The sequence below is a fragment of the Hesperophylax consimilis genome, chromosome 12 (assembly GCF_061612785.1).
Source record: "Hesperophylax consimilis isolate HC1 chromosome 12, BYU_Hcon_1.0, whole genome shotgun sequence".
NCBI classification, from domain to species: domain Eukaryota; kingdom Metazoa; phylum Arthropoda; class Insecta; order Trichoptera; family Limnephilidae; genus Hesperophylax; species Hesperophylax consimilis.
This window is the reverse complement of record NC_142847.1, coordinates 13,850,924-13,972,819: the sequence shown is the minus strand read 5'-3', so window position 1 is coordinate 13,972,819 and position 121,896 is coordinate 13,850,924. Positions and strand designations below refer to the sequence as shown.

The 121,896-nt window shown below is 34.8% G+C and overlaps 3 protein-coding genes and 1 non-coding gene across 11 annotated transcripts; 3 read left to right on the top strand and 1 right to left on the bottom strand.

The window, feature by feature from the left end:
* The first annotated feature begins 2,689 nt into the window (after positions 1-2,689).
* On the top strand, positions 2,690-65,070 carry T48 (FU domain-containing protein T48). Of its 6 annotated transcripts, none has more exons than XM_089637724.1 (7): positions 2,690-2,774; positions 39,443-39,760; positions 60,180-60,310; positions 61,352-61,510; positions 61,983-62,080; positions 62,567-62,668; positions 63,823-65,070. In XM_089637724.1, exons 2-7 carry the CDS (start codon positions 39,673-39,675, stop codon positions 64,196-64,198), a joined length of 954 nt encoding a protein of 317 aa, XP_089493850.1. In that variant the 5' UTR covers positions 2,690-2,774; positions 39,443-39,672; the 3' UTR covers positions 64,199-65,070. The 6 variants fall into 6 exon arrangements, with proteins under 6 accessions (XP_089493850.1, XP_089493849.1, XP_089493854.1 ...); XM_089637723.1 differs by having other exon boundaries at positions 2,690-2,928; XM_089637728.1 differs by having other exon boundaries at positions 2,690-2,928; positions 60,180-60,314.
* Positions 4,044-4,116, top strand: TRNAS-GGA (transfer RNA serine (anticodon GGA)). Its single transcript has one exon. It is a non-coding gene; the product is annotated as a tRNA-Ser (tRNA).
* Positions 65,071-67,466: 2,396 nt separating the features above from the next.
* On the top strand, positions 67,467-79,642 carry LOC149419184 (Golgi to ER traffic protein 4 homolog). Its single transcript, XM_089637722.1, has 4 exons — positions 67,467-67,599; positions 67,688-67,970; positions 70,510-70,817; positions 77,794-79,642. Exons 1-4 carry the CDS (start codon positions 67,487-67,489, stop codon positions 78,053-78,055), a joined length of 966 nt encoding a protein of 321 aa, XP_089493848.1. The 5' UTR covers positions 67,467-67,486; the 3' UTR covers positions 78,056-79,642.
* A 5,981-nt stretch (positions 79,643-85,623) lies between these two features.
* On the bottom strand, positions 85,624-105,963 carry LOC149419183 (uncharacterized). Of its 3 annotated transcripts, XM_089638138.1 has the most exons (11): positions 105,819-105,963; positions 105,388-105,446; positions 105,116-105,188; positions 104,737-104,813; positions 104,406-104,504; positions 100,297-103,307; positions 100,103-100,186; positions 99,878-100,023; positions 99,089-99,180; positions 93,079-93,292; positions 85,624-88,473 (listed from the first exon to the last, which is right to left on the bottom strand). In XM_089638138.1, the coding sequence occupies exons 8-11, from the start codon at positions 100,002-100,004 to the stop codon at positions 88,103-88,105; spliced, it is 804 nt and encodes a 267-aa protein (XP_089494264.1). In that variant the 5' UTR covers positions 100,005-100,023; positions 100,103-100,186; positions 100,297-103,307; positions 104,406-104,504; positions 104,737-104,813; positions 105,116-105,188; positions 105,388-105,446; positions 105,819-105,963; the 3' UTR covers positions 85,624-88,102. The 3 variants fall into 3 exon arrangements, with proteins under 3 accessions (XP_089494264.1, XP_089494263.1, XP_089494265.1); XM_089638137.1 differs by having other exon boundaries at positions 100,103-103,307; XM_089638139.1 differs by lacking the exon at positions 100,103-100,186.
* Positions 105,964-121,896: the final 15,933 nt, after the last annotated feature.

Here is a 121,896-nt window from a genome sequence, read left to right as displayed (position 1 = left end):
TTAGGTTAGGTTTAAAAAAATTTTTTCATCGTTTCTAGTGACTTTATATCACTTTTTAAATGTGTGTTGAATTGTCACCTTGTTGAGTTATCATGGAACCGTTTTTACAATAATTATAAATACCAGGCAAGGTTATTTACTACGAATGGTCCTGCCACTGAAAGTTTCAATAATAAATAAATATTGTAGCCTCCTTTTCTGGTTAAATGTTAATGCGTCATTGTAAGAAAGAGGTAGAACTTACAACGGAGCTATCACCAATGGGGCCTACTTCGCAGAGCATACATTTATACATGTAGGCATAAGTGAGCTAAGCAGCTAGGTAGGCAGGTACCTATCACCAGGTAGGCGATATATTGTATTTCCTAAGAAGTGAGAAGCAACGGTACACGGTGCCCAGTGAGCCGAGCTTAGTAGAGTGCAGTACGCGAAAGCCATCTGAACCGCCTATCGCCTATCGCTATCCTATCGCCTTATGCCAAAACAACTGTGACTCCGATACAAGAAACTTTCGTTTGTGACTGCCTATGTTCTACCTAGGTACCGGGTACCACAAGAAAATTAACATTTTTTTAAATATAATAAATAATTACAAATTACAGATTACTATAGAAACATTGTAAGTTTTCTATCCCCATGAATTATAACTATTATTATTTTGCACTACTATTTATTTTTATTTTTGGAATAACTTAAATTGTAATATTTAATCTTTAAGACAATATTAGTCATTTTCAAACGAAAATTTGAAACAGGAAAATCATAAAAAGATTGAACCCAGGAACTTAGCCTTTGGCAGATGCTGCTCTACCACTGAGCTAATCCGACCATATTTCCTTCGGTCATATTTAACTGTATCATACTTAGAACTACCAAAATTATCTCCATTTTTTAACACATATTTTTATTGGCTGCTATCTTTATAAAAGAAGATTAATAAAAACTTCAAATGTGGACTCTCATAGTTTTTTAAGGTAAATTTTCAATGGATGCTTAAATTCATGAAGATTTTCGATTAAAATCTAAATCAATGTTTCTCTGCTGGATTAGTAATTCAAATGCCAGACAATAAAGTGTATTACTTACCAAGAAATTAATATAAAGTGTATTACTTACCAAGAAATTAATATAAAGTGTTTTAACTACCGAGAAATTAATATAAAATGTGTGTTATGTGTGTTGGTACGTAAACGGAGAGTTGATAACATTTCTCGTGTGATCTTCAACGTAAAATTTGAAAAAAAATAAAGTTAGCGATTAAAAGTATGAAAAATTACAATTTTATAAGATTTTTTAAATATTTAAATTATCGTTGAAAAAAATGGTTAGTAATAAATAAATATTTAAAAAAAATACATCTGCTATTACGATGCACTAACAAAATATATATAGAAATTTTTTGTAAATGCCGCACAAGGGTCCCAACTGCCTGGACAGTGAGACTATGAATGTTGTGAGGCTTGTAATGCTTAGGGGAAGGAGATGGTGAAGAAAAAGGTGGGGAAATACCCGGTTATTCAGATCTGGTCACCAAACACGGCTAAAGCCATTTCAAACAACGTTTAAATTCTGAATTGTGGTCTTGCACCAGGGCGAAACTGAAAAAATATTTCATTCTCAAACGTGCCATAAATATATCTTATATTATTTTTAATGATTAAATTGTGAAAAAACACAATTCAATCAAATAAATTTTACCTGTGCACGCCGGGATTTGAACTTGGGACCTTTGGATTGCTAGCCGAAAGCCTTACTCCTCAACCACGGAGGTCATTTAGTAAAGAAATATGGTATTACATTTATATCGACAAATAAAAATTTTCAAATGGACTTGATTTTCATAATTTTTTTTTATGTTTTTCGTTAATATAGGGTGTTTTTTACAGATTTTTTTATGTAATTCATAGAAAAGCCGCATAGATTAAAAAAAAAATAACCATATTGTTGTGCCTAAATTAAATAAGTTTTTATTACGTATGGGCTCTAAATGACTTTATAGCTGAATGCATAATTATATCTAAAAGATCTCTATCGTATATGCACAAAACTACCGTAAAATGTACATAAAGAAATTTAAAGACACATATTTAAATGTTTAATACAACATGGAAATATAAAGGCCTGCCGCTGAGAGACCCGTTTTACCATTCAATTTAACACTTGACTATTTGATACCTGTGATTTATAACAAATTTAACGAAAACTTTAACTTGAAAAATAATGAGGAACCCTGCCCTAAACTGACAAAAAAGTGGTTAATAAATGAACAAAACGTTTATCTATCCTAAACATTATATTTGGTATTAATATTTAAACTTTTAAGCTAATGTGTATTATGTTATAACATTAAATGGTAGAACCTACAGACAAGCTGATTGTCACAGCTTTGTGGGACTACCCATATCTTATATTGTACTAAATGTAATTATATTAAATTTAATAAAAAAAAAAAAAAAAATAAAAAAAATAAAAAAAATAAAAAAAATAAAAAATAAAAACAAACAACGCATGTGTCAGAAAGAGGAAGTGCAATATCAATTTTTTTATTTTTAAATTTAATACAAATTTTAGGACAAGTTTAGAGAGCTTGGCACACCCAGTGCACGCGCGACAACAACAGCAAAGTTGCTATTCATCCGCGCGCTCGTGCCGGTAACCTAGTCACTTCAGTTTTCAGTTTGCTTGCGACTTCCGAGCGAGTGCCCGTCGTGTGCCCCACCCATAATATTCACCAACCAGTACCTAACTAGGAACACCTCGTATTGTGCAACTACGTCTGTTTTCCATTGAAAATATACCACGAGTTATTGTATTTTTGTGTCGACGAAATGTAAAGTTCAGTTCTTTGTCTAAAGTTTGATAGAACTTTCTGTTTCGTCAGAAGACAGTGCTTTTTGAAAGTTCCGTGAAGTTAAACATTTGTCTAAGGTTGTTATAAATTTCAATATTGTTATTTGATTATGCTTCTACATTCTAAATTTGAATTATTGTTTTGCGCAAATAATTGATTACAGGAAACTTAAAAGGTTCTAAGTTTACGGTATTCATCAATTTAAGACTATAATCCATTTATTTGTATTTAAAAGGTTAATGTGGTATAATTATTATTTCTGATTATGATTGCTTAGTTATAAGTACCCATTTATTATTATGTTACATTATAGTTTCATGTTTATATTATGAAAGTCGTGAATCACCGATTTAGTGATGCAACCAAAATAATAATATATCGTTACCTCATTCGACACACGAAATTACAATGTAGAAAGTGCAATAACAAATGATGTAGATACTTTATTTATGTGTTGAGGCTCACATAATATCATATGTTGCCATTTTATTATCTGAGATGTTGCAATAGGTCAGAAATACAATTTAGTTTCAAATATTTTCTAATCTAAACGTTTTATATTTTTCTAAAGATTTAGACTTTTAATTTTTGAATTTTTATTGGTATTTTATTGTAATTTTGTCATGAATGAATACTGCAGGTTGTTGTCGTTCATATTATTTCGGTAAAGTACTTTGTTAAAGTTCAACATCTTTTGATGCATATAAACAGGAGAGAATTTCCTGCCGAAGTAAGAATTATGGAAAAGGAACGAAGCAGCCGCAAGCTGCGTTTCTTTTGCGGTTGCTGGGCTCGCGAACATTTTTCCATGTTTATACGCACCATTAGATTTCTACACAAAGGAGCATCAGTTATACTTGATAAAAATAATTATTTTAAATGATTTATGGCTCTTTCGCGACTTAATTATTGACTAAATACCGTTATTTTTTATTATTGTTTTTATTCACCTACCTACGTCATCTTGTACAAAGACTTGTTCTTTATAATTATTATTGTTTTGGTAAACTAATATTTAAGACAAGATTTTTTATGCATAGCACAAAGGGTAAAAATTATTTTATAAGCTAATTTACTATTTTACAACTATTTTAAAATAAAGTTGGTTGTTTTCAGGTGAAAAAATCTAACAAGCAGTAATTGTTGAATGAAACACTAGTATATATTGAATTATTTCGCGTATAAGAGATAAGCCGCCATAGCTCAGTGGTGAGAGCTGTCGACTGGAAATCGAAGGGACACGGGTTCGAGTCCCGTTGGCGTCATGTATCTTTTATCAGGAGATTTTTCAATGTGGATGAGTGTTTCAGGCGAATAATTATTGCTTGTAAAATAATTGTTGTTCTTTATAGGTACGAACTATACTTTCCCTTTAATAGGTATTTGCTCATATTATTATAACCGTACCTGCTGTTTATAAGAGACTAACAAAGTGTTTAAGATTGCACAAAGTTTATTTATATTGGACTACGTTATTAAAAGATCAAAAGCCAAGATACGCCTCTGCGTTTCTGACACAAAACTTTCGCTTCATTCAAATGCATATATCTCTGAATACCATCTCGATTTAGTCGGCTTACTTTGTCACTTTGTATAACAACAGTACCTAACCAAACCCAACTAAAGTAACACTCACATGCTTACAAGAGACTTCAAAGAATTTCTCAGAGAAATAAGTACAATACTGGTGTATGGCCGGCCCTTCGGTGAATTTATATATATTTGTGAACGTTTAAATTCCCGTTTGACGGAATGCCGATAGCTCGTATGGCGTATATCATAATAGCCCTTGTAGCACGCACTTAGTACAATGCCCGCATCTTGCGTAAACTGACTAATTTGTTTTTAATGGTACTTAAACCCAGTGAGGAAACTCTGGAAGTCGAGGAATGTCGGTAGATAGGTACTTCTTACTTCTCGGATTGTGAATCATCGTTTTGAGTAACTTGCATACTTTTATACAGGATGTTTCTTTCCTTTTACCTTTCCAATATATTGTATATAAGGGGGGGGTTCTATGATAACTCAACACAGTGACAATTCAACACACTTTTAAAAAGTGATATAAAGTCATTAGAAACGATGAAATTTTTTTTTTGTTTAACCTAACCTAACCTACACAACCCAGTTAATAAAGTTTTTGTTTCATCACTTTCCATGACTTTATATAACTTTTTAAAGATGTGATGAATTATCATTGTGATGATTTATCCGGTTACCAAGGGGGGGTTAGGGGTTTAACCCCGCCCCCCATCGGCTTCAGTACTGCGTAGGAAAAAAATAGAATACTAAACTTACATTATAACATATTTAAAGATGTACAAGTCCTACTTTTTGCAGATGATCTAAAATTGTTTAAAAGAATACGAAATATATATGATTGCCTAATTTTACAAGCTAATTTAGATAAATTTTTTAAATGGTGCGAACAAAATATGTTATTTTTGAACATTGAGAAATGTCAAGTAATACGATTTTCCAGAACTCATTCTCATATCTTACATGAATATAATTTAAATAATGTTAAATTAACACCAGTATCACAAATTCGTGACTTGGGAGTTATATTCGAATCAAACTTAACATTCACAGCGCATATAGATGATATAACTAATAAGGCTTTAAAGATTCTTGGCTTCCTTTGTAGAACCCTAACTGATTTTAAGTCATTGGATTGCATGAAAACACTCTACATTTCACTAGTTAGAAGCCAAGTGGAATATAATTCACCTATTTGGTCTCCTTTCTATAAAGTACACTCTAACAAATTAGAACGGGTTCAACACAAATTTCTTAGGTACTTAAATTTCAAGCTTAAAATTCCAATAGAAAACATTAATTATGTAAATTTGATGAATGGACTTAATTTAATTACGCTGTCTGACAGAAGAACCATTTCAGACCTAATTTTATTATACAGAGTCATGAACAACCTTATTGACAGCCCTGCCATCGTTGCTGCTATTAAACTCTATGTACCGACAAGAAATACTAGACAAAATACAACATTCTTTTGCGACACATATAAAACCAACTATCAGTCAAACTCACTTACCAATAGGATGCATGATTTGGGCAACAAGTTTGGTGGTATTATAGATATATTCCATGATTCCCTTTATAATCTTAAATTCAAATTAAACCAACACTTTGTGGAATCATACAAATTATTGTAATAGATTTAACGATTAGATATGTTATTGTAATGTTTTATATTATATTTTGTTCTTTGTTATTGTTAAATATTATGTTGTTTAAAATGTTTCTTTACGCCATATTCTTCAAAAACTACTTGTATATTTTTTTAAAATTCTTCACTTTTATAACTCTTAGTATAAATTCTAACTCGATAACTTATGTAAAACTTATTTATAATCTATGTAAAAGCCCCTATGGGCGTATAACAACAACAATAAACAATTATTAACTTAAATTAAGTATATGATGTGCGCCATCTCTTTTATCAGTGTGATGGTAAGTAGAGGTAAAAAAAAAACAGTTTTACAACCCCCCCCCCTTCTCTCCTTTCCTTTGCCTCCCCCCACACACCCTCCATAGAATTGAACCAACCTCCCGTATGAATACTATCGTGGATCCTTCTACTTAATTTATATTTATGGTTTCTTTTTGTGACACCTCCAGTAACCTCAATTAACCATTGTGCATTGGTTCGATTGAACCCTGGAATTGTTGGACACACTTCATCGATCACCAGCCAAAAGGAATTTCCACTGCTTTGGGCTGTCGAACGAGGTATGAGACTTCTTGATTATGAACTCCTCAGGTTTTGTCAACCGAAGTGCGTCGAAAAATTACAGGGTTGGCAATCTGACCAATGGTCAATGTTGATAAGTAAATACTGGAGGTCCCACTCACCGAAACCATAAATATAAATTAAGTATAAAAATCCACACACCTTGTTACAAATTCTTTATGTACCTAACACTATAGCTACGCCCTTTTATACATACATGTATATAATCATACGTATGTCTCAATACGTTATCATACGTTGTATTGATGTAGGTATGTGTATGAAAGCCAGGAAATGTATACAGGGTATTCGGGGGGTGATGATTCTACGTGATTTTAGAATTAAAAAATATAAATTACTTTTTCGAATTTCTATTGTTTTACGGTAGTTTTTAGGTTAAAAAAAGTTGACGTGTTTTCAACGGAAAATAAATATTCTTCTACAGAAAAAAATTATATCGAAAAATAAACGTTTGAATATCATAAAAAGTTATTTATCTTTTTTACTTCTACCATAATGTAGAATCACCTTCCGAAGTTAGCGCACTTTATCCCAGGACACCTGTAATCTCAAAACAATTTTGTAATACAATTAGCTTCTTCTGTACGTGTCAAAAGATACATTTTGTTCGAGTTTTAACATGGGGAATTTTATGTTATACATAAAGAAAAAAATGTTGAACAATTGTAAATCTATAGTACATAAATAATGGAGTATAATTTTTAACGTGATTTCTCTTCTAACTGCGCTATTATAATGAACTTATAATGTTTACAGTGCACCAACATATCGAACAAGTTTTTCCCTATAATTATTTTGTTGAAATGAACTGCGGTTGCAAACATAAACATAAATTTATCAGGCGACATTCTTTCGAAAAATAATATTACGTAATTTTCACGTGATTTTTGCATAATATCATGAATTGGGTAAAAGGGGCAGCCCCTCTTCGAGACCCACGCCCTTCGCTTGTTCAACCGTTTTCTACGCCACTGATAAAAATAATGCATTTAGCAGTAAAGTAGTTCTACAACTATGAGCTTGTCTTTAACATCCTAAAAACCTAGATGTCGTAAATAATATTTTTCGTAATTGCGCGGAATACCGGTTACCGTTGTATTGATTGTCAACTGGACATTGGACAAACAACACTTTGGCGTGTTTCAGGTATGACATTATTAGTAATATGCAAAACCTTACGTCCGTTATTCGAACCTCCGTCAAATTTTTAAATCGTCATAAATGGACGTTCAGTGCCATTTATAGTTTTTTTCACATTTTTTTCATTACGGAAATCATTTTATTGGAATCATTTGCTGCCCGGTTATAATAAACGTTGATAAATACAAATTACTTTAAAAACAATTCTATGAGTTTAATGACAATCACGACATGAAGAGCATCTACTTTAGTCACCGCAGAAGCAAAAGAATGCATGTTTTGCGTTCGGGTAAAAAAAAAAAAAAAAAAAAAAAATCTAACCTAAAAACCAATTTTCGTTTCATGTAACATCAATAAATAGTAATGAACACAAGATGGCCGCCAAATATATACGAACAATTGTCAATTTTTATTTTAACGAGATATGTAGCTATTAAAATGCATTGTTTTGCATCTCTGGCGACTGAAATAGATGCTCCTCGTTATTATTAAACTAAACCCGTCGTAAGTAATCGACACAAACCAAATGCTGTAAGACTCTGTGCAGAAAAATTCGTGTGACTGTGGACCTTTTAGACCATAGATATATTACTCACGTAGACTGGTTGTGACATCAGAATCGGCTGAAACAGCCATACGAACAAAATGATGTGTTGATCGTGAGTTTAATGGTGTTTTTTTAGTTTTAAAATTCTGCGCATAATATAATATATACATTAAAAAAAACTTACATATTCAAAATAAGCGTTTTTTTATCAATAGATATATGTCCAATTTTAAGCCATAATATTTTAATGGAGCTCCTTATTTTCGAAGGTCAAAAGTATATATAGAGTCAAAATATTTGTTGTCCTGAAAACAAAATATTATGTGTCAAACGTTACCTGTCATGAAGTAGATTTGCCTATGTTTCGATGTTTACCGATAATACTGAACATTTTTTATCGCATTACAATAATTAACCACCTGTAGCATTACAACTCTCATTGTTCACATTTTTTATTGACTGCCGGATTTCACGAATAAATAAGTAGATATTAGACTATGCACAAGAATACAACACTTATTTCGTTTGTTTCAACACAATGGGTAGCGATTTACAATTGTTACATGATTTGATTTGCATGGGAAAATTTGTGTATACCCAGAATTATGAACACCTGATTATCTGGCAGGTAATACAGAATATATACCTACACATAATTATGTTACACACCTTTCTAAAATGGTGATTTTAATTATTTATATCAACGTGCATAGATATTAATCTCTCGGCTCGATTTTTTTTTTAAGTTTGAACGAAATTGTTTAAAACAATGAATAAATTGTTGTGTTGCAAATCAAACAGGACACATGGTTTTTTAATACATTAGCATACCCACCCAGTTTCACCCGAAATAATCAATCATTGCAGCAAAGGTGATTGGTTGCTGATTTAACATTTTTTCAGATTCACGGCCCAAATTTAAAAATAAAATCATGTCAATAATATTATAAATTTTTCAATTCGCATACATATACACTTACACACACCCTCACACACACACACACACACCCTCCCTCTCACACACACACACACACACACACGCGCGCGCGCGCCTTTCACTACACACGTCACCCGGTTATTACTGTATATACATACCTCATATGAGACATTACAAAGAAACATATCTTGGGGACACACCTTGAAATATTTATAGTAAAATTGTTTCATTGCTGTTTGTTTCAATAATATAAAATAAATAACGACACACTTTCATTGACATATTTTGTATATTAAGGCGCCTCGTCTTTGTTTTGTTCATATACTTCTATTAATTGGGCTGAAAGTGCTGTGTAGTAAGCAGAATAAACAAGTAGAAAATGTTTCTGTTACATTAAAAAACAAAAATTCGACCCATTATTTTGTTTTATTTACGGTGTTGAGCTGTATTACAGTCACCTTTAGTGTTTCGGACAGCCTTGCATTGTTCAATATCAGGGAAGATGAAGTAACTACATGAAAGACATTACAAGGTTCTTCGTATCATTACTTCAATTAGGAGGTGGAAGAATTATTTCTCTTATATTTATATCTAAATAGTATAAAATGATGTCCCTATCCATTTCTGTCTGTTTGTGCGCTTAGTTCTTCTGACCTACGCAACAGATTTTGATAGGGTGTTCACTATCATTTAAAAAAATTCTTCTGGTAGGTTTATATATATATATATAATACATGCATATTATATTTTTATAGAAAGTAGAGAAAATTCGATGTTTATATTAGAATTCACAACCTCGAAACTTTACTCCAAATTATTCACAACGCGGGATACACTTCGGCTAGGACTAGGCTAGGGCTTGTATATATATACTTTTGACCACAAATCAACGATTCATTAAAACAGTTTCTCAAATATTATATTAAGGCGATGCCATACGTAGTAATGAAAAATCATCGGTTTTTGGTTTGAAAATTTGGTCGCCTAGAAATGTTTCAGATGCTTTAATTAAATATTGCGAGTAGATTACATCTTGAACTTTGAAATGATCGAGTATTTTTATATGAGTCTTTTTATAAGCCCAGAAAAAAATAGTGTATATGCCTATGAAAACTGCTTTAAAGTTCAAAATCTCCAACTTACGAACCCATTTTCGGTTATGGTTTTATTGTATAAAGTGGCAAATTAAGTTATTTATAAAATGATTTTTTTTAATATTGCCTGAACATCCACAAAATAAAATAAAAGGCACTTTTTGGCCATGTTTTTTTCTTGCATAAATCAAAACAGGCGGATGGTATTAAGCGGGAATTTAAACCTTATCGCCATCTACGTAAGGGTTCTTATTGATAGCGGCTCAATTTAAAATATTACACGACGTAGTGCATCGCCTTAAATCGTATTATTTTATGCACTGGTTTTTTTACTGCATTCAAAGACATAAATCATGTGCAATACAAGTAATAATTATACCAGAAGACTGTCAGCTAACGACTAACGATTGCTCCAAGTACCTACCTACTAACAGAACTAGCCTCTCCCATTTCAAACCTTGAAAATTCTCATTGAATCAACAATCTAAATCTAAGCGAATTCTTGAAAGCACTGCTACATTATTTGCGTAGTAAGTATTTGCCATTATATTTTTCAATAATGAGTTTTTGCAAATGTAATTCAACTTCGTTTCTTGGAATTTTATTAGGTTGGGGTGGGACTAGTCGATTTTAAAAATCGATGTGTATGGTGATTTTAGTTGTCTGCCTACGTCTATAAGACGTAAATAGAAACTCGAAACAAATTGTAATATTATTATAATTTGTTTTTGACTTCATCTGCCATAACGGAGAATACGATTTTTTTTTGTAATAATTTTTGAGAAGGTATGAAAGTTGGAAGCTTTGAGATGTGCATACACGGAGAAAACTTACTGATATGAAATTTATTAGGAATTTGGTCAAATTATTCATTTTCCTGTTAAAAACGGGATCGGTAGCCTATAAAAAATAATTTGACAAATCTCATAACAAAATCTCAGTAAAGTACGAATATGTTACGAAGAAGTCGGAACACGTGTATAATAATATTTTCACATCTCGTCTATTATATTTATTCGGATAAGGCCACCTGCGTGAACACGTGTTCATATATATTCTGAATGATTAATATTTTACTAGGAAATGATCATGCAGTAACATTTTTAACTGTATCTTGATAAAAAAAACCGTTCTCATTTTTCTCCGTGTATACATGGTGTCGGGAAACTAGAGGTACAAGAGGCAAACCGGTGAATCTAACTAAAATATATTTTTGATTTACGCTTTCGAATTAATAAGTTGGAATTTTTTGTTCGAATTTTAAAAAAATTGGTCTGAGGTTACTTTCAGCTCTTGTATTGTCTGAAAAAGTACATACTTGACTTGTGTGAGTTTAGTTTTCAAGGTGAAGAATACCCTCATGTTACCCAACCTCCGTTAAGATATGGCACCAGAAGAAGAACGTGGTTACTAGAAATATATCATTTTATAAAACGAAAGCCATTTAACTGGGAATATTGGAAACAATTTGCATTTATTTCGGAACGGTTATTCTAAATGTTGCTCAAATCATTATTTATTCTATTTCAGTCCTGTTAACAGGAGGGTTGAATATCAAGGGGTAGCTTGCTTTATTTTCCACAGGGTTCTAGAGTGCAAATTAGCTAAATTTGGAACGGATGGCATTCAATATAATACAAATTTATATCTGCAAAGGCGAAGCCTAACTTTTCGTGGAATCCTAAAAGATGACTGTGCAAAATTAGGTTTAGATCAGTCAAAGGTTGTATGATTGAATAGTGACCGAGTATACATAACGTACAGACTAGCTTTATTATTACCTTCGTATCGTTATAATATTATTTAAAAATGTGACCGAGGTATACTTGAGATATTAAAAGTGTAATCTTTTTTTTTCCAGACATGAAAATGGGTGTCAACGTTTTACAAAAATATACATATGTAAATAATAATAAAACTAACTACTGTAATGGATAGCGGTGTGTGCAATGCTCTGCCTGCCTTTTATGGCAGGCAGAGCATTGCACAGTGCACACACCGCTCTGTCCAGCTGAAATAAACAATATTATTATTATTATTATTATTACGAAAAAACGCTGTACTTATTTTTGAACCACAAAAATTGTCGGTTTTAACAAAACTGTCATAAGAAATTAGTTCGATAAACATTTGATATATGTGTATAACATGTATTTTTACCACGAAATTGTTCTGATAACGTCCAAATCTACACGGAGAAAAATGAGTACCTATGGGTTTTTTTTAATCAAATTACTGTTAAAACTGAGACTGCATGACCATTTTTTAATGAAATATTAGTAATTCAGAATATATCTGTTCACGCAGGTGGCCTTGTCCGAATAAATATTATGAACAAAATTCGAAAATATTATTATTTTTTAGAACACGTTTCTGACTTCCTCATAACATATTCGTGCTATACCGATAGTTTTTTACGAAATTTGTCAAATCGTTCGTTATAAGCCTCCAGTCCCGTTTTTAACAGGAAAACGAATTATTTGACAAGAATTTTTAAGAAATGAACAATATTTTACATCATTGGAGGGGACCCACCCTTTCCCGACGGCTGTGTGAGGAAACTGATTGTTTAACCTCCTTAGCCGCACACGTCAGGACTCTAATTTTGTAAAAAGAAGCTATATTTATTTTAAAATGAATCTAGACCCTCCAATGTCCCTGCATGCATGATTGTTAGTACGAAATAATGTATGCATACTTACATTAATAGTAACACAAAATAAGAACACATATGAAATGTGTTCGCCTGGTGGTTTGGCATCTAAAATTAAATAATAAATAAGGAGCACAAATTTTATAAGTGGAAGTATGATTGAAACATTAAAATATACAAGCCGCGTATAGTATTAAAGAGCTAAAACACAAAAAGAAACAGTATTATCATTATCAACGCGTTCCCAATAAATAAATAAGGCCCAAATTCAAAAGTAAAAGGAAGAATGTGCATTAAAAAAAAACAGTGTAAAGAATTGGCAAAAACGGTGTAAAAAGCCAGTATACACAATAAATGAATAAGAAATAATAAAACAAACAAATAAAATAATAAATGCATTGCGATCATGCCATAAGACAAAGAAAGTAAAACTAAAGTATATAAAAATAAAAATAAAACATAAAGCAATCGCGCATAAAAAATATTAAATTTGTTATAAGAGGAGTAACCGTGGAGTGACAGGAACAATACGCTTGGCACCTGAAACAAAGATGATTTTAATCTAAATCTGCAACTCTAAGCACAGGCCATCTCTCTACCCAGGACTTTACAAACTTTTTGAAGCATTCAAAATTTTCTCTGTTCAACACGAGATCGGCATTCCATGCCGGTCTTGTAATCCCTCTCAAGCCATCCAACATTTCCTCTCGGGCATCCTTCATCAACTCGCAGTGCCACAGAATGTGCTCGGCTGTCTGGTTAGTGTCACCACATGAACAGTTCGGATGAGGAGACAAGGCGAGACTATGTAGCCGCCCCCTGAGCTCCCCATTACCGGACACCAATTGCGTCATATAGTGATCCAGTTTTATGTGCGCCCCTTCCATTCTGCTTTTAACTGAAGGGAAGAAAGAGAAAGTCAATCTACCCTTCGTCGACCTATCCCATCGCTCTTGCCATACACTCAGCGTTCTATCTCGCATGGCTTTCAATAAGCCAGGAAGGGACACCGCTCCACCGGGTGTCAGTTCGACTCCCAGGTGGACAGCGGCCTTACCTCTTGTCAATGCCTTTTTTGTCAAAACTTCCCTTATTTCCAAGTCAATCGGCAGTGTACCAGCCAGAACCGGTAATGCATCATTAGCCACAGTCCTATATGCGCCCGAAAGAGCCAACAGGGGAGTCCGTTGGCCCCGCTTGAGGGCCAAGTGGATCAATGCATTATCCAGCCGGTGCTCCCACACAGAAGCTGCATACGAGACATGCGTCACGTAAACACCCCTATATATGAGGCGAAGTGCCGGAGTCCGCAATCCCCACTCAGCCGTTGAGAGCCTTCTCAATTTCAAGAATAGGGCCTGGGCCCTGCTAGAAACGCTCTTGACGTGCGCTAGGAACGAAGAAGATCTATCTAAAGTGACGCCTAAATACCTGGTGCTTTCAACGAAACGAATAGTGGAGCCTCCCATTCTGATGGTAGGGTTTCTGGCACGACTGAGCATACCCTTCATCAAGAGTCCCACGGTCTTATGGGGAGCGAAGTTCAGCCTGTTTCTCTTACCCCATTCAAGAATTTCACGCAGACCCTCTTCTGCTTTACTCTCCACTTCCTTTCTGCTGTCCCCTGAGACCAAAAGAAACTTATCATCTGCGTAGTCGACCGATATGCATCCTTCAGGCAAGGGTAACCTAGAGGAGTCGTCAAAAAGGATGTTCCACAGGTCAGGCCCGAGGACTGACCCTTGTGGACAGCCCATGTTTTTTTTTTTTTTTTTTTTATATTTATTGAAACATATAAACAAGGTTACAATTTTTTTAACAATATAAACAAAAATATATCAATCACTCTCCTAATAAAGCAGCTGCTTGTGTTTAGGAGAGGACAACAAAAATATTTTTACATTTGTTTAAATTAAACAAAAAATATTAGTAATAAAACAAAAAATAACACAAAAATAACAATAAAAGTAATAAAAATATAGGTTAGTTAATAAATGATTCAAAGAATTTAAAAGGCAAAAACATATTTCTAAACAATAAGTAAAGTTATGAGGTGGTACAAGAGTATTTTAATTTAATTTTTTTTTAATATTTTTCGTAGTTTTCTTCCGATCGTATATCAAGGGGTAATTTATTAAATAATTTTACACCCTTGAATATATAGTGATGTTGTGCTGTTGTGGTTCGTGCTAGTGGCACGGTTAGTCCTCCAACAGATATTATTCTTTTGCTAATATTCAATTGTGGTAAATTATTTTTAGAAATCTTTATGTATTTGTAGAAGTGCAATTTTGTCATAAATTTTTGTAAGTGGGGGAACCGGGAAATCTTGAAAAACATTTATAGTTGGGTAGTAATATGGCTTTTTTAAGATGATTTTTATTAGTATTTTTTGAATAGTTTCCAGTGGGAGTAGGGATGATTTATATGCACCCCCCCAAGCCACGATTCCATATTGTAGGACAGAGTGCGCCAATGCATAATAAATATCTTTTAGTATTTTTAATGATACAATATTTCTTAGTCTAAAAAATATATAGATTAGTTTTCTCATTCTGTCTACTGTGGAATTTATTTGACTTTTCCATTTAATGTTATTATCAATAATTATTCCAAGATATTTTATTTCTTTTTTACTACTAATGTTTATACAGTTTGAATTACAGGGTGCGAATTTAAGGAGGCAATTTCTTTCGTGAATTTTTATGTTTAGATTTACATTTGAGTTATTCCCTGTTAGGCTATAAGGTATAAAATGGGTTTTTTCGACATTCAGTGTCAATAAATTTTCGTCAAACCATAGTTTAACGATATTTATTGCATTATTAGCTGATACTACGACCTCATTCCATGAATTTCCTTCAATAGTTATAACTGTATCATCTGCGTAAGATATGATGTTTCCAATGATTGGGAGTTGAAAAAGTTCATTAACATATATTATAAAAAGTAAAGGTCCCAAAACAGTTCCTTGTGGAATTCCAAAATCTATATTTTCTATTTCACTTAATTCGTTGTTTACTTTAACCTGTTGAGTTCTTTGATAGAGATAACTTTTTAACCATGTTTTAGCTTTGCCAGTAATTCCTATATTATTTACTTTATTAATTAATTTTGAATGTGACGTCACGTATGATGAAAAAATCACCATACATCACAATAACCTTTCTGTTACGTAAATAATCACTAATAATATTGAACAGTAAAGGCGGGCAATTACGACTTTTCAACTTAGTTAAAATCATCGGCCACCACGCATGATCGAAGGCACCCGAGATGTCCAAAAATATTCCAATTACATACTTCTTGGTACAAACCCTCACCCATTCAAGCGCATACTTAATGGCGTGCTCAGTGGACTTACCGGGGATGAACCCAAATTGGCGGCCGCAGGGTGGAGACAGGGTGAGACGGAGCCTATGTTTGATGATTTTTTCCAGTATTTTACCTAAGATTGGAAGTAAAGTGATGGGTCTGTAGGCTCCGATATCTGTTCTCGGCTTGTTGTTCCCCTTTGGTATAATCCGGAGCACGCCTTTCTTCCATTCTGTAGGGAATACTCCTCTACGCAAGCACGTTTCCAACACTTGATAAAGCTCCTCTTTAGCGTGGATCCAAACATTCTTCGCTATTATGCCGTTCAATCTGTCAAATCCCGGTGCCTTCTTCGGACCCAAACCCTTAATTATGATTTCAACCTCTGCTCGACTTAATGGTGGTACGCCGTCCCCCTGGGCGAGGTCTTTAGGTGGAAGCCGTGACAGGTTTCTTACCTGTTGATGGTGAACACTTTCCCCATTAATTGAGTCTAGAGGAACTAACTTGCCCAGAAGTGTCTCAAGAGTGGAGACTATGTCAACACTCTCTGCGTTCCCTTCGCTATTACCGAGCACAACGCTCGATAAGTATCGTTCTGATCCTTTTCCCGAGTTTTCAAGAGCGCTGTGGATTTCCCACGGGTTGGCGTTACCCACTTCATCTACCCAACTATGCCATGCAGCTCGTTTTGCTGAGAGGACGGCCGAACGACAGGCGCCACGGGAAGCCCTAAAACGGGCCTGAAGTGCAGCCGCTTCTTCAGGCGAGCATATACTCCGCCTAACCACTACCAGGCCCCTATAGGCTCTTTTGTAGGCCCCTTTCAGCAAAGTCAGCTCTTGTGTCCACCACGGCGTCCTAATTAACTTCTTTGGGTTTGATCTGCCCAAAGAAGTTTCAGCGGCTGATACCACCGCCGCGTTGAAGAAATTCCCCAAGTTGTCCGGTTCCCTAGCGGCTACGTCATGAAAACCCCTTAAAGATTGACGCAGCGCATCCCCAAAGCTATCCCAATTCGCCCTAGTGGTTCTGAAGTTCCAAGATGATTGTGGAGCTTTTGTCTTTGTAATTCCCACTGAAAAAGTTATCAATCTATGATCAGAAACTATCGCACACTCATGAACCGTCCACTTTGATATTTTTGACGCAACAGATCCAGAGCAAAGAGTGAGATCAATGTTGCTTTCGCCACCGGTTCCTGAAAATGTTGAAAACGTACCTGGTTCATTGAGGATGAACAGACCTTGCGCTGAGATAAGATCTTCGACGGCATAGGATCTTTCCGTTCGATTTCCGTTAAAGTCAAACCAGAGAGGCGAACGCGCATTGAAGTCACCTCCAATAATTATGTTTCGGCCTTTTAATTTATGCAAGGCACGCGTGAGGCTCAAAATATGCGGTTCAACTAAATTACCATATTTAAAATATACTGATATCACGATGATCTCAGTATCGCCAAATTTAAAGGAAACACAGGTTTGGTATTCGTTCGACAGTCCCTCGAGAAGGAGGGGGCTAATCAACGAAGTATTGACCAGAACACCCGCCCCGGGAGAGCTGCCTACTTCAAGTACCGCCCCTGGACTAATGATACCAGGTGTTTTCCCTTGCCAAACGTATTGTTCCTGAATGAGCAGAATGTCGATCCCAAGGTCGGTCATGACCCGCTGGGCCTCAAGGGTGGCTATCCGAGACCGCTGCAGGTTGATCTGGCCTATGGAGAGGGGATTAGCGGCGGCCATAATCGGTCATGCGAACTTGAGCCTCGATCGCAGCTCTGTTTGCGGGGCAGGCTCGGTCACCAGTACAATGATCGGCTGGTTTCTGAAACTTGGTACAAGTTGCGCAGATAGCGGCCTGTGCCTTCTTGGGGCACTCCTCGAAATCATGACCGGCTGCGGCGCAGTGGCGGCAAGAAATGAACTCCTGAGTACAAGATTTGCTTACATGGCCGTACATGTGGCATTTGAAGCAACGGGTAGCTCCCAGGTAGTCACGAACCCGACAGGCATTCCACCCAAGGTAGCAAAGACCGCTATCTATTAGTACCTTCCGGCAATCCGGATGACACGTGACAATCATATTCATAGTCCCGCCTTCACGTTTCCCAAAGAGGGATACCCTCCGCATTGTCCTAAAATGGTCTTCCCTGGAGAGAGTTGATTTTTCTGCGACGTTATTATCAAAAATTTCCTTGAAAAGAGCAGTGTCAGCAGCTGCGTCTCCTCTGGGGACGTCATAAATGACTATCTTGGGTAGTCGTCCCTGTGGGTTAACCATTTTCAAACCTTTGAGGGTTAATTTTTCCGCCGCCTTCTGAATGTTTTTGACACCCCCCGGGCTATCAGTTTGCAGAAGAACGCCTCCACCCTTGATCTTACGTGTCCTAACCACTTTAAAACCGTCGGTTTTGGGATCCAGAACCGATGTAAGTACATTCTGGGTCTCCTCAGATGTTTTGCCTTCAGGGGCAGTGGGGTAGAATAGAATAGTGGGCCTCAGAGAAGGCAGCTCACGCTCCTGTCCCTCGAATAAGATGGAACCACTGGGAGGCGCTCCGGAAGCTGCACCCGCATATGTTTTTTTACCTACCACTTTTTCAATAACTGGTGGCACATGGGACGGACGTTTAATGAGTAAATCTATTTTTTCCGATAATCCCTTCTGTGATTTAATAACCTCGGCAAAGGCGCCAGCTCTCGCGTTGGCGGCGGCACAGGTATTTGCCAGGTTCGCGAGCTCATTACGAATTAGATCTAAACTTACCTCTATAACTGAGCGGTCCTCCTTTTTCATTTTATTTTTCATCTCATTCACCTTTGCAGAGATCGTCGAAAGAGGGCTCCAAAATGGGGCGAGATAATCCTCCTCGACTGACATATCGTAGTTGTCACCTGAAATTAACTGTTCCTCAATTCTGCCACGCTTCTTTTTTGCTGGGTTAGGCGACGGGTTTTTGGCCACGTCACCAGTACCAGTGGAAATATTTCCAGAAGGAGCGTTCGCTACATCCTTCGGGGCGGCCAATATTGATGCTGCTCCCTCTTCACGGAGTAAGCTGCCATGGATACTGGTAAACGGTGAAGTGGGCCTTCTAGGACTACCAGGCTCCTTGTGGGCTTGAATACTCTCCATGAGCACATAGGATCTGGGAGAAGGTCGTCTCCTTTGTGAGGATATCTCCTTCCCTCTTGCCTGCGCTATTTTAATAACTTCCTCCTTTGAAAGCTCATGGAGGGCAACTTCCTCCTCGTCGGAGGAGTCCACGGAGGACATATTACATATAATAAAAATAAATTAAAAAGAAATTAACAAAAATAAAAAATCCAGACAAAATGCTGGAACTTACCGCTGTGGGTAGAATGCAAATACAGATGTTATTTACAAAATCTGCAAACTCACCAGAATTTCACAAAATCCGAATTTAATTATGTAATTGAAGATTAACACAGTACTGACAATAGTTTTTGCCGTGTTTATACAATTCAGATTAACTCAAAACACATTTAAACGTCACTACAATTTTCGGTAATCCGACCCGAAAATTAACTAAAAAAAACTATTTTTAACACTTATTATGTACTATTTTATTGCCGAAGAATAGAAATACAGTAAATAACCGCCAGAAATGCGATTAAATGTGATTATAACTAAGATTAACACCGTTTCGTTTCAAAAGTAAACAAACCGGTGGACGAAGGTAGGTATATCAACTGCCCGGTTCGGCTGGGCGAACTGAACTGATATTTTACATCAGTAACTATTTTCCGTGTATGACTTTTAATTCATTCTATGTTTGTGAATCTGAGGCCCAGTTGTTTCGCAGAAATTCAAATGTAGCGCCATTTTTTTTTTACATTTGAAAAGTCCGCATTAAAAGCTAATTCTAGGTGCGTTTCAGCTTTTTTTCAAATTTGAATAAACTGAGAATCTTAACTACACGGTAGGTACTTGTCCTTATCCAGCGATCACAATTTATTCAAAAGCATTCAACGGAATCTGCATTTAACGGAAACCTTTCAAATGTCAAAAAAACGAATATAGCCATTTGATGACTACATCACACGTGAATTTTTACGCAACAACTGGCCTAAGAGTCATTAATGTTAATATGGTACTTTGAATTGACCTCGTTCTACCAAAAAATATATCGATGCATTGCACAACAAAAAAGGGTTTTTCACCAGGACATAGTCATAATATTTAGTATTGGTGTCAACATTCACTTAGGTCAACGTTAAGGCGATTCACCACTTCGTATAACATTTAGAAAGGTGCCGCTAACAAAAGCATTCCTTATGTAGATGGCGATAATGTTTAAATTCCCGCTTAACATTAGCCGCCTATTTTGATTTATGCAAGAAAAACGCATCGCAAAAATATATGTTCTATTTTATTTTGCAAAGTTGAGATTCATTTTCCAAAGAATTTATTTTCCACATTATAAAATAATACCTTAAGGCGATGCACTAAGTAGTAATGCAAAATCATGTGTTTTTGGTTTGAAAATTTGGTCGCCTAGAAATGTTTCAGATGCTTTAATTGAATACTGCGAGTAGAATACATTTTGGCCTTTGAAATAATCGAGTGTTTTGTAGATAAGTCTTTTTATAAGCCCAGAAAAAAATAATGTATAGGCCTATGAAAACTGCTTTAAAGTTCAAAATTTCCTACTTACGAACCCATTTTCGGTTATGGTTTTATTGTATAATGTGGCAAATTAAGTTATTTATAAAATGATCGGAAAACATTTAAATATTTATGCCTGAACATCCACAAAATAAAATAAAGAGCACTTTTTGGCCATGTTTTTTTCTTGCCTAAATCAAAACAGCTGGATGGTGTTAAGCGGGAATTTAAGCCTTATCGCCATCTACGTAATGAGTTTTATTGATGGCGGATCGATTCAAAATATTACACGACGTATGGCATCGCCTTAACGGAAACCGAGATTTTGAAACATTTTTGAACAGTTTTTATAGGCCCGATGTTTTATTTTTTGTGTTCTACTCGCAGTATTTATTTGATGCATCTAAAACATTTTTAAGCAATCAAAAATTAAAATAAAAAACACAAGATTTTGCATTACTAAATAGTGCTTTTAACATTCCAACATTTAAGCCCATAATGACGTCACCAACCCGAACCTGATGTGATTTCCATAATATCCTAAATAAACCGCATGTATTGGATACCGGTTTGCGTGACGTCACTTCACATTCCATGGCATCGTTAATAATACGGTAATAAATTGAGCACACACTGCTTCATACTTCGCACGTTGAACTTGACATTAAATACAAACATAAAGCATATTTTTCAACCTTCCTTTGACCACCTCCCGTCAGCCTCAACACACTAAAACTGGGGATGTCACTGTCACAATTACACTGAGCAGTTAAGACTGTTGTGTGGTATTCAAATAATAATTGCCGATAACTGGGTTATAAGTTATAAGTTATAACCCACATCTAATGCATATAACAAAAAGAGAGGTCATCGCGTATATGAATCAGTGGCAGGACTATGTAACTAAAATCGCATCTCATTTTATTTCAATTTGATTCGAAATTCAAATCCATGAAGGGTAGACGATTAATTAGCTGTGGTATATGTCAGCTCCGTTATAACCTCTCTTTCAGTTTCACGCGTCGTTTATGACAAAGAAAGAGATATCAAAACAGTGCTATCAGCGGTATGGTCTTTACCAATGAACTAGGAACTAGGGAATCTACAATAAACGTGCATTCGATTATATTTATGACCTTTGCAAATTTAAATATCGAACACGATTAAGTTGGCCTTCAATCAGGACACGACGCGAAACGCACGCTCAATCCGTTACAAATATTCGTTTTGAGTTCTCTCTTTGAAATGACAAGAGAACCCCTAAAATTCCTCTAAACCATTCAACGTAAATAACTTAGTCCAGAACATAAAAAAACCATACAGCCATTTCGATTGGTAATACTACCAATCGAAATGATTGTATGGTACTATACATAGGTGTTAAATTCTTAAGCTAGTGAATTTTATAGTCAGATACTCTGAATAGATGGTACAAACATCAGATGTTTTCCTCTACCGTGCTGTATATATTATGTAAGGTTAACAGATAAAATATATGTTTAATACTAATGCGATAAGAAATGTAATAGGATAGGAATGCGAGGGTGTATAGATTATCTCATAGTATGGCAGATGAAAAGTTTAGAAAACCGATAATCTGGTTGGAAGAAAGATAAAGTAATTATAAGCGTTAGGAAGTACCTAGATATTCAAATCTTGACACGAAACATGACTAAAGTCATTTCAAGCAATGTTTCGATTCTGAAAGGCGTTATTGAAAGCAGGAAAAAAACTCTTATACCTACAGTTTTGATAATATTTAGTAGGACGATTTTTGATTTTGTTTTTTGATGTGAAACCGCGTCTGAGCCAGTGAGACTACGTCATCCCTGATTGGGGTATGTTGTGAGGCTGAAGGTAAAGGGAGGGGAAAGAGATAGGGAAAATGTAGTAACTGGCTATTCAGATCTGGTCACTAAATTCAGGCAAAGCCATTTCAGGCAACTTTTCAGTCCTGGCTGGTGGGCTTACACCAGGGCGATACTGAGAGTAGATACCCAGGAACGTGCCGAAAATATACTTAATATTATTTTTAATGAGTAAGTTGTGAAATAACACAAAATAATCAAATAAAATTTACTTGCGCACGCCGGGATTTGAATCAGCGACGAATGGCTTGCTAGTCGACCGCCTTATTTAGCTAATCGAAAGATTATTTAGCCGACATTAAAGTAGGCATTTATTTGATTTATTGTGGGTTGCCAAACAATAAGAATGCTTCGCAACTTTTAATAATAATAATTAATAATAATTACCCATTAGAGACAAAAACCCACTTATAGGTAAACTTATTAAATTATGGACGAATTGTAAAATTATGTAAATTGCCAGCGGATAATGGATGCAAATCGTTTCAAATTAAAAACAACATATTTAGAAGTAGGTACCTATTACAAATAATAATGTCATGATTACCCAAGCCCTACAATAATAAGCAAGCAACCGGCACTTTAAAGAAATACGTTCTTTAAACCGGATGGTAATATTCCTATTTTACTTATCGCACGTCTGGAGGTAATCTGGTAATCAGGGCCGTCGCAGACTTGTGTCAGATGGCGCAGTGCACACGGGCGGTCGAAACAAGGAGCGGCTCTTTAATTTGTCTGTCTCGGCCATCATACGATTCAGTTGAAAGTATGACCACATAGTTATCACGTGTTTAAGATGTCTTATGAACATTTATAATCTACAATTAGGTTTGAATACTTATACCTAAAAGCTGGTGTAAAATCTTACTAAGAGAAAATATTATTGTTTTTTAACAATGTAAAAATGAGATCTCTAAGGAATATTATGTATAGATTATTTTCAAACATTAACCATAAAAAACGGTTATACTTATAAAGCTATGTAATTAATCTATACATATGTGAAAACTACGTTAAAATGTTATATGTAAATAAAAATAAAATTACGTCATTTTACAAACGAGACTTTAAGAACGTTGCCTCCTTTTCTCTCACAAACGATAAGTTCACGTAAAAGTATGACAGAACTATATGAATGAGTTCTACGTATGACAAAATTATGAAAGAGAATATCCAACAAGATTATGTAGGCATAATCAACACGTTTCATAAAATCAGTTTTTTTTTCACAATATTGACACTGCTTTCACATTGAGATACCGGTCAGACCCAGATCAAGTTCTCCACAGACCCTGTTGCACCACTTACCGCCTCCCGGGTGTCGCTCATCGGGGGGTTAAAAAAGGATATACAATTTATTTACACCTGAAGACGGCCCTGCTAATAATCCGGATAATCGTAGTCGACCATAAGCCACAGAACTCTCTCTGGGCTATTTATGCCTTGGAATTTATTCATGTCAAAACCATTCACAAACAAACCTAGGCACCTTTAGATACCTTACTCGTGCATAATAAATGCTTAATCCGCTGCTAAAGTAAATAAGCATTTATTTCTGAATAGACCCTACGCAATGTGACATTTACCACAAATGGTTCGTTTATATTTAATTAACTCTACATTCTTCGTAATAAACTAACTAACCATCACTCCGTTTCGCAGCAGGGGTTGGCAGAGAGGACAGACCACCAAACAACTCGATCATAGCACACACTTCTTGCTTCAATCACATTTAAACATCGTCTCATACTCTTCCGTTATTCTGACTCTTGTAAGGACTTGACTCAAGTATTTGGCTAACTTCCTCGAACGTATTTGGCTAACTACCATATTATTGTACTACTTTACTGTTCGGCTTCGTCTGAGCTAAAACACTCATTTTAGAATTATTATTTTAATATTGAATAGAAAATAAAAAGTTGCCTATAAATTTGAAATTGAGATAGAAAAAGGCCTAAAATTCTCTCCAAAATAAAATTATATGTACCGACCAGAAAACGTGAAAAAATGCAACCTTTTCTGTGATAATTTAAAGACAAATCATCAGGCTCACACACCATTTAATCGACTGCATAATTTTGACAATAGATTTGAGAATGTTGTAGACATGTTTGAAGATACTTTTCGGAAATGTATGAGTTTACCACTCCGTAGTAAATATGCATTTTTTCTGTGTTTGTTTATTTTTACTTTTTTTTTAAAATATATTTTTTTATAAATTATTTTATACTTTACAGGAGGTTAGTTTTCTTTATTTATTTTTTGTAGCATTACTTATTTTATAAATCAATACAATGTACTTGCTATACCATTGTTACTAGGCACTACAAATAGGTAACACAGAGTTAAATTTTTCATGACGTCAGAAGTCACTATTTGAGAGTTTTAGTGTATATCTTTATGACGTCCTTATAGTACCTACTTAGAGAGTTATAGGTATATTATACATAGGAGGTTACATTTTGTCACCAAAAATTCCGTAGTTTGACGAATCATAGACCATATTTTAAATAAATAACTTTTACTTAGGCTACATATCAAATCAATAATTTATTTACATAAATAACTGACGCAGTATTCGCTTTCAAAATCTATCGGCGTACGTTCATCGTGACTTGTTTTATAATCGCTTGGTGCTTTCCTTTCGCTAGTCTGCATTTAATATTATCAATATTAAAATAATTTTATAGTTAACGAATAGAAATATCGAAAGCTTGGAGAAACTTTTGACGCGAATTGCGCGGTGGCAAGCCATTTCCAGTACTAACAACTTAATGTTAGCATGTCAAGATACAAGTATAATTAAAAGGCTTCTTGGTTTCATATTAATTCAAAGATATAGTTAGTAATAATTTCTAGCTTAGTAACATAGTAACGCTAATTTGGAAATCATATACCAACCAACACAGTGTATTACACTTTTAATACTACATGTACCTACAAGGGATCTTGGAATGAAATATCCACACAAGAGATCTATCGGACAATGAGCAATTTGGCAGATGTGTTAGTTTAAATAACACATCTGCCCTTATGATGGACACTGCAATGCTGTCCGAAACGTTGGCTAAATAAAGAGTTAGTGCAACACGGCATAACACCCCAAAAACAAATAACAAAATTATACAATTCTGATTTAGTTAATATTTTATGTAACATTCAATAAGTTAATAATTATTTAAACATTGATAAGTATAATATATTATATGAATTAAGACAATTGAGGAATGATGGAAGACTAACTTATTGGAAACTGCTAATCATGCATTGTTAGCAGTTGAATGACAGGAACCAATGCAGTTCAATAGTTACAACTCAGTAGAAATGCATCAAATCAAGCAGCCAGTTTCAAAGTGTCTTCTTCTATTTTGTTTTCATCTTGCTTGTTTAATTAAAACGAAGTATTAGCGTCACTTGAGTATTATAAGAAAGAATTAAGCTTAACTTGAAAAATTTGATAGAACGGACGTCATTACTAATAATGGCCCATTATCAAATATTTTGCGGTTTCCGCTTTAACCACGTGTGGTGGTTAGTCAAATCATATTAAGATAAATAATCAATTTCGTAATGCATGCTCACCCAAACAAAGATAAAATTTTATTTAATACAATTTTTTGTCATTATAAAAAAAAAATTGTCATTATGTAAATATTTTCAACAAAACAATCATGTACGACCACCGCAATATTAATATGTAATATACTTGTGATAGTACTTGTCTTCAGAAAACAAAATTCTGTCACGCTGTACACCGAACTACCGTTTCAATCGAAAAAGAAAGTTCACTAATATTTTCCATATTTTTAAGTAAACAAAAGAATAAAATCAAGATTTTTAAGCAAAAAAACTTTCCAGTATAATTTTAAGAACATTTTTTGCACGTCATGCTAGAGGTGTTTTATCTTCCTTTAAAATTCCTATCTTTCTTTTTATCAGTGGCTGAATTGGCATCGCGTCAGGGACCCGCCCAACCGTCGCGTCGGGAGTTCAATTCCACGGATGTATAAGTCCTCCATCATGGCACAACCAACATTTTCCGCTTACTGTGACTGTGGTAGGAGATTTTCATCGTGATTGTTTGTTTTTCACAAACTTAAAAAAGTTCATTTTACATAGTTTAAAAATATATAACAACAAAGCAATCGGTAGTTATATAGGTTTAAGGACCATTATTAAAATTTTTAAATAAACTTTCTTGCGGTTACGCCGCTTTGTTACAAGAGCAATTTGTTGTTTTTTTTTCGTAACTATTGACGGAGTTTTATGTAATTATAATTATAATTATAATAATAAACGCAATATTTGTACAAATAAACCTGAGGCTTCATAATATAATATCTACAACCGCACTAAACATTAATATATATTTTCACTTTCTTAAAAAAAATCCTAATTGCATTTTAAATTCTCATAAATAATGGATATGGAGCACAGGTAGACCGACTTTAATACATTAACATAATTAAATACGGTCTGATAAAAATTCTGTACACAAAGTACACAAGTATACAAGTTTTAAGAGTGACACCAATTTAGACAAGTATGAATTCCTCTACACGCCAAATCTCTGTATTTGTAAGGACACAGAGAAAGCAAAAAATCTGAATTTTTGCTTTTACAATCATTGACAACTGACTTCTAGTGATTCTTGACATTATTTGTAGTAAAAAATAAACGAAATTTTGGTCTCCGGTGACAATATTAATTTTTTTCAAATCTATTTTTTTTTTAAACAATTTATTTCACATGTGCATTAGCATTAGCCTTGCGGTCGACCGTAACCCCCCAACCAGACCCTTACTGTCCAATACCTAGGTACTTATTTTTTATTTTACATTTTTTAATCCAAATAACCTCGGAAAAATTGGTTAAACAAGTCCCTATGTATTACATACAGAAAAAAGCTGAGAAAATTGACACCAGAGCTCACTGTTCGAGGGTTTTCTTGCTTCATACAATCAAATTATATGATAAAAATATGTTCTAACATCCATATTTAATAATAGGTAAAAGTTATCACATACTTTTCCTCCAAACCATTTCCTAATACAAAAAATACAAGTGCCTTCTGTCTATGCCACATCGGGAGAATATTTTCACAATAATGCGTTCCGTTCCCACGCTCGAGGCAAAACTTTTCACAATAATTTTAATTTTATTTCCTTGATCATAATAGCATGACACCGCAACTAGACCAAAAGGCTACCTCGTTTCTAAGAATGGCTACGCTTCAAACTACTTACGTTTAGTTACGTGAAAGTTAGCGGTGGGAAATTACTCTTCTGCGATCGGCCTGTTCGTGTACAAGAAGAACTACTCACTTAATTATTAAACTATTTCACTACTTTTACTGGGTGCATAGGAAGAAAGTTATTCTTCGTGTAAACTTGTCTGAAAAAGTTTTTGAAGAGTTTGAAAAATTCATCAAAATTCATAGCTAAAGTTCTGTGCAAATTAACATTGAAATTTCGTGAATTGTTAGAATTCTGTGAAACAACCCGTTCTTTAATATTAAAAAGCGACTGTGAAGTGTTTGAAGAATGACTATGAAATATGTATTTTGGCGTCAATAAATTTGCACAGCTGTTTAAATCTAAAATTTAAACGCCAAGTTCACTAATTTTAGCCTACAATAACAATTCTGTCAGTTTTATTTGAAATAACCTACATCTGCAAAAAAGGTACAAAACGGCATATTGACAACATAAACGAGATTTTGATTAAAATAACAGAAACGCATATTTTATACGCCTTCGCGTTAGAAAAATATCCCAATTAAAGAAAAATATTCAAAAAAAAATTCCCCAATTCAATAAAACTAAAAATATGATTTTCACCAAATAATGCTCTTTTTGCTCAGAATTACAGCATTTCTCATGCCAGTATTAAAAAAATATACTAAAAAGCAATAAATCAGTTCATCAGAGCGAAATATAATGTGTATAAGCACGGAATGCTTTAAATTTAATATGTTAATCTTTACTTGAAAAAGTAGACGTGACGATAATATGATATCATGAAATGGTTTTTTAGAATGTGCTCACGATCATTGCTAATTTTAGGAAATTTAAATAATAGCAACGAATCACTAGCTCTAACCGAAAATTAATTAACTTTGACCGAAATATTTATTATGACACGTGCCAATTGTATTTTTTTCTAGAAGAGTATTTAATAAGGAAAATATTATTTTTATTGAGTTATAATGCCAAAATGACGATTTTCTTGGTAGGTTATAATAATATAGTAAGAAAACATGGAAAATGCACGAAAAAATGTGAAGTGAACGCTAAGGTTATTTTTAATATTTTCATATTCCATTTTTAATGCTTTTTAAATTTATCTTGTGAACATTTCCGTACTCCAAACATCAAGATGAAAATAACGATTGAAAGCTGAAATAACTGCGTTCACCTATACTTAGAAAAACACGACAGATAAATGTGTGTAAAATTCATAACGCCAGAGCTCATCGTTCGTGAGTATTTGCTGTTTTATATCATAAGATTTCTGCTTTTAAATGATTTCAAAGTGTGCTCCCAAGATTGTAAAAGTAAAACAACGTTTTTTAATGCAGCAATCACATGAGGACAGTACAACACTGTTTTGTCCTAGCTCTTGACCGAATGTCCTAGTGTGAACTGTAGCTTGGAAGACAGAACAATGAACCAAGACATTGTCCCAGAGATATACCTACGGGCAAGCTATATCCGCAGGATAGTGTCTTACCCCCACCACCGCGTCCAGCCGCGTTGTCCGCGTGTAACCACATTTTGACAAAACAGTAGGACAATGGGAAGTCGCTCCGCGCTCGTAAGTATCTCTGCTCTCGGCGCTCGGATCTAGTATTTCGGCTTAAAAATGTCGCGTAAATGTAATACTATAATACATCCTGGTTTAAAACCCTTAGCGCGTCGTCGTCGTGTATCCATTCTGCCAGCGTTCCGCGTTTGAACTAAGGCAGAATTGTTATATTGTCTTATCCTGCGCCGTCGAGAATGTTCACGGAACAGGGACAGGACACTATTGTATTGTCTTCAGTATTATCCTCGTGTGATCCTGGCATTAGAAATACATCATAATCAATACTATAATATAATAAATCTGAAAGGTAAATGTGAGAGCGGCACCTAACGGAAGCAACTCACGAAATCATAAATACAAAATACTCAATTATGAAAAACCCTTCATTCTCATATTTTTCGATTGCGTAGGACGCAGAAACATCTAAGGAAGTTAATACATTTCTCTCTGAGATACTTTTTCCTACCACGCAATACTAAATATTAAAAAAAAAAAACACACATATACAGGGTGTATCGGCAAGTACCCGACAAACTTTAACCAGCTATTCCTCAGCACATTTGGAGTAAAAATTTTATGGGCGCTTTGCTGTCCGTTAACATTTTTTTTCCATTAAAAACTAAAAATAAATAAAAAATCCACACTCCGTCACTGTCATTTGCATTGTTTCTCGTGTTCAACAGCTGTTATTAGCAAGTGTGTCAAAAAGTGTTCTTGCTCTTTCGTACACACTAAATAATAATAGTTAAAAATGAGACGAATGGTGCCGTGCCATTTCGTTGTGATTGTGAAAGCGCGCCAACGTAGGTACGTACGTACATTATTCAACGAAACTCGAACAAAATATTGCCAGATGGGTTTTCAAACTTCGACAAAGGATAAAACATTGGTGACATGTGGCGAAAATATGAATAATAAATTTTTTATTGAAAAAAAATGTTACCGGACAGCAAAGTGCCCATAACATTTTTTACTCCAAATGTGCTAAGGAATAGCTGGTTTGAGTTTGTCGGGTACGTGCCGATACACCTTGTATATGGTGTATATACAATATTATAGACATGACAAACACTAGACATATTAATAAGGGTGAGGGGAACAAACCAAACTGCTGAGAGCGAAGAGGTGGCGTAGGCGTCACCCTTTCAATGACTTGTCAATAAATGAATCCGAAAACTTACAGGCAACCCGCATTGTACTACCTACTATTTAGTTTTAGAAAATAAAATCTTCTGACGCATTACTAGTCCTTTTTACAATTTTACAATGGCGCGCAAATTGCTGGCAGCAGTAATAAAAAGTTCGACTTGTTTCCAAAATTGAATATTTTTTTTAAGTATTTAGTTAAGACACTTTTACAAATGAGTTATAATTAATCTACCGCAATAACAATCACGAGCACGCTGAGTGAACGCCTTTGTTTTTAATGAAACATATATTTAGGGTTGTCACATAAATCTCCTGTCATAATAATAAAACAATCCTTTTATTTAAAATACGATATATAAGGTGCATTATTTGCACCTAGAGCCGGTGATAAACGGAAGTCTAAAAACAACGTTAACGCACTGTTATTATTTTGTTATATTATCCAATCTATGACCGTGGATAACACGTACAAGTAGTCTGTTTTTATACAGAGTGGCTGAGGAAACGAACTGCGGTACGCATTCATATTTTAATTGCTGTGTCTATAACACCTAAGTATTTATTAATTGTTATTTATTTTTGAATAGGCTTTTAAAAATAAGTATTTTTCTTTAATGATACGATGATTTCACCGTAAATAAATAAATAATTATTGAAATTAAGCAACACAAAATATATAATAACACGGAGGAATACGTAAGGTTATGAAAGCAAAAGAAACAATTAAAGTGTACCAGGCACATCCACGATTTTTTTAGGAATATCCTAGCATTTTTGTATCGCTATGTCGGTTCGCTTACAAATGAACATTCAGACTCTGCACAGAAAAGTCCCACAATGGACTGCTTGGTAAAGTGTTTGCAGCGCTTACTTTTATGTGCATTATGGTTATTTCAATGTTCGCTCGACGGCGAACATGCTGGAACTCTCCTGGTGCCAAAATGATTGTCACATGGTTTGAGTCAAGCTCTTCGAAATGATTCTCAGATTTTGTGTTATGGCATGTCTACTGTTTCTTATGTCTATGCACAATACAATGTTTTCAGAGAAGGCCTACTTTGGTATTTGGTTACAGACGCCCTGTAGGCTGTACGAAGAATTGAGTTGTTTATGTGAGCATATCCGGGTGTTTAAGTAAGTACTTATTTATTCAACGAAAGTGTTTCTTAAGTGAACAATAGAAATTAAGTGGCTTTTCCAAGATATTATAAGATTTCTTCGACAAACAAAATAACGGAACGAATAAATATGTTCATTGTTGCTTCTTTTATTAATTAAGTAAAACTACTGTAAATATTCTTGTGTTCTGATCAAATATTGAAATGTCTTTGATCTACGGATCATAGGGAGATATTGTATATCCATTCGTGCGTGATGGGAAAAATAACAAAATATCTTTGAATATATTTTATACCTAAAAAGTGATTATTTTATGGAACTTGTTTGAAAAACATCAAAGTTACCATTATTTACATTAACATTATTTTAGTTATTATTTAGCTTTAGGTGATATTTTGAACAACGGAATCATTTTAAATTATTTTTTTTTACGAAAGAAATTTTAGGTACTTATAAAATACGATTTATATTCGGTTTTTATTTCGAGACCCAACTGCTCCTAACCGTATGGAGCTAGTGAGATTATGGCGTTCCTTATGGAGTTAGGAAGACGAAGGTAGGGAAGTACCTGGCTATTCAGATCTGGTCACCAAACACGGCCAAAGCCATTTTAACTAACCTTTTTAATTCTGGATGGTGGTCTTACATTAGGGTGATACTGAGAGGATATCTTCCACTCTGGAACGTGCCAAAAATATATTATATATTAATAATCAACATCTACTGTTGACAGAACTTCTAGTGAATTGAGAAGATTAGGTATGTCATTTAGAGGCATTTCAGAAAATAATTATAAATACTATTAAGGAATTCACTTACATTTATATTTGATATGTTTTATTGTAGTCACAGCTGCTTCCGTTTTCAGTCCGAATTTGTCGTACAATGTAAAGCAAGCAGCTGTTCCAACAATGAAATCCTACTCATACGTTCCTAACATATGAATTCATTCCAGATGTGTAGGGTTTTAAAGATTTGGGTTAAGTAATAATATGAATCACACATTACAAAAACATGTTATACATATCTATTGTCATCTTATTGTTGTGAAATATTTTTCAAAATCAAATGGCTTCTTGTCTGATTTTTTTACAGTAAAACTCAAATTTACAGAGTTTCATAGCTCGTGATGGAAATGAAAAATGACTTAACTAGTTGAAATATTTGCAATATTAAAAATTATGGCTAGAAAAAATGACAGTCACGGAACACCTGGCAGATGTCAAACAAGGTCTGTTATCTATGTGAGGATATTGTGTCAGCTCTTTATTAGCAGCATACACATACCTGGACGGATGATGAACCTCGTGCTGGCACTGTTGGTGGACGCGGTTGACTCTCTCGCTGCAGCAGCTGGTCTAGTTTCTTTACCATCTAGTATTCTTGCTGCATAATCTCCATCTTCTATATTCATGTCACCCGTTCCTCTTCTTCATTTTAATTAACTTAACTTCACTTTATTTTTGTAATATTTATATTTTTCGCAACACCTGCATCAACTGCAAAGCGCCCATGGGGTGATATCTCACAAAAGCGGCGCTATACAAATTGTCCAATGTTATTATTATTATTATATAAATTGACTCTAATTAAAGGAAGTGAGAATGAAAATAAAGAAGTCTTTATATTTTGGCATATACTATAAAAATATTTTATTTTTATTAAAATATGCACAAAAATTCATCACAGTTCAGAATAGACGCACTACTAATTTTAGTGAGAATACAAAAATACACCGCGCAGAGTTTTGGCGGCCGGGCGGAAAGAGTCGATGGGTCACGAGGCGTCGTTCCTTACAACAGCTTCGTCCTGTCTTGCCACTCTTTCTACGCAAGAGTCGATTTAACCCCTCCTAGGCGCTCCAAAAGATGTTTCACATAAAAATCCAGGGCTCACAGTTAGGTTTTTTTAGTGCAATTTAGGTATGTAACAGCAAATTTTCTGCTTCATAGTTAAAATTATCTACATTCACATTATGTTACGTAAAGGTTACGTAACGTTCATATTATTTTTTGCTAGCAAAATTACTTTCAACAACAATTTGGTAGTCATTCACTCTCATTCTTACTTCACATCATTACCGCTTGCATAAACATTTATGTACATGATTTTTTTTTTTAATCGCAATTAAAATAAGGAATTTTGTGCATGCATAAGTTATTGCAACATTGTTTATATCTAACACTAAATTTCAATCATAGTTCCATGGTACATATTACACGAAGTGAAGAATGTAATGATTCATATACTAAAAATTAAACGTTTATATTATTATATCCAAATACGTTTTAAGTCCAAATATGGTGACAGAAATTTGCAGTTATTTTAAAATTCGTAATCACACCATTTAACACATTTTTTTGCTTCCGGGTAAATTTGCGGTTATTTAAGTAATAATTTTGCATTGTTATACTACTACAGCAGGCCCATGAAAATCACGGGATAGTCTGAATTCTTGACAAATCAGTTCTCATTTTGAATTACAATTATAATTAAATTTCTGTTAAAAACATTGTATTATGGGTAGGTTCTTTATCGCTTGTCTGAAATATTCACAAAATGAGTTCCAATTCTGAAAATACAATTAAATTTAAAGAAGATTGGAATTCATTCAATCATATTTCACGCAGGATTAACGCACATTAAAGACAACCGAAATAAGTGGGTTAGGAATTTATTTTTGTGTTTCTTTTATCATTTACATTATTTATTATAAATAATATTAATAAAACACAGCGTAACAATACAATTATGTGTTTTGATTCTTAAACTGTGGCATTAATGTTGACACGGTACGTTATTTTAAATGGCTTTGGCTTTTAGTGACAATATTTTATACAAAATATAAGGCGATATAAATTTCAATGTCTGTTATATATTTGTGCTTGTAAATGATTAGCACAAAATGGGAATCAAGATTAATAAATAAATTATAAAAGAAAGGAAAATTTTCCGCAAAAATTATTCATAAACAAAAATCTCCGTCTCACTTAAAATATACAAATGGTAGGCACTGGCGTCAAGAAATTTGCACAGATTTTTCTGTCGGGAAGTTGTATAAAAATAAATTTAAAGGTCACAACATTAATTCCATGAAGAGCGATGGAGCTTTTAAATATGAAATTTAACGTTAAAACTCGATAACGAAGTTTTAAAATCAATTTACTAGACCTCAGATTACGAAATGCACCACCGTGTTTTTGCTTTATTTAAATTTGCCAGTCAACTATAAAATATTAAAATTTTAATAGCAAGCCTTAATTGTACCTTTACAGAAATAATTGCCGTTCCATCATTTATTATTCATTTCAGTCAAGTGGAACCTAAAAGAAGAAGCGAAATAATTCGCAGTGGGCAATAAGCCATTCTTGCTTATTAGAAATGAGCAATACTCGTACATAAGGAATATTGCCCCGCATCGCGCCGCACAGCAGGCCGAGTGGAACACATAACTGGACTTTATTACGGCGGCCATTATTTGATCTGCCGCTCAATGAGAATGCCAATCAAGGTCTTCTTCGACTGACGGCTCGCCTAGCTGTATTGCTGTTGTGGTTGTAACTTGTATCCAGTTGCTAGAAGCGAAGGCAAACGTAAAAGTTAAAAGTAAAAGATATCTGGATAGAAATTTAAGTGAAGTTTAAGTGGTTCCATGATAAATCAACACATCGACAATTCAACACACTTTTAAAAAGTGATATAAAGTCATTAGAAACGATGAAAAACAAATTTAAACCTAACCTAACCTAACCTAACCTAACCTACTTAACCCAGTTAATAAAGATGTGATGAATTATCATTTTAATGATTTATCCGGTCACCTTTAAAATATATTAAAAAAAGTTATGTACCACAATCCGAGCTCCGTCAAAAAAAAAATTGACTTTCAAATTCAAGGACGGGTTGTTTCGGAGAATTTGAACAATTCATCAAATTTCAACGTTCATTTTCGGGTTTTGTGAAAGTCCTATTCAAGTTCTGTTATTATATCATTGTAGGCTAGTTGCTTGACAAAACTGAAATAAAAACAGAACTTGAAAAAATCTTTCACAGAACTTGAAAATGAACGTTGAAATTTGATGAATTGTTCAAATTCTCCGAAACAACCCGTCCTTGAATTTGAAAAATCAATTATACAACTATATACTTATTATTGTTTTTTTTAATAGCTAAATTTATATAATAGATGAGTAATTGCTTTAAGATTTTTTGCAATAATTGTTCTACAGCTAATTTTACGAGGGTACAATAATGTTGACTTTAAGTTAAGCTTATTCCGTGGTAGAAAATATAAATATATATCGTGTTATTTTTCAAAATACATAAAATTCTTGTTTTCTTGTCATTGACAAAATTATATTTTATCAATGCATCTCCGCGAATTTATTAAATTATTTCCTTTCTCTCAGGAATAAATTATTATTTATTTATTTTGGGAAATTGACAATTTATATTTTATAAGTTTGTACATGTGTAGTATAGCAAAAAAAAATCAATTATGGATTTTCTTCTTATGACTGTACCTCTGATAAATAAAATATTGAAGTTTTCGAGTAAATTAAATAAAAAACTAAAATATTTCCCGTGAAAAATTAGAATAAAGTACAGAAAAAAATTATCAACCCTAGCAAGTAAATTATATAAAATATCTGTTCTAAACGTATAATTATTTTATCGTATCCAAGCACTGGAGATATATCTAGAGATGTGATAAAAAAAAACTAACACAATACCTTTCGACTCCTAGGTCCCAGACTGGTCAAGTTAATTATTTGTTAAAGAAAAAATTCTGTATTATTTAACCGCTTTCCCATAGTACATTTATATCTATTGATGTTTTCACATCTATTCGAATTACTAAGTCCATTCTTATTTAACGTCTATTCTAGTTACGCATATCGCAGGTTGTCGACTCCTGCAGAAAAGGTAGAGTACCTACTACCAATCAATGAAGTCACGTTTCTTTCATGTCTGTGGCTCGGGTCAACTTTTATACTTACGATTCAGCACGAATTGCACTAGAAAATTTGAATCCTTTGTTATTGATTTTCTACAATGTCCTATTGAACAATACTTACATTGTTTATTCAATATGGTTACATTTCTTGAATATTAATATTTTTACCGTGTCACATCGAACAACACATAGATTGTTATATATTGTGGTTGTACCTTTTATGAATTTTAAATATTATTGTAAGATAATGATAATAATAATGAATATTAAATTTTTTTGTTAAATCTATGCATTCTCAACTACATAATTATATATTTCAAAGTGTTTTTTTTTTTTTTTTTTTTTTACAGTATTACCGCACAAGAGTCCCAACTGCTCCCGTCTGGAACCAGTGAGACTATGGCATCCCCAATTGGGGTATGATGTGAGGCTGAGGGTATTGGGGAGGGGAGGGAGTTGGGGAAGAGGAAGGTGGGGAAGTACCTGGCTATTCAGATCTGGTCACCAAACACGGCTAAAGCCATTTCAAGCAACGTTTCAATTCTGAATGGTGGTCTTACACCAGGGCGATACTGAGAGTATCTTCCACTCTGGTGGTGTGCCACTCACAAAGTGTGGTACAAATAAATATATATATATAACAATTATCAATCAATCAATGCATATAGTTGTTATTGAATTATTGTTGCATAATAGGTTGGGGAGGATCTTATAAAAACAACCTAAACTCAGTAAAAGTCTCGCGAAAAATCATTATAAAGGTAATACTTAAAAATGCTCTACTTTCCCGAAAAAAATTGCTTTTTAAATTGTTTCCAGTACCAAATATTGATGATATATTTAAGCAAACTTCCATTATAAAAATGTGTAAAGAAAAAAATAATACAGAATATCAAGAATTTTACAAACTGATGAGAAATGGAAATCAATTTATTACGCCAATCTTTAAAACAACTCAAATGCAAAACCATTATATTTACCAAGCCATAAAAAACTACAATAATCTCCCTTCCGAATTGCGCTGTATTACGAACCAACAAGAACAAATAAATAAAATCAAACTTTTTTTCCAAAAAAACTTATAGTAAAAAAAATATATATATTATTATAATATATATAGTTTACACATAACATAATATTATAACATAGAATCTAAGTAAGAATCGTGGCTCCCTTATCAGGCACAAGAGCTCCTCTTTTCTGATAAGGTATACATGACCAATTATGAACCTAAATATTATATTTTGCAAAATGTATTAATGTAACTATGTAACCCATATGATCTATATTAAAATAATAAAAAAACTAACATTTAAATAGATCAGTTAGACGAGCTCACAAACAAAACACAAAAACTACGTCGTTAAGCACATGTCTTAGACAAAGACAATAAAAACATTCAACAATCTACAATAAATGAGAACAACAACAGAATAAAACATATACTAACGTAGTACACTTGTTATACACAACCGTACCAATAAATACAAAGATATTGATTATTATTATTCTATTTTTTAAACTTTGTTTTATTTCTACGTTTAATTTAATTTCAATACAGTCAATTTTATTTATGTACCTAGGTACATTATTTCGTAATTTAAAACATTGTAAAGTGGTGGTCTCAACACCTTGTGGGGCTCACATTACAAAATTATGTTTTATTAAAAAAAGACTGCTAATATTTTAAAGAAAAAAATAAAATAAATTTAAAATTGTCATTCGTCTACGTTCTTAATTGGTTTTACCTGTAGCTGGTAAAATTTTTCAAACACAAAAAGTGATTTCTTATTTTAGAATAACTAGCACCCGTGAAAAATTACCGGAATTTATTAAATTTAAAAAAAGACAATTAAAATATTTTTCTGTTAAAAATATTATATTATACGTAGAAACCCACTTTATCGGTTGCCTGAATCCTTCGAACAATCAGTTACAATTTTGAAAATGACACTTAAATTCAAAGCAAATTCGAGTTTTTTTTAAACTGATTTTACTTGATAAATTTCACGGGGAAAACTGAACATAAGTCACGTAATTAATAAATTAATTAAATGCTTTTAAAAAAGAGCAGCAGACCTCATAATTCATGAAATAAATCTCGATATTAGGGTCAATCTTGTTAATTATATTTAAAAATTTGAAAAATGCGGTTTAGGCCTCTCCAGATTTTAATGAATCATGGATGTTCTATAATATACGAGTACCTACAGTATGTGCCGGTTACTATATGTCCACTAGGTAATATATTCAGAAGTTTCAACGTTCGGATTCCGTAGAACGAAATGATTCACCAAATCATATTTGCATTTCCCAGCTTCAAGAATCAACCTGAAACACCGTCTCGTACGTTCGGAATTCGGATTCGTATATCATATCAGCATATAACTTGACACGACGACTTGTGCAAAATTGATAACTCGCTTAATCTGCTCAAGAAAATTCAAGGAAAATTTAAATCACATTATCAGGCGAATACGTATTTTTTCATTACATGAGTATTAAAAATGATTTATTTCACCATTTCTTTTATAAAATTGTATGTTTTGCTGTTTTTTTAATTCGTTATTATAATGTTTATTTTTTTTCTATTTGCAGGATGAAAGAAAAAATATCATAGTGTGTATATAACAACCGCTAATAAATTGAAATGACAAGTTTTCATCGGTAGACAATATGGACAACAATTCAGTGAAGTGACAACGCAAGCAACAAAAAAGTGGTGACGATAGAAAAAAAGTTGTTACGGAATAAAAAAAGTGGTTATTGTAGAAAACTGGACCCTTTCTCCAGAAGCGCAGGGCCTATGTAGACCTTGGGCACATGTTATGGGCCCTAATCTAGTGACTGTAGTGGTTTTGGTAGTGAGTTTTGTTGGAACAGTGATTTCGGACAATTCCACTACCCTTTATCAAGGTATGTATGATTTTTTTAATTGAATGAATATGGATCGGTAAATATCCAGATTCACTTTTTTTTTTTTTTTTTTTTTTTTTTATAGTGAATACCTCACAAGAGTCCCAACTGCTCCCGTCTGGAGCCAGTGAGACTATGGCATCCCCAATTGGGGGATGTTGTGAGGCTGAAGGTAAGTGGGGAAGGGAAAGAGGAAGGTGGGGAAGTACCTGGCTATTCAGATCTAGTCACTAAACACGGCTAAAGCCATTTGGAGCAACGTTTCAATTCTGAATGGTGGTCTTACACCAGGGCGATACTGGTAGTATCTTCCACTCTGGACACGATTAATACGCAGTAATTATTTCAGAAATATTTTATAAACAGTGAGAACAATTTTTTCACCGAAAATGGAAAATAACGCATTTTAATTAGTTATTTCGTAAAGATTTAAATCAGTTATTCACATGGCGGCCATTGTTGTTGATGTGAAATTTTTGAGGATAGTTTTTTATTCTTCTCTTATTTAACCTAAACTATGAACCTAAGAGCCTAAAATAGATTCTTAGTTTGTTTTTAGTTAAAAATAATGGAAAAACCTATTTTACTATTGTTATGTCAAAACATGGCGGGAAGAAAAGAAATCAAATTATCCTTATGTTTAACGAAATAGCTGTTAAAATTCATTATTTTAATTTTCCGGATAATGAAATAGTTTTTTTCTAATTGACGCGAAGTGTTTTTTCATAAATAAAATGTGTCCATCAACCATATCCAGTGAATCCGGACATTTAACATTTCTCTAAAAAATCTTATGGAAACAAAACACGACCAAACGGCATTTCAAGCAAAGTTTAATTTTTGAATGGTGTTCTTATCAGGGCGATACTGAGAGTGTTTTCCACTATATATTATTTTATACCAATAAATTGTAAAATACCACAAATTAATGATCTATTAAATAAAATTCAAGAAAATATATTTATTTATTTTATATAAACGCCCATAGGGCTTTTACCTATAATAATGTACATCTTTATTTTTTTAGTTATACAGATTACATTAAAAAAAATCAGTGTTAGCAAAATACAGGTTACATAAAAAATATCAGAGTTAACAAAATTTCTTACATAAAATATAAGAGTTATATATCAAAAGTGCAAAGGTGCTATGATTCAGATGTTCTAAAGAAAATAAGAATAATTTTTATAAGATAGTAAACTCTAAATTGAAAGAAAGCGAAGGAACGCGAGCGAAACAGAACTATTCTACAATTTATTGATAAATCAATGTTGAAATAGTGTCGCCCACCTTTTCGGAGATTAGTGTAATTTTGATTTTTTTTGGTTTTTGTGATTTAGGTTATTATTTTAGGTGTAGTATATTTTTCATGCGCACCTCTAATGGATATTTTTTAGTACCTCCGACGCGACCTTTTCTAAATTTTCTGGAGAATAACATTGAAAAGGCTCTCCTCCAATCTTCTTTATGCACTTTCGTGGCTTGTCCGAAAGTCATCCTACAAAATTTTTGTTTTTTTCTTAAAAGTTATATTTAGACACTTTCATTCATAATTTGCAGAACAGGATTATTAAAAACAAAACAAAAATATGTTTGGAGGTCAGAAGTTTTCATAAAAATGCTTACTGTAATAAAGACCTTTTCAATTAATAATTAATGTGTGCATTTACAAATTTTTGTTAAAATATATTGAATATTTTCCGCTTTCGCACTTTCATTACTTGAATTTTTTTTACATTGTCACCGGTCAGTGGCTGAGTTAGTATCGCGTTTGGGTACCCACCCAGGCGTTGCGAGTTCAATTCAAGACACAAGCAACATTTTCCGCTTACAGAGGTGGTAGTAGGAGATGTTCAAATATTGTCACTGAAAATCACTGACTTCTTAAAAAATAATTAAATGAATTTAATTTCATAAAAAGAAACAAAACCAATGTGACCGAAAATGCGTTAAAATAATAATTTTAATATTTAAATATTATTATATATTGTGAGACAATACGCAGTACAGGCAAATCATTTTAAAGAAGACACGTTTTAATGTATTTGCGCACACCGGTAGTATTGAAGGTTACAACAAAGTTTGAAGTCGACTTTCTACGCCACCATAAAACATAGTGCATGTTGAAATAAAACCTAGGTTTTTTGTGACTGGTGACGCCACGCAGCCATACCTTAGATTTGGTGCGTTTTGGGAAGCCCGAACAATTAAAACTTTGAAATATATATATGTTGAAATTTATGTTATAAAGTCATCATCATTGATACAGAAATGAAATAAAAAAGGACTTGAGTTCCTTATTATTATTAAATTTAAAGATAATTTTGAGATCCATCCAGTACACCACTACACAAACAAGGTTCTCTATGATTTTCTTTTCTTCTCTGTTCTGTATCAGGCCTGCCAGTGATTGTAGGTCAAGACGTATGGGTCAGATATTTATTTTTTCTATCGCGCAATATCATTTAACGACGGTGATGACGATGTTAAAGCTTTTCGTGAGATACAATACCAACCTATGTTTATTGTCGAGACAAAGAATAGATTAACATACATTACATTGTTGTGCGTACGACAAAAGAATGAACACTTTCCAAATAGGCAGAGCCGAGACATTAAACTCATATAATGGTCAGTACAGAATCAATTTATAATATCAGAAAAGTAATAATTACATAAGTAGGTAATACAAAACACGTTCTCATACAAAGACATGATAACAATGACACGAAAACTTATTTTTTATGTGAATATCGCACAAGAGTCCCAACTGTTTTCAACCGTCCTGAAACATTGAAACTAAGACCTACCGATTGGGGTATGCTGTGAGGCTGAAGGGAGCAAAGAAGTGAAGCAGATGGGGAAGAGGGAGGTTGGTCAATACCTAGCCAGTCACCTGAATTCTGAATACGTTAAAGTGATTTTTTTGTGGACAAATTTTCAAGAAAACTGATTCAGTATGTACGAGTATATTGTATTTACTGGTTTCATAAAATAATGGAAAGATACGAACTTATTGAGATTTAGTGAGACATTTAAAAATAAATTAAGTAGAATTTATTTCATTTGCTTACTTTCCAAGCATACTTTCGTCTGCTGTCTTTGAAGGCAAAATTTAAAATCAACCTCTTACTGTATAATACGATATAAAGTATCAATTTACTTTAAAATATTAATGAAATCGATACTACGAGTACATACTCGTATAACCCTTTATTCTGACAACTACACCCAAATTGGGAAAAATCTGGAATAACATAAAAGAATTCCAGAAACTTCCATTTCAATAAATTCAAATACAAATACGGGTATGTAACTTCGTTTTTCAACACTAAAAATATATAAGTACCTGCCAACCCTAAATACACATCTCTAAAGATCAATCATCCGAGAAAATGGATAATGAGATCTTTGAAAAATATGCTGGTAGGTTCCTAAACATAGATCGTATATTTTTTTAACAATGCTCAAATCGTGATATTTGATTAAATTTTTTACGTGAACGAACGCATGGGCCCACTTTAAATAAATTATAATAGAAATTTATAGAGTGCGAAAACGGAGCGTCCAAATTGGGACTTCATTATTATACGCAAGTGATATAAAATATCACCTTTGGTCCACTTATTTTACGAGACGTTATGGATGGCGTTAGTCACATAATAGCAATCAGCGGTTATTTTTGCATCGAAAGGGATAAATTTGCTAGATGCTACCTTAGACCTATATACTGAACTAAACGGACACTTGTTGAAATAGGACTTTTAAAAATATTTAAACTGTTGACTTTGATCTTTGGTTGTCCATTTTATTAAAAAAAAATATATTCTTTTTTTTAAACATGCTAAACAGCCAAAGCAGTTTGTAAGTACGTTAATTTCACAATAATAATTATAACACTAAAGCCCAAATATAATAAGAAACAACAATTTATAAAATAGAGAGAAGAATAACATTACAAGTGACTACAATACAAAGATATGAAATGCACAGAGGGATGGGCAACAAACTCATAGACATACATACATTCAAAGGCACACACCAAACTAAAACACACTCATAGGCATATTTATACATAAGATTACATGCATAAAATCAAATGGATACTAATATATAGGTCAATACTAATGTAATAACGATATAAAAAAATCTTGATCTATTAAACATTTTTTTGGGTCAGTGGTGCAATTTGATTAGCTTTTTGTATGGTAGATATAAAATAACTGACAGTTCGTGGCCCGTATTTATTCTAATTTTTCAAATTACCATGCATTCATTTTGACTAAATCTAGCGTTGTTTGTATGGTCTACTTTTTCAATATGTATTATACTTTTTATTTATATGTGGAATCAGTGAATAAGTTTTGGCGTTAAATTTTAAACGATAATATCTCTCAAACATTTGATATATTAACACACTTGAATAATAATTTTACGTCTCTTTTTTGTGCATCTCCATTTTGTGCTTTTTTGTACTTTTGCTTACCAGAAGCTTATCTATTGCAAGACTGTCTCCAAGAAGTTATTGTTAAAAGCACGATGGACCATGTAATTCATAATTAAAAAATGTGTTTGTCGGTGAAAATTCAGTAGTGTATATATTAGTGCTTACACAAATGAACTCATGTAGATACAAATATGTATAATGATTGTACTCTTTATGTTAATATGTTCAATGTAAGAACATCATGTTATAACAGATGTTCCTACCTACTTAATACGTAGTACATGCATTTTTTATGTACAATTTAACAAATTTAATCAACGCAGCCCATATCTCCAGGCATAGAAATGAGGTTACCTAGAAAAATAAAGCACAGAATTAAAATGACTCAAGCCGCCTTCGAAATATTCACATCTTAACGACTTAACCACAGATTAAATTATTAAAAGACGCGGTTGGTTGTGGTCGAATATGGAGTGTATAATTTGAATGCAAACGAGTAGAAAATACGAAATAGAAATGGCATGATGGTTTTGACGTGCTTTCATTAAAGAGATATTGGAAAACTTAAAGCATTCAACCTGAAGGTTGCTTAGAAATTGAAGTCGTGAAACGCTTGTATAAAATTATTATCGTGTGTATAAATATTTTATATTATTAGCGAAGACCCATGAAATATCACAAGATATTATTCCAGCTAAATTTTGAAAGTTAGTTAGATAGTTTTCGGTTAAAATATTACTATGGTTAGGTTCCTACTTTATCGCTTGTCCGAATTAGTCTTCACACAATCAGTTTTGACAGTGACATTTGACAGTGAAATTTTGGCAGTGACACTTAAATTCAAAGCAAATTTGAGTTCACTGAACGTGAATAATTTCGAACATCACAGGCAACCGAAGCAAGTATGTTTGATGATAGGTAGATACCTACATTATGACTTGTCTTAATTCTTGACAAGATTAGATCCAGTATTGAAAATGACACTTAAATTCAAAGCCAATTTGAGTTCATTGAACAAGATTTCACGCAGGACTAACGCTCAGACAACCGAAACTAGTATGTCTATTCATCATTTTCATCCTGCCCCTGCCTCATTTCGTTCACCCTTACAACTCTCCTGAATAAACTCCTAACTAACTTTGAAAACTTCAACAATTCTTTTTTTAAATAACAGAGTGCGCCACTTCCGTTTATAGCAATCCTAAACGGTACAGTCATTTAGATAATAATACTATCAGATCAGATGGTACCTACCTATCGGCTTTTAGAACCTTGTTTGGAGTGTTGAGAATCTGTGAAAATAACTTCAAATGTTAGAAGTTGGCGTAAAACTCATTAGAAATGTAATTAGGAATTACGATTTTAACATCCTTCTTTTTAAAAAAATGTATCTGAATTAAGATTTTTTTTCTTGATTGAATAAATAAATAAGAGATGAAAATGAATGAATGTATGAAATGTGGAATTTTAGAAGTACAAATTAACATACTTCCCGACATCCGATCGAGCTAAAACTCGGCACGAACACACACGCGACCCATGTACCCATTTCTGAAATTGGATGATATTATATTTAAAATTATTACAGCAGTTAATATATGAAATAAATGTCGGTACTATCCAATTAGGATTTGACTTAGGTGTTAGCGGTGTTCACTCCAGACCCTGGGGAGGAAGGTACAATCCTCAGTCAAAATAACAAAAAAGTTCTTCGAAATTGGCTACCAGCCGGCCCAAGATATTTGAAGAGCCGGGTTCAACTGGGTTGAAAATTATATTGTTGTAAAAAACGTTTTTTACCGGTAGATTTTTTTTATTTCATGTGGCACTATGATATGATATGCTACAAACTAATTATTGCTTGAGGAAATGGGACCTTGTGTCGCTACGGCACAATAATTGTAGTCATATAAAGGGTGTCCAAAAAGGGTAGCGGTGTTTGATAGTTAAATAAAACAAAAAATATAAATATTAAAACTCGTTGTTTATTCGTTATTTATAGACACTATTCAGAAAAATTAATTGGCAAAGATTATGTTATCCTGATGCCCCGATTAATTGAAGAAAATGGTTCCAACAAGATCGTTCCACTTGTCATACATCTGAAATGTTCGTTCCACTTAATAATAATAATAATAATAATAATAATAATAATTGGATAATTTGTAGAGCGCCGTTTTTGTGAAAAATCACCTCAAGGGCGCTGTACAGTTTATTTCCTAGGATCTACATTTGTTATTTAGACCAACTGTGCCAGCACGAGGTTCGTCATCCGTTCAGGTATGTGTCTGCCGCCAATATAGCGCTGACATGTGTCTGCTGCCAATAAAGAGCGCCGACACAACATCCTCACATAGACGACAAACCTTGGCAGCACCGCTGTGACGCTCGACAAAGACAGAAGATGGAGACTCTGCTGCAAGAGTCCTAGGTAGCGAAGGAACTGTACCAGCTGCTGCAGGGAGAGAGACTACCCCGTCCACCAACTGTGCCAGCACGAGGCTCGTCATCCGCTCAGGCATGTGTCCGCCGCTAATATAGCGCTGACATGTGTCTGCTGCCAATAAAGAGCGCCGACACAACATCCTCACATAGATAAAAGACCTTGGCAGCACCGCTGTGCAAAATCACCTCATCCTAGTCTACCCTAGTCTCTCCAGTCACCTCATAGCCTTTCATGCCACCTAGTGCATCCTCTCGACCCTTTCAGACTCCTTCCTGGCTCCAATACCTAAATAAAATCCAGCAAAAAAAATAAAAAAATAAAATTCTTTCTATTGTCGTGATCCGACGATTTCACACCTCTGTCTCAGACCCTTAGGGCTCGCTTATCGCAGGCTATCATAAACAAAATCTTGAACCAAAGTCAAAGTGAAGTTTATGTGTGTCATCTGTAACAAAATACATAAACAAAAACAGAAAATAAAAACAAAAACTTTAAACAAAATATGGCTTATCTGTCCTCCAAGCAGACATCCTCGGTTGAAAAGGTCCCGTAAATCCCGACACCACTTGACACTTGAGTCAGGTATAAAATCTTCGACTGCACTGAGAATCTTTGTTCTAGGTTCACATTCAAAATTTAATCGGTTTAAAATGCTATAATAATTGCAAATTCCGGCTAAACGGTAGAAGTTACGCGCATTTCGTGAAATAAGAAGGTAAGCACTATATAAAACACGGATGCTGAACATTTTTCAGCGATCTCTTAACAAGGGAAACCTTCTGAAAGGATTAAACAAACTGGAGCGGTTAAAACACGTCCGCTCTCGTAAATGGCCTTAGTCATACATCTGACCAATCACCATTAACTGCCACCAAGGAGCCCTGATCTCAGTCCGCTGGATTATTTTTAGGGGGATACCTAAGAATTAAGGTATATTATAACGGATTGAAACTACATACCCCCTTACAAATAATTAAGAAATGGCGAGGCCTTACCAATTTACTAGCTACTCGTTCTCCGCACACTTTACATAACTGGTTTTCAATAGTGTTCCTGAGGATTGCCTTTGATGAGGCACCAGGAGGGCCTATAAATTTCAAAGAACAGGCCTTCAAATTTGACACTATTACTAGCAAAATATCAGATCAGAAATGGCAGCAATTTCATTCAAGAGTTTTTTTTTTTTTTTTTTATAGTGAATACCTCACAAGAGTCCCAACTGCTCCCGTCTGGAGCCAGTGAGACTATGGCATCCCCAATTGGGGGATGTTGTGAGGCTGAAGGTAAGTGGGGAAGGGAAAGAGGAAGGTGGGGAAGTACCTGGCTATTCAGATCTAGTCACTAAACACGGCTAAAGCCATTTGGAGCAACGTTTCAATTCTGAATGGTGGTCTTACACCAGGGCGATACTGGTAGTATCTTCCACTCTGAAAGAGTGATGTGTCAATGCTTTGTTGCCAATCTTCGTTCAAGATTAGAGGGGTACCAGCAGTGCGAAGGGCGCATCTGGACAACATAACCTTGGCTAAATAATTATTCAGATCAGTGTCTATAAATAAAGAATTAACAACGAATGTTAACTATCTAAATATCTTTTTGGAAACCCTGTATTATGATATTAATGATGTTGTATAAAATGACTTATTGCTTTTAGCATATTATATATTAATGTGCGTATATGTTTCTGACGTTGAAATTCATGATTTTACTTTCTAGTTTAGATTGTTTCGCGTATATCGTAAACAATAATTTCACTAATTATAGATTGACAACAACATTGAGATCGATTACTAATAAACTTTATTTATTGTTGTGATGGTCCGATTTCTACAGTCTATACAGGTACAGCATCCTTTGCGTATTAGAAGTTGGATTGATATTGTAATGTTTAGATGTCTGCTCATAAATGTGGTCAACCGAGAAGGATTAAGTTATCGAATGATCAAGCTTATTGGTCTATCTTCTTATAGTTCTACTGTGATGTGCATAGGTGTGTAATTGTATTGTTTTAGGCTTATTAATGACGTTTGATCAATAGTCTGGTCAAAGACTTGCAAGGAGAAGTTGTCCCGTTATTCCCTTTATATATAATATTAAATTATTATGTTTTTGAAAAAACCATTTACGTAATTTAAGAAAATTCATTGGCTGTAGTAAAATTTCCCCGTCGAATCTTTGGTAATCGTGAAGAAAACTTACCGATATGAAATATTGTTAAATAATTAAAAATCTGGTCCAATTATTCATTTTACTATTAAAAACGGAACCGGAGGCCATAACGAATGATTCGAGAAATTTCATAATAAACTATCAGTGAAGCGCGAATATGTTTTTGGTAAGTCGCAGCACGAAATGACGCCATAAAGTGATTTTGTATATGGTTTTAATGCATTTATTTATTGTGTCAACATTGTTTCCTTTTACCGGTGTTACAACCCTTCTCTTAGCACCAGAACTTAATCTCCAGCTTGCCCACATGCAGAAAAGCTTATACATAATAAATTTTAAACACTCTGCATCACATCACTTCTCTTATAGTAGGTATTATCATTGGAGCCTGTTCCACGGCGAATCAGCTGTAGATAGTAATACATATTGTAGAAAACCAAGACAGTAGTGGTGGACCTAGAACATAGACATTAGACAAACATATACAAAGCGCCGGCCGGTCTTATATAGTACCTGCCGAAAAACCAGGGCGCTCCCAAGCAAATAAGAAAAAGGTAAAAATAATTATTAATATTTTTATTTTTAACTTGATACAAACTGTACTTAACGCAATCAAATAAGTAGGTACCTACATATCACAAGTCGCAAGTACATAATGCCAAACAGGAGGTATCTAATTCAAATAATGACATAAAAAAGATAATTCCTAATATCGTTGGACGTTTTAAATTCTTCCTTGAATTGATTCACATCATATTTTCAGTAAATAAAAATGATTCATTCAAAATTTTAATCTTCGATTAACGGAAATTGGGATCCACCTCAAAAAGGAGTTTGCATTTTAACAGTTTGGCCTCTTTAATAAGAGGAAAAATCTTCAATAATCATGACATAAATCGTTTAAAATGAATAAAATTGAGTTGTATAGTTATTCCAAGTATTCTTTATACGACATTGTAGCCTGGACATGTAATTATTGATCGCGTGCATTTAGACAGAAGACAGACTCTTTTCAGATGTGGCTTCATATGTGCGGATCTAAGTAAGCACATGTGAAGCGAAAAAACCTTTAAGATATTTCATACAAAAGCAACATAAATACAGTTTTGCACAGTGCTCGGTGAACGAACGAGCCAAAATACTAAATTCAACTACACAAATATGTGTTCTGTTTCATTGGGTGAAATTCAAAATAAAAATATAAGTTCGAGATCAAATTTTTTTGCGCAAACATTTGTGGTAATATTGTCGCTGGTGTCGCGAATTTAGTATTTAAAAGTTATGTTGTTTCTAATTTTGAAACAACAAATTCATGGAAAAAATTAATTTTAATATGAATTAAAACTGTAAAAACGATATATGAAAAGTTTGTGCATCGTAAAAAATGTATATTTTTTTAATGGAATATGCATTTTTAGTTATTGCTGTGGAAAAATGAATCCTGTCGCAAATATGAAGTTACGCTTTTCTTGTATTACCTAGTATCTACTTGTGCCCGTTTTAAAATGTTCAATGCTTACCTCTGCTCATCAATTTTGGAAATGATGTGACTACATAGAAATATATTATATTCGATGAAGAAGTAAATGTGCTCACAGAATGCCGATTTTTTTTTAAATCGCTTTTATGTTGAACTCAACTTGCCACTGGCCTCAAATACTTTCTGCCACCGTCGTAAAATTAAGGAAGAGCGGCCCTGCAAAGGCAGTACTGACAGTACCAAATAAACCAACAAGTACCTTGAACTAATACGTCTCTATTGTCTATCTAAAGACCGTCTTTTGCAGCCTTATTTCCCCCGAGCTTACTCCTCACATTACTGCAGGAGGGGCTTACGGGCAGTGGATTAATGTCTGCCAACTTCATAATACGATTTTTAATCTTTTTCATGCTGATAACTTTATTTTTAATGAAAAATGTTGTGCCGAAGCAGGAACAAAAGTCCCTAACAATATTTTGTTTTATTTTTGTATGCTAAAATGAAGAAGAGGTGTAGGGAAATCATTAAAGAGACCCTCGCTTCTATAATGATGTACAGGATGGATAAAAAAAATCTTGCTTCTATAATGATGTACTGGATGGATAAAGAGACCCTTGCTTCTATAGTGATGTACTGGATGGATAAAGAGACCCTTGCTTCTATAGTGAAGTACTGGATGGATAAAGAGACCCTTGCTTCTATAGTGATATACTGGATGGATAAAGAGACCCTTGCTTCTATAGTGATGTACTGGATGGATAAAAAAAAAAAAATTTTATTCGTTCATATGAAGCAGATTTTTTGTGATGTGACATTATAATTTTAAATAAAACAATTTTTTTTAGCCAGCTTAGCCAGCCGAGGAATTGAACACACTACGCCTGGGTGGGACCCAAACGCGATGTCAACTCGGCCACCGACGGGAAACACCATTTTTTTTTTCTTAATGCTGACCGGGTTTTGCTACAATCGTAGCTTCGTCAGGGCTGTAAAATATGGTATTAAAATATTAATGTAAAATATACAATCTAGAAGTAATATGTGCTATCAATATACTCGTATTGATAAGTAAGTAAGCTTAACATATTGATAACAAATGTTACTTGAAATTTTAATACAGTATTATATAGCCCTGACGAAGCTACTGTCGTAACGAAACCCGGTCGGCATTAAGTATAAAGATAAACGTGGGGATTACTAAGCTACTGTTTTATTTTAAATTTAATTTAACAATAATTTTGTTTTTGTTAGGTTTAGAATGAAACAAAAGAGTAAAAGTACTTACATTGCCGAGTTGAAACGCGAGTTTAAACTTAAAGGGAATTGATAAATGTCAGAACGCACCCAGTATCATTGGGTATTTTCGAGGAAGGAGGGGACTGGAGAAGGGTGTTCCTAATTATTTCTTTAAAACTATTTTGAATCTTTTGATGGTATCGATGTGTACAAATAAATTCAAACATGTCCTTTTTAGAATGCGCCTGTACCTACTAACAAATTTATAAGTTTTTTGGATTGAAACCCATTTGACATTATTATTTTTTGCTAACTTTATTACATGAGATTTGAAATTATTGGTGCGTGATAAATACATATTTAAAAGCTCCACAGTTTATGATGGAAATTCCTCTGTCTTCTGAAAACTGTTGCATTTTAAAATTTTAGACAGAAAAGCCAGTGCAATTTTCACTACGCCAGAGCTCACAGTTTTGCTGCTTCAGACCAGCAGGTTTCTACTTTATGGCTAAGACAATAAATAAAATTTATATTTGAGTTCTTAAAACACAACGGCGGCGTTGACAATAAAGTTGGAATAATTTATTCGTTAATTCGCATATTATTATAATAATTGAATTGAGACTTTTTTTTAAATAAACACGGAAATTCGATTCACCTTAACTGCTTATAATTCGATACACAGAAAAAAATCAGCCATGTAGTACCAAAGCGCTGGAGAGATTTTGAATTTTCTAAGAAGTAATGAAATAATATACTTTTACAAAACGTAAACCTCAACAGACCAGAAAATATCATGCATCAAAACTGCTTCAAATTGCATTAAACTATGCTTCAGTTTAGTAACTTCTCCGGTAAGTGTATCGGCGTTGGACCAGAGAGAAATAAAATGTTTCTTCGCCTTACTTACTCAATAACCTCTTTCTAAATCTTATCTCATTATTGAAGCAAATACTCAAATAACATGATATATATAATATACAACACTAAACTAGAATCACTGATTGTTTTAGGTTACATGTTGCGGGATTGGCAACGAATTGTGTGATTCGTGGTTTGATTAAAAATTTATTCTGGATAAGAAGTGCCAAATCCAATTTATGATTTTTATCACGCCTGATTTTCCAGCCTCCTGAATTTGGAGTTTTCTCATTCTTTATTAGTTTACCAAATTTAACTTGCTTTTCTCTATATCCCCTCTACTCATTTAATGGAATCCCCTAAATTATCCCGGTTTCGTAATTTCTTGAAATTGTTTTGTTTCCATAAGTGCAGTTTTCTCATTTCTTATTTTTTCCATATTCCAGTTAGTTTCTTCATTTCGTAGGTTCCCTAAATCCTGCTAGTTTAATTTTTTTCAGTCCAGTTTTACAATTTCTTAGTTTCCCTAGATCCTACTTAGGTATCTCATTTCTTAGTTCCCTAAATGTCAGTTTGCTCATTTCTTAGTTTCTTTAAGTTCTATTTTTCTTTTTCGTTAGTTTTCTTATTTCGTAGGTTCCCTAAATTCTTCTCCACTCCTTTCATTTTTTCTCTAATTCCAGTTTCCTGATTTCTTACTTTCCCTCGATCTTACTGTTTCATTTATTAGTTTCCCCAAAATCCCAGTAAACTCATTTTTTAGTTTTACCAAATTCTAGTTGCCTTTTCGTTAATTTCCTCTTTTCTTAGCTACTCCAAATTCCACTATCCTCTTACCTTAGTATACCCGAAACCCAGTTTCCCCTTACTTTTGTTTCCTCAAATACTGTATTGTAACAAACCTACAAAATTTCCTCCCAGGAATTTGACAAACAATTTTTTTAAAGATAATTTGCAAATTTTACTTTGTTAACTCGCCGTTCTACAATTGTTTTGCTTCAGGCAATTTTAACCATTCAATCACCCATTTTCTGATATGATTTATCATCAGGAAAATTAAACATTAAATTTTCCTATCACAGTGGATGGTGGAGAGTGGAATAGAGAAAGCGAGTTAAATGTAATCCCACCCTCAACTTCTACTGCAAACATAATTTCTAATAGAGATGTATGCACATGAGACACACACACCAGCCACGAGAGACCTCACACAAACAAATTTCAATCTACTTAACATTAATAAATTATCTAGTTCTAACGTACCGACTACTTCATACAACATCCATTACGCCTGCTAATAGCATGGTAGAGTATGTACTTACTCCTACATTTACAATACCTGTTGACGTATTATTATTGTTGATTGTAGGAAATAATATTCATAAGTATCCAATTACCTCTCTCGCCAAAATCTCTGTGCGTTCCATTAGCGCTGGCAATAATAATTATCATTAACTACTCCGTGTCCTGTCTTAGTTTATCCGTGTGATTTCGGTTAAGGTTTCCTAGACAAGCTTCTAGTCAATTGAAAGTAGGTACTTATCTACATAATTATTATTATTATCATATATTATATCACAAAAAAATGGTATAATTTTTTTTTTGATCAAGGGAAAATTGATCCCGAATAAATATTTATTAAATGAGTAATTTGTGAAATTACAAAAAATAATCAATTTCAATCAAAATTTACTTGCGCACGTCAGGAATTAAACCCGCGACCTCCAGCTCGCCTTACCACTCGACCACGGAGGCCGTCCGCAGAACTGTAAGCTCTCGACTATGTATCCAGAAGTCGCGGGTTTGAAACCCAGATTTCAAATAATGTCTTTAATTTATATGAGAGGCTTATTACAACAATATAATTAAAAAAACATAGTATTTATAACTTGTTTCAGAGCAGTAGATAGTTTTAAAATATAGAAAGTGGATTTTTTTTGGCTAAATTCACTTTTCAAATTAAACAACTCTATCTATACATATACCTATCTATCAGTTTTATAGTGCGATCGAATAGATTGCTAGATTGTATTGAATATGGAATAATAATAATATTATTGAATAGATTGTATTGGTATGGTAAGAATTTAATAAAACAATCATAAAACAGAAGTTGTTTTTCATCTTTGCAATTTTTTGTTCTCGCTTTTTAACAGTGGTACTCCTTGCATTTACATTTTATGTAAATAAATACAAGTCATTTTAAGTTTTAAAAGGCCCTTTCTTGTATAGTGGCACGCAGGATGGATGAAAAAATAATTTAATTTTGATTTTGTTAGGAATCTGAAGAATGAAACAAAAAACCATAAAAAGACCGTTATCAAATTAAATCGCGAATCTAAATTTAAACGGGAATTTATAAAAATGTCACTACGCACTCTGTATCTTTTAGCTTTTCTTGCAGTTTTTACATTCGAAACATCGATAATACGATAGTGAAAAATACATCCAAACTTGTTCTCTTATGATTAGAATCTACGTGTTGCAATTAAAAAAAAATCGTCATATTGGCAATCCTTTCACGTGATGTTTCAAAATAATACCTTGTTGTCAGAATTCGATGGCTTACAACAACTAATATAAAAAAATACTAACTCCGGTTGTATGTCTGTAACTCTGGTTCAATGAACTTCAGAACTTAGATTTGCTTTGAATTTACTTGTGTCATTTCAAAATTGGAAGTATTGGTTCGGAGAATTCAGACAAGCGATAAAGTACCTACTAATAATATAATATTTTTAAGAGAAAATTTATTTTATTTGTCTATTTCAAAATTGGAATTAATTTGTCGAAATTCAAATTATCCGTAATTTTAAAACTTTTTGATGAAAATTTGCACACTTGACGTTCAAAATAAGAGGAAAATAATAACTGTCTACATGAAATTTCAAAAAATTCTGCGTGTCGCCCGGGCAACGCCGGGGAATTCAACTAGTCTCGAATAGATTTGAAAAGGTAAAATGTTTATTTAAAAGGGGACCCATGGAGCGATGGATTTAACAAAATAAATTTATATTACACAGAAATATCACTGCATTGCATACTCGCCCACTGTAAAGGTTTTAGATTTTCACGTGAAAAACGATCACACGTTATTTCATAACTTTGCCATAGTAACAATATTATGATAATCGCAATTCTACAGACATGGTATGTTTCCGAATGATTGCACGACCATGGGTCTGCCCACGGGGCGATGGTCCTATTAATTATAATTATTGTTCAAATTGGATACGATGAGACCATCCCACGCATTAATAATTGTAATTAAAATTGAGCGTCACTCGGAGAGCATCTTTGATGAGATAAACAGACACTGCATCCTCTTTTGAATCTTTCATTAAACCCAAAAGCTAGTGATAATCGACATAGTTTCATATTTTAATCGAATATGACCAAAATTGGTCAAATCCAAAAAGCATTCGGTTTTTCTTTGTTGGATAAATTTTCAATTATTCAAAATCAGATTTTTCAAAGATGACGCTAATTTAATAATATCACTTAAGGCGATGCACTACCTAGTAATTTAAAATCGTGTGTTTTTGGTTTGAAAATTTGGTCGCCTAGAAATGTTTCAGATGCTTTAATTAAATACTGTGAGTAGAATACATGAAATAATTTGAAATAATCGAGTATTTTTTAGATAAGTCTTTTTATAAGCCCAGAAAAAAATAATGTATAGGCCTATGAAAACTGCTTTAAAGTTCAAAATCTCCTACTTACGAACCCATTTTCGGTTATGGTTTTATTGTATAATGTGACAAATTAAGTTATTTATAAGATGATCGAAAACATTTATATATTTGTGCCTGAACATCCACAAAATAAAATAAAAGGAACTTTTTGGCCATGCTTTTTTCTTGCATAGATCAAAACAGGTGGATAGTGTGAAGCGGGTTTTTAACCCTTATCGCCATCTACGTAAGGTGTGTTATTGATAGCGGCTCGATTCAAAATATTACACGACGTAGTGCATCGCCTTAAATATTCGTTTTGAAAGTTATGCTTTAAAATATTAAGACGAATTATTTGTTTGCGCCCGTACTTACGAAATATGAATAAATAGTTTTTTTCCGTATGAAAACTCTATTTTTTCAAGAAAGGCATATAAATACAATATCGTATCGCTGATTCAATCTAAAATTGCATTTGCATGTCTTATTTGAAAGATTTTAATTTTTATACGGACAAAACTACTTAAGTATTCATATTTATATTGTGTGAATATGAATAAGTCCATTTAAATATTTTATGAATAAAGTCTTTTTTATGTTATGCTTAATATTAAGATGAATTATTTAATACGCAATATGAATATTTATTTATTTTATTTATTTATTTATTAATTTAGATTTACACACAGTACAATATGATACAAGATATAAATAAAATATTTTTATTGATTATAGATTATTGTACCTTATCAGGTCGAAATTATTGGTTCCTAACTAGGCAAATTGCCCGTTCCAAGGAACCAAAAATATATGAAAGTAAGTGTGTGATAATATATCTCATTATGTGGTATTATGACTCATAAAACAAAAATAAAAAACAATCGATCTATATAATAACAATAATGATAAGTAGAGAGCGAGTACATTATATTGAGTATGTGTTTTCTTATCGAAAGTAGCCAATTGGGTAAGTAAGGATACATATGTAGTGTCGTAAAATAACTGATAAAAGCATATTGTAAAACAAACATTAGTGTACATGCTTGATAGATTATAGTAGAACAATTTATATCTCGTGTACAATATCATGGTGGTGTTATGACTCATAAAACAAAAATAAAAAAAACAGTCGATCTAGATTATAATAATAATTATAAGTAGAGAGAGAGTACATTATTTTGAGTATGTGTTTTCTTGTCGAAAGTAGCCAATAGAGAAAGTAAGCATACATATGTAGTGTCATAAAATAACTGATAAAAGCATATTGTAAAACAAACATTATTGTACATGCTTGATAGATTATAGGAGAACAATTTATATCTCGTGTAGATTAAAATAATAATTATAATATGAATAAATAGTTTTGTCCGAACACAAACTCAATTCTTTCAATAAAGGCATACAAACCCAATATTGGATTGAATTACTGATACAAATGGTAAACGATACCTCACTAGACCTAGTTTGTAAACAAGTATTTTTCAATAATTCCTTTTCTTTTTCTGTTTCTCTGAAATATCTGTGTAGGCACTAAAAAAAAGAATACCTACTTACTTTTCTCAGGGCAAAAAGTCTTGCCCCGGTCCTGTTGCAGTTGGCACATTGGCAGTAAATAATGACATCTGACACTGACAGTTACATTGTTTATAAAGTTTTATTGGTCGTTCTCTCTTTGGACAGTGGGTACTTAGCAGTCTATTAAATCATCCAATTAGTCTCGCTCTCACATCCTCTTGTCTGAGAACAATCATGACAATAAAACAATGTGTCGTTTTGCCAAAAAATATTAGTTTCGTTTTCACAATGGCTTTGATTGACCTTTTGTGTTCTCCAGTAGGTACCATTACACCAAGATAGACTTTTCAGAGTTAAAAATGGCACTAGGTCGAGCATCTATATTATGGACATATAAAAAAGAAGGTAAATATACAGAAAATTCGGTTTTTAGTAGTTGAATAATATTGAGAAGTAAGTAGATATTTGAATGGTAGCAGAAGTCGGGGACTCCCGAGGAAGACATGGCACGATCGAGTGAATCAGATACTTGAGCCATGTCAAGATGTATGAGATGATGTATGAATGTGAATGAGGCAAGGAGTTTGTGCCAAGACCGAGTTGTTTTGCGATCTGTCCTTTCTGCCTACCCGTGCGGAGAAACGGTGTGATGGTTAGTTAGTTGGATTGATCTCTTAGCGTCCATTGTTATTGATGTGAAAGTTTTAGGGTTAGGTTTTCTCGCCTCTTATTTAACCCAAAATATTAGGTTCTTAGTTTGGGTTTGGTTAAAAAAATAAATTATATGGGTTAGTTTGGGTTTAAAGTCAGAAAATTAAATACTCTTTTCCTGTATCACGCAACCTTACAAGTTTACAAAGATAATATCCTAAACAAAACCGTACCATTCAAAAACACAGCAAATCTCAGGCAAAAATACATGTTACCAATTCCGATTTGTAAAAAAACTTTGGGCCAGCAAAACTACAAATACTTAGGAACAAATTTCTTCAATAAATTGCCAGAAAATATAAGATCACTAAATGATAGTTTCAAAGAATTCAAAACACAATTAAAAAAATATACTGAAAACCTAAACTAAATAAAAAAACGTAATTAAATAAAAGAAATACAAAAACAAAAATTTAAAAAATAAAATAAAAATCTAAGAAAGTAAACAAATAATACCTCATCCCATACACACAAGCAATTGCTTATTATGGGAGAACATTGAAAAATAATAAATATTAATCATATCATAACATCTTTTATCTTATTACTAGTGAAATATATATGTATATCACACACTGTAAATTTTTTTATTGAATAAATATTATAAAAAAATACTATTTTACTATTATTGGGTATGTCAAAACATGGTTTGAAGCAAAAAGCGTCAAATTATCAATTTTTTTTAACAAAGTAGCTACTAAAATTGTGCACTATTTCTCTATTTCCGGAAACTGAAATACTTACTTCTTATTATTAACTAACTGATACAAAGTGTTTTCAAACTAAAAGATGCATATTAAACGTCTCCCTATTTTCTGTTTATTTATCAAAAAGAGAATACCGCACAAGTGTCTCAAATAAAAGTCTGTGTCTCAAATACAAGTCTGTAAAAGCCCATTAGGGCGTGTAATAAATAAATAATAAAAAAATTAAAAAAATTAAAAAAATATGCCAGTGAGACAACGATATCCCCAAATGGGGTTAAACGGCCGGCATAGTCCAGTGGTAACGCATTGGACTGCCATTCCGAAGGTCGCGGGTTCGAACCCGGCGTGCGCAAATAAATTTTATTTGATTAATTTGTGTTATTTCACAATTAATTAATTAAAATAATATATAGTATATTTGAGGCACGTTCCAGAGTGAAAGATACTACCAGTATCGCCCTGGTGTAAGACCACCATTCAGAATTGAAACGTTGCTCCAAATGGCTTTAGCCGTGTTTAGTGACTAGATCTGAATAGCCAGGTACTTTCCAACCTTCCTCTTTCCCTTCCCCACTTACCTTCAGCCTCACAACATCCACCAATTGGGGATGCCATAGTCTCACTGGCTCCAGACGGGAGCAGTTGGGACTCTTGTGAGGTATTCACTATAAAAAAAAAAATAAAAAAAAAAAAACAAAATTCTTATGTTGTGAGATGGAAGAAAATGAGGAAGGGAAGGAGATGGTGAAGATGAAGGTTGATTGACTGGTTTTTCTGGTATGCTCACCGAACATGACTAATTTCAAGCAACATTTCGAATCTGAATGTTGGTTCTTTCAAAAGGGTGATACTGAGAGTATCTACCACTCTGGCACATGCAGCAAATATAAGATGGGGTTATTATTTCATAATAAATATATTTGAAAACACAATTTATTTGTGCCGGTCGAGATTTAAATCCGTAGTCAAGGAGCTTAACCGCTCGACCATGAAGACCATTGCAGAGATAATGAGAGACCACCATTTAAAATCAAAAGATTTCATGAAATTGTTTTCGCAATGATTAGTTGTTATTTTTACTCACCCAATGTTACTTTTCCATCCATACATATCAGAGAGTCACACCCACAATGTAACGCAATTACAATAATGGTTTGTTCTCATTGATTCCAGCTTGCCGGGAGAAGTGCCAGGCGTGTGGTTTGGGAGCCGTGGGCCGGGGGCGATGCTTAGGGCTCTGCCCCTCCTACACCGGGAAGGAGAACCCCTGCCAGCCTCCCAGGAAAATCAATGACGTCCTTTATGCAAGTATATTGCTCCTTTAATCTCTGATAATAAGCTTAGCATGTCTATTACATTGCTGTTAACCTTTACAAATTTTTTAACGCAATCATCCCGTCATGCGGCACATTTTGACACAATGTTTGTTTTTTCAAAACTTCATGGAAAACATATTATTTGATATCCCTGTAAGGAGATAGCTGCCGATGGTCATTGTTAAATAGTATTTCTAACAGGTGAATGGTACTATACTATTTCTGCAGAGTTTTAGTGATTTTACCTTTTTCTCCAACCACCATTTGCCTTTATTGCTCCAAAGATTCTTCTTAGGTACTTCTCCCCAAGTAGTTTTCATTTATTATTTTAATGAGCTCTCCTTTCCTAAACATTTTTAAAACTTTCAAAGTAACTCTTCTAAAGCACCAGCTAACATTAGGAAAGTATAAAACATTGCACAAAATTGCTTACTGCAAATTTGCTGATCAATAAATAAATGTAAAATTATGTAAAATAAAAATACTCATATCTATTATATCTTTTTATAATAAATTTAAATAAGCTGAATAAGGGAAATGGACTTTATGTCAGTTCGTGCAGTTTTGCAAATTACAATACAACAACAGAATGTGTAGGGTTTCATTATTTCAGGGAGTAAAAATCAACATAAAAATAAAATGGCTGTCAGAATAAAATTTTCGCCAGCAGAGTCATCCAGCACTAGTAAACTGCGACTGGTTTAGTATATGGATGCGCATACCCCGTAGACGATCTTCCTCTGACTGACCTTACTCTTTTTATATTCTTCTTGAGGGTCTAACACTCTAAGTCAAGTCGGATACATGTTTTTATAGAGATTTGATTTGATCTTGGAGTCTCGATTTGATGTGTCTTTGAAGAATATAGCATCATAGTACTTGGCCAGGGTGATTCTTCGCTTTATTCCATGGGTTCAACCATCTTACAGTGTGTCGAGAGTTTTGAGGTAGATAATTAAACTCACCCATAACCCAAAGAAACTTCATAACCGCTTCACTAATCTAATCTTGTTGTTTTTTATGTTCCAGGTGATAATAATAGGCTGTAGCATCGGCTTACTCCTGTGCATCATGTTTGCAGTGGGCGGCTTGCTGTGTGTGCGCATGCGCCACAAGCGCAAGGACAGTCTGCCTAAACAGAGCCCAAAAGCCCTGAAGAACTTCCACAAGGAACTCGACAAATTCAGGGTAAGATTGAATAATATAAGAGCTATTTGAAAAATTTTCTCCTATTAAATGTTTACATGAAAATCATTTTCCCAGATGTTGCTTGCAACACATTTTTAATCGATTTAATTTCAAACTCTGGTCTTCTCAATACTACATCGAAACAACTTACATCAATATAATATTATGTAAATATCATATTGATGTGAATATATGATATATGTATATAATATTATTGTAAGAAATTTACGTTGATGTGTACATTCACAAACGTAATCGTAATGAATGTGCAACTGAAGTCTTGTGTGAGAGAGACGGTATGAAAGCAAAACAACTGTAGGTACCCATAACTATATTTAAAAAGTATTTGTTATCCCCGTCATCTGAGATAATATTAAAATCTATTGACTTTTCTCCGACCATTCCAATATATCCCAGTTTACCTACACAGGGCGAAGACATTACAATAATCAAATCTTTGTGTTCCTTTCAGCCCCATGCCTACACTTTCTTGGCCATTTTAAACAATGTGAGAAGACAGGTTCGAGAGATGCATCGAGCTGGTAACACGGATGCTGCCGTTATTTGCGGGTAAAAATATCACATTAACTACTGTGCGTGTATTATAATAATGGATGCTTAAAAATATTTAAACTATGCTGACTAAATTTTGCCCTCGAATTAGCCAATGTTACAGATAATTCTAGTGTGTACCAACTGAGTATGTTCTCTATTCTGCCAAAGGTACATTTTTTGTCATAAAGAAAACATGTGAAAGGATGTAAAATCTCTGTATTTTAATTTTTAGTTTTGACTCATGTCAGGGTAATGTAAACGTTACAAAAGCTTTACCTATCAATATTATGATTCGGTAATCAATAAAAAAACGATCGACCAATCTGCACTCTGCTTTTCTTAAATATGAAAAATATGAGTGCACAATAAATTGCAGCAGAACAGCCAGGTTCCAGGTTTAGATAAAACGTTCCATTATTGAACAGAATGTTCCATTACTGAACGAATAATGTTCCATTATTGGACATAGAAAAGGATAATTATATTGTTATTTTGTTGCAGGCGCTCCCTCAGTGACCTGGCTAAGATCCTGATGCTCCTGAACAGAAGAGATGTTCCTGTCATCCCGCCGGACTGGCCCCGGTTGGCCAGTTGGGCAGAACGGTAAGCTAAACTCAGATTTTACCCAGTAGAAATTACTGAACAGAGTTCCTCATAACTACTACGTATTTTTTAACTTATTTCCATACCCACTTCTTTTGTTGCCGTATCATACATGCAATTTTGACAGTGTGACCTTAGGTATGTCTTACGTGATGTTTCGCAGTCGGTAAAGTGAGTCGTGTAATTTCTATACCCGCTATATCAACTTTCATTGATTTGGAGAAAACCGCAAAAAACTGTCACATCTCTAGCGTACATAAGTAAATGCATTTAAATTTTTTATATAATGAATTGGAGTAATAAAATTTCGAAAAGCATTTATTTTTCTATATATGTCTAGCAATAATTAAGTAATTTCGATAAATAAAATGGATATAGCGGATTTTGATACTCACTTCGTGATTTTGAAAGTCAACTGAGGCGACATGGCGGGTTTAGAAACTCACGCGTAGATCATTTTGACACACGAGCGTGGCGTCAGAGCGGCGGCCATATTGTATTTTGGCAAAATAACTGCTTGTGATTCGTTGAATCCGATATAGCGGGTTTTGATAGTGACTTTCTGTATGATATAGCGGATTTGGTTTCTCACTCGCAGTTTTAACATGGTTTTTGGTCATGATAAGGAGGGTTTTGAAACTCAATTTTAGGCTCCTCTTGTTGCTCGCAAAAATGTGAACAAGATGTCATACTCAGATCATTTTGTCAAAAAATCGGATATAGCGGGTATAGAAATTATAGGATTCAAGTCATCTAAGCTCGTCCCGTCCCACTGGCTCGGTATCCGTACCAAATCGACAAAAACCGGAGACCCTGCGCAGAAAAATTCCACAATGGCTGCTCTACAAACCATAGTGAACTTTACTTTTCTGCGCACGGTCTCCAGTTTTGTCAATTTTTTACCATTACCAAGCAAGTGGGACAACGGGCCAAGTTAGCCCTTGAATCAAAACTACTTCTTTTGACGTCATGCTGTTTACTGAAATCAGAATTATTTTGAAGATTGCGAACAACTGACATAGTTTTTTTGTAAGACGCATACCTTATTCAGCAATAAATAAGATCATTGAAAAAATCCCATGTAGATACATTCATAATTGAATTTACCAAAACTTTCCTTCATGAAAACATTAACATTTTTCTTTATTTTTCAGCCTCCTCGAACGAACCTGGGTGCCTCCTCCGCAGCCCCCAGTTGGCCAACTGATTCAGTTCCTCCAGGCCCCTTCACAGAAAGCAAACACCTCCCTAGAGACAACCCAGTCCACCCCAATGTCAACCCTAAAGCCCCCAGCTTACGAGGTCTCGATCCACAACCAAGACAGTCCGGCCTTCCGAGACTTCTCCTTCAAACCGGACTGGAGCCAGCAGTGGGAGTTGTCTCAGGAATCTGTCATGGAGAGACCTAGCATCCAACATGCGGATGCTTGGCAGAGCAGACAGGAGGTGCAACAAAATAATTTATGGCTCGATGATGATTTTTTCCTCATCAGCTTTAGGCCACAAGATGAGATTGTCACTGTATTATAATGATGTGTTTACCCTGTATTATTTAGGCTTTATAAAATATTAATAATAATAGGGACGTGTCGTTCCGTCCATAGAGAATGCAAAGCTTTACATGCCCCATGAAGAGAAAGAAATTTAATCTTTGTTTCACGGCTGTCGCATATATTTGATGTGATCCATTGTCGAGTATGTAATTCATCTAGTTTCTATAAAATACATACATTTTGTCAAAACGTGCAGTGTGGTGGCATTGACAATTATACTTGTATTCTTCTTTTCTTAGGGCATCAACAGCTTTGCAACTACATACTATGAACTTCATGACCCTGATTAAAAGTTTCACTAGAGCAAAATGCCAAAGACCAGTCTAAAATATGATTCTCTTAAGACTGGTCTAGTATGTAATAACTTTGACACCGAGACCAGCCTAAAATGTTATGTAATAATAAAATTAGTGTATTATATATAATGTATCAGAAAAGTGGTGTGTGTTTCGTTTCACATGGGAATTTTCTAAAAGGACATCCTGCGTTTAGAATGATATCAGAATATTAAATGACATCTAAAAGTACGCAGCATATAAGTAGGGGTCTTTTAAAGATTATCGCTCAGCGAAAACTTCATGTTTTTTAAATCTTTTAATATTTTTTTAATAAACAAACATTTTCATTACTCTACATCATTGAAAGTAGTTCATGCTTCATTTACTGTAGAACTTTTAAAACTGTAGCACCGTATAAATTTAATTTACGTCATCATAAAAAAATACAAATCGATTAATGTATAAGTAACTAGTTTTAAAGTTGATAATATAAAAAAGGTTAAATTCAAATTTTCCCATTAGAGATACCTGTTTTAAGTGTGTTTTGATTTTTTATTTATTATGTTGTCATCAAATCAAATACATTTTATAGATAATTTTAAATGTACATAAAAGATATTAAATAAGTATTCTTTGCAATTTTTTTACACCTCCTTTTAGAGTAGGTACCTATTGTTTTTAATAGAGAAAAATATTTTTTTATATGAAGGTACACTGCACAAAACACCAAATAATTTTATCTAGTCATTAAAATTGTGTTTTATTTTTTATCCCTTTAATTGATGTAAAAATCAAAATAATCTAATAAAAAAATTATAATTATTTGTGTTTTTTTTTGTTTTCCCCAATGACAGCTTGACACGTGAAAGGCGGCAAAAGAAGGAAATCGCCAACAAACATAAACCACTTTATAAATTTGTGCTGAATGAATTTTTATCATACTGTACAAGTTGGACGGTTCAGCTTAAATGTACCTAATCATGTTGAATACTGCATTTAAATTTGTTACATCAACCTAAAAAGCCCTGGACAGAGCATCAATTCGATTGAAATTGAAGCCAAATGTAGGGTGACAGGAAATTGCCTGGCAGTTATCTTGTATTGATAAAATTTTGAAATGATTTGTATGCAAAATGGTATAAAATTAACTATTTCAATTTCATATATTGTTAACCCGGAGGCTGCCGTGCGCATCTATGTTTGATTCAAGATTCCGGGCCCTCGCTGCCACGCGCAATCATACGTGATTTTAATTTCATCTTGCGATATCTCGGAACTTTCTGTATAGATGGCGCAAAACTCAGGCTTAAAAAATAATTTGAACCTTTATCTAGCGACATCTCTACACAGATGTGACAAATGATTTTGTTTATATTATGAAAGACCTCGTCAAACTGGAGACTACAATATTTCCCCTCTCAGTGTTTGAATTCCCCGCGCGCGCGTAGTTGTGTTAGTGTATCACGTGGTTCTTTCTTATCTCGACGGTTCGCGAATACTTAGAATCTGCAACGAATCGTGGTTCTAACGTTATTATTTTAACAAATTGTTTGTGGTCATATTTTTAGTGCAAATAAGTTTTGTGGTAATCAACATGTTTTGTTTTTTTAAATGAAATAAGTTGTTATATCCGCCTTTCGAGTGAAAAAGTAATAATATACATTTTATTTTAATTATCTGTATTTAGAAACTAATTATTGTGTTAATTTGTCTTTTTTCCTAATTTTTTTTTGTGTAACCCTCCATCATGGCTCGACGCGACTTGTTTGATGACCAAATAAGAGAATATTGTCTCGATTTTATATCTGTTAAATTCTTTTATTGTACACAACACCATACAAAATTCAGGTATGAGCTTCCCCGATTATCAGTTATGTGTGATAAGACAAGTAATCGCAAAACACCACAAAAAACTCAACTCTACTCAACTCCTCATTCGTCTCATCATGACACACCATTACGTCTGCTTTCAAAAGAGATTGTAAACATCAAAACAATCCAAGCCATACAGAGCCTGCCATGTTTGTGCGAATACAAAGCTTAAACAAAGTCGCAGAAAAATGGCTCGATATGTGTTCCCAGTGTAATGTGGCATTGTGTATTCTTTCTTGTTTTAAAGTCTACCATTCGAATAAAAACTATTAACATAAATAATACGATAAGAAACTGTAAATAAAAGTTTAATAAATAATTAAGTTTAAAACAATAATATTATCACAATTGTATCGTGAGAAATTTAATGGTGAGCCGTTGCAGAGGTCCCACTTCGGAGACGTGAATACTGATATTACTATAGTATGTCTGTATGTGTTGGTGAGATTACTGATTTGATAATGGCGGCGGGTCGAAGTTTGTTGATGTTTCATAGATAGTTTTTATTCGTCAAATAATGCAACAATTCATAAAGATATCTTGTTTAGACTTTTTAAAAGTGTAACGTAAACAAGTTTTTTTTGTTTTGGTAATAATTTACAATCTCTAAGTGCTGAGGATAATAAATAATGAGGCAATGTAAAATATTCTAAAAATCCTTGGCGTGGGAGTATGTATCTTGTGTTTACTTTCGGGCAGCAAAAGGGTTAATGGAAATAACAGCTTACGATTTTTTCGGGGTATTTGACGAAACAAAGAATGGGACATGTCGTGATAAAATTATATAGGTAAAGGCATTCTTTATACGTTTTACCGCGTCTTACCCCTCTTTTTTTAAAAACTGATAAAAAAAATTTGAAACTGACACCACGGTTTCAAAATTTTCTCGAATAACTCTTTCAGGACTTTTAGGTTTATGAATTACTTAATATTTCACTGTTTTGTCAATATTAAAGTGAGTACCTACTGTGTAGAAAAATCTTTTACAAAATTTCGTCACAACAGACCCCAGATTACGGATATAAAAAAAATGGTTCCTACGCAAGAAGTATTGTTCATAACCGTGGGATGTTAACACTGAACTGAACAAATTGTAAACGTCAAAATAAGTAAACATGGCGGCGGGCAAAGAGCGAGGACTTGGCAGAATTCAAGAAAAATTAAATGCTTCCATATCAGAAGGTTCATATTATGAAGCTCATCAACTTTATAAAACATTATACTTCAGGTGAACGAAATATAAATACACAATAACCAAACTAAGTAAAGAAATCACACATATTGCACTGTCGTTCATACATAACCTTCTTTTTCAGACTTTTAGGCCAAAGTAAATTCGTGGAATTAATAGATTTATTAGAAAATGGAGCTCGGTTATTACTCGAGAAGCAACAAATGGAAAGCGGCTCCGACCTTGCCATTATACTTATTGATGTTCTGATCAAATCTAAAATAGAAATAACTGAAGAGTGGATAAGCAAAGTAACCAAATTGTTTTCGTTGATGAATCCTTCCATGCCAGAGAGAGAGACTTATGTGGCTAACGCTACGAGATGGTCTATGGGAACTAAAACCTCTGGGCATCCTTCTTTCCATTCGGTAAGCCCATTCAGTTAGAAATTATTTAGGTCTTATCTGTGTAGAAAATATCAAACATTTTTCATATAAAACAAGGCTTGCAGGTTATAGTAACTAGTTTAGGTGCATGCTACATGCAAATAGTGGTTGAACGATTTGGTGGGATAATTTATAGTATAAATAACATTAATGAATCGATGGCAACTAACACCTGTTATAAAGATGTCAAGTGTTTTGCAAAATGCGCTTCAGGTTTCAGTCTAGTGCAAATAACGTGCAGAAATAACAACTACTTGCTCGTATATTAAATACTACGATAAATCAACATACCTACACCTAAATGTAATATTGTTAAAAAAATTGACTAAATTACTTTTATCATGCTTTTCATATACTCGGCCCAGTCTTTATTCTCAAATAATGTTCTTGTAAGTGAGATTGCTGCACATGAATATTTTATGTTATAATTGTAATTTGCATACATAGGTATTACATAATATATATTTTAAATGTTTATTAAAAAAAAAGTTACATGGTAATCATTTATTTGTATAAGATGTACCACCATAATAAAGGTAGGCTTGTGTGTAGGGGGAATTGCCCCATGGTTTTTTTTTAACATTTTGGAGCTGGGAGAATTGATGTTTAATCGATTTTTCATATATTCTAAATAATTTATTTAGAATATTATAATAATAATAATATTTGGATGATTTGTATAGTGCCATTTTTGTGCAAAATCACCTCAAGGGCGCTGTTATCTTTGTAAATTTGTAATATTGTGTGTTTTATCTGCTATTTTATCTTCATATATTATGTTATTTAGTGTAAATCTCACCTGAGGTGAACCTTCACAAAGCTATGATCTAAAAATGACTAAAAATATATATATATATATCAAATAGAGTTTAATAAAAGTAGCCCTAAATTTTAATTGTCTCTCTGAAAGACTGCGAATGATGTAATTAATAAATTAATTGTATGTAGTTTATTAAACTATTTATAAAAAAAGTAGTAAAAATGTGAAAACAACATGTAAATCGATAGAAAATGTATTTATATTAGACTAGTACAGCTGCATTTAAGATTTTTTTGCAATTTAAAGCCAAGGTCTACGATTAAATCTTAAAATTAAACAGTTTGTTGTTTCACCTGTAAAGTTTTACTAAATTTATTCTATTTATTAAACTTAAAATATTTCCACTTCGTGTAGTCTAATATAAACATACATTTTAATGTGAATATCTTAATAGAAATATATATAGTACATATTAATTAATGTGACGAAATGTTGCTTCTCTTCATCTAAATAATAATTATAATAATTTTTTAAATGTATAATATAATAACAACTGATGAATGTTTGAAAGTGAGCGACACACCTAGAGGAATAAATAAAACAGCTGCGGATCTAGTAATAACTCTATATTCATTGAAACAGACTAAAATTAAGCGTTCCGGACAGACTCAAACGTGGGACCTAGGACCTGGGATTACTACGTCACAACTGAAAAGAAATAAATGTATTAATACCTTGAATAAGTGAAACAGAGATTGGGATTGATCACTCCCCCCAGACTCGATAGTGACAGACCACTGACGTGGGACCTAGGACCTCTAGGACTTCGATGTCACAACTGAATACGGAATAAATTTAATAATACCTCCAATAAGTGAAAGAGGTATGCAGATCTACGGGTTTTTATAGATTACTCTGCGGGATACTATTCATGATAGAGTCCTGCACAATATCTCCGGAAACTTCGCGGCGTGCCGCCCATAGTATCATAGAATAATATTTAAATACCTAAGAAACATTATAATATTGAAATCGTTTACAGTACATAGTAAACGTTTACCTTAATAAAACACTATACATACATTGAAATAATTTAACTGTAAAATAGAAATAAAAAATTATGGTGGCGTTAAAAATCGTAGAATACAAGGCCGAAGGTAAGGAATGAAGAATCAATTCTGTTTGAAATTGAGAATCAGATCGAGTGTGTTACAAGATTGAATTTATTCATTTACATAATCCATTCATTCAATTTTACCCACGTCTAACACTGGCCTTATATAAATTATGATTCCCTAACACTCATTTTTCTTTGGTTGGCTTGAGACTGCCTTCCTTTGTTCTACGTTCAGTTCATATTATTTGTATTCTAATTTCTATTGTGCGTTATTCATAAACATTTATAATTGCTATGTAAATAAATCCATTCTTATTGACCTTTGGTGAGTCGCTTCATTAATACGTACTAAAATCTTAAAAAATGACCTCTTTGAATCACTACATATATTAAATATTAGTATTCAACTTGTAGGAATCCACCACAACATGATTTCTGAAATGATCTTGTTTCCTAAAGTGTCTTGCCGTGCGGAACTCGCCGCCTAAATAGCGCTTCATTCCGGACGATGTTAGGGTGCGATCTTTTAGTTTTGGCCAAACTATAGCCCATCAAGACTACAAATAGAATATCAAGTCCATTTGTACCTCAATAGGGAAAATTAATGCATCCACATTATAAAAATATTTCCTCTTCTATTTCAGCAAATTGCTAAGATCTACTGGGAGCAGAAGAATACACAGTCGGCGCGTCAGCACTTCCTGCGCTCCAACGATGGCGAGTCCTTCGGCACCATGCTGATCGAGATGCATACCAGCCGCGGCTTCAAGAGCGAGGTGGACATCTTCGTGGCGCAGGCCGTCCTGCACACGCTCACTCTGCGCAGGAAGGAGTTGGCGCAGGACACCTTCAGGCAGTACATCGCCAAGCATCCGGACATAAAACAGTCCGGGGTGCCGTTTGCGATGCCCATGCTGAATTTTATAAGCTTTCTTCTCGAGTGTATAGAATTGTAAGTAATCATTGGTTTATTTCATAGATAATAGCAACTTAGTTAGATATGGCATGGAAGCGTGCTGATTGTGGTCGAGCTGCACCTAAATTTCAGGGACTATCAAAACAGCAGAGTCAAAGAAAGTTATGAGTTTTGTGTGTAGGTAGGAACAAAGGCTGGGCGCCGCTGTGCATAGATGCGTTTTACAAAAAATATGGGTGGATGACACTTTTGTGTGTGCAATTTCATATTGATGGTGGTTCATGGCCCATCTCCCTTGATTCTATTATGTATGGTTTATTTTTGGCTAGTAAAGATTCACTACCCAATTTTGCCCGAGTTTCAACACTTTTTTTTCTTATTGAATGTCTGAAAAATATAGAATATTATGCAATTCTAAGGTTAGTATTGATATATTTTTACTCACCAGTTTCAAACAGCCATCAAATCTCCACATTTATGTGAACTTTTTAACCTACTGAAATACCTATTTTGGCTTCCCATCCTTACAAATTAATGTGCATGGAAAAATTATTGCGTATTTTAGAAATAGATTAATTTTTGGTGTTGGGTTTTTACTCTGTGATCAAAATGGTTTTTTTCAAGGCAGATCTGTTGAATCGAACCTAGGACAGTCTACTGATTTTGTTCTCAACTCTATGGATAGTGGGAAACAGGTTTCCATTTATACAGATTTTTCAAAGGCATTTGACAAAGTAAATCACGACATACTGTTAAACATGCTCTTGAAAATCGATGTATGTGGAAATCTTCTGAGATGGTTCTCTTCTTATGTTAAAAATAGAACTGAGGCTGTCGCCTTAATAGGTTACATGTCACAAATTATAACTATTCCATCAGGGGTACCTCAAGGCTCCCATTTAGGGCCTCTCTTGTTTATTTTATATACAAATGACATTAAAAGTATTATTAGTCATTCTTGTTTCCTATTTTACGCAGATGACATGAAATTATATAAATTTAACAGCAACCAGTTACAAGAAGACGTTAGCAAAATTGCAAAAATAATCAACTTTATCTAAATACAGACAAGTGTAATGTTATTACCTTTACACATAAAAAACAGCCAATTGATTATGCTTACAAATTAAACAATGTACCCCTACAATGAGTAGAAATAATCAGAGATCTTGGAGTACTGCTAGATTCTAAAATGTTATTTAAGGATCATATTGAAAATATTTTAAATAAAGCTTATAAAGAATGAGGCTTCATTATATGCTTTACAAAGCCTTTCACATGTCATATGTAAGGTCAGGTCACAACTCGAGTTCGCCTCAGTGATTTGAAATCCTCAATATCAAACATTCATTGGTCGTATTGCTTTAGTGATCATCGGTTTGACCTTACCGCTTTATATAAATGCTGAAAATTTTCCGATGCCTTATATTTATACAAAATCATGAACTGTCTTGTTGATTCATCATATCTGCTAGAACATATTGCATTTCATTGCCCTGAACACAACACCAAATCGAACGACTTATTTAGAACACCACACTAGAAATCCAAATATGCGTAAAACTCTTTAATAGGACGTATCTGTAAAACTCACAATGCCTCTAGAGATGTAGACATTTTCAACTGTAACTTGAAATCATATAAAATGCAGCTCACTAAACTGATAAAATTAAAATTCTTTTATTTTGTGAAAAATTTTATCATCGTAGTTTATTTTATTGTTTTGAATAGTATGATAATGCAAAAACTCTATTTCTTTACTTGTTTTATAACATGTAATTCCTTATAATGTTTATTTATTTTTTGTCATTTATAAATATATCGTGCAAGTACAAATACTAAATCAATAACTAAACTTAATACATAGAACTTTATTGGCCTAGAGCCCTAGAACAAATGCATAATTATTGTTTATGCTTAAATGTACGACTGTTTGTTTCCTAAATAAAAAAAAATAATGGGTCTAACCTTCACTGACACAATACATGTTACAGGTGTTATACTTGCAGTAAACATTTATTATATGTAATAGAAATTGATTTTCATTTATTTTTAAAGAAAGACAAACATTCCAGGGTTACGAATGAGTTGAAAATTGAACTCGTGATGCATGGGTGGGAACCAGATGTGATGACAACTCAGTTACTGACTGCTCATTTCGCATATTGATGATAATAATTACTAAATGGTTGCAAGAATTTATTGACATCTGACAGAAATTTGGCTCACTTAACAGATGCCACAATCTATACAGGGTGTATCGGCACTAACCCGACAAACTTTAACCAGCTATTCCTTAGCACATTTGGAGTAAAAAATGTTATGTGCACTTTGCTGTCCGGTAACGTTTTTTTTTAATAAAAAATTAATTAAACATATTTTCACCACATGTCACCACTGTTTTATCCTTTGTCAAAATTTGAAAGCAACATCGCAACTCTCGCGTGTTGCTGCGAACGAAGCCCGTATTACATAATCCAGTACCAGAAAAGAAATATTTTATTTAACAATAATGATTATTCACATTTTTCGTATGCGAATCACTGATTGTCTTCTTGTATTGTACACATCAGTTTTATTTTTGTATCTAAATTGTTTCACCTCTGGAATGCTTTGGTTTCACCTCTTACGCGTTTCACGTATTAAATAGTCTAATTTTGAAACTAAGAAACTAATTAGTAGATTTCCTGAATTTATAATCGAAGTCCAATAATTCTGAGCACTTTTAAAAACAATTTTCCTCACTTAGGTACTTATCAATAATAATAATTGGATTATTTGAACAGCGCCGTTGTTTTTTAAATCACCGTAAGTGCTCTGTCAAAATGTTACTTGCTAGGCTATCCTACAACGTATATTTTTTAATAAATTTAGTTATTTACAACTTCGCGGAATGTGATTTATGAATATTATTGCTTATGTTAAAAGCCTTCCAGAATTACCGGAATATAACGAGCAGCTTGACACACTTAAGTTTATTTCCACTAATTTGAAGGTACAAAGAATGTATAGTTTTAAAAACAATCCCGATGAATCAAAAAACGGTTCATATAAAACTGCTGCGCAACACACTGAGACAAAGGAAAGCACTCACACAAACGTCATGACTGCATTGGATTGACCACCTGCAAATGAATGCTGCCAGATTGCTAATTTATTTAAACAATAATTATTAAATTTTATTTAAAATATCGCAATTTTTTTAAAAAATCGACAATAAATTACAACTATAATTTAAAAAAAATATTCTTAACCCCACGCTTTTTCGTAATTGATTAATTAATTCAGAATTTAAACGTTGCTTGAAATGACTAGCCGTATTTGGTGACCAGATCTGAATATCCAGGTTCAGAATTTAAACGTTGCTTGAAATGACTAGCCGTATTTGGTGACCAGATCTGAATATCCAGGTTTAGAATTTAAACGTTGCTTGAAATGACTAGCCGTATTTGGTGACCAGATCTGAATATCCAGGTTCAGAATTTAAACGTTGCTTGAAATGACTAGCCGTATTTGGTGACCAGATCTGAATATCCAGGTTTAGAATTTAAACGTTGCTTGAAATGACTAGCCGTATTTGGTGACCAGATCTGAATATCCAGGTTCAGAATTTAAACGTTGCTTGAAATGACTAGCCGTATTTGGTGACCAGATCTGAATATCCAGGTTTAGAATTTAAACGTTACTTGAAATGACTAGCCGTATTTGGTGACCAGATCTGAATATCCAGGTTCAGAATTTAAACGTTGCTTGAAATGACTAGCCGTATTTGGTGACCAGATCTGAATATCCAGGTTTAGAATTTAAACGTTGCTTGAAATGACTAGCCGTATTTGGTGACCAGATCTGAATATCCAGGTACTTCCTCACCTTCCACTCCTTCCCTTAGCCATAAAACTTACCCCAATTCAACATAAAAATTGTTTAAATTATCGGATGTAATGAAATGCATAATAATTAGACCCCAAAATACTTAATTATTCAGGGAAATAAACCCCTGAGTCATCAGTTGGAAATACCAACGACATTAAGTGAAATTAACAATGCAATAATCCTATTATTGCATTGTTTAAAATTTCACTTAATTATTAGCATTAGCAAATAATATTGGGATTAGCAAATAATAATTTACGACAATTTACTCGGAAATCAATAAAGCCAGAATAATAAAAAAAGAAAGTTATCACTTACGTCGTCTGTAAGTGGCTTTACCAAAGTTTGATAATGCCGTCAGAAGGTGAAACAGCTGTCACGCGTAATAATAATTACAACTAGCAGAACTTGTTTATAAACACACTGTTTTTATAAATTTTTTAATAAGACTGTTAAAATAAAAAAAATCTCTAAATTGAAATGGAGTTCTACAAACTAAACTTAAAATCAAATAAATTTATTGCGAAGGTTCAAAGTACTGTACTGTAATATTATATTAAATAATTTTTACGTGTTTAATTATTGTTTAAAGTCAGATTAAAGCGATTAAAAAACCCACCTGGCAATTCTTATTCGAGTTTCGTTGTTTTTACGTATTGGCGCGCTTACAAGCATCAGTCGTCTCATTTTTAACCATTAATATTTAGTGTGTAGGAAAGAGAGAAGACGCTTTTCGACACACTTGTCGAAAAACTTGTTGAATGCCGACGGGCATACTCTTCTACAGATTTTATTAAATATTGATATGTAGGTAATATTGATGTGTAAATGAATGACATTGTGAGAATTTTACCAATAAATAATAAATGAAAATGCGGACATGTAGTTTATGTTAATTTTTTTATTGGAGCATTTGTTCGAAGTGACTACCATTATTTTCGATGCAAGCGTGTAGTCTTGTTATATTTTGATTATTTAAGTTTGCAGGATTTGCTTTAATTTCTGCAGCGGCTTCCATCACTCGTTCGAGCAGTTGCTCTCTTGAGGCTATTGGCTTAGCATACACTTTTTCCTTGAGAGCCCCCCACAGGTAGTAATCCAGGGGGGTCAGGTCGGGTGATCTTGGTGGCCAAGCAATGGCCGGACTTCCACGGCCTATCCAACGACCAGGAAACTCGACATCCAAGTAGTTCCGCACGGCAATCGAATAGTGTGGTGGGGCTCCATCGTGCTGGAACCACATTCTCCGTAGTAATTCGAGGTTCACATCTTCCAGAATCTCGCCCAGTTGCACTTGTAAGAACTCCAAATACATCGGTCCATTTAGTCTGGGAGGCAACTCGATTGGACCGAGTATTTGATTTCCCAGGATTCCTGCCCACATGTTGATGGAAAATCTGTCCTGGCTCGACGACTCCCGAACAAGCTTGGGGTTTTGTTCAGCCCAATGGTGCAAGTTGTGCACATTTAGCACTCCTGTTTTAGTGAACTGTGCTTCGTCGGTAAACAATATGTTTTTCATGAAGTCTGCATCTCTTATGACATTATGCAGCATTCTTCTGCAGTACACGACTCTGGAAAAGTGGTCATTCTCCATGAGGCCTTGGCAGCGCCTATAGTGAAAAGGTTTGAGCCCGTGCTTCTTCAGAACTCTCCATACCGCCATGTGTTCCCTGTGTCCTATCATCAGAGCGACCCGACGCACGGACAGCGTGGGGTCTTCGGTAATTAAGTTCAGGATTCTCTCCTCAACTGCCACAGGAACGATGTTGTGTCCTCCGCCGGCGCCTTCAATCCGTCCGATGCCACAGTCACGCAATTGTTGATACATCTGAAACAAAACAACAAATAACAACTGCTTTTATTATTCAGCTCAGTAATAATGTCAAATAAACAATCGCGGGCTTTTTCACTCATTTTATTTTTAAAGAACACTTATTTTAGGCACATATCAGAAAACTTACGTTTTCTCTTCATTTATTTCATTTTTTTATAGTAAAATGTATAACAAAGTGTTTTAAATTATAATTTTCTTAACTAGGTACGGTTGATATCTTGGATTCACAGGGGTGAAATTGAATTCAAGTAATTTAAATAATCCCATGGTGAGAAAGGGAGTGAATTCAATTGCAGTGAATGATGCATTTATTAGAGATTAAAATTAATTAACTTTTTAAAACGCCGTTTAGTGACCACTGAACACAAATCACCTAAAGTACAATTTACATTTTTAAAGTTGGTGGCCCCTTGTTATGTTTTTAATGTTCCCAGTTTAAATTTCAAAAGCGCTTTTTGGCATTATCAATGAATGTAAATAGTTTCAATAAACAATTGATAGGGTACAAACCTGGACAAAGGTAGCATGGTGTGGGACGCGTCTTCCAGGAAACCTCATGCGATACTCCCTTACGGCTGCTCGTGAATTTCCATTGCAAAATCCATAAACAAAAACAATATCTGCTTGCTCGGCAGGTGGATAATTGAGGGGCATATTTCAACAGTAAAAACTTAGATAACAAAACAAAAACGAAACTAGAAACTTGATGACATGCGAACTCCCAAAACAGCACTGACCACTGATACGAGACGGGGTGGCGGGAACCACACGGGACTTGAGACAGAATATGTGTGAAAGAGATGACAGTAGCGCGGCGTTGCCAATTATTTTACCCCTATACTGTGGGCAGTAGCGGAGTGTGGAAATTTTATTTATTTTTTGTTTTTAAAAGAAAAAAAATGTTACCGGACAGCAAAGTGTACATAACATTTTTTACTCCAAATGTGCTAAGGAATAGCTGGTTAAAGTTTGTCGGGTTAGTGCCGATACACCCTGTATAAATAAAAATGTTTGTTTGTTCAAAACCTTACATCACTGAAAGTTCTTACAGATTGCGTTGAAATTTTGACACAACGTTGCATTCGAATATGTGTGTTTTTATATACCTATATTATATAGATGTCACCTTTAAGAACCTAAAAGCTTTTTGACCTAAAAGCAACATGCGCTGTTGTTTTTCTATCTGCACAGATAGACTGTGTACCAGTACAAATTATTGTAGATGTAGTTCAGACAGATTTCTGCCTTACAGTTAAGAGATTTAATCAATAAATAAAAAACAATGCATTTTTTGTTTCCCAGGAAGCACATGGAGAAGTTCAAAGAGATTGTTGAGAAATATCAGAAACATATCGTGGCCAGGGATGCATCGTACGCTGATTACTTGGAAAAGATTGGCAATATTTACTTTGGCATTCCGATAAAGCCAAAGCAGCGAGGCAACGGCCTTATGGGCAACTTCCTCAACTCCCTGATGACCAACATGGACATTGGAGACAGTTCATCAGACGAGGAGTACTCCAATGCTAGGACACACCAGACCCAGCCTGTTGATCTTGAATAACACCCAAAGACATTAACCTTTTCAACGCAATATATCCCATCAGGCGGCACACAAATACACAAAAAAAGTTTCTCTAAAACACAATGTGTTTTAGTAATAACTGCCGATGGTTCACGTATATTATGCTAGCGACAGCCGCGTAGATGAGGTTAACTAACTATGAGTCAATAACTGGCCATTTTCATAATTTTGGGACGGTGTTTTTTTAAACAAGTACCCAAGCTTTCAAATATAAATTTATTCATTTTTGTTTTAGTATGGGATATCTTGAGGATCTTCAATGATTTTTTCTTAATAATAGGATTTACATTATTGTAATAATGTCAGTCAGCGTGCAAAACTGTCAATCTACATTTTGGGTAAAATGCAACTTTGTTTGAAATTTACGCTCCTTGCCTATTTATTGAATGTCCCATACAGATTGTACCAACATTTTTTAAGCAAAAGAAAACGAGTAGTTTAAGGACGGGTTGTTTCAGAAAATTTGAACAATTCATCAAATTTCACAGTTAATTTTCAAGGACTGTGAAAGTTAACTTAGTTTAACTATTGAACTGTGTACTAAGATGCTTTTTGTGTGAATACCATTTTATGTGAGTCCAAACTGTCCAGCACCAATGGGACTACGGCATCCCCAATTGAAGGGAATGGGGAGAAATAGTAAGGTTGGGAATTACCAGGCCATTCAGATCTGGTTTTGCACGCTGACCAACAATATCTTTATTAGACCGCCAGCTTAATTTACCCCACTTAAATATTCTAGTTTCATCACGTAAACTTAACAGATTGCCTAAGATGGTGCTCAATTAAAAAAGTTTTTTTTGTTGTATATAATGAATTGTTTTTGAATTAATTAGATATTTAACTATTGATAATTCGACACGGAAGTACAAACTTACTTTATACAATAAACCACTACATTTTTACTATTCATCTAAACTTGCATCTAATTTTTACTTTGTAATGCAATTTCATTTTGCTTTAACGTTTTGGTGTATAAATATAATAATATACCCAGCAAGCCTAGCGATGAATTCTAAGGACAGACTATACAATTCTTATCATCCTAACGTTGTCCGGAATGAAGTGCAATGCTGAAAGCGAGGCTACCAATGAATGTTATTGAACTACTGATAAATCACACCCTTTTTTCGCATGGCAAGAGATGTACATTTGTGCTCCTTTTGCTTGCAGTCTAGCTATATATAATGGTTGCATCTACATATTTGCATAGCAATATTTTTGGTAACAATATTTTCAACTAGAATGATTCTCTTCACTTTATCTTACAATTAAATATTATTTCCCTGTATTTAAGAAAAAAAAATGTATCTTCAAAGCACTATTTATAAAACACGTGTTTAAAAAGTCTAAAGTTGTTAAGAATAAAGATTTTTTATACATACATAATCTTCTCGTTTAATTTTCTTACTGGATGGGTTTTACTTATTTATCCATAAAGTAAGTGCTCACATAACCGAAGCATACCATGACCGAGCCGTGAATCATGGGAAAGGTACAAAGCAACCACTTTGTTACTTTCCTGTAATTCGTGGATCGGTCATAGCACAGTCATTGTAAGCTCCGGTTATGTAGGCAGACTTCTTATATGTTAACTAACTAACCATCACGCCGTTTCCCCGCAGGGGTAGGCAGAGAGGACGGACCGCCAAACAACTCAGTCTTGGCACACACTCCTTGCCTCATTCATTATATCGTCTCATACATACTCTTCTATTGTTCTGACTCTTGACATGGCCCGACTCAAGTATCTGATTCACTTGGTCGTGCCATGTCTTCCTCGGGCGTCTCCGACTTCTGCTACCATTCACATTTGCATCGTATATTCTCCTTAGACTCCTTTCTTCGCTCATTCGCTCTACATGCCCAAACCATCTAAGCGTCCCTTTCACATTCACAGCTATATTGCACACTGTTTTCGTCCTCTCTCTTCCAAACACCATTACTTTAGACTTACTTACATTCATCATTAACTCATTCTTCATGCATACTTCGTTCATCCTAGACACGAGAGACTGTAGATCATCCATACTATTAGCAATCAGCACCGCATCATCAGCATACAAGAGGCAACATACTTTCAAATTACTCAAATTCGCGCCCAATCCCACCTCTTTCAATTCTTGCATACAATGCATCCATGTATAGATTGAATAACCATGGTGACATTACGCAGCCTTGTTTAATAATAATAATAATAATAATAAAAACGTTTATTTGACAATAATTTTTTACATGTTTGCATATAGTTTGTACACATACATTTAGATGATTATATTGTCAAAAGGGCAACTGCTCAGCTGTACATTCCGGATTTCTCCGGGAATGTAGCTGGTTTTCAGCAGTGCCTTTAATATAATGTGTTATAAATCGATAAATACAAATTTCTTTAAAATAAAATAAAATATAAATTCAGGATTAAATTTACATAAAATACATAGATAAAAATAAAAAAAAATAATAATCACAAGTAGGTGTCCCTTTCATTTTAAATTCAATCAATTATGATGTTGTGCGGTTGACTGTGCTGTCAGCAACCATTCGCTGCAGAGTTTCTTAAAGCACTGCAACGATGTTGTTGTTCGAATAGGCAGTGGTATTTTATTCCAAAGTTTTGACGATGAGTAGCTAAAACTACCCTCAAAAACAGCAGTTTTATGTTTGGGGAGAACAAGTAAATGGTCTCTTTGGCGTGTACTATGTGCATGTGAGTCACGGGACCACTGCAGTCTTTCAAACAGATAGGAAGGAACCTTTGAATTCATCAAGTTGAACAGTTGACACATTTGATGTAACTTCCTTCTGTTCGACATATTCAGTATTCGATGCCGATAGAGGTAAGGCGAGATATGCTCGCGTCTCGGGACATTATAGCAATATCGGACACATGCATTTTGGACTCGTTGTACTTGTTTTTGGGTTTTTTTCAATAAAGATGGACCGTAAACTGAGTCTCCATAGTCCAATATTGAGAGAACAAGACTATCAGTAATAATCTTGCGTAGTTTCACTGATATGTTATCTCTTATATTGTACAATAGACGAAGCCTCGAGTAGCACCACTGTGACCTGTTTTTAACATGTTCATCATACCTCAATCTACCGTCCACCATTATTCCAAGGTTGCGCGCAGCATCAACAAAGGGAACGGTGGTTTCATGTATTTTTACAACATGTCCTCCATTTTTTACGCATGATATTTTTTGCTTAGTTCCCATTAATAAAGCAACAGTTTTTTGAGGATTGAGAAGTAACGCGTGCTCCTTTGCCCAACTGCAAACTCTACGTAGGTCACCATTTACCATATCCACTGCCACATGAGTTTTACTTACGTCAAACGATAAATATAGTTGTGTGTCATCAGCATACATGTGCGAACCACAGTGTTCAATAGATTGCATCATGTCAGCGGTATATATAGCAAAAAGCAATGGCCCTAGTATCGATCCCTGGGGTACCCCTCTTGTTATTATAATGTCAGATGAATATTTTAGAGTCCCATTACTATCCTTGCAAACTGTGCGCTGAGTTCTATCTTTGAAGTAATTTTGAAACCATTTTATTGCTTCATCGTCAAAACCAAAGTAACGCAACTTTGCAATAAGTAATGGAATGCTCAGTAAGTCAAATGCCTTAGAGAAGTCCAGCAGAACTAGTATCGAGGCTTTGCCTGCATCAGTGGAGGCAAGAATATCATCTGTAATACATTGCAGAGCTGTTGTAGTGCTGTGGCCTTTACGAAACCCCGATTGATGACGAGGTATAATCCCGCATGTTTCAGCGTAGACTACTGTTTGCTCAAACACAACTTTTTCGAGTACCTTGGATAATGCTGGTAATATGCTAATCGGTCTGAGATCACTAATACTTGAAATTGGTTTCTTTTTCGGAATTGGTGTGACTAAACCATTTTTCCACAGTGCTGGAACTATACCTGTCCGTAATGATTGGTTAATAATGGTTGTTATAGTGCTGAGTGCATACAGAAGTATGAGTTTAATCATTGAGATACTTATTTTATCGCAACCGATAGCGTTTGATTTGATAGTATGAATGTGTTTTGATATTGTAGTTTCATCAACTATTTGAAGTGAAAATGATTTTGCTATAGAGTGATTTTGTGTATTATAATGGTTGACTAAAATTGGACTATGTTCTAGATTTTGACTGTGATTAATAAAATGATTATTTATGGCTTCTGGGTCATTTAAATGTGTTGGTATATCTCCGACTTTGTCTTTAACATGAAGGCAATTTTCTAAAGATTTCCAGAGTTTTTTTGAGTCATGTACATTATTATTGATGTTATATTCAAAAAATGCTTTTTTTTCTCTTTTCATGGAAGAGGTTACTAGATTTCGTAATTGTTTATAATAAGTGTAGTGTGAGTCTAATTTTGATTTTTAATACCTGATATACGCGCGATCTCGAATTTTCATCATATATTTAATGACATCTGTTATCCAAGGTTTGTGTTTGTCTTTAATGGTTATTGTCTGTTTTGGTGCATGCGTATCGTAGATATTCAATACGCACGCATTGAAGTGTGTGACCATACTGTCAACATCATTCAAAGCGCTTATGTGTTGCCATGGCCCGTTAGCCAAATCGGCATTTAGCCTATTCATGTCTATGTCTTTAGTGTTTCTGTAAGTTATTGTTTTTGGTATATATTTTGGTTTTGAAAATTTTAAGTCGCATATAACTAAACCATGGTCGCTTATAGTTTTATAATGGTAAATTTGTGTACGTGTAACTATTTCAGGTTTATTAGTGAATACCACATCTATAAGTGTCGAGGAAGTACCTGTTACTCTTGTTGGTTCGTTTACAGTTGGCGACATATTAAATGCTTGCAATGCATCTATTAACTTTTTTGCATCCGGTTCCTGTTTGTTTAATAAGTTTATATTTAAATCGCCAAGTAAAAAAAGTGTTTCACACTGAAACATGTGGTCAGATAAATTATCACTGATACAATCGATTGCGTCATTGACGAGGTTTTTACAAGTTCTGTATGCTGTGCCTAAACATATATCGATATTCGGAGCCTTAATTTTAAGCCACATTTGTTCCAAGTACTTGTTTTCGTGTGGTAGTATAACGCTTGATAATTCACGACGTACATAGAAACCAACACCTCCCCCACGTTTAGGACGAGGGGAAAGATATAAGTTATAACCCGGAATTGCTCTATCAGTTGTACCTTTGCTCGCATCAATCCAAGTTTCGTTCAAGGCTAATGCATCGATTTTGTGTTCTCTAATATAGATACATAGATCATCAAAGCCTGTACCAAGCGATTGTGCATTTAGAAAACCAATAGTCAGTCTACGTTTTTTATTATTATTTGGAGCCATTTATGTAATATGCAATCATCTTGAATGGTAAAGACAAGATATTGTAATATACAGTATTTGAACATAGAGAAGTTGAATGAAATAACAACATGGATAATTTAAGCAAACACAGCACAAGATTTAAATAATCTGGAGGTAATAAATAAAACATAAGGTTTTTAGCGCATGAGAAGTGAATGTAATGAACGTGTAGGAATTGTAAGATAAAGAGACATAAGAATAGAACAGAAAAAATAAAGTTGGAACTCAATACCACTGCCCGTCCGGTAAAATTAATAATATAATATGGTTGCCATAATGTCACACTACGCGCATAACAACAGCAATATAATAAATCGAGATCATCAATATTGGTAATACTTCGTATATTCTGGTGTACAATTTTTAGACTGTACGATTCCCAACAGTATTTATTTATGTCTTTAGGATTATCAACTACATAATTGTTGCATGTGAGCATAGATTCATCGGGAATTTCAAAAGAATGTTGGATCATTTTTAGAGTAAGTTATCTGTAAGTAAACCCACACGGTAATATTAATTTGGGATGGTAAATTTATGTTTTTGATGTGTGAACAAAGAGTACATAAGTTTGGTTGCTCAGTTATTGACATAAAATAATATACATGAATTATTGTAATACATAAATTGTGAGAAAACATTAGCCATTTCATGTTCTTCGAATGGTACAAATAAAAATTGCAATTGGTATTAGTGGTGAATTGAGGGTTAGCTAGTAATTTCTTATAATAAGGAAGTAAAGTAGCGGGGTCAGAGAGACACAATGATATAGTTGTAAATTTGTCATATAAGAATTTCCTGATAATGTGTGGGTAATATAAATGCACCACGATGTTAATAATTAAATTATTAATTGAAATGTCTGACATCGTGCGTATTTGGGGATTGAACAATGCAATATTGTAGTATTTTTTTGAAAGGAATAGAAATATCATGAAATATAGGAACACTCTGATTAACATTTTGAAAAGGGATACAGGTAGTATGGGTATGATTGCATTTGTGAGTCATAGTGCAAGTAAGATATTCTCAGAGGTGATATGTATAGCTCTCGATTCCGTGGTTTGGCGTATATATACTCGTCCCGCTTTTACCCATACGAATGCAAATTTTTTATCAATAGCCGTCTTCTTCGCTAGGTAAAGTAGGCGTTTATTTGTTGAAGTCAGGTGTTCCGATATATATACCGGCGTGCGCGGTCCGGAGAGTCCTATTGAGGTCGTGTTGAGTTTGTCTTCCTTAGTCACAGCATTCATATTGTACCTTTTTACATCGTTTAAAAAGACATCTCTTACGTGAACGTGCTTAAACCGCACAATTATAGGTCTGGTTTTTTGGGGGATTGTCTTACCCGGAGACCTATAGCTGGTCTCAATGTCATTTTTCGTAGTGTTTGTTTTTATTTCTTGATTTATGTTAAATAAAATATTTGCCAAATTCTCACCTTCAACCTCCGGTATACCTCTTATTTCGGCGGCAAAATTTTTTTGTTGCCGATCTTGATCGTCGATCTTTAATTCGAGCATAGTTAGTTTTGCCTCGAGTTCTATGTTTTTTTTTTGAATGGAGTCTATGCTTTGTAGTTTTATCAGAGATTTTTTAAAGTCTTCTTCAAATCCCTCCATTTTGCTATTAAAGAATGTTAGCGAGGCCTTGAAGTCCTTGAATTCATCGAACATTTCGTATAATTTCGTCTGGACATTCTTGAATCCCTGTAGCTCAGTCTTGATTTGACGTAATTCATGTGTAATTAGGTCGAGCTGTGTTTCACCTACTTTAGTGGTGCTGGCCGCTGGGGTCTCCTTACTGGAAATAGAAGTAGAACGCGCCGTACTGCGCGTTTCCGTCTTGCAGCCAGTGCATTTGGTATTATTGCGTTTTTCTTGGGAGAGTTTTCGGTAATGACCTTCACTTACGCCACCGCAGGCGAAATGTAGACTCTCCTTGCAGGAGGAGCACCAGAACATTGATTCCCTCGTGAGTATGGGTTCCGGGCACTTGCTGCAGGTGGTGCTCTCCATATTGCAGGGAGTTATTATGTATTACACTGAACAATCGGCACAGAAACTGAGTTGTAAAAAAATTATATTTTAGTACATATTACAGTTTTGAAGGATTTGTATTAGAATATTATATTTAGTTTATTTTGTTGTTAGATTTAATATCACATTTATTTTTAAAATTACAGTATATATTTGATTTAGTATTGGATTTATTTTGTATGATTTATTGGATTGCCATCTGTTGGACAAAATGTAAATCAAACTTCACAACGTAAAAAATAAAAAATAAATGTTTACTCTGGGTTTCGAACTCACGTCCCAGGAAGGTAGATCGGAATGTGTCGGCGCCTCTCACCACGCTGCCAAGTACCGATACACAATTAGCGTGATTTAATCCAATATAACTGGTAGACTTGCGAAATAGTCGTACAAAAGGTCTAAATTGTGGTTTAGTTGTTTGACACTTATATAACGACTGTTTTTTTTTTTAAATAAATCATGAAATTCACGTTCGCGCACAACGGGTTCACTGGTTTAGTAGTAATTATTTTTAATGTTTGTTATTTAGATTCACTTTTCACTATGTTTATTACGATTGTTTGTTACCTTCTTTTGTATGTCAGAAGGTGTTGATATAAAACACAAATTTAATGTCGGTTTGTCGTTTTTTAGAATAGCGCAGCTCACAGATAGTGCGCAAACGCAAAAATGATTATATTCACTTGAATTCTAACTTTAATTCTAACTTTAAGATTGTTTTATTTTTAAATTAGTTTATAGTAAAATGAAATGCGACTGGTCGGTAGGTAGTATTTTTGTATTCCACACCTTTTGTGATATCAAACCACCCCGTAAAATCACCTTTCACCCTAACACATGCAACGCTTCCCTCATACAGATGTATGATACTTTGATGTATTACACATAAATGCTTCTTTGATAAATCAACACACCTTTAAAAAGTGATATAGTCTTTAAAAGTGATGAAAAAAAGCTAACCTACGTAATCCTTTCAACCTAGTTTTTGTTTCGTCACTTTGCATGACCTTATATCACTTTTTAGAGGGGTGTTGAATTGTCCAATCACCCACATAAATTCATCCTGCGTTCAAGTTATTGATTTCATCAGAATTCAATGCGTTACTTATTTCTAAGCAATCCAAATTCAATAGGTTAAGGAATATACATACATAAAACGGTGCAAAAAATAAAACAAATTCAGACCCGTATACCATTATCATGTTTTATTTTGAACTAGCTGAAGTCCCCGGCATTGCCCAGATTTACACACTTTTTGAAATCAGATTTTAACAATAATTCTCCTTTTATTTTGAACATCAAAATTTCATCAATCTCGAAATATAACAACTACATTTTTTCTTTAAAAAACAAACACACCAGGACACTGTTGTTTATACATTATTTGTATAGATTGGTAAATAACATAAGAATAATTTAAATTTATTTGAAATGTGTAATAGAAGATTTGGGGGTACATTTAATAAATATTACGTTTTGTGCTAAATCTGTCATACAGGAATTCATTTACATAAATAAATGAATTTAACTCGTATTATTTCGCTTTTGGGAACACCTCACGGTTATCACAGAAATTGTTGCGTCTTACTTACTGTTGGGGTAAGAAATATGATCTAAACAGTGTTAGAAAAAGAAAACACCATGCTTTATATTCAAATCTAGAAGTTAACCTAGAAAAATTAAAATCTGCACCTTTATGAAACCAAAGGTGCCGACCGCAATTTGAAAAGAAAACTCATTAGACTTTGTGAATTTTTGCTTGAGTAGGTACTTTTTTAATATTACGTATTTATAATATTTTTAACACTATTCACACTGTAATGACATTTACACAGTAAATGTGGTAGGTATCTATCTATCACTTTACCTAAGTAGGTAGGTACCTACTGCATTAACTTATCAGGGAATCGTATGTTAAATAAATATTTATCGTTGTTTTGCCCACGACAAGTAGAAATATTACTTAAATACATAACATAATTTCGAATTGCATGTCCTGTAACTCCCTAGTGACATGTTGAAACCAAGTTTCAAATTATCTATAATATGTACATATTTATATGGACTGTTCACGTTTTTTAGATTTGTCAAGAAAATGTATTACAAAAGAGTGATGGGATACCCGCCCACATTTCAACAAATAAAATTATGTATTATTTGAACATGTGAAAACTGAGTCTTCTGGAATTGATATTTCTTTATATAATGAAAAGCCAGTGAAAAAATTGCATAGCAATAATAGTCATTTAGTGTGTATTAGAAGAAAGAAATTTCATAGGAATCGAATTACCCCACTTTCAGTGATTTTGGCTAAAAGTCAGTGATAAAAGTCAGTAATATTATAGCTTGTATATTTATGAATTGGGCGGTGCATTCAAAACTTCATAAATTATTATCTACAATAAACAAACGAACTTCCAGTACGAATTCTGCTAATTATCATTAATATTTTACGTATTAGTAGTACCTAAAGAATGCCACTAAAATGGCAAAAAAATTGAGCATTATGAGTAATATTACTATAAATTTGGTGAACATTTGATTGGCGGGAAGACAAATTGTCTATTAATTTAGTCTAGATAATTTGCCGAGTTTATCTTTTATCACACATCTTTTAGAGAAAATACGGTGAATTCTTTAGACATTGTTAATAGCTTGTAAACGTCTTTGGAGGCTGCGATTTTAATGCCTCTCCTCTTGAATTCAAGTGCTTCGTTGACCAGTTTTCTGTTCAGATCGTGAACATTGGGATGGTTGAGGAATTCCTCCACTTTCATCCATTGGCAGCCTTCCAGTTCGCGTTCGCAGCGTTGGATGGTGAGGGAAAGCGGTTTGAGCTGAACTATCATGTATATGTCCGAGTTGCCAAACATCGTGTGATGGGCGTGACGGAATGATATCACGGAGTGGAACTCGGTATCAATCCCAGTTTCTTCTTTAACTTCTCGCATCGCTCCGTCCACTATGTCTTCAGCTGTAATGTAAATAAAATCAAGTTTAATATTTTTTTCATTCCAAAACATTCAACTGCTCTAATTTGAATGGCATTTTATTTATTTTTTGTGTGAAAGAATTCTTGACGTTTGATATCATGTTATATAAAATCTTTGTACTTCTTATAATATGAAAGTAAGACTTTATTTAAATTTAATTTAATACTAAAATAAACTTTACACAGCAAATAAAACGCATGCTGCATGTTCAGCGATAAAAAGCTTAAAAACAAAAAAAAATGATGTGTCTACATAGTTACAAATATTTTTATTGATAGCCCATAATAGTGATTCTTTGTAATCATGGGCAAAGAAAAAAATTGTAGTAATTATTTCAGTCATTGGACCATAGAGATGAATAATAAATTGACATGATCTGCCAGAGTGATCTCACAAATTTTATATGATAAATTACAATCACCAGACAGACGAAATTTTAATTATTGTTTGTTTAAATCATTCATCACCAACCCGCGGTGCACATACCCTTAAAACGTACGCTTTTAACATTATTAACCGGTTTGGATTTAGTTTGTTTATGTCCTCAGAATTTACTGGCAGTCAAACTTTTGAGAGCAACTAATTCCCCCACTCTGAGAAAACCTAGTATTCTGGATGTTATTTTACCTTCAATGAAGATTCGTCCACCCGCCATAACTGATTAGTCTTTTGCTTGCCCTCTAGCTACCAAGCCTGTTCCTCGAGTTGGAAATTGCAGAATTACTTAAATGTATGACAAAATACGGTAAGCGAATTTTGAAATAACTTATATTATTATAATATACATATGTGTAATGAATATATGTAGGTTGGAGGCTATAGAATATTCGTTAACATATCGTCGCTCTAGTTCGTTTTGTCCAACAGACCATTTTTGGCGAAATTGAGTTAAGTATGCAGTTGTACTCAGAAATCATTTATTTATACGATACAAGTGAAAAAAAAAATTTAAAAAATACTTTTAATGTGTTTTCAAGACGCAGTTTGTCTTAAGTCCACCAAAATTAAACAACATGCCGAGCGTGTTTATCCAACATTTTGTCATACATCCAAAATAAAAAAAGTGTTTTCTGCGTAATTTAAAACTTTTGGAACGAATTTTACTTAAAAATAATAATTTCTATAATTTTAGTAAGTTTACAATGAGCTAATTTCATTGTATATGCGTTTTTCGTAAAAAAAACTTTGATGCGCAATTTCTCCCGATTTACGTTTTGGTCTGTTGGATAAAAACAAACTAGAGCGACGATATGTCAATGATTAATGTTCAATGCATAAGAAGGCTATAATAAAAAGCAAGTACGCATGTTCTAATATCTCTTCCATTTCTAACCGTCATACCAGTTTATAATTTAAATATCTCTATCTCTTTTATACTAAAATGAAGTCGCTATAAGCGTTTGTCCGTTTGTGATATATAATATCATACATGTTATATTTAAACTAGCTGACGTGTACCCGGCGTTGCTAGACTATTCTCTACTTTCTATAGAAATTCTAAATGATAATGAAAACCCTTTCAAAATCCGTTGCATAGTTTAGAAGAACTAAGCGCACAGACAGACGCGGATAGCGATTTTGTTTTATACTATTTAGAGATAGAGACCAACTATCGTAGTCTAATTTATTTTTTATTTATCTATAAAGTATGATTGAAAATGTTTTTTCGATGCCTGTCTCACTAGGATACACCTGTGTCAAGACAGACGTAGGAGATAAGTGCGTAGATACATAATAATATATGAATATATTTTTACATCATTAATCTAAGACCAGGTCTCTGGCATATTGACCGTCATATTTCTTAAAGACGCTGTCAGATGGTTGGAGAATTTGACTGTATTTCCAGTTTGCAACAAAATCAAAATCAATGGAATATTTCTGAACATATCTGAAAACTAAAAACTGTTTTTGAAAGGTGATGAAAAATGCTTTCAAATTTTATTATTAGAAATATACATGTAATTTTTGTTGTATTAAAATTTTTTATGCAAACATAAAAACCTCACTTTTTTATTCAAAAGCTTCATAATTTTTTCTCAAATTGCGGTCGGAACCTTTGGTTTCATAGATGTGTTCATTTCAATTCAATTGTGGTTAACTTCTAGATTTGAATATAAAGCAATGTGTTTTCTCTTTCCAGTACCGTTGAAATCATACTTCTCACCAAGATAGTAAGGGATAATAATTTCTATTAGACTATATGAGCAGTTCCCAAAAGCGAACAAATTGACTGAACAGGTAATAGCTGTTTGTTCCCAAAACCGAACAAATTAGCCTTAGGTGTAAAAGTTGGGTTATATGTAAACTAATACATATTCAAATCTACATATATTTTGTTTTACAGAAGTTTGCAATAATATTGATTTGTATAGTGTTTTGGTGTAATCAGAATGTTTCTTGCAAAGAATTCTTCATATTCCATAATGTTGATATGATATAGTGTGAATTTAATTGTACTCTTAAATAACAAAACACCAAACGTTATAATTACATGTCCGCCTAAAAGAATTGGCCTAGGTTACCTCATACAAGTTTGTATATATATCCGGTAAGCAAGTGATATACAAAAAATATATCGAAATGACTCTTGGCGGCAAAAAGGTTCCCAACCCCTGGTTTGAATGATAATAATCCGTTGTGTTAGGAAATAGATGTGATAATTTCGCAAATAATTATACAGAGATAAAAACAATAATTGATAATAATAAAGATACAGTATCATGTAGGTTAAATAATATAATCACATAATTTTATTACAGTCAGCCGTAAATAAATATTTCTAATTTCATTGCTTATATTTTGATGATTTTTTTTGTGAAATAAATATATTATGAACCTACACCATTCAGAAACAAAACATTCTTTGAAATGACTTTAACTACCAGACCAGTTCTGAATACCTAACCTAACATAACCCAACCTTTCTCTCTCCTCCCCCACTTTCTTCATTCTCCCAACATTCCCTACGGGGGTGTAATAGTTTGACTGGCTCCAGATACTTGTAACTTTTGTAATACAAAAAATAAATTTAATTGAAATTGCAATATGGAAAGCAGCACGGTTATTAAAATATTATTCAGAATCATTTGGGAAACAAGTCCTTCTGTATTGTCCGGAATCATTTTCCAAAGTTTAGGTTAGGTTAGGTCATTGAGAATAGAAACATAGGGAGACATGGTATGGAAGTGTGCCGACCGTTGCTGAGCTACGACCGAACTGCTCAGACTATCTAAGCGGCGGAGCCAATGAAAGTTATGCGTTTGATGTATAAGTAGAAGCAAATGAAGGGAGCCGTTACTCGTAGATCCGATTTGCAGGAGCACTGGTGTACCATAGAATAAAGAAAAACGCAAGAAATGCCATGTGGGCGTGTTTCGTGATCTAAAAGTCTTGTGTTCACCATCATCATATAAAATCGGAGGGCAATATACAATGTCAGGAAAGTGTAAATGGGCTAGAACCAAAAGGTACTAAGTCAGTGGTGACATTGGTTTATATTCAAATATATATAGGCATTTCTGGTGCTTTTCTTTAATCAATGGGGTGAATGATGTTGGCGACACTTTTGTGCGTATGATTTCATACTAATAATAATAACATAGCATTTATATAGCGCAGTTTTGTGTTGTTTCACTTCAAGTGCGCTTAACTATAATAAACTTAAAAATAAAATTTCCTATTGTGTTCCTTTAAAAAAAAATAATAACATAATACGAAATAAAGAATAAACGGTTTACACAAAAGCAGAGAATAAAATTTAACAATAACAGTGCTATTTTAGTAGAGGACAGCAATAAAAGAGAATAACAGTGCACGAAAAATAAGAACTTTAAAATTAAAATATTATATAAAACAGGAAAACATTAAAATATTATATAATAGGTGGACATTAAACATAAAAGTACAATAAGGAGGAAACCGAAACCAAACAATTACCGGAAACTTCAAAACCTGGCTTATTATAGTATATTGAAAAGAAGCTTAGATTCATGAGAATATAAATGATATGATTTTTTGAATAATTTTTTTTTTTAAACCCGTTTAAATTCAGCCAAATTTTGTATATTGGTAAGGGCTGGGGGAAGTTTATTCCAAATGAGTGGGCCAGCTACACGAAAAGAGCGATCATAGTAAACAGCTCGATTTGACCGAGAAAGTTCGATTAAACGATTGGTAACATCTAGATCTGCTGACCTCAGAGTAAGCTGTCTATCGCTTAGGTTTTGTCGGACACATAATTCCGATATATAGGCTGGCGCCATTCCCTGCAATGCTTTGAAGGTCATTAAGCAGATCTTGAACTCTATTCTTTCAGGGCATCGAAGCCAAAGAAGACGATCCCTTAGAAGCGGAGTTATACGACAATGCTTAGATTCACCAAAAATCATTCTCGCCGCAGCATTGAAAACGGACTGGATTCTGTTGAATTGTTTTTTTGGTAGGCCAGCATATGCACTATTAAAATAGTACTAATAATGGTTCATGGCCCATCTCCCTTATTTTATTTATCTTTGGGTTAAATTAAGCGAAACTTAAGTAACTAAGTGCAGTCTTAATATATACAATATATATTTTGATTTTACCTCTTTCAACATAACCTCCGGGAAGTTTCCAGTGCGGCACTTCGTAATACTTCTCTCTCACAACGAGTAATTCGTTAGCGTCATTGATGACTATGGCGCCCACGCCCAAGTTGGTGTGTGCGTACGGCGGCACGTTGCATACCTCCGTCTTCTCAGGCAGCCACCGGTACATCATCACAAACCCCTCGTGGGCGTGATGGAACTTGAATCCATTCTGAAAACATACAATTAAATGAGTAACTACAGTACAATACATATATGTTTTATATAATATAATTAAGTGAATACAATACACTTTCACTAATCCGCCGCTCGATTACCCGACAACTACAGTGAAACCTCTATCTATCGTTCCTCGAATAATCGTTTTCCCGGATGTATCATTTATTTCTTCTAGTCCGAATTCATTTCATACAAAAATAGATCGCATCGATCGTTTCTATGTCCACCATTTTCCCGCATTCATCGTAGGAATTACGTCACGTATTTGACATCTTTTGTCTGTGTTGAAACGGCGCCAGACGGCACTCGTTACGATGCGCGAAACTTTTCATAGAGAAAGAGAAAGAATATCAGTTTGTCGCCGCCATCAGTCGCTAGTTGTCGTCAGTTGTCGCTAGATACCTGAACTTAGTGGAGTGTGTGCAGTTATCCTTTTTGAGCTTTTAAACTATCTTCGAAATGGGCCGTTCGATAAAAAAAGTACGTACTCTTCAAGAAAGATTGAAAATTATCGAAGAGGTGGAAAAAAACCCCGCTGAAAAACGCGTCGATATAGCCAAGCGTTTAGGAATCGCGGCATCCACGTTAAATTCTATTTTCTTGAAAAAAAACGAAATTCGGGAGCAAATTCAAAAGTGCGGAAAATCTTCGAAAACTGGAAAAACCAGTAAAGAATCAAAGTTTAGCGAACTGGAGAAGATTCTTTTCTCTTGGTACCAACAATCTCGTGCCGTTAACATTCCGATTGATGGGAGCATTGTTCGAGAAAAGGCAAAACAAATTGCGGAGAGACTCGGCATTAACGATTTTGCAGCATTGAACGGGTGGATAAGTCGTTTTAAAGATCGCCACGGTCTTGTGTACAAGAAGCTCTCAGGAGAGTCCGCATCCGTAGATCTGGAAAGAACTTCGCTATGGATAAATGAGCTTCCAAAACTGTTGGAAAATTACGAGCCTCGGAATATTTACAATGCTGATGAAACAGGACTCTTTTATAATTGTCTGCCCGACGGCACACTCACGATAAAGGTCGAGTCCTGCCACGGTGGTAAGTGGTCGAAAGAGAGGATCTCTGTGTTATTTTGCGTTAACAGTGATGGAAGTGACATGCGCGAACCACTCGTTATTGGCAAATCGTTAAAGCCTAGGTGTTTTAAAAACACAAATACTTTACCAGTAAAATATTACGCGAACAAAAAGGCATGGATGACCACAAACATTTTTAATTTGTTTTTAAGGGACCTTGATGCGGAAATGCGCGTAAAGCAACGAAACATTTTATTGTTCATAGACAACTGTGCAGCGCACCCAACTGAGACGACATTTTTGAAGAATGTAAAAGTTATTTTTTATCCTGCAAACTGTACGAGCGTTTTGCAACCATTAGATATGGGAATTATCAAATGTTTCAAAGGATTTTATCGGAAACAACTTGTGCAGAAGGCTGTGTGTTTGATGGATTCGGGCACTTCAGTAAATAAGGCAACTTTAAAGATTGACATTCTACAAGCGTTGCATTTCACATTGACTGCTTGGCGTCAGGTCAAACAGACAACAGTTGTAAACTGTTTCAACAAATGCGGTTACAATAGAGTGTCAGAATCTTTAGATGAACAACTAGAACACGTTGAGGTTTCTGAAGATGATTGGCTTAGATTAGATACTCAAACAAATTTTAACAATTTTGTTACTTTCAACGACAATATTCCTACGTGTGGGATAGAAACTATCGAAAGCTTGTGTGACGCAAGATTGACGGAGACAACAGAAGAGGTCGATATTGATGAAGAGGAGCCGCTGCCTGTACCTTCATTTTCAGAAGCATGCACACCCTTTGAAAGATTGAAAACTTTTTACTACGCACACTCAATAACTGATGCCGAAAAAAATGTCATTTGCAAAGCTGAAAATATACTATTGACTTGCGGAAATAAAACAGCAAAAAACAAATGTCCATGAAAGATTATGTATTTACAATGCAATAAACTTTAAACAAATTTTGGTTCTGTTTAGCTTTGTATTTTTTTAAATAAATACATTTATTTACATCTAAAACTTATTTTCTTCTTATAATTTTAATCTACCAACGGTTATGCAGATTGGGAGGAAGGTATCTTTACTGGATCGTATCTCCTTGTGTTTTGTCCTCTTAATCCCGCATTCATTGTTTTCCCGCATTCATTGTTTATTTCAATAGGTCCCTTTAAAACCAATAGATAGAGGTTTCACTGTACTATAATCCGCCGTTATTGTTACTAATTAAAAGCACAAAATCAATCTCTATATTTCGCCAGTATCTCAATCAGTAGTCCTCCGTGTGCCTAGACTCAAGCGCCAAGGTTTGTACACTGACGGGTTGGGTTTTCTTATTCTTACACACTCAGTTTCTATACCCCCGTCTACAGTAGTCCCAGAGAGGGTGTATGTGACGTCATCATTCTAGTATCTTCTATCTTTTTCGTTTTCATACAAGACTTGTAAGAAGGAAGAAGATGATGTTCGATGTTGTGCGTACTACCTCTTTGAGACTACTACAGCTTGGTCTCATTGGCCAAGGTTCGTAATTGTTTTTTTAGAAACGTGTATTCCGTTTTGTTTTGGCAATTTTTTTGTTTGAATAATTTTGCAAAATGGAGACTTCTCGCAAGCATATTCGTGACACAATAAACTTAACTTTAAACTAAAAAAAAAGGTTTATTTTGTGAAAGGTTGATAACGGTGTTTGTTTTACAAAAATACCTGTTATAATTTTTAGTATATTATTTTGTATTTATGCACTATAATCCGCCGCCTCCATTAATTCAACACTTACCCGGTGTTTGGCGTGGCAGATTAGTGAGAGAGTGCTGTACTTCCCAACCTTCCACTTTCACTCTTTCTCCCCTTCCCCAAAATTTTTATTTACTGAGCATTAAAATATGTAATATTCAAATGACACCAATATCGACAAAAACCAGTCTTCAATGATTATCAAACAGACCTATGCGATGTTTTGAGTTTTTGTTTAGGAAATTGATTAACTGGTATGAACTTGAATGTTGTATACAAACATTTGAGATGAACAAAATAAACAAAAAGCAGTTATGGAAATTTCTAAAACAATCAAGACAAATCATCAATTATGAAGTTAACTTAGATATAAAAAAAAGGTTGAATTTGTTTTATTGTTCTTATACAAATAAAGACCTTAGAACAATGTTATTTACAAACTATAGACATTAGCAATGAGTCGTTCATGAACGAGCCGCACAATTGAGGTAGCTCTTTTTGATGAGCCGTATTCGTACGACTCCCGGTAAACCGTACCACGGCTCAATTGAACGGTTAATCTCAGGAGATATAGTACCGGTACTAGGATTCGTACGATCATTCATACGCTTATGCTGGGAGCCATATCGGGGGAGTCGTATCGGGCGAGCACAGTATTCTCATTGCTCATACGCTCTGAGCACATGTCTTCCATTCAATTGAGCTGTCGTTCGATTGAGTCGACTCTTTGAGCCATATGAAAATATTGAGCTGGTACTATGACTCCCGCACTTAATAAAATGAGTCATGACCCATATCTAATAGACATATTATAGAGATCTCAAAAGTGGCAAGTGAAAGATACTGTAATTGTTATTTGTAAATATTTGCAAATTGCTTATTATAAATTAATAATACAGGTATTTCGATTGTTTCCTGAAGATTTTTAGCGTTTTCAGAGAATGGAAAATGGAATTAATAAAAATGGAACGATACACGCTTCAACAACGCATTGAAATTATTAAAATTCACTTGAGTGAATCAAATGCAAATCCTCTTGAGCGATGAGGCCCATTTCCACCTCGGTAGCTTCGTCAACAAGCAAAATTGTCGCATCTGGGGCTCGGAAAACCCAAGAGTTATTTTTGAAAAGCCTCTCTATCCTCAAAGTGTGACTGTTTGGTGCGGTTTATGGTCCGGCGGAGTCATTGGACCTTACTTTTTCGAAAATGAGGCTGGAGCAACAGTTACGGTGAATGGATCGCTATCGAGAGATGATTAATGATTTTTTATGGCCGGAATTGGATGGTATTGATCTTTGGGGATCAGGAGAGAGGCACGAAATGAAAGAAAGTTGTGAAGGTCACATGTGTTTATTGGTGAGTCAGTGTAGCCGTAACGAGAGTTGACGCTGGACAGAAGAATACACCGGATGCTGGCTGTGATGGCAGGTCAAGCGCGGGTCGGTGAGTCGACGCCGGGCGCTGGTGACCGGGACTCGATGAAGGTCAGGCACTGGCGAAGAACGTAGGTCTTCAGGCACTCCAGTGCTGACGAGACGGCCGAAGGTGCGGCGGACCTTGTAGGCGGTTGAGCGGGAACGATGTAGACCAGTGAGGATGCTGCGTGTCCTCGTGGTGGTCATGGTAGCGTGGAAGAAGCGCTGGTCAGAGACACTGGAACCAGGGCGCTTGTAATCCGAGTAGCGCTGGCCACGGATGTGGCCGAGGCGCTATGATGGTGTCCCGATGGAGTCCATGATGGTACGGGCGAAGCCGGGAATATTGTCCTTTGCGCTAGTAAGATTAGCGCGGGTTAACACTTGTTGATCCTTGTAGACTGACGGCGGAATGACGACTGACTGACTGACTCGCTGCGTCGGGCTTATTTATACTACACGGCCGATGGCGACAGTAGGTAGTAAATTGCAATTAAATCGAGACCACTCGCTCGGACTGTGTGTTTCGGGAACCTTCGACATTGCGGCGATTATGCATAGGCCGTAGACTCGAACCTTCTGGCGAGTTCTCGTAGTATCCCAGACGGACTGCAGTATTATTGTCGTCGATAGACAGGTAGGTACTTGAAGTACGTAGGTTGCTCTGTTTACGATGCGAATTGGAATGCAGGTACATAATTCGGGAGTAGGTACTAAGTAGGTCGAGTGGTTTATTATTAATTAGTTAATATAGATTTTTCTCGACGCTACAGATCTAGACAACATTTACTTTCAACAAGACGGCGCTACGTGCCACACAAGCAACGAAACCATTGATCTTTTACGATTGAATATCAAAATATTGGAAAACCCTATATTTGCCGCAACTTTTAAATACCAAAACGTCACCCAGTCATATGTCACTCATACAAACATATTCTTTGAATGTCTATCTTTGTCATTCATATATAAACGATGTTTAAATTAAGAATTAACTGAAAACATAAGAGTGTTTTTTACTTGCAATATTTTCGGTTAATTTTTGAGAGACAATAACAGGTTTAGATGTTTTGTAATGCCATTGCTTCAGAAGGTCCAAGTTCAACATATTCACAAGAACATTGGTTGAACAAAAATTTGAATAATACATATATGTAGTTGTTTTTGTACATAAATTGAGGGGAGCATAACCGTTTATGCACTTGACAAATTTCAATCAATGGTACAGGGGTGATATTTTTAGATTGAGTTAATGATACTTATATCAATTGGCATTTCCATAAATTGAAGTAGTAAACATCAACCTTAAAAAATAAAGTTTAACCTTAGTCCCCAGAGTCCAGAGAAAAAGTAAGCCAAATCTTAATCGGAAAGTACTGAGATTTATTTAGTATATTAACGGCTGTAAATTTTTATAATGTCATACAATCTCAGAAAAATGCCTGTGTGTGCGTAAAAGGAATGCAGTGTCATCGACAACAAGTCTATCTGATATCGGGAAGTGGGCTAATTTCCACTTCGAAGATTCCATTTCATTCATTCATTCATTTATTTGTTGATTCATTCTAAAAGACAAATCGAAATGAATTTAAAAATACTTACTTTCGCTAGAACTGGAACCCAATCTGCCTCCGTTAATGCCACTTTGAACCAAATACCTCGTTTTCCCACTTCTACCCATTTTTGGAGGGATTCTGAAATTTGAAAAAGGAATTGAATTTTACTTCAATTGTTTTATCTTCATAGGTAGGTGCTAACATACTTTTAGAAAATATTATTTGGATATCATTGTAGGTTGCGCAATTAGACTAGACTACTAGACCCAAGCATCACAAACTTATGAATGTGTGTATTGGTGCATATGTATACACTTCCGACAGTAAAGTCCTTGCAAAACATCACTGAGAAACAACCTTTTACCTTGCTTATTGTTTTTAGCGTAAAAGAGTCAACAATATGTTGTTCAAATTTGAACAGTCAAAAAGTTTTAGAGGGTGTTCTTTTTATTATATAAAAGTCAACATAAAAAGTTTGAAACATGATGTATGCAAGAAATGCATCTGTTTAAGTACTGTGTTGGTGTCTATAATCATAATATAATCCCATTTAAAAAATATATGATTAATTCATATTGAAGGTTAATGAATATTTCGACATAACATATTTTTCCAGCAGTGATTTGCGTTTTTTATACCTCTTTTGACAACTCAAATGAAGCAGTTAAAAGATATAGCTACCTGCTAACAATAGTTGGCAAGCAGAAAAAAACCTAAATTTATTTTTGAATAGCGGTAAAATGAAAGGGTTTTCCTCGCTACATGGAAGTTACATCACTGCATCATTAAATATTCAAATCTGATTTTAAAGTCAATATTTGATTTGTTACCAAACCTTCTAGTTTTTTGGGGAACAATTCTGAGCTACACTGTTCATTTACAGACTCCACGGTGATCCCATTGTATCGATCCTGGGTCCCTTTGAAGACATCGTTCATGGTGTTTTCGCTTTGACTTGCCATTGTCTTGACATATGAACAACTGGCAAAAGAAAAAAAAACGGTTAATTAAAAAAAATTAAGTATAGATAACACAAACACATGATAAGAATCCCTCTCACCAACGCTTATCGGTTTTCGACACTCTGGGCAAATGTAATAGTTTTACATTTCCACAATGTATGGTGTTGTAAAGCTTGTATACACTGCGAAAAGAGCGAAACATTTAAAGTTGGAAGTTGACTATTCATTTACCACAAATTTACTGTTGTAATAATCAAATAAAATCCACTCAAGGAAGTCAATGTCAACTAACGTTTAAAATACATGTTTCATTCAAGGTTGGACTTTGATGTACGTCACAAGACAGCGGGAGATATTTATTACGACCAGCGAGTATAGAGATTTCACTATTAATAATATTCTAGATTCAAGATTCAATGCCAAATTCATAACATATGAGTTTGACAGCGCGAAGATTATATTGCCATATTAATAAATTAAAGACGGCGCGAATCGGAGTAGGTAAGCACTGTTAATTGAAAATGTCCTCTTTTTCAATGGCTTTATGAAAGGCGGGTATGGGTGCCGCCGCCCCTGGAACCATTTATTGGGTAACCAACACCTCTGCCATAGGTCACCCAAATTGGTTCTCTACGTTTGATGACTTAGTAGGGATGCCTGATTCATGAGGTGAGGTTTATCCAGGTCTTGGCGGCGGATATGTCTGTCCACAAACTGTATGGCAGGCCAGATAGGGAGATCCTTTGACCTCTAATAGGACTCTCTCGGAACATCGCCTTGCACCACAGTGGGGGGATGGATTCAAACGCCCATCACTCCTGGACTCACTAAACCCCAGATTCCTACTCACGCCTTGTACCTTTCATAAAAAGACCCACCACACAGCATCTCTAAAGATGACACAGGCCCGGAGGGGAATTATTTTCCTCAGGGTCTTCTGCATAAATAAACCACTCACGCCTCCCGTGTGGAGCTAGTGTAAAAAAATCAATAACAATTTTAGAGATACTGTCACCCTGGTGAAAATCCAGCTTCAGAATCAGCAATTCACATTTCTTGAAATTGCGCTGCGTTAGGTAACCAGGGGATCTAGCACAGATAAATCGATATCCCATCAATAAAGTATCGAGAGCAATATAGAGAAAAATCTTTCTTTCTCACAAGGAACCAAAATCGGTTTACTTCTAAAGTGGTGGACATTTTTGTCAAACCCATACTTACAGTTGCAAGTAGCTAAATGAAACTGATATTTTTTTCTAATCACAAAATCTTTGCTGATTACTTGGAAAAGTCCTTGTTGATTAGTAATTAGTACCATACTTCGATGAGCAACAGGCAGCCCGCCTGCGAGCCTATTTCGTACGTCCCTTGTTTTTGCTAAATAAAATATCAAAAAAACTAGCAGTAAAAATTATTTAACAGTTTCTGTTCTTTTGTAAAAGGGTTCAGCGGAAAACTTTAGTCTTTTTGCATGGGTACTGTTTTATAAGGATAGGTATGCTTCCAAATTATGTTTCTGAACAGACATAACTAAAATATCAGTTTTTATTTAGTTTTCACTAGCAGACGTGTACTCGTAAACATTTCTCGACTTTCTATAAATATAATATGCATGCATTATACAGGGTTTTCCAATAAGAGGTGTTATTTTGATATTCAATCGTAAAAGATCAATGATTTCGTTGCTTGTGTGGCGCCAACGTAGCGCCATCTTGTTGAAAGTAAACGTTGTCCAGATCAATACCATCCAATTCCGGCCATAAAAAATCATTAATCATCTCTCGATAGCGCAATCCATTCACCGTAACTGTTGCTCATAACCGCACCAAAAAGTCACACGTTGAGGATAGACTTTTCAACAATAACTCTTGGGTTTTCCGAGCCCCAGATGCGACAATTTTGCTTGTTGACGAAGCCACCGAGGTGGAAATGGGCCTCATCACTCAAGATGATTTGCATTTGATTCACTCGAGTGAATTTTAATAATTTCAATGAGTTATTGAAGCGTGTATCGTTCCATTCTTATTAATGGCGCAGTTTTTACTTGTCAAATGTCAAAAATGACAGCTTCAAAAGTAACATCTACCGAAATAGCGGGCTATTCAAAATAACACCTATAATTGGAAAACCCTGTACATATACATAAACCTTCCGGAAGAAATTCTCGAAATGACTGAAAACCCTACTGAAATCCATTGCGTAGTTCAGAACTAAGCGTAGAAACATACAGACACGGATAGTGACTTTGTTTTATACTATTTAAAAATTGTAAAACATTGAAACGGTTTCTGTTGTTTTGTAATAGGATATAGCAGAAATCTTTAGTCTTAATATTTTTTGCATGGGACCCATTTTACAAGGATAGGTGCACTTCCAAATTGTTTACGAACATACATACATAAAAAATACAAAAGAGTTTTGTTTCTTTGTTAATGGCAATCATTCAGATTTCAGGGTAGTGACCAAATATTTTACATTTTCAAAATCTGCATAACAAAATGGTATCACTACAAACTTTTGTCTGATTATTTCAAACAGGCGCCCAAAATTACAATTATTTTTTATACTTACGAATATTTAAATTGACAGAATTTATTGGTTTAGCCTAGCTGAGCCACTTTTTGAGTTTTAAAAGATATAAGCAAGTTGGCAACACCAGACTGCAAAGATAACCACGTCAAGAGCCATATGCACCCCGCGGCCCGCGAATAAATTAGAAATGCATAAACTGGCACTCCAGTAAAAAGGGTTGCTCATCATCCACAGTTCAATTTTCATAAAATTTATATAGTTGAATCATTTTATATTCTGTACCTTCAAAAATGATGACAGCTCATCTCAATAAATGTTTGAACAGTACGTAAAAAAGTAAAGTAAAATGAAAGTAGGGGTGATCCTATTGCAAAAACAAAAGGTATTTTTTTATAGTGAATACCTCACAAGAGTCCCAACTGCTCCCGTCTGGAGCCAGTGAGACTATGGCATCCCCAATTGGGGGATGTTGTGAGGCTAAAGGTAAGTGGGGAAGGGAAAGAGGAAGGTGGGGAAGTACCTGGCTATTCAGATCTAGTCACTAAACACGGCTAAAGCCATTTGGAGCAACGTTTCAATTCTGAATGGTGGTCTTACACCAGGGCGATACTGGTAGTATCTTCCACTCTGGTATATCACCAACTAGAAATTTTTGGACAAAAATCAAAATTCTTTTTTCTTTTATATTATTGAAATTTATGTTAATAATGTTAACTAAAATTTTTGGAAAATCAGCCGCCTGTCTCTCGCAGACTCGCTTCCATGTCGCATCTGAAAAACGAAATATTCAGAATTAGAAAAATGTAATATATTAATGGTCAATATTATCCCATTGGAAAAGTGCATCAGTTAGCAAATAGCGTCTTCACAACCATTCGGAGATCTTGGTGGTAAGAAATCATCATGACAAAAAAATAGTATGAGAAAATACCCCCAAATATAGTATTTTTAAGCAGACAGTCAATGCTGATAATATTGTCAATGCGTTTATGTCGATTTCAATCAACTCATCGATATTTTCACCCAAGCTGCTTTGTGTACGTCTGCAGAAGCAGTACCTACAGTATGCAAATCACTTTCCACAACCTGGACAACTGCAATATATAATGTTTTTATAAATACAACAAAAATATAAACCGCAACGGAACTGAATTCTGAAAGACTCATTAGAGTGCAGTGTTAGCTGCCTGGCAAGCCACAGAATGTGCATCACTTCAATTACCTCTGAAAATGATCGATCAATTATCTATATAAATAAAAATGTTGGTTTGTTCAAAATCTTAAGCAGGGTACTCACCTAACCGTGTAACATGTAACGTATTTGATACTGTATCAAGTGAGTACGTAGGCACGAGCCTACTGTGAGCCGCTCGCGGGTGGAGCGCAGTGTGCTCGCAGTGACCCGCCGGATAAAGGCGGATCCGGGAGGTAGTAGCTGGATACGCGGTTACCGTGGACGAGCCGTACCCACTTGCAGATTGATACAGTATCAGATACGTTACATGCTACACTCTTGGTGAGTACCCTGCTTTACATCTCTGATTGCTTTGAAATTTTGACACAACGTTGCATTCAAATACGCATGACTTTATAAACCTATATTATATAGATGTCCCCTGTGACAGGAAAAACAATATTTTTTGACACCTATGACAAGTATGGACACAAACAAGCTTTTATGATAAACAGCACAATTTGTTGGCCGTAAAAGCAAAACGGGTTATTGTTTTTCTCTCTGCACAGACATAATGAGCCACAGCAACGAATGGAGGGGGTACAACTAGTTATTCAGATAATTCTTTCTTTAATTTAATATTGATGAATATTGTTCACAATTTACATAAAGATTTGGTTAAGTGTGTTACTAACCATATTTCAGTTTCTGTACATTTTCAAGCTACATCAGAAATCTCCTCAGCACCACACATCAAAAGCAAAACCGTGTTGTAATGTTGCAAGCACCAATAACTATAAATAAAGGAAAATGTTTATTAATAACAAGAAAGGCAAGAATAATTGAAATAATGTGGGGACCAATTCAGTTAGCAAATAGTGTCTTCACAACCATTCGGAGATCTTGGTGGTAATCTATCATCATAAACAGTAAGTAATTGCAAACGTAAAGAAAAAAAATTGTTTCATTGAATGAAAGGTAAAAATATTTTTACAATAGAACATTCATTCTTGTCATAATACTAACCATTGATAAATGTATCACTTTTGTAGATTTCCTGAAAGATTCTTCACCATGTGTCCAGCCATTGCTTAGTAGGCTTTCTGTAAATAAGCAAGAAAAACATGGTTAGCAACAATATAGAAATAGCATAAATGAATAGTTGTGGAAAATAATCATCAGTTAGCAAATAGTGTCTTCACAACCATTCGGAGATCTTGGTGGTAAAATATCATCATTAAAAAGATATTGAAAATCTTCATTGCAAATGGCAATAAGTTCAAATTAAACAGTTCATATTTTTGTAAGGATGTAACCTTTGAAGTTCCTCCATGTTTTTAAATATATAGTAGCAAACAATTCTAACCTATTTGGGTCAGGAAAATATTAAACCAAAAATACTAACCACTACTTTATCAAGTTGCACAGCGATTTTCTCCAGCATGTTGAGAGAGCAGCCATTGATTGTAAAATGATTTCTGTAAAAACAAGAAATTGACAAACATGAGTACTGAGTAACAAAAACCGTATAAAATTGCAATGAAAATGATTCCTCAGTTAGCAAATAGTGTCTTCACAACCATTCGGAGATCTTGGTGGTAAGATATCATCATTAAATAATATTAGTATAATAACATTGATTAGGTAGGTACAACCAAATAATTTTAAAAAATTTACCTTCTCACGGGTTGTTGTCCTTCCACGGGTCTTCGCCCACATCGGATAGCCCGATCATTCTAAAAATTAAAAAAAAAAAAAAAACGAATAAGCACGTGCTTCAGATATCTACACAAATAAATCAAGCATAGGTTATGGATTCATCAGTTAGCAAATAGTGTCTTCACAACCATTCGGAGATCTTGGTGGTAAGATATCATCATGACAATACAATAACTACATAAATATAATAAATTAACCAAAAAGTACAAAAGCAAATGAGCTCTTTCAGGTCATAATAGAATATTATTGACGAATAAATGAGTTTAGAAATTACGCGAATGAGCAAACGCAACAATGGAAAACACCCAATATTCAAGATTAATATGAAATAACTATTGATTTTAGAAAATATTAGCAGTAAAAATAAGATGGTTACGGATTACACTCACTTCGTTTTGATTCTTTCAATGAAATTGACAGGAGCAAAGCGACTTCAAGACTCGCCATGTTGTTTTGTAGAAAGACCGGCACAGGAAACGCCGGAAACGCCATGGAAACGCACTCACAGATCACAATAGAAGTCACAGATATACCACTCACGTAGAAGCATCGTAGAAGTGAAATCATCATGGAAACAGAATTTTTCCATGACTTGCGAATTTCAGTATTGCCAGCGTATGGCAATGGCTGGCCGCGTAATTTGAAATTAGATAAAAATAATGAAACCAGCAGCTTGTTACAAGGATTTGAAATAGGTACGTACGAAAATTTAGATTGTGCGTCAGTCCACCAATAATGTAAATAATGCAATCCATCGATATCTAACTACATGTCTTATTGAAATCACATCAAGTCGTGATATTCTGAAAACTGTCTTGGCATTTTAATTTGTAATTAAGTAGGTAGATACTATATCTTCTGACATTTCTAACCCATTGTGATTATTTTACTAAACAGAAGTTATTGTACAGTGGGTTGCCATATTAATAGGTACAGTTCCAAAATTTCCTGATTTTTGTGTTTACGTTGTCTCTACTTCTAAATAACTTGGATATGATGGCCCATGATGGCTATTTCTTCGTTATTTTTGTTGCTAGTATCACCACTGACACTTTTAAGAAGTGACAACACTCGCAAAGTGCCACACATAGATATATAACACCCACAGTAGACTTGATCGCCAATCACCCTACCTCCCGTATAGCAGTGCCCGTAGTGATTTGAAGAGCCGATCCGCCATCTTGTAAAGGTCAGCCGTGATTTGCCTGCTTGTGTACAATGGAGAATTGATTGCAAGTTTATCAAGTTTAATTAAATATTTTGGATTGTTTGAACCATGGTTGTGGCGTGTGCAGCATGGGGTTGCACCAACAGACGCGACAAGAAGAGAAAATTAGAATTTAATTAGAAATATAGTATATAGTGGGTGTTATATATCATTGGTGCCACATCCCCCGAAAATGTAAGGTTTTTTCCACGTGGCCAGAATTTTTGTGAACATGCGTAATTGAAGTTTTGGTAAATAAATATACATAATAATTATATTTACGAGTTTTAACAGTTAAGCTGTACAAAAGTGTGAGTAATTATTAATTATCTAAGTATTAATTTTGCAATTTTTTTTCATGTCTTATTTCAGTGAATAGTTTTTCCATATTGAGTCCAATGTTCTGTTTTTTCAGTATGGCTAGGTCTTCAAACACGTCCCCAAGAAATTGTCCGGAAGTGAATACAATATTGTCAAACACTCAACATTTCCTAAGGAAAATAGTAACCATTACAGGTATTTTAAAGTCTGTGGTTAACAGGATAAATTAGAAAATCAATCAAAACCTGTCCCTTGAATTGGATCACAATAAGAAATGTGGCAGAAAACGAATCACCACACCTCGTAATGACCGCAAAATCAGAGACGTCTTTCTCCAAAACCGCAAAAAGAGTGTGGCTCGTCTGACCTTGATGATCTACAGTGCTGCCAACTCAACTACTTCTAAATATGCTAGAGTGATGGGAAAAATATGCCAGAAATATGCTAAATTCCTTTAAAAAATGCCAAAAAAAAGCCAACATAAATTTAACTTAGTATTTATTGAGAAATAGAGTGATGGGAAAAATATGCCAGAAAAATGCTAAATTACTTTAAAAAATACCAAAAAAAAAGCTAACATAAATTTAACTTAGAAATAAAATCAGTGAAATAAAATATCTTTATCTTGATCTTCTTCTTCTTCATCAACAGCAGCTGATGTGGAAGGCTGAGAGACGGAGTCGTAACTTTCTTTGGTCCCAATGCAGCGTAGTACTTCGTCAGGAACAGTGTAAGAATAACAGCACTTTCCTGCTCTCTTTAGGCCAAATCTCACGTACAAAATGGCAGTCAGGGTTCTCACCGCCAAACGATTTCGGAGTTTTGTTTTGACCAGACTCATTTGGCTAAATACAAGTTCAATGTCCGCATTTGAATGCGGCAATGTTAAAATAGACATTGCAAACTGACATAAATCACCGAAGGGGTTATTATTAGCTGCATCTTTATATTGCATGACTTCATTCCAAAACTCTGCAGTGGAAGTAAAGGATTCCCATTTAATGTGAACTATGTTTCTCCATTGAGACACCAGTTTTTCAATCGATATCATTTTTGTTAGTTAAAAAATTGGTTTTTATTATTTTCCTGTTTCTGTAAAAATAAGCCAAATAAATATGCTATATGCTAAAAGCATAATAGTTATGCTAAACATTGAGTAATTATGCAAATTTAGCATATAATATGCTAACTTGGCAACACTGATGATCTACGAAGAAGATATCGAAGCATATATTTATGTATCGAAGTCTCCCAGAGTCCAGAGGAGATTGGCTGAGGAGAACCTCATTGGTCATCGGCCAGCTAAAAAACTTCGCCTCACGGTAGATATTATGAAAAAACTGTTTACGAACGATTGTCTTTTTAGTTTTAACGATCATTTTCAAGTTTTAACTCAAATTAGGTGAGTGTGTACTTCGTGTCTGTAATATACAAAATCTATTTAAACAAACTACATAGCATGTCCGTAATAGGATATATTCAAGCGCAGTCCGACAACCTACCAATCGTTGATTCTGACAAGTTGATATTACATTTAAAACATAACACAACTGTATAGTAGGTAAAGGGTTTTCCAATAAAAGGTGTTATTTTGATATTCAATCATAAAAGGTCAATGGTTTCGTTGCTTGTGTGGCACGTAGCGCCGTCTTGTTAAAAGTAATCGTTGTCCAGATCAATACCATCCAATTCCGGCCATAAAAAAATCATTAATCACCTCTCGATAGCGATCCATTCACCGTAACTGTTGCTCCAGTCTCATTTTCGAAAAAGTAAGGTCCAATGACTCCACCGGACCATAAACCGCACCAAACAGTCACACGTTGAAGATAGAGATAGCTTTTCAATAATAACTTTTGGGTTTTCCGAGCCCCAGATGCGACAATTTTGCTTGTTGACGAAGCCACCGAGGTGGAAATGGGCCTCATCATTCAAGATGATTTGCATTTGATTCACTCAAGTGAATTTTAATAATTTCAATGGGTTGTTGAAGCGTACATCGTTCCATTTTTATTAATGGCGTAGTTTCTACTTGTTAAATGTCAAAAAATGACAGCTTTAAAAGTAACATCTACCGAAATAGCGGGCTATTCAAAATAACACCTCTTATTGAAAAACCCTATACAATAATACTTTTACATTATGTAATATTTCCAGCAAATATTTAACAGACAACTTAAATTAAACTGTCATACTTATATCAAAGTGATTGTACCGGAGAGCAGGTGTATGTACCTAAATAATTAAGGAAATGAATATTTTCTGTTATCACATATTTTACGACGACGAATTCTTTATGAGTTCATTTTACAGTCGAAGTCACTGGCGCACAGTGGGCTGAAAATCCCCTTTCATAGACATAGAGACTTTGAAAATACAAATAAATAGTAGTATATCTTATCTGTGTGTAAGGATAGAATGGCCAACTTTATGATTCCAGAGATAGCCTAATTTTTAATGTCAGTGCCATACAATTTTTTCTTTAAAAAATGATAACTCCTTCATTTGTACACCCAATTGCTTCGTACAAAATTTCATAGCATAATAATGATCAGCAGAATCGATTTCTAGCCAAAAAAAATACCCTTGAAAATTCAAGTCTCTATGTCTATGAAATGCGATTTTCAGCTCACTGTGTGGCGTATGTGTCCAGTACAGTGATCTTCGCATCCATATCTTGCGTAATTACAAGACGGAACAGAATTTTTCTTATCACATCTTTTCATTGTGGTACACCATTTTTTATTAATAACATCATTCCAGGGAACTGCGATAAATTGCTTATCAGGTGCAGTAATGCCTGTATTCTTACACATCTCCACGATGCAATAATAATGCGTATTATATCCAGACAAGTTTTCTACAAGGATTTGTAATTCACGATAAAACGCAACTGACAGCGAGCCGGCAATGCCGGCTCGCTGTCAGTTGCGTTTTATTGCGTTGTCGTTGCCGGCCCGGCAACGACAACAGTTGAACATGGTTGAACAGCTGTCAGCTAGGTTGGGAAGGACCAAGGGCAGCAGTACCGTGTAGACCAGTGCTCCGCAACCGGTGTGCCGTGGCACACTGGTGTGCCGTGAGCCGGATACAGGTGTGCCGCGGTCAAATTTACTGTATTTGACATTTTACAATATTTCATTATGTATTTAACACACAATGACAAATTATTTTTCATAATGCAATATGTTATGTACAAACATAGAAAGCAAGACCGATATTAAGTACCTAGGCATAACAATAGACCAGCGTTTAAAATGGTCCCCACATTTAAATATTCTGAACAACAGAATAAGGAAACTATCATATATATTTAGATGTTTAAGAGATATTTTAAACGAAAAATTACTTAAAACCACATACTTCGCTTTCTGTCAATCAATTATACAATACGGCATTATAGGCTGGGGCGGTACATATAAAAATCAAACACAAACAATTTACGTATCACAAAAACTAATAATAAAAACCATATTAAAAAAACCCTATTCATATTCGGCCGAACTTTTATTCAAACAATTTAAGGTCAGAAAATTAAGTGCATTATACTTCTACCATGCAACATTACAAATTTATAAAAACAATATTCAAAATAAAATTGCACCCTTTAAAAATAACAGAAATCTTAGACAAACGTCCATACTTCCTACTCCTAAATGTAAAAAAAAACAATAGGACAGTTCAACCATGAATATCTCGTAGTTAAATTTTTTAACTCATTACCAGAAAAAATTAGAAACATGAATACAAATATAAACGAATTCAAAAGCCACCTTAAAAAGTATTCCGAACAGTTGAACTGAATAATATCAAATATAAACCAATATAACAACACCCCCATACACACAAGCCCTGCTTATTTATGGGGGTACATCAAATACATCATATATTATGTAATTAATAACTGTACTATATTCAATATTGTGTAATGTAAATCATGTATCTTTTTTTTACTAATAAAAAAAAAATAATAATATTGTCCATTATTCAAAATTAAGTATAGAATAATTATTATAACTAAATAATTTTTCAATGTTCCCCCAGCTTTCAATGTTCTTTCTACACAACATGGCCGCACCAAATTAGTCGTACACAAAGAAAAATGACCCTTATGCGCGTCGCTGAAAACTCATGCCCATGTGCATATGCATGCGTTATACCGCATTTGCTCGCGTTACATCACGTTACCTCGTCGTTTATTACTGTTTTTCAGCAAAGTTTTTCAACGCTTGTATTAATTTAAAATGATAAGCGGTCATGCTTAAAAGGTCTTGACCAAGAACTTCATGTTGCGCTGTCAAAAATCGAGCCGAATATAAAAATTTTGTGTTCATTGAAACAAGCGCAGGTATCACATTAATTTATTATTATTTTATTTATATATATATATATATATATATATATATATATATATACACGACCGGTCGGTGGCCGAGTTGAAATCGCGTTTGGGTCCCACCCAGGCGTAGTGTGTTCAATTCCTCGGCTGGCTAAGTCCCCCATCACAACACAAGCAACATTTTCAGTTTACTGTGGTGGTAGTAGGAGATTTTCAAATATTGTCAAGTTATTCGTAACCCGGGAATGTTTGTCTTTCTTTAAAAAAAAAAATTAAGATTGTGTAAAAATAAATTTGTTATAGGTGTATGTATGTATGTATACTTTTCAAATAAAACACACAAAATATCGTAAAGTTTGTGTATCAATTTAATTTTTTTTTTTTTTTTTTTTTTTTTTTTAATACCTACATATTTTAGCTTTTGGTGTGCCGCGGAATTCTAGAAAGAATTTTGGTGTGTCGTAGGTGAGAAAAGGTTGCGGAGCACTGGTGTAGACCTCGGATTTGGCGGGTCAAACAAAAATCTAACGTCAAAAATTAATTTTCCTATGAAATATTAACGTATTTCTTTTTAAATACCCTTGATATAGTTAGACGGTTAACATTGATAATTTTTTTTTTCTGAAATTCCTCATTGAAGAATAAAAAAAAACTCCATACAAAATGCTCTATCGACAGGTACCGCTCAGAGCCCAGATGGCGTCACGTACACCCCCGACATTGATAAAAAAATGGACTCAACTTCCCTATTGGGATAACTATGTCGCGTGGGTGGATGGAGTGGAAGATGAATCATAATATTCAACACGGTAAACATAAAAACCACCAAAGGCGAAAAGAGGGCAAATAAACAAATTTATTTATCGTTTTTTTACATTGTATAATTTTTTTAGGTTAGAATTTTTAACCTCACTAGGAAAAGCCTGTGTTGAGGTTAATAATTTTACAAAATAATAAAAAAAAAAATAACACCAAGATTATATATTAAGATAACAATATTGTTACATTGACGTTTCTACGAATTGAATACCTACACGGTAGGTACCTATCAGCCTATTCATTACAGTATAATGTTGTAAACATGTAGTGTGACCATGATATACCTTGATATTTAATTACAAGAAAAATGATAATAAACTATTATTTTTAAAGACAGAGAAGAAAGAAAGAGAGAAAAAAATTACATTATATTTACATTATAAAAAGAAAAGGATGAAAAAATAAACGTATTCAAAATATTACGCCACAATTTAAAAGGACAAAGATGAAAAAATATGTTGGAAATCCTCGGATGGCAGAAATAATTTAACATTCTTTTTAAATGTATACAAGGAATTTGACGATTTAATGTGATCTGGAAGGCTATTAAATATAAGTGGAGCCTGGTACAAATAATGTCTCTGCCCAAATGAGGATTTAGGGTGAATTGCCATAAAGTTCAGACCAGACCCAATTCTTGTAGTACGAATTTAAAAATATTGTTAAAAAATCTGCATAGGGTTTGTATGATAAATAGTTCTTTTAAATTCATGATATTACATTCCTTATAAAGTAACTGTGTAGGATATGTAAATTTTTTCTTGTACATAACTTTGAGAATCAGTTTTTCAAAACATCAGGAGGAGATAACGCTGAATATAATTTATTTTTTCGGGATCTGTCACAATCACAGACATAGGAATTAATAGACGAGAAGATAATGGCGAGGGGTAAAATCAACTGTTGAAGAACGAAGGGAGTGAAGCTGACTGTGATTCGTCAATAAATCAATCTGACAGTAAATAGGCATCTCGCATTATAATATCACCGTTTACTTCTTAAAAGTAAAATCTGCTTTTGAATGAATAGAGATTTTTACATGGGAGCGCAAATTACTCGCCACGTTATGAAAAAATTTGCGAAGTCCAAATTCGGCAAAAAAATTCGGTTCTATTTTCAGAGTCGAATATTTCGTTTAAGTATTTAGTTAAGACACTTTTATAAATGTTCATAATTTACTTCCCAGCAACCAACCAGCTTTGTGTTTCGCGTCCAGACGTTTCTCGATGTGATAGTAACAACTGATTCATATTATACGATGTGAATATGCTTAAAATAAAGTAAAATAATGCTTATATATGGAATGTAATACGACAATTGGGTTTATTCTCTTTTTCACATCTATTTTTACAAGTTTTCATAGTACAAGTCAACATTTTGCCGTGTTATTTCGTAAAATGAACCGATGATGCCTCGACCATAGTTCGCACAAGAATGATGACGTCACGTTTTCAAATTTCACTTGAGGCCATACGCGAGCACAGCCGGCTCCAATGGAACCGGTATGGGGAGTGGGGATAATACGCTTTTAATCACTTAGGGCAGGTCTACTAATATTCATATGTCTATTGTCACAATTTATCCTACAGCAAGAGAGGGAGAAACTAGCATTCTCAAAAATCGCTCGGCTAACAGATCACGACAGGTCATCTAGGCTACGCCCACACGTGTAATATATTATATGTCTCGTTTGAAACGCTTGTATGGGATTGTATGGCGACCGATACTATGATAAAGGCCACGCCCAAATACCGCATTAATAGTATGGCGCCGTGTGAGACTAGCGTAAAAAGAAATTTAAATTTTCATATTTGGAACTGATGAATATAAATCCTATCAGAGAAATGATAATGTATGTATCAACATTTTAATAATTCTTTACTTGTAATTTATATTTCTTTTGTTTAGTGGCAGATACTTGAATGAACTAATAGAACGAAGATTCGTTACTCAGACAAAGGGCTTAGTTTCACTGAATTTCAGTAGACATCTTTAGTTGGCCGATCGTACAGCTATTTCATTCGTACACACATATTCTTGGAATGACTGTCCTTTTCAAAAGCTGTGCTACATTTTTCGTTCGATTGGAATGAATTTATATTGTTATAATATCATTGTTCCCGAGGCAATTTAAAAAATTATATAAATACTTTCAGCTTCACAAATCCTACGATTATAACATCCCGTGATTTTTCATGGGTCTGCGCTACTAGGAACTTAATAGTTAAATATAGTAATGCATGTAAGATAAAATACATAATATACAAATCATTAAAATTAAATGGTAAGTGCAAATGATAAGACGATATTGAATAGATTTTCGCTACCATAAAATTTCACATTAATGAACTCCGTGATCAAACCTTCTACTGCACAGTACCGGCACTTATGTAAGTTACTTTCTATTTTGTCGAATTTGCGTGAAAATAAATAATAGTGACAACATCACAATACTCGTTTCGATTATATAAACGTTTTAGTGAAGTATAATCATTAAACTATATTTTAGGACTGAGCGATTTATTAAACATTCCATAGCAGACTTACATTCAGGTGTAAAGCTTGAGTAGTATTAATTTAGTCATCATGATGCCAAACTAAACAGGCCCGAAGGCTTCAGTTTGGCAGAACGAATGCGTAGACATAGGACATACACCATGCATACACGTTGCAACCACGTCACACCATCGGCCAAATAATCAGCTATTTGAATATTTAAAGAATGTGCCTTATAGATTGCATCAAGGTAAATATTCTTTATCGATTAAAGTGACAGTTGATAAAAATCTTACATTTATTTCTAGCAAAACAACTACGCTACGCAACAAATGACGACAAAATTTTTGCCACAAAATGAACGAACTTCGCTGGTTTCGCGCCATGGACCTAAAAAACCTGGATGGAGCTATTCGAGAACAATTTAAAGCCGCGGAGTGAAGGAGATGATGTATTGAAAATGTCAATACCTACTTATATTTTTTAATGACGTATACCATTCCTTGTCTCATCAAATACCCCCAAAATACTATAAGCTGTTATAACTCTATTAACAACACACAAATAAATTAATAATAGTTCATTATGCACCACGTTACATACAAATCACTTCAAAATTTAGTCATACAAGATGGCTGCCAGGTAATTTCCCGTCACTCTAGATTTTTCTTCAATGTCATTCATACAAAATCGCACTTACGCTCTGTCGGCTTTTTAGGTTGATGTTTTTTTTAGAAGGTTGTACAACAAGTTTACATTATGTTGGGTTGTTAAGTTCATCTCTATATCTTGTGACAAACCCTTTAGGTTTGCTATTGGCCGATAAACTTAACAAATTACAACACGTGGTTTCACCGATAACTTTGTGTTCTGTTTTATATAGTAGGGAACTTGCATTTATATTTTGGCCTTCGAAGCGAGGCATCGAAATTCGATCGGGATTTGTATTATGAAATTACTTTTACAAGGGTGGTGTTATTTATAGACTGATTCAAGTGATCTATCGCAAGTCGCAAGGAGTGATGTACTTTTGAAAACTATTTTCTAAATTAACTACGTTGTAATAACTAATATCAATTATTGATCTTTTTATGAGTGTATCACGATTAGCTCTCGGTTCAATAATAACAAAAACTTTATATTAAAACTAATCATAACAATCTTCCACTTTCCTTTATTGTATTACATAGTCTTTTTATTGAACCACGATGGTTCTGGTGTTTTAAATAACCCAATGATTTCTAATATGAAATTTTTTGACCACAAGTGTCACACGGTTGCTGCTGGTTGCTGCTCGAGCACCGACTTAGACTGAACGGATTGGCCACACTCAATCCGGTCAGTCTATCCAGTCAGGCGGATTTAATTGAATAGCTTCAGCCGCTCCGGTCGTCGTATGCGACCGCCATAGACCTCAAGGCTAAAACACCCACTCACGGTAAGTACGGATTTTCGTAGGGTCAGGTGAAACGGAAGGAAAAACTGGTAATGTATGGACACCTTTACATACTTTATTTTACATGCGGCCCAAATGGGAATCTCATAATCTTTGTCCCAATTCAATTCTCGACATATTTTTGACTCCCAACTGTCATTTGAAAAGTATTACTCGTAAAATACTAAACGAGCACTCGAAACTCTCCACCGCATAACACAATTCAGACACAGGTACACACACAGAGAGAGAGAAAACTTACTGATAATCTAGTCAAATTATTCGTTTTCCTGTTAAAAATAGTACTGCGGGCCTATAACGAATGAATTGAAAGGGTTCGCAACCAAGATCAGTCAAAAGCAAAGGTTTTATGCGGACGGAGAAACACGTGTTCATTCAAATACTGAAATACTTATATGCCGTCATGATATCTATTCGGAAAAGAACACGTGTTCTCGATATATTCTGAAAGACTAATATTTTATCAGAAACGTAGCATGCTGATACTTTTTTAACAGGTTCATTTTTCTCCGTGCACGTTCACATACACACACGTACACTTATACACCAAATACTTACATAAAAAATTGTTTAACTTTATCATTACCTCAAATCATTCCATAGCTGGGTAAAATATATACAGGGTTTTCCAATTAAACGATTAAACCAAAGTACCAGGATTTTCCAATAAGAGGTGTTATTTTGATATTCAATCGTAAAAGATCAATGGTTTCGTTGCTTGTGTGGCACGTAGCGCCGTCTTGTTGAAAGTAAACCATTAATCATCTCTCGATAGCGCAATCCATTCACCGTAACTGTTGATCCAGCCTCATTTTCGAAAAAGTAAGGCCCAATGACTCCGCCGGACCATAAACCGCACCAAACAGTCACACGTTGAGGATAAAGAGTCTTTTCAACAATAACTCTTGGGTTTTACGAGCCCCAGATGCGACAATTTTGCTTGTTGACGACGCCACCGAGGTGGAAATGGGCCTCATCACTCAAGATCATTTGGATTTGATTCACTCAAGTGAATTTTAATAATTTCAATGCGTTGTGGAAGCGTGTATCGTTCCATTTTTATAAATGGCTTAATTTCTACTTATCAAATGTTAAAAAGTGACAGCTTCAAAAGTAACATCTACCGAAATAGCGGGCTATTCAAAATAACACCTCTTATTGGAAAACCCTGTATAATCACTCATCAGATATTTCAGAGACATGTCACTGTCACCGATCCTTGTAATCATTTCTAAAATCTTGTAAACTGTTTTCCACATTTTTTTTTTGATCTAAGTACTGTTAGTTTCTAAAATAATAAAATAAAGACTTACCTTGGAATTTATTTTTATGTTATTGGTGTTATTTAGCATGAAAACGGAGAATATGCCATTTAGCTTCGCATTTATATATGTTTCACTCAACAAACATTCTTGGATAGAATCTTTTGGTCTATGTGAAATAAATATATTTTTAGATTCTTCATATATTTTTAAGGCGATGCAAAACGTTGTGTAATATTTGGAATTGGGCCGCTAGCAATAACTCTCTTTATGTAGATGGCGGTAAGGTTTAAATTCCCGCTAACAACAGCCGCATGTTTTGATTCATTCAAGAAAAATTCTTCGCCAAAAGTATGTTTTTTATTTTATTTTGCGAAGTTCAGGCACAAATATTTAAATGTTTTACGATCACTTTCTAAAGAATTAGGTTTGCCACATTGTGCAATAAAACCATAACTGAAAATGGATTCGTAGTGCTTCACCTAAATCTATTTTTTTGAATTGATTGAACATGATTTTTTTAAAAATATAATTAGAATAGAGATATGTAGGAAAGATTCTAAAAAAAGATAGCAAACAATCTAAGCAAAACAACGTTTTTATCTGTAGGTACCGTGTAATTTTTTTACATTATTGCAAGTATGTAAATATTATTTAGCCAGTGGAAAAATTACATCAGTCAAACGAAAACGGTGTCAATGTATTTATGATGATGTTATCTCGTAGATATGTTTTCACCAGGTATCATTTAATTCGTCGATGATTTGAATTTAATCCGTGTGTGTTTATTGAAAAAATCAACTTATCTCATATCTTATTCAGATACATGAAAGATAATGAAATGACAATGCTTTAAAAACTCATTATTTATAAATGATCGTTGTAAGATTGTTCATCTGAATATGACAAAGCAATTTATAAGATTCCGGTAAAAAAAATCAGTAGTCGTACAGTTACAGTGGGGATTGTGGGGAATACGTAGTGATTATTTAAACATTTATAGTTTTATATAAGTTAAAATATTTAAGTAATTTAATATCCTCACTAAAGTTCACATTTAAAGGTATGAAGTTATTCATTAATTACTTGTCTAATTTATTGAATGTGCGTATCGATTTCTTGTTTTAACTCGACGTTTTGCATTTTATCTGTTTGTGAATTTGTTTGTACGTATAGTTTCCGGTTTAAGAAGGTGACCGTTTTAATGGTACATAAAAGATTTATTAAATTTTATTTGGACTTTCTTAATAATAATAATATTTGGCTAATTTATATAGCGCCGTTTTCGTGAGAAATCACCTCAAGGGCGCTGTACAAATATATTTCTTAAATAGTTAATACTAGAACTACTGACTTATCTCTAAGACTTATATCTAGTGACTTACGACTAAGGCCTATAACTACTATCTTAACGACATATATACGAGTATTAACATATTTAGCAACTTACAACTAAAATTAATATTAACAATCTAATCTTACTAACGCCAGAAGAAGAAGGAAGTTCCATTATATTAGGGTGTTTTATCGTTAGCTGGATATATATGTTAAATGAATGAAATTAATGAATAAAATCAATCGTCAATCTTAAACGCATTAAGATGATTCATCTGCCAACAATTAAACCGATTGACTTGTTATGTTCCCGCTGATATTGTCCATTGTCCATGTATCAGACGTAATGTGTGACACACAAGACTGTAAACAGGGCGGTGATCCCAATCCGTGGATGCGTGAGATGTCTTCCTTCAGTGGCGTGGAGGGGTAGAACGGGGCCGTCTCTGAAGCCGTTGTAGCTGGTCCGATGCTGATTCTGGTCCTTGTCGTAGAGTCCGGGTCTTGTTGTAGAGGCAGAGAGGTCCGGGGTGAGGCGAGGGTCAGAAGAAGAAGAGAAGGCGAGTAGAGTCAGAAGTCGGAGCGAGGTAGAAGGCTGAGCAGAGAGAAGTGTAGAGCTGGTGGTGGTTGCTGGATATCTAACTTTTCAAGGGACTGTTGCCCGTTTTATAGGACCCCGGCGGCCTTCGCTGGCCGAGCGACGCTCACACGGGCCTGCTTTCTCTTTGATTCCTGGAATCGAAGTCCGTGTTTTGTGACGCGCCCGCGGCCCGCCGCCGGGCTAGCTACCGCCTCTCGGCCGGTAATTTCGGGCCCTGTGGTCGAACGTGACCACGGCCTCTCTTGTTCAGGCACGGTCCTCAGAATCGCTTGTGGAACGTTCGGGCGGCAAACCACCTCGCACGCTATGACGGCGCACGGCCCTTTGCTTCGGGTCGCGGCCGAACGTTCCCTCTCGTATAAGCACGATTCTCATAACCGTGCCCGAATTAAATGCTATGCTAATTAAATGCTATTAATCCACCAGCTCTCTCGGTATACTTCTCTGCCCGTGTCTCCTAGCCAAGCTCCGACGTTTCATTTATTGTTTTAAAATTACATTCTTACAAACAGAGGGTTACACAATTTATCTTTTCATATATTGACATTTTCATTTTTACATAATTTAGGGTTTATAGTTTAATTTTACATACATTTACTCCAGTTCATTTAATTTAAGGACAGGCAAAGTTAAGGCAAATAAAAGATTTTAATATGGGGCGACCGCGCCCGATCACGGAGCAGTACGTCCGTTACACTCCCCCCGTGGAGCTTGGCTACACCTTTTTAGCAAGAGGCGTGCTGCGACTGCGACGCGGCGTGGTCCCCGGCGTCCGCTCCCTCTGGCGAGTGTGTCACGGTGGCGAGTTCGGTGGGGCGGCGTCGGGACAGGTTCCCGGCGGCAGGCTCCCCGGTGGCATGGTCCCCGGTGGCATGGTCCCCGGTGGCATGGTCCCCGGTGGCATGGTCGGTCCCCGGTGGCAGGGTCCCCGGTGGCAGGGTCCCCGGTGGCAGGGTCCCCGGTGGCATGGTCCCGGGCGTCGGCAGCGAGGCCGGTGGGGCGGCGTTCGGACAAGCCATCCTCAGCGTCGTCCCGGCGTTGGCGTCGCGCCGGGTGCCCCCATGCGTGATCCAACCGAGGGCTGTCCGGGACGTCATCTGGCCGCTCTCTTCCTTCCGCACCTCCCGCGACACGATAAGCGGCGCGTTATCTTGGCCGATCAGCAGCCGTGGCTTCACTTGCCGGCGGCCGGCCACTGTTTGCCGCGGGAGATCTAGGTCTGTCACGGTGTGGGCCGTCACCGTGAACGCGTCTCCGTCGCCGCGCACCGACAGTCTCACCCGCCGGGATGTTGCATCGGATGAGCACATCCCATTAGCGCCCCGAATTCGCAGGCCGCGTACCGGACCCGCGGCTCCAACGATGTCTGCAACATCTGCCTCGACTAGGGTTATTGCAGAGCCCTCGTCAAGCAGCGCGTGCACGGTCGCGTGGCCCCCGGAGCCGCACAATGTCACGGGGATCACTTTCATTAGCACGTTTCCCTCACTTTCCCACGTGTTCGTGACTGTGTGCGTCTCGGGGTCACGAGTGTATGCGTCATCGTGCAGCAAGCGATGATGCGGGGCCCGGCACGTGCCCACTCCGCAGTTGGTCCGGTACTCGCACCTTTTTGTCTGGTGCACATCGTCCAGACACTTAAAACACAACCGTGCACTTTTTACAAGCTCCCAACGCGCACTGATTGTCTCTTCGGCGAATCGGGGACACTTGTAGAGTTTGTGTGAATCGTCTTTGCACAGTGTGCACCAAACTTCACTGCGGGGTTCCGGCCGCTCGTAGGTCACGTACACATTTTCACGATACGGGCGGGCGGCCCGCTGATGTTCGACCGAGCTGCTCGGCCGCGCTGCTCGGCCATTGTCGGTAAGGCCCGACCGCGGCACCGCGTTAGTCAGCCGCTTCAGGAACGCGGCAAGCTGCACCACGGTGGCCGCGTGCGTCTGGTCGGCCACCTTACCCAACCACAAGAGGCGTAGGGCTAACGGCATCTTCGAGGCGATTTTGCTGAGGAGGGCCGGGTTGGAGAGGTAATCACCCCGCAGATTCCCCAGCGAAGCCACGATGTTCTGCACCGTGCCCGAGAACTCCACCAGAGCCTCGGTCGATGCGTCCTCTTGCAGTCGGGTTAGCCGCTTTATCCGGTCGAACATGACCGCGGCGACCGAGTGCGCGCCCCCAAAGCGGTGCTCCAGGACATCCATGATTTCCGGCACCTGCGCCGGGTCCAGGAGGAGAGGGCTGACGGCTTCGCGCGCCTTTCCCTTCAGGGCACGCTGCAGCCGCATCAGATTTTCGGCCGCCGTCATCCCGCAGGTGGCCGTCGACTGCAAGAATTGTGCCTTCCAGGCCTGCCACTCTATGGCGTCGCCAGCGTAAGGCGGCAGGTCCTTGGCGCTAGACTGCCGGGCGATGAGCGACGCCATCCGTTCATCCTCGGGGTGGGAGCGGGGTGTACCGCCGGCCTGGGACTGCCGGAGGGCGTCGGCAAACATGGCCGTCACCTGGGCGAGAGGGACACTCCCCTGGTTCACCCAGTCCCGCGTCTGCCTCGCTGCCTCGTCTGCGCGGTTGAAAGCCCCGTATCCGTCCATGGGGGGCTGCGATGGCGAGTCTGCACTCGGGGGAAAT

Bases quoted from the DNA above. Each gene is read 5' to 3' on its own strand.
- T48 (XM_089637724.1), top strand. From the start codon at position 39,673: ATGGGCCCTAATCTAGTGACTGTAGTGGTTTTGGTAGTGAGTTTTGTT. The intron at 61,511-61,982 runs GTAAGATTGAAT...TGTTCCTTTCAG, and splicing joins AGGAACTCGACAAATTCAGG to CCCCATGCCTACACTTTCTT. The intron at 62,669-63,822 runs GTAAGCTAAACT...TTTATTTTTCAG, and splicing joins TTGGCCAGTTGGGCAGAACG to CCTCCTCGAACGAACCTGGG.
- LOC149419184 (XM_089637722.1), top strand. From the start codon at position 67,487: ATGGCGGCGGGCAAAGAGCGAGGACTTGGCAGAATTCAAGAAAAATTA. The intron at 67,600-67,687 runs GTGAACGAAATA...CTTCTTTTTCAG, and splicing joins TATAAAACATTATACTTCAG to ACTTTTAGGCCAAAGTAAAT. The intron at 70,818-77,793 runs GTAAGTAATCAT...TTTGTTTCCCAG, and splicing joins CTTCTCGAGTGTATAGAATT to GAAGCACATGGAGAAGTTCA.
- LOC149419183 (XM_089638137.1), bottom strand. From the start codon at position 100,206: ATGTTTCGCTCTTTTCGCAGTGTATACAAGCTTTACAACACCATACAT. The intron at 99,181-99,877 runs GTTTGGTAACAA...TTCAAATTTCAG, and splicing joins GTTCCCCAAAAAACTAGAAG to AATCCCTCCAAAAATGGGTA. The intron at 93,293-99,088 runs GTAAGTATTTTT...GTATGTTTTCAG, and splicing joins GGGTTCCAGTTCTAGCGAAA to AATGGATTCAAGTTCCATCA.